The sequence below is a fragment of the Entelurus aequoreus genome, linkage group LG03 (genome assembly GCF_033978785.1).
Source record: "Entelurus aequoreus isolate RoL-2023_Sb linkage group LG03, RoL_Eaeq_v1.1, whole genome shotgun sequence".
NCBI lineage: Eukaryota > Metazoa > Chordata > Actinopteri > Syngnathiformes > Syngnathidae > Entelurus > Entelurus aequoreus.
In genome coordinates this window covers 72766537-72910715 of record NC_084733.1, presented here as the reverse complement: position 1 = coordinate 72910715, position 144179 = coordinate 72766537, and the positions used below count along the sequence as shown (strand labels likewise).

The window sequence follows — 144179 nt, the reverse complement described above, 5'->3', positions numbered from 1 at the left end:
TGCAAAATAGGCATACTGCTGTTCTTAAGGACCTACTCTAAAAATGCTCGTCAAAGATCCCATATCACACAGGAGGGTAGGGATGATGTTCGAAACCGGTTCTCCCGGTTGTTAGATAAGAAAAAAAATGATTCCATGGACTCGAATCTCTTTCTGAGAACCGGTTCCCGTTATCGAGGCCACTATAGTAAAGAAAAAGAGTTGGTTCTTTATTCGAATCCCTGGGAACGAATCCTGTCCTACAGGAAATGCCCTGTGACACGTCCCAGGAAATGACATAGCTCAGTCATTAGCGCAGATACAGAAGCAGCAACAACAATGGACCGGAAAAAACGCCTCAAGGCATGGCTTCATTTTACAAAAAAATACGACGAGGAAACGGTTATCTGCAATTATTGCCAGGCTTCACTCTCATGTAAGGGGGGAAGTACAACAAGCATGATGAAACATGTTCAGGCCGTACATAACCTGAACGTTCGAGAAAGGTGTCGTGGAGAAGCAGCGACAGAGATGACGAAACGCATCCCTCTTCCTCTGCTTCAACCTGCAGCGCCAATTCCAGTGATAGTGCTGGTGAGTAACTAATTTTAACTGTTGCCGGTTAATTTCCATATCTGCTCACTCGTAGCCTTTAGGCTAAAATAACGTTACCTCTTATGTCAACCAGGACTGCAGTAATGTTAGCTAGACTAACGTTACCTAAGCATAGTCAGTGGCTAACGGTAACGTTACTGTTAGCCTTTTTGTATGTGTCTGATAACGTTAACGGTATCTTGTAGCCTACACCACTCCAGAGTTTGCAGGTCTGTCTAATAAACTAGTGCTTACTTTCTTTCTTTAGTTTATTTCGTACATGAACACACTTACAGCATAACACATCACAGTTTCATATCATTTCACTTTACATCATGTCCAAAAAGGAGTAGGAAGAAGTAAATCTTATTTAATCCTACCCCTTTCCCACTTCAGAGCGTTTCCAAATATGTACATCATTTACTGACCTTTTTATAATAAAATAACATCTGTGAACTAGTATATACAACAGTTTTGTAATATGTAATTAATTAATTCAGTCATTATTAATATACTGAGATGAAGAATATCTTATTTACAATAAGGTTGAAAGTATTTCTCATAATTCTTCTTTGTACTTTGTAAGCACTATTAATTTGAACAACCTCTTAAAGTGGATAATATCAGTACAATGTTTAACTTCATTACTTAATCTATTCCATCATTTAATTCTACATACTAATGCTAAAGACTTAATAACAGACACCCTAGTCTTCACATTCAGCTAATTTCCCCCCTAATTCTATGCTGTGTCTGTCCCTCATTTTCCCTCCAGGACAAGGACGTGCTGTCATTCCTGGAGGAGGCCACACTGATGGACCCCAGAAGGATGTTCCAATAGCAGCAGAAGTGCACCTTTTGGAGAGCTGTATCATTTTCAGTTGTGTGCCCAAGGGACTGATTTTATTTTACACTACATTATTATTTATACACCTATAGTGATCACAGAGACAGGTTGTTTTTGTGTTACTGTATATATTTGTTTTTCTGAAAAATCCCACTTAATATACTTTGGGTAACAACAGTCAATATTTATTTATTTTATTTTATTTTTTTAGGGGGGTAACAACAGTAAATATTTATTTATTTATTTTATTTTATTTTTTTCTTATAAAATAAAAGTGAGCTTTTGTTAAACCAAATATTGTGTTTTTTTCCATATAGGGACGGCGTGGCGAAGTTGGTAGAGTGGCTGTGCCAGCAATCGGAGTGTTGCTGGTTACTGGGGTTCAATTCCCACCTTCTACCTTCCTAGTCATGTCCGTTGTGTCCTTGGGCAAGACACTTCACCCTTTGCCTCTGATGGCTGCTGGTTAGCGCCTTGCATGGCAGCTCCCGCCATCAGTGTGTGAATGTGTGTGTGAATGGGTAAATGTGGAAATACTGTCAAAGCGCTTTGAGTACCTTGAAGGTAGAAAAGCGCTATACAAGTATAACCCATTTATTTATCATTTACAACAACCTATCTGGATTCGATAAGAGAATCGATAAGGAATCGGTTCGATAATGGGCTCAAACTCGTTAATTTCTTACCAAACATCATCCCTACAGGAGGGTGCTGTTGTTTTTAAGGATCTACTGCAAAAATGATAGTTAAAGATCTACTGTGTGAAATGAGTGTACTGCTGTTTAAGGACCAACTGCGAAAACACTTGTCAAAGGTCATCCATGTAAAATAAGTGTAATGCTGTTCTGAAGTACCGACTCCCAAAATGATCATCAAAGATCTCCTATTAGACAGTTTTGCTCTGCTGTTTTTAAGGGTCTGTTGCAAAAAGTAGTAGTCAAAGATCCTCTAAATGACAGAAGTATTCTGCTGTTTTTAAGAATCTGCTTTTAAAACTAAAGTGGAATATTTATATGACATGTTTGAACTGTTTTAAATGATTTGTTGCAAAAATAGTCAAAGAGCCTCTATGTGAAATGAGTATACTGCTGTTCAATGCAGAGAATAATTTCGCCACACCTAGTGTGTGTGTGACAATCATTGGTACTTGAACTTGAACTTGAACTTTTTAGGGATCTAATGCAAAAACACTAGTCAAATATCCTCTGTGTAAAATGAGTGTACTGCTGTTACTAAGGACCTACTTTCAAAATGATAGTAAAAGACCCTTAAGAAAAGAGGGCTCCACTGTTTTTAAGGAACTATTGCAAAAAGTTAGTAAAAGACCTGTGACAGTAGTGTTCTGCTGTTTTTAGGCTCTAAATACACAGGTCAGAGATCTTCTATATGACAAGAGCTTTTCAAAGATATGTTGCAAAACATTAGTCAGAGATACATTATTAGACAGGAGGGCTCTGTTATTTTTAAGGACTTGTAGCAAAAACACTGTAGTCAAAGATCCTTCATGCGAAATAAGCGTATTGCTGTTCTAAAGGACCTACTGCAAAAACACTAGTCAAAGATCCTCTATTAGACACAGGGTTCTGCTGTTCTTAAGGACCTACTGCAAAAATGCAAGTCAATGATCCTCTATTAGACAGGAGGGCCCTGTTATTTTTAAGGAACTACTGCAAAAACACTGGTCAAAGATCCTCTAATTCTCTAATCCTTTAACGAATTGAGTGTATTTCTGTTCTTAAAGACCTCCTTAAAAGATGCTTTATTTGACACGACTACCATGCTGTTTTTAAAAACCAACTAAAAAATACGAACTCGTCAAAGATTCTCTCCCAATAACAGGAGTGCACGGCTGTTGTTAAGGATCTGCTTCAAAACTGCTGGTTAAAGGCCTACTGAAACCCACTACTACCAACCACGCAGTCTGATAGTTTATATATCAATGATGAAATCTTAACATTGCAACACATGCCAATACGGCCGGGTTAACTTATAAAGTGACATTTAAAACTTCCCGGGAAATATCCGGCTGAAACGTCGCGGTATGATGACGTATGCGTGTGACGGAGTCAGAGTAACGGAAGTTATGGTACTCATAGAATCCTATACAAAAAGCTCTGTTTTCATTTCATAATTCCACAGTATTTTGGACATCTTTTGCAATTTGTTTAATGAACAATGAAGGCTGCAAAGAAGACAGTTGTAGGTGGGATCGGTGTATTAGCAGCGGACTACAGCAACACAACCAGGAGGACTTTGTTGGAGCGCTAGCCGCGCTAGCCGCCGACCTCACCTTGACTTCCTACGTCTCCGGGCCGCCAAACGCATCGGGTGAAGTCCTTCGTCCTTCTGCCGATCGCTGGAACGCAGGTGAGCACGGGTGTAGATGAGGGCTGGCTGGCGTAGGTGGAGAGCTAATGTTTTTAGCATAGCTCTGTGAGGTCCCGTTGCTAAGTTAGCTTCAATGGCGTCGTTAGCACAGCATTGTTAACCTTCGCCAGCCTGGAAAGCATTAACCGTGTATTTACATGTCCACGGTTTAATAGTATTGTTGATTTTCTATCTATCCTTCCAGTCAGGGGTTTATTTTTTTGTTTCTTTATGCAGTTAAAGCACGATGCTATCACGTTAGCTCGTAGCTAAAGCATTTCGCCGATGTATTGTCGTGGAGATAAAAGGCACTGAATGTCCATTTCGCGTTCTCGACTCTCATTTTCAAGAGGATATAGTATCCGAGGTGGTTTAAAATACAAATCCGTGATCCACAATAAAAAAAGGAGAGTGTGGAATCCAATGAGCGAGCTTGTACATAAGTTACGGTCAGAGCGAAAAAAGATACGCCCATCACTGCCTCTCAAGTCGTTCACTGTAACGTTCCTCATCTACGAATCTTTCATCCTCGCTCAAATTAATGGGGTAATCATCACTTTCTCGGTCCGAATCTCTCTCGCTCCATTGTAAACAATGGGGAATTGTGAGGAATACTAGCTCCTGTGACGTCACGCTACTTCCGGTACAGGCAAGGCTTTTTTTTATCAGCGAGCAAAAGTTGCGAACTTTATCGTCGATTTTCTCTACTAAATCCTTTCAGCAAAAATATGGCAATATCGCGAAATGATCAAGTATGACACATAGAATGGATCTGCTATTCCCGTTTGAATTTTTAAAAAATCATTTCAGTAGGCCTTTAAAGATCTTCTATGTGAAAGAATGCTATTCAAAGATCCTCTCATCTGTATAACAGCAAAAATAGCTGGTCAAAAATCCCTTGCAGTAATGAGAGTACATTTCTGTTTTTAATGTTCTACTGCAAAAACCCCAGTCAAAGATCCTCTATAAGACCGGAACCCTTTGCTATTTAAGGACTACTTGAGAGCTGCACTCTAGAATCTGCTGCAAAAACATTAGTCACGCCAAAGTTTTGTACTGAATCAAGAGGGCCGCTGGTTGAATGGCCCTGCTGTACGTACATCCTCATGTCCGTAGTTTAGCGAGTGCTTGTCGTACTTCCAGATGCACTCCTGCCTTCAACACAATTAACCAATCAGAGAGCTTCAAAGCTGAGTGCTCGCTTTGATGCTCACGGGCCAGACGTGAGGATGGCACACTTCAAGGTTTAAATCTTCAAAGACATCTTGGTTGTCATAAGACAGAGGACACAGACGGCACTAAATAAGATATAACAAGATATGTGTGTGCGTGTGGGTGTGTGTGTGGGTGTGTGTGTGTGCAGCAAGGGCCTACGTTGTAGAAGTGACTCACATCAGCTTTGGTAACATTGTTGATGTAATGCTGCTTTGGCCTGACTACCTCCCACTAACACTTTCATGAGCATCATCTTCTTCTTGGACATCCTGCATTATTTCCTGCACAGCAACACACACACACACACACACACGTACCCACACACGACCTTTGACCTGCATCACAAACCTAGTAATCAGAAAGTGTGATTGCTCGTGAGGGGGCAAAGCTTGACACAGGTCAAGGGATGTTGTCGCATGGTTGTTATGGTAACCGAGCAAGCGTCGCATGCATTCAAATGCGATGTGCACAAAGTACAGTGTGCAAGTATGGATCATTGACCAAAGAACTTTGTAGGCGGGGTCACCTGAAGTTAACTGGCATGGCGCGCTGGTTACCATCGGGTCAAAGGTCAATGCTCCATCGAGGCCATCATATGCACGAGGCGATGGGGATGTGAGTTTCTAATCTCGCATCTCATTTTTAGATTCCACTCGGTCCAATGAGAGCGCAGATATCTGTGATGGACGAGTTCAGGCTGCACAAAAGAGGAGGAGCTTCATCTGAGTAGGGAAATAAAAGTGAGGGCACTCTGAATCGAGTTGTTAGTGAGACATCTGGAAAGAGTGGCGGGACGGAACCTGGACCTGCATTCCCACACACACGCACGCCAGCACCATCGGAGACTGCTTCCTGTCCAGGGATGGCCGCCGGCTGACCTCGGGGTAGAATAACATGCAAGAGCAGCGAGAGGAGCAGCCTCCAAGCCCCGCCTCCACTGCCAACCAAAGCTTGAGCGGGCTGAGGATGCTGACGAGGTGAGTGAAAGGTCGAGTGAAATCATACAGAGGGCGAGGTGGGTGCCCAGGTGGTCCAAAGACTGCATGTTACCCTCAGTTTTTTCTAAGTGAGACTCACGTGGTCCTGATGCTGCGCCTATTTCCATGGCAACATCACTGTGGGAATGTGTGTGTCTGTAACAACAGGTGTGATATCACGAAATGGAATAGTGAAAAGGACCACATAAGTCTCACAATAGTACGTTGATGCGTGACAAGTGTCCCACATCCAGTGGGAATAAAAAAGACGCACATGGAAGTCCGCTGAGGTGGCAGTGATCCCAGCGTCGTCTAATTATAGCTCTCATTAATGGATTGGCACCACCAGGAATTTTTAATCAGTAATTTTTAGAGCCCGCCGGGAGAGATTAACTTTTGAGTATTCGCAGTCTGCAGGTTGGCGAGGATTAACTTGCACTTTTGCTTTGTCTTTGGTTTTTTTGTGTCTTTTTTTTTTGCTTGACACTGTACCTTTACTGTATGCTCCATACTTCTATCCATCAGTAAGGTTTTGTGTCTTCTCAAGCAGTAGCCTGCAGATGGCAGAATCCACTCATTGGAACCACACAATGTGACTGACAGGAAGCTCAATCCTGTCAGTGTTAACAGTGTAATATGTTGGAACTGTCATTTTTATATCATAATGCACATAACAAATCAAGAGTTTCCATTCATCACTCCCATGATGCTTTGCATGCATCTGTCCTGTGGACAGCATCAATATTTTCATAAAAATAACTTACATTATTACATACTCTGTTGTCCTCTGTTGTCCTCTGTGTTTTTTATAAATTTTGATTTCTATTTACTGTTTTAATTGGTTTTTCCTTTTAAAATCGTTTTTAATCATATTTATTTTTATATTGTTTTTATATTGGTTCTATATTTATTTATTTTTTGTTTTTATTCAGTCATTGGTGGAGCTAAGGACAATATTTGATTATTGTTTTTAATATTGTTTTTAATATTATTTTTAATTTTGTTGTGCAGCACTTTGGAAACAGTTTTGTTGTTTAAATGTGCTATATAAATAAAGTGGATTGGATTGGATTGGATACATTACCTGTTTGGTATTTAACATTTTTAAATGATGCCTCTTTTGCTACCCTTCAGTTACTCGATTATGACTAATCACCTTCTAGTGTGTGAGTGTGTGTGTGAGTGTGTGTGTGTGTGTGTGTGTAAGTGTGTGTGTGTGTGTGTGTGTGTGTGTGTGTGTGTGTGTGTGTGTGTGTGTGTGTGTGTGTGTGTGTGTGTGTGTGTGTGTGTGTGTGTGTGTGTGTGCGTGTGTGAAGTATACATAGACCCATTTCATGGACTATATTTGTCTCTCACTGGCCCTCTTTCTATAAATGTTCTCTCAAGGGGAGGAGTTTGAAGAGCAGCTCAAAAAATGGAGACAAAGAACAGGTTTAAAGGAAGGACGTAAGAGGGAGAGAAAATAACTGATTCCAACACCAGAGGGCAGCATTGCCATGCTGGAAAGACAGTTACAGAGGCAACAGATACACACAGATTACAGATAACCCTCTAGATCAGGGGTGTCAAACTCATTTTAGATTGAGGGCCACATGGAGAAAAATCTACTCCCAAGTGGGCCGGACTGGTAAAATCACGACACAATAAATTTAAAATAAAGAAAACTTCAGATTGTTTTCTTTGTTTAATAATAGAACAAGCACATTCTGAAAATGTTCAAATCATAATGTTTTTTTTACACTTGCATGTTGCGGTTAATAGTATTCTATCTTTATTTGTCGTTATTTAAATTTTCTAAATAAATTATGTGATAATGTTCATCTGTCAACTCATTGGTGGCAATTTTCAATCTATCAAGATAAAAATCAAATTATAGGATGTTATTTATGTAGTTTGTTCATTTTCCTCGACTGGTGCATTAACATGTGTTTTTTAAAATTTATCATTATTTTTTTTTTCCATATGTAGCATCTTCTACAAAGATACAAAGAATTGCTATTGCGACATCTAGTGGACACATTTAGAACAGCAGTTTCTTTCATTCAAAAATTTTGGCTCATTTTTATACTTAGCTAACTCATCCCTCGGGCCGGATAAAACCTGTTCGCGGGCCTGATCCGGCCCTCGGGCCTTACGTTTGACACCCCTGCTCTAGATCAAACCTGGGAAAATTAAGGCCCGGGGGCCACATGCGGCCCATTAAGCTTTTCAAACCGGCCCGCCGGGCATTTCCCAAATGATTATTTTAAATCTTTAAGATGGAAACTGTTGCTGCCATTATGATGTGCAGTGAAGTTTTCAAATTACCGTAAGTCTTGAACTATACAAAATATTTCAATGGTTAGAATCTGTGCTTTTGCATGATATACTAGTTACTATGGTAATCTAATTAGTTACAATGGTAATCTAAGTCACAGCAGCTCAGACGAGGCACCAAGCAGTGTGGATGGGGAGCGTTTCCACAGAGTGTTTCCAGAGCGGCCAGCCTGAAAAGCGGGTGTCAGGGACAGACGTGGAAGGAGATTTTTACAACAAAGTTCTAAAGCTTAGTGATGTATCAGATACATCAGATTGTGTTTTTTTTTTTTTACCTTTCACATTCATATTTCGCTTTGCTTGTTGCATTTTTGTTGCTTGCTTGATTGTAAATAATGTCAATCGAGAGGGCGTGTGACGTTCATATGTTGTCAATATTCAGTGTTTTATCGTTCATAGTTAATATTGTAAATACCACATTCTTTATTTTCATGTACATTCTGGGTGTCTCATTCAGTAAAAACAATTTTTTTAATTCCATTCCTTTTTTTAAGACATTATTGTGAGGTTTTGTATTAGTGTTCCTAAAAATCAGATATACCGGCCCTCAGACACATTTTTTCTCTAAATTTGGCCCCCCGAGTCAAAATAATTGCCCAGGCCTGCTCTACATATATAGAAATTTGTATTTACGACATTACTGATGTATACATACTACGTAGGGGTGTGGGAAAAAATCGATTCGAATTCGAATCGCGATTCTCACGTTGTGCGATTCAGAATCGATTCTCATTTTTTTTAAATAATTTTTTTTTTTAATTTGTATTTTTAATTTTTTTAAATTAATAAATCCAACAAAACAATACACAGCAATACCATAACAATGCAATCCAATTCCAAAACCAAACCCGACCCAGTAACACTCAGAACTGCAATAAACAGAGCAATTGAGAGGAGACACAAACACGACACAGAACAAACCAAAAGTAGTGAAACATAAATTAATATTATCAACAACAGTATCAATATTAGTTACAATTTCAACATAGCAGTGATTAAAAATCCCTCATTGACATTATCATTAGACATTTATAAAAAAAAAAAAAAAGAACAATAGTGTCACAGTGGCTTACACTTGCATTTCATCTCATAAGATTGACAACACTGTGTCCAATATTTTCACAAAGATAAAATAAGTCATATTTTTTGGTTCATTTAATAGTTAAAACAAATTTACATTATTGCAATCAGTTGATAAAACATTGTCCTTTACAATTATAAAAACTTTTTACAAAAATCTACTACTCTGCTTGCATGTCAGCAGACTGGGGTAGATCCTGCTGAAATCCTATGTATTGAATGAATAGAGAATAGTTTTGAATCGGGAAAAAATCGTTTTTGAATCGAGAATCGTGTTAAATTTAAAAAAAAAAATCGATTTTGAATCGAATCGTGACCCCAAAAATCGATATTGAATCGAATCGTGGGACACCCAAAGATTCACAACCCTAATACTATGCAAATATAAAAAAGCTTGTTGTGAAAAATGAGTTGGAATTTCACAAGAAAAAGGTCACAATTTCACAAGAAAAACTTAGAATTTGGCAGTATTATAATAAAAGTCGTAATTTTACTCAACGCAAGTCAAAATTTTACAAGAAAAACTGAACATTTGTGCGATATTATGATGAAAGTTGGAATTTTATTCAATAACAGTCGCAATTTTACAAGAAAAGCTTAACATTTTGGCAATTTTATGAAAAGAGTCGTAATTTTACTCGACAAAAGTCACAATTTTATAAGTGAACTTTCTCATTTTGGCAATGTTATAATAATAATCGAAATTTTACCTGGCCAAATTATGACAAAAGTCATAATTTTACTCAAAAAATGTCAGTATTTTACAAGAACAACAAAAAAATTGGCAATATTGTGATAAAAGTCAGAATTGTATATGACAAATGTCCCCATTTTGCATTAAAAAGTAATAATTTTACATTTAATCAATCATCAATCAAAGTTTACTTATATGTAGCCCTAAATCACGAGTGTCTAGAAGGGCTGCATAAGAAAGTAATACTTTTACAAGAAAATATTGCAATATTACAGAAACAGAAAGAATATGAGAAATTGTTCCCAATTTTATAAGAAAAAGACTGCTTTTAGTCAATTTAAATTTTTTATTTTTTTGTAATTGGTTTTTAATCTTCATTATTTACTCCAAGTTATTACAGTATGTCTCTGTATCCTTTTTTAATTTTTTTATTACATTTTGGCCAAAGGGAGCGCATTTCAATTTCTTACACACACATTATTACATATGTTGGCCAGAGGGGGAGCATTTCAAATGTTTACACACACTTGTTATTTCATATGTTGACCACAGGGGGAGCACTTTTAAAACCGACACACAGTCAATTTGAAAAAAATCCCTCCTTTTTGGGACCACCCTAATTTTGATAGATTTCACCACCAGGGGTGCAAACGAGACATTCTCTATTAGATGAAATGATTTTCCCTATTGGGACCATGATTTCGGTCCTAACTTGTTCTCAATTCCTCATATGGAAGGTACTTTTTCTTGTTGATGTTTCAAGAAGGGTAGAAATATAAGAACACACACACACACATACACACACACACACACACACACACACACACACACACACACACACACACACACACACACACACACACACACACACACGACCACAAAGGCTCTTGTGTGTTAAATTATCATGTCACAGTTGATTCTCTAGGGCCTTAATGTCATAGTTGACTCTTTGGGTTCTCATCTTGGAGTTGACTCCCAAGGCTCTCATGCTGTGGTTGACTCTGTCCCAAGTCGAAATTTCAACTGGAATGCCCCTGGAGGTCGGACTTCCTCCTCAGAAAGTCGGAGCATTCTCAACACACCCGGCTTCTAAGATGGCTGCTCTGAATGTAAACAACAATATAAGCTTCTATAATATCCATTATTAGCGCTTCTGATCAGTTTTATCGCACAAAATCAGCCATATAGGATGTATTGTTGGACGATTATATACGTTAGCAATACTGTAGTGTAAAGTATTTTTTTTAACGTGGTATATCTGTGTTGGCCTTGCGATGAGATGGCAATTTGTCCAAGGTGTACCCCGCTTTCTGCCCGAATGCAGCTGGGATAGGCTCCAGCACCCCTCGTGACCCCGGGAGGGACAAGCGGTATAAAATGAATGGATATACATTGTACATCGCTAGCAATAGCGTCTATGTTTCCTCTTCATCCACTGCGTTTGAGGGTTGCAGAAAGAGTATTTTCCCATAAGTTGTTTATATTCAGACAAGGCAAGCGCAAAAATAGCCATCTTGATTTCCGACCTTGTAACTGGAACGTTCGTTACTCGGCTGTGACGTCATTCCCGGTTCCGGCTTTCAAAATCCCAGGTGAATGAAATGCACCATTATATAACTCTCAATTGTCTCATGTCTCTCAAGTTCTAATGGTTGAATCTGAAGGAGTTCATGTCCTATTTGAAAGAGATTTATGTCACTCATGCTGGAGTCGACTCTCTGGACTCGCATGTCGTAGTTAGGTTGACTCTCAAGGCTTTCATGTCGCGCTTGTTTTAATGGTTGACTCTCAAGGGTCTCATGTAATGGTTGACTCTCGACGCTCTCATATTGTAGTTGACCCTTTAAGATTCTTATGCTGGTTGACTTTCTGATCCCTTGTGCCACAGTTAACTCTCAAGGGTCTCACATCCCTAATTTTCTTGTGGTTGACTCGTGAGGCTCTCATGTTGTTTCTGATTCTCAAGGCTCTCACGTCTTAGTTGACTCTCAAGGGTCTCATGTTTCTCATATCGTAACAGTTGACTCTTAAGGCTCTCATATTGTAGTTGATCCTCAAGGTCCTCGTGCTGTAGTTGACTTTCTGTGCCCCCATGCCGCAGTTAACTCTCAAGGGTCTTCTGTCTCTCATCTTGTTATGGCTCTTGTCTTGTATCTGACTTCGCTCTCATGTCTTAGTTGACTCTCTAATGTCAAAGTTAAATCTCCAGAGTCTCATGTTTCTCATGTCGTGACAAATGACTCTTGAGGCTCTCGTACAGTGGTTAATTCTCAAGCATCTCATGTTGTTGCCTCCAATGTTTTTTAGTTGACTGTTGAGGCTCTCATGTCATTGTAGGCTTCCTTGCCGTGGTTGACTCTCTAGGCTCTCATGTTGTAGATAAAAGCATGTTAACAGAGAATTATTAAAATTCACAACAATAAGCTACACTGACGTCTTGACATCCAGTAATAAGTCCGAATTGTTGTGACCCAGTAGGATGGTTGCTATGACGGCAGCTCCTTAGTCACCCGGGAAACCGACACGACTAATGATTGACTCAACGAGCACGTGGCTCCGCCTCAGTTTGGGTCTTTAATTGGATCCATAATGCAGCAGCATGGGCCTTGAAGTGTTAATGAGGAGTATTCAAGGATGTTGGAGTGCACGGCGGCTCCCTTTATGTGGACGCGGGCTGTAGCGAAGTGAGCCCTGACAAAGGCGGCGGAGAGATGGGGCGGGGCGTGCAAGGGTGAGGTCGGTTTCGGGTCCGGACTCTCCCACACCAGAGCGGCCAAGTCTGCAGGTCAGAGCGCTTCCTGTCAGGTTGTATGACACTGCATGAAAACATGCATGTTTGTTTGATTGATTTACTGACTGATTGGAGTCAACAATGATTTTGATGTGAGGTCATGTGTTTATTTGAAAAAGTAATAGGAGTGATTGTTCCCTTTCCTCATGCTAAATTATATTTTACCTCAACAGTTGGTGAGGAACAACCAGGAGCGTGACTCCTTGCAGCGGTCGTTCGTCATGGACACTTTTTTCCGTCGTCACTTTAGGAAAAAAGCAGGGGTCCTGCAGGGGAACGTGGCATCCAAAGCCCACCGCCAGAGAAGACCCAGCATGGTGGTCTTGACCGGCAAAGTCCGCAGGACGTCCAGTGTAGGCTTGCCCTCCTCCACCTTGACTCAGCGGCGGCGCTCCAGCGTCCACCTACAGGGGTCACTGCTGGGAGACGAGGGTGCTGGAAAGAGTTCTAGACGCACCTTAAGTACAGCGAATGGGCGCAGGCGCTCCAGCACCACCACCCCCAACGTCAACCCCCGCTTTGCCGTAACCCGCAAGTTGCGCACCATAGACACGCCCCTGGTGGGCCCCTCCATCTTACTGGCCAGTCTCATCCAGATGGCTGAAGAGGATGAGGAGGAGGATGATGCGGTAGGGGCACAGCATGTGGAACTAAAGGGCGAGGCCAACGACAGCCAATCAGACGCAAACAAGCTGTTTGAAAGAGAGGAGAACATCACCTCCTCGTCCTCTTCATCCTCTTCTTCTGTCTCCTTGGAGACATCACGAGCGCTGACATGGGCCCCTCGTTGCCTGCGCAGGAACTCGTCTCAGGTGTTAGCAGGAGACTGCGCCCCCTATGACCGCCCCTTTGCTGCAAGGAGGCGGAGGAGGGTGTCCACCGTCTCTAAGCCCCGTCGCAGGAGTTCTGTCTACTACATCAACCACCCGGCCCTTTGCGGGGGCCTGGAGGACTGGAGCATCCTTCTGTCGTATGTAAACTGCGAGCTCCTGATGACCACATGGTCATGTTGATTCTTGACCTTGCACACTTAACACGCTAGTTTGAGTGTCAACAGTCTTGGACCTGCGAGGAGACAATCCGTTCGGGACATGTTGAGGCGACACATTTAAGACTCAACATGTTTTATGGACCAGACAACAATTGTCCTCTTGTTCTTTCAGGAGAGTCATCGCCAAGGCAGCCGTGCAGCAAAAGGAGTCCAGCGGCGTTGCAGACTGGAGCGTAAGTCACCCGCCGCGTAAGTCATTAGCGTGTGTCGTATGTCGTGTGACCTGTGACTCGTGACAGGAGAGCGCGCAGTGTGGAGATCATGTGTGGTTCGAGGCCAGTGCGTCAGGAGATGTATGTTACGTTGGCGAGCAGCGCTGTTTGGCCAAATCCTTGGTAAGTCAGAGCGCCATGTCAATGGTGCATCATGATAAAGTTGACTTCTGGCCTCCCGCAGCAAAAGTCAGCAGCCAGAGAGAAATGTGTGGCCTGTAAGATTTCAGTGCACGTGACGTGCATGGAGCAGCTGGACAAGGTGAGCTTGGTTGCGGCGTAGGCAGAGTACCTCAGAGTCATGTTCTCGTTGGCATCTTCAGATCAACTTCAAGTGCAAACCTTCATTCCGGGAGGCGGGGTCTCGCACGGCTCGAGAGGTTAGCTGACTGTAAGAACACGTGACCTCGGAACTGTGTTTGACACTTCACCATCACCCGGTCATTGTCTTGCAGGGCAACGCCGTGCGCCACCATTGGGTCCATCGGCGACGCCAGGCGGGAAAATGCCGCCAATGCGGAAAGGTCAGCCTCCACCTGTAGACGTGATTCGACAGGTTTATGCACAACTCACGAGTCTCGTTTTTGCCCCGCAGGGATTCCAAGCCAAGTTTTCATTTCACAGCAAAGAGATTGTCGCCATCAGCTGCTCGTGGTGCAAACAGGCAGTACGTCTCATTGTCATCAGGCTAACCGAGCTATGTCAGCCCCTAAAATATTTTCCATATCAGCCCCTTAGTTGATCTTTTAAATATCCTCAACAACAAAAAAGTTTTGCACATTAATCTACTTCAGCCCAAATATATATATTTTTGAGAAGAAAAAGAAAATAGACAAAATACAAATAAAAATAAATAAATAAATTATATATATATATATATATATATATATATATATATATATATATATATATATATATATATGAAATATACATTTTAATTCGGAAATTTTAAATGCTTTGAAGGCCAGTATAGTTAAATAACTCTTTTTTAAATTTAAAAATAAAAACATAAACAAAAAATATACATTATATCCTTTATATACACAGTGAAAACTCGATTTACGAACTAAATAAAAGAGTTCCCCCTAACAAACAATGTAAACATGAATAATTGGTTTAAGCCTCGACAAAAGTCTCTATTTTAGTAAACACACACACATGGAATATATATATGTGTGTGTGTATGTATGTATATATATATATATATATATATATATATATATATATATATATATATATATATATATATATATATATATATATATATATATATATATATATATATATATATATATATATATATATATACATATACAGTATATATATATACATATACAGTATATATATATATATATATATATATATATATATATATATACATATACAGTATATATATATATATATATATATATATATACTGTATATACACAGTATATATATATAAATATATATATATACATATCAAACAAATATAACTAGGGGGTAATGGATCAACAATCTCTTTATTAAAATCAACTAAACTGTCAGTCCATTTAGTGCTCTCAAAAACATTAACAACCACGTTACTACAATAATAAAAAAAAGTAAAATCCTTTTTACTTTGCTGTCATTGAGTGCCTGTGGCATGCGACCGACAAGAGGAGCGACTGCAGAGACACCAGGTGGAGAAGAGAGCGGAGTCAGAGATAGGAGGGGGCAAGGAGGAAGGCCAGTGTGTGTGGGTTCCCTCTCCTCTCTAAGTCTATGTCCACAGCAATTCCCTCCATCTCTCCAGGCTGATTTGTTGGCTTTTTGGACCCATATTGAGTAGGAAAATAGACTAAACTTGGTGAATGTCGAGAAAAGAAACACAGGCTGAAGCACTGAGAAGTGGCGGACGAGTAAGGGAATGTGTAAAGAAGATGTGACATGGGAGGTTGTGCTCCTAGTGTACTGTACTGCACAATAATTGATTTCCCCAAAATGGCCACGCCCTAAGGCTTCCAGCGGCACAAGAAATGAATGAATTAATGAAACGTTCGTACACCAAGACATAGTTTGCCCACATAGGCGCATTTGGCTCCATCTAAAGGTTCGTAAATCAAAAAAGTTCGTAAATAGAGGGGGATCTTAAATCGAGGTTCCACTATGTATAGATATTTCCCACATTTGCACAATTAGTGTATCTATCATTAATATTATTTTAGTAACAAAAAACAATTAACAAAAACAGTCAATGGTGTAAATGTAGCTGCATGCTTTGAATGGGTAAAAGTAGTACCATCTGGTGGGCAAAAAAATTCAACTCACTTGTTAAAATTAAAATTCTAACATTAGAAAAGCACTTGGAGAATGGACACCTCTACCAGGCCCAATAGCAGTAATACTAGTAAATAATCTTTGAAAAATCCTAAATCCACAATGTAATCACTTGTTCCTTGTCCAATTTCTGACATTTCCTGATAATGTAATCAAAAGCTATTTGAGTTATCTTAAGTGGAATGAAGTAAACGGACTGAACCCTCTGGTTAGTCATTATTTCTATAGAGCTACATTCAATTAGTTAGCATTACCGAGCTAGCATGCGCAGGCTAATGATGATGATGCAGCATTGTGTGTTTCAGTACCACAACAAGGTGACGTGTTTCATGCTGCAACACATCGAAGAGTTCTGCTCACTTGGCGCCCACGCCGCCGTCATCATCCCGCCCACGTGGATCCTGCGAGTGAGGCGCCCTCAGGTAGGTGCTCGCACACACCGACGGACGGAGAGAAACACGACGTGTGATGTGTTACGTGTCTTGTAGTCGTCGCTGAAGTCGAGCAAGAAGAAAAAGACGTCGTTAAAAGTCAACAAGACCAACAAGAAGGCAACAGAGGTCAGGGCGTGGTACCACCTATTGTTTGGCTTAGCTGTATTAGTATGTAGCATACCTGCTGTGCTTGATGTGTTAGCTCCAAGATGGCCGCTGGAAGCCCTTCTTGATCAAGCCCCGCCCCTCTCATCTCATGAAGCCCCTGCTGGTGTTTGTCAACCCCAAGAGCGGCGGAAATCAGGTTGAACATGACTGAACGTCACATGACGTGTCACATGATGTGTCACATGATGCGTTGCCTAAAGCTGTATTTGTGACCGACAGGGCGCCAAAATAATCAAGTCGTTTATGTGGTACCTGAACCCTCGACAGGTGTTCGACCTGACCAGAGGAGGACCTGAGCAGGGGTGAGACATGTGGACTGCAAGACCTTTGAACTCTGTCCTGAAATATTCTCTGCCACTTGAAAAAGCTTTGTTTTTTTGGTTTTTTTCTTCAGATTGGAGCTTTTTGCTAAAGTTCCCAATTTAAGGATCCTGGTGTGTGGCGGCGACGGCACGGTGAGCACAAGTGCTTTAGTATATACTAGTGTAGTATAGCAGTGTAACTTAGCAGTGTAGTATAGCGACGTAACATAGCAGTCTATAGCACTGTAGAACAGCAGTTTAGAAAACAGTAGAGGTGTAACAAAGCTATGTAGTATAACAGTGTAACAAAGAAGAAATGACCAAATATGTGAATATACATATATATATATATATATATATATATATATATATATATATATATATATATATATATATATATATATATATATATATATATATATATATATATATATATATATATATATATATATATATATATATATATATATATATATATATATATATATATATATATATATATATATATATATATATATATATATACAGTCATGGTCAAAAAAAATTTATACACTTGTGAAGGACATAATGTCATGGCTGTCTTGAGTTTCCAATAATTTCTACAACTCTTTTTTTTTTTGTGATAGTGATTGGAGCACAGACTTGTTTGTCACAAAAAACATTTATGAAGTTTGGTTCTTTTCTGATTTTTTTATGGATCTACTGAAAATGTGACCAAATCTGCTGGGTCAAAAGTATACATACAGCAACATACATTATCAATTTTGGTGATGTAGAAAAGTTAAAAGTCGAATCAAATTAGCTTCATGGCATGGCCTCTTAGCTTCACGTGAGTGATCATGATTGACGACCCCTGTTGACTTCTCTGGGCCCGTTTAAATAGGGCTCATGTGATGCAGTCATTAGACTCGGTTACAAACGCGACAATAGGAAAGTCAAAGGAACTCAGCACAGATCTGAAAAAACGAATCATTGACTTGAACAAGTCAGGAAAGTCACTTGGAGCCATTTCAAAGCAGCTTAAGATCCCAAGAGCAATTATGCAGACAATTGTTCATAAGTATAAAGTGCATGGCACAGTTTTGTCACTGCCACGATCAGGAAGAAAACACATTACTTGCTGCTGAGAGAAAATTGGTCAGGATGAAGAAGCAGGAACCAAGTGCAGGTGAGCAAGTATAGGCGTAATATTATCAAACTTTCTTGTTTGTGTCAAAAGTCTACCAGCCACATTTTGCACCAACTGTAATCTTTTAATGCTAGACATAGGGAGGCCCGAAAATAATACGTTACAGTAATCGAGACGAGATGTGACGAACGCATGAATAATGATCTCAGCGTCGCTAGTGGACAAAATGGAACGCATTTTAGCATTATTACGGAGATAAAAGAAGGCCGTTTTAGTAATACTCTTAATGTGTGATTCAAACGAGAGAGTTGGGTCGAAGATAATACCCAGATTCTTTACCGAGTCGCCTTGTGTATTTGTTTGGTTGTCAAATGTTAAGGTGGTATTATTAAATAGGTGTCAGTGTCTATCAGGACCGATAATCAGCATTTCTGTTTTCTTAGCGTTGAGTTGCAAAAAGTTTGCAGACATTCATTGTTAAAGTTCGTTAAGACATGCCTCCAGGTGACTACAATTCGGCGTGTTGGTCAGCTTTAGGGGCATGTAGAGTTGGGTGTCATCAGCATAACAGTGAAAGCTAACACCTTATTTGCGTATGTCACCTAGCGGCAGCATGTAGATGCTGAAGAGTGCAGGGCCAAGAACCGAACCCTGTGGAAATCCGCACGTTACCTTAACATACTCCGAGGTCACATAAGTGCGTGTTGGATGAATCCTTCGTCAGACCAAAGGGGCAAGACGAGAAGGCAGTCCGTGGGTAAGCAAGAGGTCGGGGGCTGGAGAGAGGCAACGAGGTCCGTGTCCAAGCAGGGTACGAGGATCGAGGGAGGCAGTCCAGAATCCAGTGGGAAGTTGAGGCACACAGCTCGATCACGGGACACAGAGGGGACACAGAGGGAACACTGCGGGGAACACAGAGGACATAAGACACGGGCACAGGGAAGGCACAGAGAGAACAAGTACGCAGAGAGAAGCCAGAGACGGGATGCTTACTACGAAGAGTGAACTACGTTCCGGCACTGGATCTTCGGGTCCGCTGGTCTTTATGCTGTCTGTCCTCATCAGACCCAGGTGCGCTGATTGGTGATTGCCTGCAGCCTTGCAGGCGCATGGCCGCGATGCAGGAAGAGCGAGCAGGGGCATGTCCCGGCGCGCTTCTAGTGAAGGTGCCGGCTGCAGCAGATGACATGCGGGATTGCGCATGCGCCGTGACAGTACCCCCCTCCTTAGGCAAGGCTCCCTACGAGCGACGGGGAGCATCGGGGTTGGTACGGTAGAAATCCTCAAGAAGAGAGGGATCAGCAAGGTAGGAGGCTGGCACCCAAGATCTGTCCTCCGGTCCACAACCCTCCCAGTTGACCAGGTATACGAGCCCCCTACCCTGACGACGGATCCTGAGGATTTCCTTGACCGTCCACACCCGGTCGCCATTCTCCAGGAACCTAGGAGGGGGTGGGGAAGGGGTAGAAGGGGACAGAGCGCTCTCCGCTACAGGCTTAATCTGGAAGACATTAACTACCGGGTTTCGCTTGACCAAGGGTGGGAGAGCCAACTTGACAGATGCAGGATTAATAACTGAAACAATCGAGTAAGGTCCAACATAGCGTGGGGCTAATTTTTTAGATGGTCCCTGGAAGCTGAGGTCTTTGGCAAGCAACATAACAAGTTGTTCGGGCTGGTAGGATGGAGCAGGGATGCGGCGCCGGTTGGCGCTGCAGCGCATCCTCTCCGTGGCTCTTTCAAGTGCCGCACGAGCGGCTCTCCACACCCTCTGAGAGCGCTTAACGTGGGCCCTCATTGAAGGAACTGCAATCTCTTGTTCCTGCTGGGGAAACATGGGGGGTTGGTACCCCAGTAAGCATTCAAAAGGGGACATACCAGTAGCGGACCTCTTCATGACGTAGGAGTACTTGACCCAGGGAAGGAACTTGCTCCACGAGGCTGGCTGGCGTTTAGCAACGCAGCGCAGCATGTTCTCCGAGCTCTGGTTGGCCCTCTCCGCCTGCCCGTTGCTCTGAGGGTGGTATCTGGAAGTGAGGCTGACCGAGGCCCCGATCCCCTTGCAGAAGGCTCGCCATACCCGGGAGGTGAACTGGGGGCCACGGTCAGATACGATATACAACGGAATGCCGTGTTGTTTGATAACGTGCAAAGCAAGGAGGACAGCCGTCTCAGGGGAGAAAAGGAGCTTGCGAAGCGGGATGAAGTGAGCTGCCTTGGAGAAGCGGTCGACAATTTTAAGTACTGTGGTGTTACCTCTTGATACCGGAAATCCCGTAACGAAGTCCAGAGCTATGTGAGACCATGGACGGATTGGAATAGGCACGGGGCACAGGAGACCAGCAGGAGGTCTGTGCGAGGGTTTGCTGCGGGAACAAGTGGTACAAGCAGCGATGAACTCACGTGTGTCTTCAGCCATGGATGGCCACCAAAAGTGTCGCCGTATGAAGGATAGTGTACGTTGAAACCCCGGATGACAGGAGAAAATACTGGAATGACCCCAATCCAGGACCCTGGATCGAAGCTCGCGGTGGACAAAAAGCTTGCTTGGAGGTCCACCACATGGTCCTGGATTGGAACTAAGCGCGGTCTTGACTTGGTCCTCAACTTTCCATGTTACCATTCCCACAATGCGAGCAGGCGGAAGGATGGGTTCGACTACCGACGGGCAGGTGGGTTCCTCCATGAATTGCCTCGAGAGTGCGTCGGCTTTCGTATTCTTCGACCCCGGTCAAGCGGAGGTGCCAGCTGTGCTTGCAGCAGATGACATGCGGGATTGCGCATGCGCCGTGACAGTAGCATAGCAGTGTAATCTAATAGTGTAATTTAGGAGTTTAGCATAGCAGTGTACCATACTAGTTTAACCTTATATTGTAACTTAGGAGTTTAGCATAGCAGTGTACCATACTAGTTTAACCTTATAGTGTAGCATAGCAGTGTACCTTAGTGGTGTGGCATAGCAATTTAACACACCAGTGTAACTTAGTAGTGTAACTCACTAATGTAACTTCGTAGGGTAGCATAGCAGTGTAAACTTAGGAGTGTAGCATAGCAGTGTACCTTGGTAGTGTAGTGTGGTAAAGCCCTAGTGTAACCGAGTAGTGTAGCATAGCAGTGAACTTACTAGTTTGGCATAGCAATTTAATATAACAGCGTAACCCAGTAGTGTAGTTTTGCAGTGTAATTCACTAATGTCACTTAATAGTGTAGCATAGCACAGCAACATACTAGTGTAACTTAGTATTGTAGTATAGCAATATATCAGTGTAACATAATACTGCAGTATAGAAAGTACTGCAAAGATAAACACGTAGCCATTTATTGGGTGTGTGCAGGTGGGATGGATCTTGTCCGTTTTGGACCAGCAGAAGCTCGTCCCCCAACCACCCGTGGCCGTCCTTCCTCTGGGAACAGGAAACGACTTGGCGAGGACCCTCAATTGGGGAGGGGTGAGCTGTCTTGTCCTGCCGCCCCGGTCGTCATAGCGACGCTCTGTTGATGCGCGCACTCGTCCTCACAGGGTTACACGGACGAGCCCCTCGCCAAAATCCTGTCCCACGTAGAGGACGGGAACGTGGTTCAGCTGGACCGCTGGAACGTACGTGTGGAGGTCAACAAACTTTGCGAGGAAAGCGACGAGCATCAGGCCAACAAGGTCAGTCAAGGTCACGCTTAGAACAACAACGGTACTAATATTGATGTTATCAGTGATGCTAACACTAAAGCTAACAATGATGCTAACAATAATACCAATATTGATGTTAACAATGATGCTAACAATGATGCTAGCAATGATGCTAACACTGATGCTAACACTTATGTCAATAATGATGTAATATTGATGTTAACAATCGTGCTAACACTGATGCTAACAATGATGCTAACACTTATGTTAATAATGATGTAATATTGATGTTAACAATCGTGCTAACACTGATGCTAACAATGATGCTAACAATGATGTTGAAAATGATGCTAACACTAATACAACTAATCATGCTAACATTGATGCTAGCAATAATACTAACACTGCAGTGATGTTAACAATGATGCTAACTAGGATGCTAACACTGATGTTAACTTTGATGCTAACATTGATAGTAACATTAATCCTGACAATTATGCTAACATTGATACTAACAATGATGTTATTATTGATCCTGACAATGGTGCTAACATTGATGCTAACATTCATCCTGACAATGATGCTAACAATGATACTAACAATGATGCTATTGTTGATCCTGACAATGATGCTAACGCGAATGCTAACACTGATGCTTACAATGATACTTTATCCTTGGAGCTCCCCGTGGACGTGTTCAACAACTACTTCAGCCTAGGCTTCGACGCTCACGTTACGCTGGGCTTCCACGAGTCCCGAGGTTAGTCGATCTTTGATCACATTACCCCGACTGACCTTCTCCAGGTGACTGACTATTGTCTATGAAGTTTCTCATTCATTCATTGTCACCTCAGGGCATTCAATCGATAGCAACTGGACTTGGAAGACGTTTCGCCGCTTGCATCAAAACAGTTGTTTTTTCTCACTACGATAGGGCGAAACCATCCTTGCCCAGGGACACCCTCCGGGTTTTGGCACTAGCCTCTGGACTAGATCTGACCAATATAAGTCTATGAGCACGAACTGATGAAGCCGACCCGGATGAGCGACGAAACGTCTTCCAAGACAAACCAAACAGTCCAGTTGCAATCGATTGAATGCCCTGAGGTGACTGACTACTAACTTCTTGTTTCCTTTTTCAGAGGCCAACCCTGAAAAGTTCAACAGTCGCTTTAGAAACAAAATATTCTACGCTGGGGTGAGCTCATGTCTCCATAATAACATATAGTATCTATCTATATCTATTGATACAATAATGTGGGTTTCAGACAGCATTTTCAGACTTCCTGAGTGGAAATTCCAAAGATTTGTCCAAGCACATCACAGTTGTGGTGAGTAGGAAGAAGCGTGCCGCCATCTTTGCTTATGACTGACTGCTTTTGTGCGTCTTTAGTGTGACGGCGTAGACTTGACAGCTAAAGTCCAGGAGCTGAAGCTCCAGTGTCTCCTCTTCCTCAACATCCCCAGGTAACTCCCATTCTGTCAGTCCTGTGACTCTTTGCTAGCACGTTGCTAACTCTAAACTGTGCTGCAGATATTGTGCTGGGACGACGCCTTGGGGTCACCCCGGCGAAAATGACGACTTTGAGCCGCAGCGCCTTGATGACGGCTGCATCGAGGTCATCGGCTTCACCATGACCTCTCTGGTAAGAAATGATTCTGTCATTGTAGAGGCGGGGTCCAGTTTCTAAGAGAAGCTACTAGCTTAGCCTAGCCCAGTGACTCAGCTGGCTGCCTATGTTGCATCGTGTTGAATGTAGTCTCGTTAGTATAGTAGTATAACCACATAGGGTCGTATAACAGAACATGAAAATATTATAGCGACGTAACATAGCAATGTAATATAGCTGGGTAACACCTGTGTAGCATTGCATTGTAGTAACATACTAGTGTAAGCTAGTAGTGTAAGATAGCAGTGTAAGAAACGAGCGCAACTTTGTAGTATAGTATAGCAGTGTAACATACTAGAGTAACTTAGTAGTGTGGCATAGCAGTGTAACATACTAGAGTAACTTAGTAGTGTGGCATAGCAGTGTAACATTCTAGTGTAACTTAGTAGTGCAGTGTCGCATATCAGTTCAAACTTAGTGTTGTAGCATAACAGTGCAACATTCCAGTGTAACTTAGTAGTGTAGCATAGCAGTGTAACATTCCAGTGTAACTTAGTAGTGTAGCATAGCAGTGTAACGTTCCAGTGTAACTTAGTAGTGTAGCATAGCAGTGTAACATTCCAGTGTAACTTAGTAGTGTAGCATAGCAGTGTAACATTCCAGTGTAACATAGTAGTGTATCATAACAATGCAACATTCCAGTGTAACTTAGTAGTGTCGCACAGCAGTGTAACATTCCAGTGTAACTTAGTAGTGTATCATAACAGTGCAACATTCCAGTGTAACTTAGTAGTGTCACACAGCAGTGTAACATTCCAGTGTAACTTAGTAGTGTCACACAGCAGTGTAACATTTCAGTGTAACTTAGTAGTGTAGCATAGCAGTGTAACATTCCAGTGTAACTTAGTAGTGTAGCATAGCAGTGTAACATTCCAGTGTAACTTAGTAGTGTAGCATAGCAGTGTAACGTTCCAGTGTAACTTAGTAGTGTAGCATAGCAGTGTAACATTCCAGTGTAACTTAGTAGTGTAGCATAGCAGTGTAACATTCCAGTGTAACATAGTAGTGTATCATAACAATGCAACATTCCAGTGTAACTTAGTAGTGTCGCACAGCAGTGTAACATTCCAGTGTAACTTAGTAGTGTATCATAACAGTGCAACATTCCAGTGTAACTTAGTAGTGTCACACAGCAGTGTAACATTCCAGTGTAACTTAGTAGTGTCACACAGCAGTGTAACATTTCAGTGTAACTTAGTAGTGTAGCATAGCAGTGTAACATTCCAGTGTAACTTAGTAGTGTAGCATAGCAGTGTAACATTCCAGTGTAACTTAGTAGTGTAGCATAGCAGTGTAACATTCCAGTGTAACTTAGTAGTGTAGCGTAGCAGTGTAACATTCCAGTGTAACTTAGTACTGTATCATAACAGTGCAATGTTCCAGTGTAACTTAGTAGTGTCACACAGCAGTGTAACATTCCAGTGTCACTTAGTAGTGTAGCATAGCAGTGTAACATTCCAGTGTAACTTAGTAGTGTATCATAACAGTGCAATGTTCCAGTGTAACTTAGTAGTGTCACATAGCAGTGTAACATTCCAGTGTAACTTAGTAGTGTATCATAACAGTGCAACATTCCAGTGTAACCTAGTAGTGTCACACAGCAGTGTAACATTCCAGTGTAACTTAGTAGTGTAGCATAGCAGTGTAACATTCCAGTGTAACTTAGTAGTGTAGGATAACAGTGCAACATTCCAGTGTAACTTAGTAGTGTCACACAGCAGTGTAACATTCCAGTGTAACTTAGTAGTGTCACACAGCAGTGTAACATTTCAGTGTAACTTAGTAGTGTAGGATAACAGTGCAACATTCCAGTGTAACTTAGTAGTGTAGCATAGCAGTGTAACATTCCAGTGTAACTTAGTATAGGATAACAGTGCAACATTCCAGTGTAACTTAGTAGTGTAGCATAGCAGTGTAACAGTCCAGTGTAACTTAGTAGTGTAGCATAGCAGTGTAACATTCCAGTGTAACTTAGTAGTGTAGCATAGCAGTGTAACATTCCAGTGTAACTTAGTAGTGTAGCATAGCAGTGTAACATTCCAGTGTAACTTAGTAGTGTAGCGTAGCAGTGTAACATTCCAGTGTAACTTAGTACTGTATCATAACAGTGCAATCTTCCAGTGTAACTTAGTAGTGTCACACAGCAGTGTAACATTCCAGTGTCACTTAGTAGTGTAGCATAGCAGTGTAACATTCCAGTGTAACTTAGTAGTGTATCATAACAGTGCAACATTCCAGTGTAACTTAGTAGTGTAGGATAACAGTGCAACATTCCAGTGTAACTTAGTAGTGTAGCATAGCAGTGTAACATTCCAGTCTAACTTAGTAGTGTAGCATAGCAGTGTAACATTCCAGTGTAACTTAGTAGTGTAGCATAGCAGTGTAACATTCCAGTGTAACTTAGTAGTGTAGCATAGCAGTGTAACATTCCAGTGTAACTTAGTAGTGTAGGATAACAGTGCAACATTCCAGTGTAACTTAGTAGTGTCACACAGCAGTGTAACATTCCAGTGTAACTTAGTAGTGTCACACAGCAGTGTAACATTTCAGTGTAACTTAGTAGTGTAGGATAACAGTGCAACATTCCAGTGTAACTTAGTAGTGTAGCATAGCAGTGTAACATTCCAGTGTAACTTAGTATAGGACAGGGGTCGGCAACCCGCGGCTCCGGAGCCGCATGCGGCTCCTTGACCACTCTGATGCGGCTCAGCTATATGCATGCCGACCTCCTCGATTTTCCCAGGAGACTTATGAATGTCAGTGTCTCTCATACACTGCTCCCAGGGAAAAATACTCCTATTAGCACTGTAATTACTATATAAAGGGCGTGCCCTAATTGCACTACAGTGATTGTTCTCTATAGCATTTACTTACAGCATGCCAGGCCAGCCACATGTTGTATGTTGTTATTACTTGCTCACACAGGAGACAGCAAAGCATAGTTACTCATCAGCCACACAGCTTACACTGACGGTAGCCGTATCAAACAACTTCAACATTGTTACGTTACAAATATGCGCCACACTGTGAACCCACACCAAAAAAGAATGAAAAACACATTTCTGGAGAACATCCCACTGTAACACAACATAAACACAACACAACCATTACCCAGAATCCCATGCAGTCCTAACTCTTCCGGTCTACATTATACACCCCGCTACCACCAAATCCCCCCACACATCAACCCCCCCCCCCCTCTTCGTGGTTGGTTGAGCGGAAGAGTTAGGGCTGCATGGGATTCTGGGTATTGGTACCGTCAGTGTAAGATGTGTGGCTGCTGAGTTACTAGCCTTGCTGTCTCTTACGTGAACAAGCTAAAGCTGCAATCCACTTGTGGCCGAGCAGGTACACTGATTGGGCAGGCTGTGGAGGGCGCCAGATGCAGTGTCATCACGCTCTGATATTCGGGAGTCTCCCGGGAAAAATGAGAGGGTTGGCAAGTGTGACGCAAGCGACATTCATCCAAAACTCGCGGGCTGCACTAACATCCAATTCCCACATTAAAGTGCGTGCCGGTGCGTGTGTCTGAGACCCCTGGTTAACATAGCACAAAGCATGTAAGCTTTGTATGCGGTGTTTTTCATTTTAAATTTTAAAAACATTTTTGTGGCTCCCATTACTTTCTTTAATGTGTGAAACTTGCCAAAATGGCTCTTTGAGTGGTAAAGGTTGCCGACCCCTGGTATAGGATAACAGTGCAACATTCCAGTGTAACTTAGTAGTGTAGCATAGCAGTGTAACAGTCCAGTGTAACTTAGTAGTGTAGCATAGCAGTGTAACATTCCAGTGTAACTTAGTAGTGTAGCATAGCAGTGTAACATTCCAGTGTAACTTAGTAGTGTAGCATAGCAGTGTAACATTCCAGTGTAACTTAGTAGTGTAGCGTAGCAGTGTAACATTCCAGTGTAACTTAGTACCAGAGGTGTGGACTCGAGTCACATGACTTGGACTCGAGTCATGAATTTGATGACTTTGGACTCGACTTGACAAATTGTAAAGAGACTTGCAACTCGACTTAGACTTTAACATGACTTGTGACTTCACTTGGACTTGAGCCTTTTGACTTGACATGACTTGCTACTTTCCCCAAAACCCAAAGATTAAAAAGTTATTTGGGAGCGCGCCGCTCCGTATTTTTCCTTTTCTTCGTCTGTGTCTATCAGCGTGTTGTTCCTGTCAGCTGGTGTGCTCTCAGTACAACAGCCAATCAAATTAGATCTACGCTCTTTTCATCACACAGCTCTCATCCAATCAAATTGCAGGACAACCAATGAAGAAGAATTGTCAAACAATGCGGCAGTGAGAAACACTTATGCCAAAGTTAATTTCGTTCGGGTATTAAAACTACGACTCGGTCAACAAAAAACGAATAGCCCTATGCAAATCATGCAGTTCGAAAATTATAGACGGAGCCGTAACAACTTCCAACTTCGTTCGACATTTGAAGATGCACAAAGAAGGGTAAGTTTTGAATGTAAGCTAACGTTTATTGGCTAAGTAACATGACTTTTATTTGCTGTGTAATTAAATCAGTGAGGCTGTAAACTCACTGCTAACGTCATAATCATTAGACATCTTATAAGGGTACGCAGCATGGAGCGCTACTGCCTACAGGCGCAGACGAGACGCGGGGCCGCCATCTTGGAGTGGTGATCCGCTCCACTAGTGCAATTCATTTGGCAGGAGCAATGAACTGTCAGCGCATTTAATTCATCTTACCTCATTGAATACCACTGATTTTCACGCGCTTTGTTGTCATACGTGTAGCTATGATAAAGGACACATGTTTTGGCGTGTTTTATCATTCATAGTTTGCTTAACAGTAATATAATATTCTTATTTGCTATAAGTGACCAGATGTCCGAGATCAAAACTGGGAATATAATCCCCAGAGAAAGGGGAAAAAACGGACAGCTATTTTTAAATTGAAGAAACAATATGATTAGGTTATATATACATGTGTATATCCTACATAAACAATGTATGAATACATTAGATATCTATATATCTTATAGACTGTATCTCTGTTGCTGCAGCAGCATAGAGTTTATTCTGTCTTGACACTTTGTATTGATATTTTGTATTACATTCTTCCCTTAAATGATCATGTTTACAGTCATTGTTATATATGTTTTTTTTTTTTTATGTATGTCGCTTTGGATAAAAGCGTCTGCCAAATACTTAAACATATATAAACACCTGAAAGTCTTTATATCAGCTAAAACCACCAATCTGTTTCACTGGATTCAGAATAAAACCAAATGCTGTCTTACCCAACAATGTTAGTATTTGAATATTGTTACTTGAAGACTTATTCCTGGTTACAATTATACTGTTAAGAAAGTATTGTCTTATATTTTGCCTAAAATGAGAATGCATCATAATCAGTGGCGGCTGGTGAATTTTGTTTTAGGTGGGGCTGAAAGTTTGTAAACCAAACCCCTTTAGGGGCGTCATCCTCCCCCAGAAGATTTCTTTGTGATTTTCACATACAAATATTGAAGATCTTTGCTCCTTCTCAACTCTGTGGTAATGTTATTTTCATAAAATACAACCAATAGTACATTAATGTTAAATCTTACTTGTGAAAAGTAATCCCCCGATTCCTATTTTCAACAGTCCGCTCATTTGAGCAGGAAAACGCTGAACACCAGCCCGGCATCTTTGTTTTCTACCTGTCAACTGTCAGTTTAGGCTGCTCGCCGGCTCCTCATCACCACTTCAAGATGCAATTTGCTCGCGTCACAGCAACCAATGCTGCGTCTACTTATAAGATGTCTGTGGTTATAACGTCATTGCAAACACGGCAATCTGTTGCGTCCACTGCAGTTCGCTACCTTATTCATACTTTTTGTCAAGTGATTTTTTTTAAGCAGGGTTGCATGAGGTACCTACATTTAACGTTACGTTAGTCAATGTATCACACACAATAACGTAACGTTAGACGGCGGTCAGCAGCACCGCGTATTTTAGCCACCTACAAAAAGACAAACATAGTCAAATAAAGGTCAGTTAAAATGTATACTATATTAAGAATATGTGTACATATTGCATAGGGCCCTGACATCTAAAAAGTAAAACTCTGTTCATTGTTATGTTCATGCATTTGTTATGTTTTTCATGTGTACGCACACATCAACACACATACAGTATGAGATGAGATCAATGAGATAAGGTAAGAACAGAATAGAAACTGCTGTGGAACTAGTTACAATGCAATATGCCATGGACATACAATGTTAACACTTTTGTACAAATAAGTACAGTTGCACTTGTTTTTGCAAATGTGTTTATTCTGTAAAGGAATGAGTTAAATGTTTAAATTTGTTTACACTATTAAAATGACTGGTTGATAGTGCTATTATGAATTGCAATGTCAGTACTATTTTTTTTCCTGCTATTTCAAATGCACTTGTTTTAATAAATAAATACAACGTTTTAAAAGCATACACAATCTGTGTAAAAATATTAGTCTGTGGTTAAAAGGACTTGAAAGGACTCTAAACTCAAAATGCATGACTTGTGACTTGACTTGAGACTTTCCAGTCTTGACTTTGGACTTGACTCGGGACTTGCCTGTCTTGACTCGGGACTTGACTCGAGACTTGAGGGCAAAGACTTGAGACTTACTTGTGACTTGCAAAGCAATGACTTGGTCCCACCTCTGCTTAGTACTGTATCATAACAGTGCAATGTTCCAGTGTAACTTAGTAGTGTCACACAGCAGTGTAACATTCCAGTGTCACTTAGTAGTGTAGCATAGCAGTGTAACATTCCAGTGTAACTTAGTAGTGTATCATAACAGTGCAACGTTCCAGTGTAACTTAGTAGTGTCACATAGCAGTGTAACATTCCAGTGTAACTTAGTAGTGTATCATAACAGTGCAACATTCCAGTGTAACTTAGTAGTGTAGGATAACAGTGCAACATTCCAGTGTAACTTAGTAGTGTAGCATAGCAGTGTAACATTCCAGTCTAACTTAGTAGTGTAGCATAGCAGTGTAACATTCCAGTGTAACTTAGTAGTGTAGCATAGCAGTGCGACATTCCAGTGTTACTTAGTAGTGTAGCATAGCAGTGTAACATTCCAGTGTAACTTAGTAGTGTAGCATAGCAGTGCGACATTCCAGTGTAACTTAGTAGTGTAGCATAGCAGTGTAACATTCCAGTGTAACTTAGTAGTGTAGCATAGCAGTGTAACATGCCAGTGTAACTTAGTAGTGTAGCATAGCAGTGTAATATTCCAGTGTAACTTAGTAGTGTATCATAACAGTGCAACATTCCAGTGTAACTTAGTAGTGTAGCATAGCAGTGCAACATTCCAGTGTAACTTAGTAGTGTAGCATAGCAGTGCAACATTCCAGTGTAACTTAGTAGTGTCGCACAGCAGTGTAACATTCCAGTGTAACTTAGTAGTGTATCATAACAGTGCAACATTCCAGTGTATCTTAGTAGTGTCACACAACAGTGTAAGATTCCAGTGTAACTTAGTAGTGTAGGATAACAGTGCAACATTCCAGTGTAACTTAGTAGTGTAGCATAACAGTGTAACATTCCAGTGTAACTTAGTAGTGTAGCATAGCAGTGTAACATTCCAGTGTAACTTAGTAGTGTATCATAACAGTGCAACATTCCAGTGTAACTTAGTAGTGTTGCACAGCAGTGTAACATTCCAGTGTAACTTAGTAGTATATCATAACAGTGCAATATTCCAGTGTAACTTAGTAGTGTCACACAGCAGTGTAACATTCCAGTGTAACTTAGTAGTGTAGGGTAACAGTGTAACATTCCAGTGTAACTTAGTAGTGTCACACAGCAGTGTAACATTCCAGTGTAACTTAGTAGTGTAGGATAGCAGTGTAACATTCCAGTGTAACTTAATAGTGTATCATAACAGTGCAACATTCCAGTGTAACTTAGTAGTGTCACACAGCAGTGTAACATTCTAGTGTAACTTAATAGTGTAGGATAGCAGTGTAACGTTCCAGTGTAACTTAGTAGTGTAGCATAGCATTGTAACATTCCAGTGTAACTTAGTAGTGTAGCATAGCAGTGTAACATTCCAGTGTAACTTAGTAGTGTAGCATAGCAGTGTAACATTCCAGTGTAACTTAGTAGTGTAGCATAGCAGTGTAACATTCCAGTGTAACTTAGTAGTGTATCATAACAGTGCAACATTCCAGTGTAACTTAGTAGTGTAGCATAGCAGTGCAACATTCCAGTGTAACTTAGTAGTGTAGCATAGCAGTGCAACATTCCAGTGTAACTTAGTAGTGTCGCACAGCAGTGTAACATTCCAGTGTAACTTAGTAGTGTATCATAACAGTGCAACATTCCAGTGTAACTTAGTAGTGTCACACAGCAGTGTAACATTCCAGTGTAACTTAGTAGTGTAGGATAACAGTGCAACATTCCAGTGTAACTTAGTAGTGTAGCATAGCAGTGTAACATTCCAGTGTAACTTAGTAGTGTAGCATAGCAGTGTAGCATAGCAGTGTAGCATAGCAGTGTAACATTCCAGTGTAACTTAGTAGTGTATCATAACAGTGCAACATTCCAGTGTAATTTAGTAGTGTCACACAGCAGTGTAACATTCCAGTGTAACTTAGTAGTGTATGGTAACAGTGTAACATTCCAGTGTAACTTAGTAGTGTCACACAGCAGTGTAACATTCCAGTGTAACTTAGTAGTGTAGGATAGCAGTGTAACATTCCAGTGTAACTTAGTAGTGTCACACAGCAGTGTAACATTCCAGTGTAACTTAGTAGTGTAGGATAGCAGTGTAACATTCCAGTGTAACTTAGTAGTGTAGGATAACAGTGCAACATTCCAGTGTAACTTAGTAGTGTAGCATAGCAGTGTAGCATAGCAGTGTAACATTCCAGTGTAACTTAGTAGTGTAGCATAGCAGTGTAACATTCCAGTGTAACTTAGTAGTGTAGCATAGCAGTGCAACATTCCACTGTAACTTAGTAGTGTAGCATAGCAGTGTAACATTCCAGTGTAACTTAGTAGTGTAGCATAGCAGTGTGACATACTAGTGCAACTTACTAGTGTAGTGAAACAGCACAATGTAGCTTAGCATGTTAGCATGTCAATCCTCAGGCCAGTGATGTGTGTGCGTCCAGGCCACGCTGCAGGTCGGAGGTCACGGCGAGAGGCTGCAGCAGTGCAAGGAGGTGACGCTGACCACCAACAAAGTCATCCCCGTACAGGTGGACGGTGAGCCGTGCAAGCTGGCGCCCTCCGTCATCCACATCAGCCTAAAGAACCGGGCGAACATGGTCCAGAAGTCCAAGAGGAGGTTCTCCATGGCGCACCTCAACAAGTAGGCGGAGTCATTAGCGTTTACCCTCACGCTATCATGGTAGTCAATGTGTGTGTGTGTGTGTGTGTGTAGTCAGCAGCCGGTCCCTGAGAAGCTAGAGGTTCAAGTAAACAAGATCAACATGGCCGCCTACCAAACTCTCCATTACGACAAAGACCTGCTGAAGGAGTCATGTGAGTCCACTAATCCATCCAGCACGATGACAAAGATCTTCTAAAACAAGGAGGTGACACTCTGTTGGTGCAGCGGTGCCTCTGGGCGTGGTGAGTGTGCCCGGGGACAGCGACCTGGAGACGTGTCGCCTCCTCATCCAGCGTCTTCACAACGACTCAGACCAGGTCTGACTCGGACACGTGTGGCCTTGCACGCCAGTGTGAAGTGTCAAGTGTGTGTCGTGTCTCCTCAGGAAGGCGCAGCCGCGGCGAGCGACAAGCTGTCAATCAACTGGTGCTTCCTGGACTGTGCGTTAACTTTCAGCTGCGCCTTCGTCTCCCCCACCGGTGACTGACAGCCATGTTTGTTTTTCAGGTACCACCGCTGACCGCTTCTACCGCATCGACAGAGCTCAGGTACGACATGGCGGGCGGTTGGGGTGGCCCCGCCCCCTGTCCGAACGCTAACAGGAAGTGTCTTCCAGGAGCACCTCAACTTGGTGAGCGACGTTTGCCAGGACGAGCTCTTCATCCTGGACCCGGAGATCGTCATCAAGGAGACATTGGCCCCGCCCATCATGCCTGACCTGGTGCACCCCGACGAGCGCCAGGACCAGCTCCTCTGCAGGTGTTCTCTTTCTTCATTAGCCACGCCCCTAAATAGTTTTTCGCGCCTTAACAAGCGTCCGTCTTCTCTCTCGCCAGCTCTTCGGCCGACGCCGCCTCGCTTCACACTGATGATGAAGGTACACATGTCTAAGCCTGCTTCCTGTAAAAAAGGAAGTGTTTCCTCCTCTTCCTGTTGACGCCAATCAAAACACATGATGGCGTCTGATAATAAGAAATACACTATAGGGGTGTTTATCGATCTTAAAAAAGCATTTGACACTATAGATCATTCTATATTATTGTCCAAGTTGTATTAATTTGGTGTGAGAGGAGTAGTTTTAGACTGGCTAAGAAGTTATTTAGATAATAGACAAGAGTATGTGGATTTTGTGGGTAATACATCTGAACAAATGAGGATTGAATGTGGAATTCCACATGGTTTGGTTTTGGGACCAAAATAGTTTATTTTTTATATTAATGATATATGTGAGGTATCGAAGTTATTGAAATTTGTATTATTTGCGGACGACACCAACTTTTATAGTTCGGGACATGACTTTTAAAGTGTTATCAAACATTATTGAACAGGAAATGATTAAACTTAAAGGCCTACTGAAACCCACTACTACCGACCACGCAGTCTGATAGTTTATATATCAATGATGAAATCTTAACATTGCAACACATGCCAATACGGCCGGGTTAACTTATAAAGTGCAATTTTAAATTTCCCCCTAAACTTCCGGTTGAAAACGTCTATGTATGATAACGTATGCGCGTGACGTCAATCGTTGAACCGGAAGTATTGGTACACCATTGAATCCAATACAAAAAGCTCTGTTTTCATCTCAAAATTCCACAGTATTCTGGACATCTGTGTTGGTGAATCTTTTGCAATTTGTTTAATGAACAATGAAGACCGCAAAGAAGAAAGTTGTAGGTGGGATCGGTGTATTAGCGGCGGGCTGTAGCAACACAACCAGGAGGACTTTGAGATGGATAGCAGACGCGCTAGCCGCCGACCTCACCTTTACTTCCTCCGTCTCCGGCGCCGCCGACCGCATCTATGATCGTCGCTCCGTCGATCGCTGGAACGCAGGTGAGCACAGGTGTTGATGAGCAGATGAGGGCTGGTGTAGGTGGATAGCTAATGTCTTTAGCATAGCTCTGTAGAGGCCGTTGCTAAGTTAGCTTCTATGGCGTCGTTAGCAACAGCATTGTTAAGCTTCGCCAGGCTGGAAAGCATTAACCGTTTATTTACATGTCCATGGTTTAATAGTATTGTTGATTTTCTGTCTATCCTTCCAGTCAGGGGTTTATTTCTTTTGTTTCTATCTGCATTTAAGCCCGATGTGCTATCACATTAGCTCCGTAGCTAAAGAGCTTCGCCGATGTATTGTCGTGGAGATAAAAGTCCTGTGAATGTCCATTTTGCGTTCTCGACTCTCATTTTCAAGAGGATATAGTATCCGAGGTGGTTTAAAATACAAATCCGTGATCTACAATAGAAAAAGGAGAAAGTGTGGAATCCAATGAACCCTTGTACCTAAGTTGCGGTCAGAGCGAAAAAAGATACGTCCTGCACTACACTCTAGTCCTTCACTCTCACGTTCCTCATCTACAAATCTTTCATCCTGGCTCAAATTAATGGGGTAATCGTCGCTTTCTCGGTCCGAATCGCTCTGGCTGCATTGTAAACCATGGGGAAATGTGAGGAGCCTTTCAACCTGTGACGTCACGCTACTTCCGGTACAGGCAAGGCTTTTTTTATCAGCGACCAAAAGTTGCGAACTTTATCGTCGATGTTCTCTACTAAATCCTTTCAGCAAAAATATGGCACGTAGAATGGATCTGCTATCCCCGTTTAAATTTTAAAAAATCATTTCAGTAGGCCTTTAAGAGATGGTTTGATGTCAATAAATTATCGTTAAATGTGAAAAAAAAAAAGTTTATGATTTTTTGTTAAAGGAAAAGGGAGGAAACGATCAAACTGTCAATAGATGGAATTGATATTGAAAGGGTTTCTGAACTTAGATTTTTAGAAGTGATACTGGATGACGGTCTGACATGGAAATCTCATGTTGCACATGTACGGAAAAAGATGTCTAAGAGTATTTTTATATTAAACAAGGTAAAATATGTGTTAGATTACAGGGCAATGCGTATATTGTATTGTGCACTTATATTGCCATATATCAGCTACTGTGTGGAAGTGTGGGGGAACACATATAAGAGTAACATAAAGGCATTGTATCAACTACAGAAAAGAGCTATAAGGATTATTCATAAAGTAGATTACTTAGAACACACTAACGTATTATTTATTAATTCTGGTTTATTGAAACTACAGGAGCTTGTAAAGTTACAGACATTATGTGTTATGTTTAAGGCTAAAAGTAAAACATGACCAGCAAATTTACAAAAAATGTTTGTCATCACTTCTGAGAATACAGAGTGTAGAACAGGGGTCTCAAACTCAATTTACTTGGGGGCCACTGGATGCAGAAACTGGGTGAGACTGGGCCGCAAGAAAAGATTTCTTAAAAAAAATCTAACATGCACTTTTTAATGAATTCACCTTCTTTGAATGGCTTTCCCGCCCTAGCAACCATCTCACTCACCATGTAGCTAGCTTTGACTGCTGCATCGCTCTTTTCGCTTGCTTTCTTGACGAAATCTTGTTGCCTCAGTAGACTGGTTTTAAAATTTGCAACCCGGTTCACTCTCTCATCTCCCTGGTATTTTGCATACTCCTCAGCATGTCTAGTTGTATAATGACGTTTCAAATTGTATTGCTTGTGCACCGCAACTTTCTCTGTATCAACTACAGAAAAGAGCTATAAGGATTATTCATAAAGTAGATTACTTAGAACACACTAACGTATTATTTATTAATTCTGGTTTATTGAAACTACAGGAGCTAGTAAAGTTACAGACATTATGTGTTATGTTTAAGGCTAAAAGTAACACATGACCAGCAAATTTACAAATAATGTTTGTCATCACTTCTGAGAATACAGAGTGTAGAAGAAAAAGTCATTTCAAACATCAGTATTCAAGAACAACTTTAAAACAAATGGGTATATCAGTGGTGGGGGTTAAACTATGGAACTCTTTACAATGGGGTAAAAGACTGTAAAAATATATTCCAATTGAAAAAATAATATAAAGATAGAACAATAAGATCATATGGACAGCCATAAGTGTTTACATTTTGCTTTATATTGATTATTTTACTTTTTTTTTTTTGTCTGGTTTTGTATTTGTTTTGTATCATCCCGTGAAGTGTATATTACTTTTTTTGTTCGGTTTGTGCTTCATGAAGTTTTGCACTTGTTGTGTTTTTTTGTGTGTTTTTCATTTGTTTTCATTATATTTGGATATATTTGTTTGGTTTGTATGCTATATACATTAAATAAGACTACGTATTATGTTGAAGGTGGCAGGAAAATATAATATTTTTCTTCATCCTGCTCCTTATCAGGCATTGGTGTGTAAATGTGTGTTTAGTTGCTGAGGTTTAATTGTCTATCTATCAAAGATGCACATCAAAGAAGGAGATAAATAAAAAAATTAAATGAAATGATCTCATTGTCTCTGGTTTCTAGAAGACGACACGATGGCGTGCGTCCACACTCAAGACGCGAGCGACACAGGCCGACCTCCACTTCCTGATTAAAGACCACATGACCCTAAGACGCTTTCGCCAGTGGACGACGTTTCCGATCTCGTATAATCTTTGATGTCCATTCAGCAGGAAGTGATGTCACGCATGTCAACTCAAGCTAATGTCATGGAACATGATTTTAAATCGTAATAATAAACATTGTTATTAAACATTATATTTCACATTTAATTATGAAACAGTAAACTAAGTAAGGAGAACTTCCTTTGTGTACATTATTTATCCTTTGAATGATTTAATTAAGTTTAACTTTAATTAAAAATGGATGCCAATGATTCAGTCATTCATCACGTCATTAATTAACACAATTTACTTGCCACTCATGAACTTACACATGTTTTGTTCACAATCATTTTACTCTTTCACACACAATTAGCCACAGTGACTTACCACAGTTCACTTGTTCACATGTAATAGGCACACTAACTCCTTCACACACTTACACGTAATTTACTTGTTCACGCACTAAACTCACAAAATTTATTAGGCAAGCCATAGCACTTCAACGGGTATTTCTCTTTTTGACAAACCTGAAAACCAAATGAATTTGTTCACACATTATAACGTATTATTAAGTAATTCACGCAACATTCTACACAAATCCACTTCAATACACAATGAACTAGTTCACACATTAACCAACACTGCAGCACATGATTCACTCATTCACAACCATTAAGACCTATCTTTGATTACATATTCACACAGAACACATTCACTTGTTCACACATTAAGGACTTTTTAGATTAATACATTTTGGATTTTTTTTACTTAATTTACCTGTTCACACATAACACATTCACTTGTTCACACATTAAGGACTTTTTAGATTAATACACTTAGGATTTTTTTTAACTTAATTTACCTGTTCAAACATTAAAACCTAATTAACCTAATTTACTTGCTCACACATGAAGACGAAATTAAGTTAATTCACTTGATCACATGTTAAGACCTTTTTAACTTAATTCACTTGTTCACTAATTATGATTTTTTTTTTCAACATAATTCACTTGTTCACACATTAAGACCTTTTTAACTTAATTCACGTGTTCACAAATTATTATATACATTTTTTTCAACCTAATTCACTTGTTCACACATTAAGACCTTTTTAACTTAATTCACTTGTTCACAAATTATGATTTGTTTTTTCCAACCTAATTCATTTGTTCACACATTGAGGCATTTTTAACTTAATTAACTCGTTCACAAATTATGATTAATTTTTTTTTTCAACCTAATTCACTTGTTCACACATTAAGGCCTTTTTAACTGAATTCACTTCTTCACAAACAAATGCCTTTTTACTCAATTAATTTGTTCACAAATTATGACTTTTTAACCTAATTCACTTGTTCACACATTAGGACTACATTAATTGAATTCACTCGTTCACATGTTAGAACCTAATTAATTCAATTAACATGCCCTATTAACATGCAGTTTACTTGTTCACACAAGAATCAGCACATTATTTACTACTTCACACATTGAGACTGAATTCACTTACACCAGGGGTCACCAACGCGGTGCCCGCGGGCACCAGGTCGCCCGTAAAGACCAGATGAGTCGCCCGCGGGCCTGTTCTAAAAAAAAAATTTAAAATTTAAAAACACAAGATACACTTTCAATCAGTGCATCAACCCAAACAACCTCCCCCATGCACAATCACACAAAAGGGGTTATTTCTTTCTGCTACCAATATTCTGGTTCCCACAACAAATACAACACATCTGCAAGGGACACAGTCCCTGAAGCACACATGATTGTATAGGCTGCTGGTCCACTAACATTTTCATTAATTACTATTTTTTTATGTAATTATTTTTATATTGTTTTACTTTCTTTTTTATCCAAGAAAATGTTTTTTATTTATTTATCTTATTTTATTTTATTTTAAAAAAAACGGCCTTATCAAACAATGAGGAAAAATCTTATCTTTGTGAATCAGCCTTTTCTGACATGAACTTCATCAAGAACAAACACAGAACACGCCTCACTGATGCACATCTGCAAGACTCCCTCAGAGTTGCAGTGTCAAGTTACACACCAGAGTACAACACACTAGTTAACAGCATGCAATGCCAGGCTTCCCACTAACTGACAAAGAAACAGATAACAGATTTGGTGTCCAGTTCAAAGTGTGACATGATTTAAAAATTTGAGAGTTTACTTTTGTATTTTACATGAGTTATTATTTGTACAAACATGGTGCAAAGTAATTCATGATTTGTTAAAAAATGTTAGTGGCTAGCTAGTTAAAATGGGATATTGTGATTTCACAAGACTGTCTTAATTTGAAAAATGTGCACTTAGAGAAAATATAAAAATAAAGTGTTGCATATTGATATTTATCTGTTTCTATATATATTTATTGTGAGAAATCATTAAGATGATCAGTGTTTCCACAAAGATAAATATCATTAATTATTAATAATAACAGAGTTAAAGGTAAATTGAGCAAATTGGCTACTTCTGGCAATTTATTTAAGTGTGTATCTAACTGGTAGCCCTTCGCATTAATCAGTACCCAAGAAGTAGCTCTTGGTTTCAAAAAGGTTGGTGACCCCTGACTTACACAAACACTTTGATAACAATTCACTTGTTCACACATCTCAGTTAGGACCTAAGTAACTTGTTCATCCACTTCAAGACACAATGAACTAGTTCACACATTAACCAACACTGCAGCACATGATTCACTCATTCACAAACATTAAGACCTACCTTTAATTACATATTCACACATAACACATTCACTTGTTCACACATTAAGGCCTTGCATCCACTTCAAGACACAATGAACTAGTTCACACATTAACCAACACTGCAGCACATGATTCACTCATTCACAAACATTAAGACCTACCTTTAGTTACATATTCACACATAACACATTCACTTGTTCACACATTAAGGCCTTTTTAGATTAATACATTTAGAATTTTTTTTACTTAATTTACTTGTTTACACATTAAGACCTAATGAACCTACTAATTCACTTGATTACACATGAAGACGAAATTAACTTAATTCACTTGATCACATGTTAAGACCTTTTCAACCTAATTCACTTGTTCACACATTAAGACCTTTTTAACTTAATTCACTTGTTCACAAATTATGATATATATTTTTTTCAACCTAATTCACTTGTTCACACATTGAGACCCTTTTAACTTAATTCACTTGTTCACAAATTATGATTTGTTATTTCCAACCTTATTCATTTGTTCACACATTGAGGCATTTTTAACTTAATTAACTTGTTCACAAATTATGATAAAAAAAAATTTCAACCTAATTCACTTGTTCACACATTAAGGCCTTTTTAACTGAATTCACTTCTTCACAAACAAATGCCTTTTTACTCAGTTTGTTCACAAATTATGACTTTTTAACCTAATTCACTTGTTCACACATTAGGACGACATTCATTGAATTCACTCGTTCACATGTTAGAACCTAATTAATTCAATTTACATGCCCTATTAACATGCAATTTACACGAGAATCAACACATTATTTACCAGTTCACACATTGAGACTGAATTCGCTTACACAAATACTTTGATAACAATTCACTTGTTCACACATCTCAGTTCAGAGCTAAGTAACTTGTTCATCCACTTCAATACACGATGATCTAGTTCACACATTAACCAACACTGCAGCACATGATTCACTCATTCACAAACATTAAGACCTACCTTTAATTACATATTCACACACTAAAACCTAATCCACTTAATTCACTTATTCACACATGAAGACCTTTTTCAACTAAATTCACTTGTTCAAACATTAAATCATTTTTATATTAATACACTTAGGATTTTTTTTTACTTGATTTACCTGTTCACACATTAAGACCTATTTAACTTAATTGTTCACAAATTATGACCCTTGTAACTTATTTCACTTGTTCACACAACAGCAGAGTGCTCCTGTTATATAGAGGATCTCTGACTACTTTTTTTTAGCAAAGCATATAATTCCTTAATAACAACAGTGTTCTTGTTATATAGAGAATCTTTGATCTTTTTTTTTGCAGAGTATTCTTGAAAACACAAGTCCTGTCGTACAGAGGATCGATCTTTGACCACTGTTTTTTGCAGAAGATCCTTAAAAACAGCAGAGTGCTCTTGTCTGTAAAGGATCTTTGACTACTATTTCAGCGATACTGTAGGTCCTTAAAAACAGCAGAATGCTCCCGTCTTAAAGAAAATCTTTGACTCCAGTTTTTGCTGTAGGTCCTCCTACCTTTCGTGTGATCTTTGACTACTGTTTTTGCATTAGGTCCTTAAAAAACAGTAGAGCACTCCTGTCAAATAGAGAATCTTTGATTCCTGTTTTTGTAGTAGATTCTTAAAAAACACAATGGGGTCCTGTCATATGGATGATCTTTGACTGCTGTTTTTGCAGTAGATTTCTTAAAATCCACAGTGGGGTACTGTCACTTAGAGGATCTTTGACTACTGTTTTTGCAGTAGATTCTTAAAGTACTTCACATATTCAGACTGTGTAATCGTTTTAACTTTGATTGACTACTTCACACAATAAGAACGTTTTAACTTATTTCACTTGTTTACACATCAATACAAAATTAACTTAATTCACTTGATCACACGTTAATATCTTTTTAACTTAATTCACTTGTTCAAAAACAAATGCATTTTTACTCAATTAATTTGTACACAAATTATGACTTTTTAACTCAATTCACTTGTTCACAAATTAGGATATGTTTTTCCCCAACCTAATTAACTTGTTCACACATTAAGGCCTTTTTAACTTAATTCACTTGTTCACGAACAAATGCCCTTTTACTCAATTAATTTGTTCACAAATTATGACTTTTTAACTCAACTCACTTGTTCACAAACAAATGCATTTTTACTCAATTAATTTGCACACAAATTATGACTTTTTAACTCAATTCACTTGTTCACAAATTATGATTTTTTTTCTCTCCAACCTAATTCACTTGTTCACACATTAAGGCCTTTTTAACTTAATTCACTTGTTCACAAACAAATGCCTTTTTACTCAATTACTTTGTACACAAATTATGACTTTTTAACTCAATTCACTTGTTCACAAATTATGATTTTTTTCTGACCTAATTCACTTGTTCACACATTAAGGCCTTTTTAACTTAATTCACTTGTTCACAAACAAATGCCTTTTCACTCAATACATTTGTTCACCAATTATGACTTTTTAACTTAATTCACTTGTTCACACATTAAGACTACATTCATTGAATTCACTCGTTCACATGTTAGGACCTAATTAAGTCAAATAACATGCCCTATTAACATGCAATATACTTATACTTATATACTAGTTCACACATTGAGACAGAATTCACTTACACAAACACTTTGATAACATTTCACTTGTTCACACATCTCAGTTAGGACCTAAGTAACCTGTTCATCCACTTCAATACACAATGAACTAATTCACACATTAACCAACACTGCAGCACATGATTCACTCATTCACAAACATTAAGACCTTAATAATTTTAATAACATATTCACACACTAAAACCTAATCCACTTAATTCACGTATTCACACATTAAGACCTTTTTTAAACTAAATTCACTTGTTCACACATGAAGGCCTTTTTATATTAATACACTTAGGATTTTTACATTAATTTAATTCACTCGTTCACATGTTAGGACCTAATTAAGCCAATTAACGTGCCCTATTAACATGCAATATACTTGTTCACACGAGAATCAACACATTATTTACTAGTTCACACATTGAGACAGAATTAACTTACACAAACACTTTGGTAACAATTCACTTGTTCACACATCTCAGTTAGGACCTAAGTAACCTGTTCATCCACTTCAATACACAATGAACTAATTCACACATTAACCAACACTACAGTACATGATTCACTCATTCAAAAACATTAAGACCTGCCTTTAATAACATATTCACTAATCCACTTAATCACACATGAAGGCCTTTTTATATTAATACACTTAGGATTTTTACATTAATTTAATTCATTCGTTCACACGTTAGGACCTAATTAACTTATTTCACTTTTTCACAAATGAAGGCCTTTTTTGTTCACAAATTATGACCTTTTTAGCCTAATTCACTAATTCATACATTAAGACTTTAACTTAATTCACTGGATCACACGTTAATAACTAATTCACTTGGACACATTAGGACCTAATAAACTTGTACACACACTTTAATGCCGAATTCACTCGTTCACACACATTGAATGACTAACAGTCAACTTGGTGACCAATGTCCTTTGGATGGCGCCGCTGCCATCAAGGTGCTCGGTGGCGGCGGCACCGCAGCAGGCGGCAGAAGGTGGTCCTGAAGGTGGCGCTGCAGAGGGCGTAGCAGGCGGGGTCGAGGGCGCTGTTGAGGTAAGCCATCCAGCGCCCCGCCTGCCACAGAAAGTGGGGGATGCGCACGTGGCAGAAGGCAGCGACCAGCGCCATGGCGTTGTGCGGCACACGGGTGACGATGAAGGTCAGCAGGATGGTGAGGATGGTCCACGTGACTCTTCTCTCCCTGACCACGATCCTGCGTCCCGTGGAGGAGGAGGCCCACCCGCGCTTTCGGGAGCAGGAAGAGTCGTCGTCTTTGCCCGATGGGCGTGGCGAGACGCCCGTCCTTTCTGACATGTCACTTCCCGTGGATGCCGCCCGATGCATCCTGAGTTTGAAGTCGCCAAACCGCCATTGGCGCCGAGACTGTGACACGGGGTCACCTGTGGGCTCGCCTCGACGTTTCGGGGGAAAGCTCTGCAGGGACGAGCTGGACGTCCCAGAGTCACCCGCTTGTGGGTGGCGGAGCGCACTGAGGCGCCGGCAGCTGGCGGCAGACACGTGTCCATAGAGGCCCACCATGGCGAGGGCGGGCAGGAAGAAGGCAGGCAGGGCAGTCCCGAGGGTCACGACCGGACTGGCGAGCAGACGCGGGTAACACTCGTCCTCGGGGACAAGGCGCTCGCCACCAGATGTCTGCCAGCACATGATGGCGGGCGTCCACAGGGCAAAGGACAGCAGCCAAGCGGCCGCGATCATCAGGGCAGCCATCTTACCTGTCCGCCTAGACGGGTAGCTGAGTGGACGGGTCAGACAGAAGAAGCGGTCCAAGCTGATGACGAGCAGGTTCAGCACGGCCGCCGCGCTCACGCCGTAGTCCACTACTAGCCACAGGTCACACAGGGCGGCCCCTAGTGGCCAGTAGCCGCACACCGCATACAGCACGTACACGTTCATGGAGACCACGCCCACCAGCAGGTCGGCCACGGCCAGGCTCAGCAGGAAGTAGTTGTTGACGGTCCGCAGGCGACGGTTCACCTTGACGGACAGCAGGACCAGGAAGTTTCCCAGCACGGTGACGCCGCTCAGCAAGATGGTTACCGCGGTGACCGGAACCAGGTGGAGGAGGCCATGCTGCCACGCCCCTGCCTCCACTGGCTCACGGGTGGCGTTCATGAGGGGGCGGGGCCAGGCGGAAGCATTGAGTTCGAGGTCTGCTGCCATGTTTCCTTGAAAAAACAGTGAATCACGTTAATGGAGAAAACACGCCCTCTAGTGGTTGTGAGCAGTAAAGCGTCAGAGCAATTTTGTAACTTCTACAAACTCAGCACACTTTTGTCAGTAAGGGAATCTTTGACGAACATATTTGCAAAAGATTTCTTAAAACAGCCCAAGCGTTTTGCAGTAGGTCCTTAAAAAGAGCAGACCGCTCATGTCAGAGAGAATCTTTGTCTCGCGTCTCTGCAGTAGATTCTAAAAAACAGCAGTATGATCTTGTCATATAGAGCAGTGGTCCCCAACCGGTACCGGTCCGCGGCTCGATTGGTACCGGGCCGCACAAGAAATAAAAAATTTTAAAAAAGGAAAAAAAAAGATTTTTTGTATTTTTATTTTTTTTATTAAATCAACATAAAAAACACAAGATACACTTACAATTAGTGCACTAACCCAAAAAACCTCCCTCCCCCATTCAAACTCATTCACACAAAAGGGTTGTTTCTTTCTGTTATTAATATTCTGGTTCCTACATTATATATCAATATATATCAATACAGTCTGCAGGGATACAGTCCGTAAGCACACATGATTGTATTTCTTTATGACAAAAAAAAAAATACCACTTCCCCGGTCCGTGGGACAAATTTTCAAGCGTTGACCGGTCCACAGTTACAAAAAGGTTGGGGACAACTGATATAGAGCAGGGGTCCCCACCACCGGTCCTGGGACTTTTTAACTCAATTCACTTGTTCACAAATTATGATTTTTTCCCCCAACCTAATTCACTTGTTCACTCATTAAGGCCCTTTTAACTTAATTCACTTGTTCACAAACAAATGCCTTTTTACTCAATTCATTTGTTCATCAATCATGACTTTTTAACTTAATTCACTTGTTCACACATTAGGACTACATTAATTGAATTTACTCGTTCACATGTTAGGACCTAATTAAGTCAATTAACGTGCCCTATTAACATGCAGTTTACTTGTTCACACGAGAATCAGCACATTATTTACTAGTTCACACATTGAGACTGAATTCACTTACACAAACACTTTGATAACAATTCACTTGTTCACACATCTCAGTTAGGACCTAAGTAACTTGTTCATCCACTTCAATACACAATGAACTAATTCACACATTAACCAACGCTGCAGCACATGATTCACTCATTCACAAACATTAAGACCTGCCTTTAATAACATATTCACACACTAAAACCTAATCCACTTAATTCACGTATTCACACATTAAGACTTTTTTTTCAACTAAATTCACTTGTTCACACATGAAGGCCTTTTTATATTAATACACTTAGGATTTTTACATTAATTTAATTCACTCGTTCACACTTTAGGACCTAATTAACTTATTTCACTTGTTCACAAATGAAGGCCTTTTTTGTTCACAAATTATGACCTTTTTAGCCTAATTCACTAATTCATATATTAAGACTTTAACTTAATTCACTGGGGACACATTTTCTGCCGGGCCGCACAGAAACATTAATTATTTCTCCGACTTAACGTTCGCCCATACTTGCCAACCTTGAGACCTCCAAATTCGGAATATTTATATATATATATATATATATATATATATATATATATATATATATATATATATATATATATATATATATATATATATATATATATATATATAATAAATACTTGACTTTCAGTGTTCATTTATTTACACATATACACACATAACACTCCTCTCTACTCATTATTGTATTTGAAAGTGCAATGCTTTGCAGCCAGTAGCACAGCCTTTGAAGGAGCATAGGTATGGGCAGTGTAATATTCTGGGTTGGAGTCAATAACCAGGCGAGGTGACAAAGTTACGTCTCTTTACTTCATACTTCAGAACCGACTCCCACACTTGCCGTCAGGGTGCATAACTGGGTGTATATATTTTTTTTTTTCATAAAGAAATACAATCGTGTGTGCTTACGGACTGTATCCCTGCAGACTGTATTGATCTATATTGATATATAATGTATATATTGTGTTTTTTATGTTGATTTTTTATTATTTTTTTGCGCGGCACGGTACCAATCGGTGGTTGGGGACCACTGATATAGATGATCTCTGATGATTGATTTTGCAGTAAGTGCTTTAAAATAGCAAAGCACTCCTTTATACAGTATGTAGCTAGTGTTTTTGCAATTCCTTAATAACCACAGTGTTCCTGTCAGAGGATCTTTGACCACTTTTTTGCAGAGTATCTTTAAAAACCACAGTTTGGCCCTGTGATACAAAGGATCTTTAACCACTGTTTTTTTAAGTAGATCCTTAAAAACAGCCGAGTGCTTGATCTTTGACTACTATTTTAGCGGTACTTTAGGTCCTTAAAAACAGCTTAAAAAAAGATCATCTTTGACTCCAGTTTTTGCAGTAAATTCTTAAAAACACCTGTCATATAGAGGATCTTTGACTCACATTTTGCAGTAGATGCTTAATAACAGCAGAGCACTCCTGTCTTATAGAGGTTCTTTGACCCCTATTTTGCGGTAGGTCCTTAAAAACAGCAGAGCGCTCCTGTCTTATAAAATATATTGTGCTCCGATTTTTGCTGTCGATCCTTAAAAACAGCACAGTACTATCTTCTGGACTAAATGATCTTTGACTACTGTTTTTGCAGTAGGTCCTTAAAACAGCAGACTACTCTATCATATAGATGATCTCTGACGACTGTTTTTGCAGAAAGTCCTTTAAAATAGCAAAGCACTCCTTTATACAGTATGTAGCTAGTGTTTTTGCAATTCCTTAATAACCACAGTGTTCCTGTCAGATAGAGGATCTTTGACCACTTTTTTGCAGAGTATCCTTAAAAACCACAGTTTGTCCCTGTGATACAAAGGATCTTTAACCACTGTTTTTTTAAGTAGATCCTTAAAAACAGCCGATTGCTTGATCTTTGACTACTATTTTAGCGATACTGTAGGTCCTTAAAAACAGCTTAAAAAAGATCATCTTTGACTCCAGTTTTTGCAGTAAATTCTTAAAAACACCTGTCATATAGAGGATCTTTGACTCATGCTTTGAAGTAGATCCTCAAAAACAGCAGAGTGCTCCTGTCTTATAGAGCAGCGATTCTCAAACTGTGGTAGTGGTACACTGGCGCCATCAAGTGGTACATAAAATATTCGATTAATTATTTAAATACAGTGTTTTAATTTCCTATATTCAAACACTGTGTTACTGTTCAAACTATGTGTAGTGTTACAGTGGCCAAATATTAAATATACTTGTTAAATAAAACCTCTGCCTTCATTTTAGATGAACACTTAGGCCTACTATGCTGCTGTATTTCAACGATGGTCATTGTGGTGGTACTTGGACCTGCCAATTGTATTCTGAAGTGGTATTTGGTGAAAAAAGTTCGAGAACCACTGATATAGAGGATCTTTGACTACTTTTTAGTGGTACTCTGTGTCCTTAAAAACAGTAGAGTGCTCCTGTCTTATAGAGGATCTTTGACTACATTTTTAGTGGTTGGTCTACTGTATGTCCTTAAAAACAGTACAGTGATCCTGTTTTATAAAAAAATATTTGATTGCTGTTTTTGCATTATTTCCTTAAAAACAGCATAGTGCGCCTGTTTCACAGATCTTTTGACTACTGTTTTTTCAGTAGTTTCTTAAAAAAAACAGTCATATACCGGATTGTTGACTGTTTTTGCAGTAGTTCCTTAAAAACAGCAAAGCACTGCTGTCTGAATTTTTTTTTGCAATGGATTTTTAGGAACTGGCATCCTGTTTTCCTTGAGAACACATTTTCTCTTATTTTATTATTCTGTAAGTAAATGTATTATTACTCACTATATACAAAACAATAATGGTCTTAGCTTTTTGAAAATGTGTCCCCAGAACAATTTCATGTAATGCTCTCAAAAGTATAATTTGTCATTGAAAAAGCAAATTGGGATGAAGTCTCAACTTACGTGCAAAAGTAGGACTGCTGTCTCCAACCAGTTCTCGTCCTCCCACTCACTCCACGTAGCATCAGTCCTTCCTCCCCATCACGGTGTGACGTCAGTGATTATGAAGGAGGAAACTTGTTCTTATTCCTATAAACACCAAATTCTATCCGCTGAAAAGGGACTAAGAATTCCAAAACAAAAACCAGACCAAGTCTCAAAGTTATTTAATGACATCACATCTAAAAGTCCAAGCAAAGAAAGATGGCGGTCAGCGCCGGCCATCAGTTTGACGGAGCTGTGATGAGAGCGTTCAGTGTTGACGAATCAAGTAAAGCCAGGAGGAGCTTGGCCAGGTCGCCATGGAAACGACACCTGTGACCTGCACAATTACAAGTCACTGCACTTTTGGAGGTTCAGTACACAGGCACACACACACACACACACAAGTGCACTTGCGAGTACACAGAAATATGCACTCACGTTTAAAAAGAGGAAACATAAAAGCAGCACCTGTGCAGTAACCAGGAATCAGTTCAAGTTTTATTTTGAAGGAGTCCAGTGGGGGAGGTAAGGGGTGGGTCTTACACACACATCTTTCAGCTAATTGGTTTTGAACTGCTTAAATGACGTAACCAATCAGAACATTCCCAACACCAGGAATGTTTCCACGGTACAAGCACTCCAAATAAAAAGTATCAATAAAGACATCACGTGATCTGCTGCTTCTATTTTTGTCTTCATTTGCACAAATAAATTAAGTCAACAAGCAGCTGCGCAAACGCACACACACAGGATGCGGGGGAGGGGTGTTCAGTTTGATGAACTGCAGCATTAGGAGGAGCTTCAGTCGTCACGAATGATTGACAGCGGTGGAGTCCCGCCTCCTCTCGCAGGTATCAAAGGTCACATGGTACAAAAACAGACACGCACACACTCACAAGTGCTGATTCACGTCAGACGGCGGCAAGGTCACGTGACACCAAACAGCTGGCGACGTGGCACTTTATGACAGGAGGGGTCCAAGTCGGCACTCGTTCAAGCGGGAGCCCTTTTGCGGCGAGGAATGTTGGCACTTCAGTCCGACGCGGGCGCCACTGAAGTCCGAGCAGCACCGTTCACTCACATCTCTTCTTGTCCAATGGAATGACTACCTGCTGTAGGGATCGCCGTGGTAACTGTTGCCATTGCTATGAGGGGAGGGAGAAGACATAAGTGGGGAGGAAGAGGAGGGGCCTGGTAGAGAGTCATCGACGGCTCTCCCGCCGTCAAAAACGTCATCCGCGTCGTCAGGCGAGATGAGGCTGGAGGAGAGCTGGGGGCCCCACATGGGGGCTGAGGGGGTCACCGTCTGGGGGTGGTTCACGAGGACTGACCCTAGGGAGGAGGACGAGGAGGGGGGGTTGGCAGCGGGTCTGGCGGTCCTCGTGTTGGTCTGCGACCCGCGGTGGATACGATGACTGACGATGATGTTGTTCCCGAAACCGCCCATGGACGCCATTGTGGTGCTCTGTTCCCGCTGCACCACCGCAGTCATACCGCCCTCGGCAATCAGCCGGCGGATTCGAGCCAACGCGTCTTCACTCGAACTTCCCCCCTCTGGAAGCTCGCCTGGAATGAAAACGAGGACGTGTGACAATCAGGGATGGGTAGCACTCACATTTGAACCGATACGGTACCAATTCGCGGTACCTGGGAATGGACACCGGTACTCAAAGGTATCAGTTTTTGGTACTTTTGTGTGTGTTATTAAATGTTATTTGTAGAGATGTCCGGCCGATAAATGCTTTAAAATGTAATATCGGAAATTATCGGTTTCAACCTCCCGATTTTTCCTGGAGACTCACGAATTTCAGTGCCCCTCCCGGAAATCTCGCGGGGCAACCATTCTCCCGATTTCCACCCGGCCAACATTGTTGGGGGCGTGCCTTAAAGGCACTGCCTTTAGCGTCCTCTACATCTTGTCGTCACGTCCGCTTTTCCTCCATACAAACAGCGTGCCGGCCCATTCGCATAATATATGCGGCTTTTACACACACATAAGTGAATGCAAGGCATACTTGATCAACAGCCATACAGGTCACACTGAGGGTGGCCGTATAAACAACTTTAACACAAACAAGAGGACCTACATTCAGGATTGCATTCACCTACACTTATTGAGATTATTGAAACAACATCAAAGATTGTTGAACAAGAAAATATGGAACTAAAAAATTTCTGCAACAAAGATTACAAAAACCAGGATTTGGAAAATGATATAGATCCAGATACAAATTTTTTCTCCCACATCAGTAATAATTGTTTTTATTATACAGATGATCAATATAATAGCAACATTACATGCGATAACAAATTGTCAATTATTCATTTTAATAGCAGAAGCTTGTATGCAAACTACAACAACATTAAGAACTTTTTGGAACACATCAACGAACCATTCAAAGTGATTGCTGTTACAGAAACATGGATTGATGATAAAAAAGGAATAGATTTTGATCTGGAGGGATATGAACTAAACTACATCAACAGAACCAACAAAAATGGAGGAGGAGTAGCTGTGTACGTGATGAAGAACCTGAACTACAAAGTGGTAAAAAACATGTCATTTGCTATAGATAATATCTTAGAATGTATAACCATTGAAATATGTCAGGAAAAAAGCAAAAACATTTTCATCAGTTGTATATATAGATTACCTAAGTCAAGTATAGAAACATTTGAAGAATGGATCAAGGCTACTTACATGGATAATGGTCAAAGAATAATGTTCTTATGTGGTGACTTTAATATTGACTTATTGAACCCTAACAAGCAAAAGTCTATTGATGACTTCATTGATACAATGTACAGCATCAGTTTATATCCAAAAATCACAAAGCCAAGTAGAATCACAGGACACTGTGCCACGCTTATTGATAATATTTTTACCAATGAGTTTGACAATAACACTACAAGTGGTCTACTTATTACCGACGTTAGTGATCATCTGCCAGTTTTTACAATATATGATGGACACTACAAGAAGAAAATGGAAGACAAAAGGACATTTCGAAGACTATGCACAGAGAAGAGGATGACTGCCTTCAAAATTGAGCTACAAAAGCAAGATTGGGACAATGTGTACAATGAAAAAGAGGTTGATGAAGCATATGAACATTTCTTAAACAAGTTCATAATACTTTATGACAAACATTGTCCATGGATACAACTTAGTAAGAAACAGAGAAAGAATAACCAACCATGGATGACAAAAGGATTAAAAAATGCTTGTAAGAAGAAGAATACACTATATAGAGAATTTATAGCACAAAGAACTATAGAGGCAGAAATTAAGTACAAAAAGTATAAAAACAAGTTAACAGAAATACTACGATCATGTAGAAAAGAATATTACAGTGAATTATTGGACAGGAACAAAAATAATATGAGAGCAACATGGGGCATCCTCAATAGCATTATTAAAAATGGCACAAAGAGGGACTACCCTCAATACTTTTTAGACGGAAATAAAAACAATGACAACATAAAGGAAGTAGTTGAAAGCTTCAATAATTATTTTGTAAATATTGGACCAAAATTGGAAGAAAGGATTCCAGACCCAGTTCCAATTGAGGACTATAATGATACCATAGAGCAAAATCCCAACTCCATGTTCCTCAGTAATGTGACACAGGAGGAAATAGTTATAATCGTGAAAAAATTTAAATCTAAGACTTCAACTGATTGTAATGGAATTGATATGGATACGATAAAAAAGGTTATAGAAGAGATCTCAGGACCATTAATGTATATTAGTAACCTATCATTTCAAACAGGTACATTCCCAAACAAAATGAAAATAGCTAAAGTTGCACCAATTTATAAGACTGGAGATAAACATCAATTTACAAATTATAGACCTGTTTCTTTACTTCCACAATTTTCTAAAATCATTGAAAAACTGTTTAATAACAGATTAGAGAGTTTCATGAATAAAAATAGAATACTCGAAGAGAACCAATATGGATACAGAGCTAATGTCTCAACTTCAATGGCTTTAATTGAAATTACAGAAGAAATTACCAATGCAATAGACAGTAAAAAATGTGCAGCAGCAGTTTTTATGGATCTAACTAAAGCATTTGACACAATTAATCACAATATGTTAATCAAAAAACTAGAACGATATGGCATCAGAGGGTTAGTCTTAAACTGGATAAGAAGTTATCTAACGAACAGGAAACAATACGTGAAGCTAGGCGAACACATGTCTACAACGCTAAATATATCCTGTGGTGTACCTCAGGGATCAATATTATTACCTAAATTATTCAATCTCTATATAAATGACATTTGTAAAGGTACAAAAGATTTAAAGTTAGTATTATTTGCGGATGATACAACAGCGTTTTGTTCAGGAGAGAACACACAGGAGATAATACAAATAATAACAGAAGAAATTAACAAATTAAAAAGATGGTTTGACAAAAACAGACTATCGTTGAATCTTAGTAAAACTAAAATAATGCTATTTGGTAATAGTAGAAGAGAAAGTCAAACACAAATACAAATAGACGGAATAGAAATTGAAAGAGTAAATGAAACCAAATTTCTAGGTATAATGATTGATGATAAATTGAACTGGAAATCTCACGTAAAAAATATACAACATAAAGTAGCAAGAAACACGTCAATAATGAATAAAGCAAAACATGTTCTAGACAAAAAATCACTTCATAGTCTATACTGCTCACTAGTGTTACCATATCTGAGCTACTGTGTAGAAATATGGGGAAATAATTACAAAAGTACACTTCATTCATTAACGGTGTTACAAAAAAGATCAGTTAGAATAATACATAATGTTGGATATAGAGAACATACAAATCCTTTATTTATTGAATCAAAGATACTGAAATTCCACGACATAGTGAATTTGCAAACAGCTAAAATTATGCACAAAGCAAACTATAACCTGCTACCCAAGAATATACAACAATTCTTCTCAACAAAAGAGGAGAAATATAATCTTAGAGAAAAATGTAATTTAAAACATTTGTACGCACGTACAACACTTAAGACCTTCAGTATATCAGTATGTGGAATTAAATTATGGAATGGATTAAGCAAAGCAATCAAATAATGTACTAATATGATCCACTTCAAGAAACTCTTCAAACTTAAAGTGTTTACAAAGTACAAAGAAGAAGAACCATGACAAACATTTTCAATTTATTTCATCCATTCATTCATTCATTCTTAAAGTAATCTTACTTATCTCATCATATGAAATATGACTTTCTTCACCAATTATTATTATTAAATTCTTACTATTATTTATTTATTTATTTTTATTGTGATTACATATGGAGTTTATTGTGAATAAATTGAGAACAGGAAGTGAATAAAAAAAAAAGTTTCAGCAACTGTTATGTAAAGAAAAGGGGTAGGATTAAATAAGCTCTACTTCTTCCTACTCCTTTTCGAACATGTTGAAAAGAGAAACTGGAAATTGTGATGTATCATGTTGTATGCTTGCATGTTCGAAATAAACTCAAACTCAACTCAACTCAACTCAACTGTTACAAATATGCGCCACACTGTGAACCCACACTAAACAAGAATGACAAACACATTTCGGGAGAACATCCGCACCGTAACACAACATAAACACAACAGAACAAATACCCAGAACCCCTTGCAGCACTAACTCTTCCGAGACGCTACAACATACACCCCCCGCTACCACCAACCCCCCCCCTTGCATTAGTAGATTGCACAGTACAGTACATATTCCGTACAATTGACCACTAAATGGTAACACCCGATTAAGTTTTTCAACTTGTTTAAGTTGGGGTCCACGTTAATCAATTCATGGTAAAGTTACATTGTTTAATGCATCCAGCGGGGCATCACAACAAAATTAGGCATAATAATGTGTTAATTCCACGACTGTATATATCGGTATCGGTTGATATCGGAATCCGTAATTAAGAGTTGGACAGTATCGGAATATCGGCAAAAAAGCCATTATCGGACATCTCTAGTTATTTGTTAATAAAAAAAAATATTTTAATGTCAGACACTAGATGGCAGTATTGTATAGGCAATCTATGATATGTTGTCTAATCAGAAAGTCGTGTTTTCCAGGAAGCTGAATGTGCTATGTTGCGCCCTACAAAGTGTTTATATTGTAAGTATTGTGCTTATTACGTGCCAGATGTTTGTAACAATAATCTTAGTTGTAGTTTTTATCAACAAATTTGGAGAAGTTGAACTCACCAAGTAAAATTACTAATGCTATTAGTAGCCTGTCTGGCTAATCCAATGTAAATTGGGATCAAGTTAGCGCATTTTGGTAGAGTGGAGCCTTACTTTACATTAGAGCGTTTTCTACAAAGCACACTTGCTTTGTTGAAATTTGCAACATCACTTAGAGCAGTCATTTACAAATAGTGGGGCGGGACACCGTGGGGGGGAACATGCTTTTTTTTTGCCGTACCAGAATATGATGAAGTGTATGACAACAAATAACGGGAAACTTCCGGTCGTGGACAGCGTACCTGGGCTCACTGGGACTTCTGCTGACGCTTCAACATGACCGCTGTCCGGACCTTGCATGTTCTGAGACTCAGTATGGCCGTCCGCTGCTTGAGCACTGGGTGGAGGCAGGGCTGGCCAATGGGACAAGACAGAAGGTCAGTGAAAAGGTCAAAATGGCGTCAACATTGGTTAAAAAAAATAAATAAATAAAATAAAAAGACATTTTGGTACCGGGTTGTGGCTGCTGGGGTCGGGGTTCCGCGATCTCTGTTTGAGTCTCGGCGTTCTGCAGCTGGACAACTGGTGTCTGTGTTCCTTGTGATGTCACAGAAGGGGCGGGGTTTCTGGGCTGAAGACCTATGGCGTTCATCAACCCCATGTCCCGGTCCAGTCTCCATCCTGTGCGACTGGGTCTAAACAGGAATGAGGAGCACACTTTGCTGTTTTTATCTACTAGAAATGCAAGTCAAACATTTTCTACACAACAGGAGAGCACTGCTGTTTTTAGGAATCGGCTGTTTTTATAAATCTACTGCAAAAACACGAGTCAGACTCTTTTAATGACAGCAGCAGTCTGTGGTATTTTAAAATCCTAATGTGAGAAAGGTACTTCATATCAGGAGTTCTTAACCTTTTTGACCTTGGGAACCAACTTTTCCACTACAAGATGCCTCAGGGCCCAGTCAAATATTAACATTGAATTAGTAATCTTACTCTTGATTTTATACGTATTCCATAATTTGTCAAATGATATGAAGCAATGTGTTAATCACAAATATTATTAGTTATTTAACACAAACCTCAGGCTTCGGTCAAGCTGATTAGAAAAATAAGTACTAACCAAATATACTTGATAAAAAGGAACTTATAAATAAACTAAAAATGAATAAAGAAAACATACAATTACGTTAAGCTAAAACAAGTGGTGGAAAAGTGTATTACAACTTAGTATTGCTGCGGCCCATACGGACCACAGCTGAAAAACAGATCATTTTTGGCGGCCCTCTATAAGGCGCTTGTGGCCCAATGGTTAAGAAACACTGCTTTATAAAAACAGCCGCGGTGTACTACCTTTAAGAAAAAAAACGCAAAAACGTGTATCAAATATCCTCTAAAAGATTGGAGAGCTCTGCTGTTTGTTAAGAACTACTTACCCGGGTCGTTCAGAACCGCGGGTCCGGCTGCTGCCATTGTTGACAGAGAACAAAGGTTCATTGCTGGACTCAGCAGGACTCTCACCGTCAGTGCGGTAGAATCTGAACACACACACATACAGCACGTATGTTAAGATACATACACACAGGAAGAAGGTTTATTTTAACCTTGTTAATTGAATATCTTTTCAACCAGCACCAGACTTCCTGTTGATTCATTAAGATAATTACACACCAATCACTTGTGATGTGGAAACATCTCCACTAGGTGGCCACTTTATTAGGCACACATGACTGACAATGACAATTTAATCCGTTAAAAAAAAAGTTAAAAGATGTACTCTTTTCAGAACAAATGCTTCCATAGGAATTCTTGTCAAGTGCTTTCATCTGTTCCAGGGTCAAACTGTGGCCATCGTCAAACCTGTATGACCTGCACAACCGTAGTCATTGTCAATCGCTTATATTGCACTGGGAGCCCAGATACTGTCCTATGTCATAATAACGTCCATTTCCTTATCTGTGGTTATCAACAATCGCCAACAATCACATACAAAAAACAAAAACTTCAAAAGACGTGAGGCTCACTGAACTGAAGTCTACTGGTTTGAACGCCACATTGACTTTTGGACAAACAACAACACAATTGCTTTTGACAAGGGGATGGATGTTTGACCCTGATAACAGGAAGTCCCTCATGACTTCTAGGGGCAGTTTGACTCACACAGGCCTGCAGATGACCAGGTCCCCCTTGTTGGTTCCATAAGCCAGACCCATACCGGGGTCAGGAAGCCAGCGAGCAGAATTGATGCTGACATGGCGCCGCTGGTCTGGAGCCATGGGGTAAACCACGTTGAAGACCATCTGAAAGACAGCAGCCTCATTAACGGTGGCGCCGGCGCATCCAAACAGGAAGTGTTTCAAAGTCCATGGACAACACTAACGTCACAACTGCCTTCTCGTGACAAACATCGTTAGCGCGGTCGTCTGCACTCACCCTGATGGACGTCTCTCCTCCGTGGGGCTGCTGCAGACGGAAGACTTGCGCCACCATGTGGTCGGTGGTGGGATGCAGCAGGATCCTGCGAGAGGCCAAGCCCACCATCACGTAACAGCCCAGCGGCGACAAGCTAACCGAAATGGCATTAGGACCTGTAAGGCGAAATGTTAGCCGCCTGGAGTTAGTGCTGATTTTGGAGATAAGAAGAAAGTTCAAAGTGTGACGGATACCAAATCTTTTGGTGTAGAGCATCTCTCCCAGGTTGTGGGGGGCCAGAGAGTAGATGGCCAGGATGCCCTCATCCGGAAAACCCCGCTGACTGCTGGGGATAAAAACAGCCAGCAGCTGGCCATCGGCGGAGATGTCGCAACTAGCATCGTTGTAGATCTTACAGTTTGGCACCAGGACGTTGACGGACGCTGCGCACAAACACGACGACTCATAAATAATTTTGGTTCAGAAGAACGATGGATAACACGGTATTGTCAAACAAAGATGGAAGGAGATCCTGTCAACTTCCTTGGCTGAACAACGCTAAAACATTCTGCATGTTTGTTGTCATGGCAATAATACCGTTGCTGATCTCTGGCAGGTCAAACTTGGTGAAGTCCCACCACTGCAGGCGGTAGGTAGTGTTGGCGATGTTGCTGGCCACTGCAGACTGCCCGTCGCCGATGGACGCACCTGAAACCGCACAGAATCAGACTACAAATACCACTGCTTTGTGTAATTTTTTTGGTTTGAACTACAGCGCTCGCTTACCGGCCAACACTCTGTTGACTGACGAGTGCGTGGCCAGGCCCGGCTGGCCTCGCTCATTGAAGATTCCGGCGTATGGCAAGTACTCAGGAAGAAGAAAGCGCCTGGAGGAGATGAAAACTTAGTCTATGTTAATTCACACACTTCCACACTTGGCATTTTAGAGTGAATAAGTGCGTTCCAACTTGAAGTACTGCAAAATGCACTCAACACACTGATTGACCTTAACCACACTCAATCATTGCCATCATGGGTACAGAAGAGGAGGGACTAATTGGAGTGGTTATAATTGAAAAGAGGAATATTTCAATCCTTATTTCCAATAAACATTATGGTAGGGATGTCACGGTATAAAAATTATCACATTTATCATTATTATCGCAGTATTTTTCAATGTGCTCAACATTTTCAATAAGTACTTATACTGAAATATTTTAACCAAGTTGTATTTAAAAAACAAACACAAAGAACACATTCAAAATTATTTAGTTTGTAGAAGAAACATTATTGTAGATAAAAACACTGTTTCATGGACCTCAAGTAGAAATTGAATGTGCATATCAAAGCAACAAAAACATTATAAACAAAGTAATATGGCATAAAAACATAAACAAAATAAATGTGAAAATTGTGAAAAATAGCACTTTATGGACATAAGAGATACAAAAAAAACAAATGTAAGAATTTTAAAAGATGGCACCTGATGGCCATAAGCCATAACTGTACTTTTTGTCCATATAGATAAAAATAGTGTTCATGTAAGAGATCTAATCTAGTCTTAGCTGCATGATTACGGCCAAAATAATAAGATCATTTTTTATCAATATTGAAATCACGATTATTGATTATGTTAGGTAAAACAGAGACTCCATCGTGTAATTTGGAATGTCTAATGGCTATAAACGTTATCCATATATATATATATATATATATATATATATATATATATATATATATATATATATATATATATATATATATATATACACAAAATGCTGTCACATGAATGGTTCTTAAAGTAATAACTTTGAAATGAAAAAAGCGCAAGTCATGTAAAAAAAACATGGTGTTTACTTTTTGATATCAATATAAATCTCAAAGCAGTTTGGCTAATGAAGATAAACAGGAGTGATACCTCTAACATCGAATACACAAATCTTCACAGCCTACATTCCATTCGATGAGATGACAAAACATTATAGCTAGTATTTATGTTATTTGAACACTGATGGTTGCAGGTAAATAAAGTAAATCCCAGTAAACAAACTAAAGACTTTATAAACAAGTTGTGGCAACGTTCCCGACACATCGCCTGCTGAATGTGTCATTAACTCTCAGTCACAGCAGCTGATGGACACTGTATTGAGAAACTAAAAGCAACATCAAACAGTCTTCTCCTTCGCTGTATACTTTTAGTGTGAGACAAATGGGTCTGTCTCCAATATTGTCCACACCTGTGGCCACCTTAAAACAGCAGTGCGCTCTTAAACGCACGTCAAGACTTAAAATGAAGTTGAACCAAGCGCTCGGCTCTGTTTTCTCCGAGGGGAAATCTCCGTAGCAAGGTCGGTGTAGTTGTGTTCCGCCATGATTTTCAAGCCAAACGATGCTAGTGTGCATGCGCCAGCGTTGCTGTGACTCCGTTGCTGTGACTCCGTTTCCAGGAAGTAAGCAGTGTTGCCTAAAATGAATTAATAAATCACGTTTTTTTCGGTAATTAAATTTTTTTACGGTATTACTAACCGTCTAGAATTTTTCCATAGTTTATCATTATACCGTTTAGTGTTACATTCCTAAACGATAGTAATGGATTTTGGACAGCACTATATACTAGGGCTGCAACCTGTAATTAATTAAATCAATTAGAAAAGTGCTTGAATATATATTCTGTTGCGTTGATTATGGATTTAAAGAGTGTAACTAATAAAGAACTGATACTATCTGGAAAGCATAAAAGGTAAATAAAAGTAAAACCAATTAGGTAAAATGTAAATAAAAGGGTCACGAAGGCAGTAATACAAGATAAATATAAGGTAAAACAAGTTAAAAAGAAAGTAAAAGAGGTCATTCAAAGGTAAAACAAGTAAAAATGTATAACAAGCTAAAAACAAATTAAATAGAAGGTAAAATAAGAGGTAAATTGAAGGTTATGGCAAGCAAAAATATACAGACTGAAGCTATAAAGTGTGTTTCATCCGATTAATCATAAAAACTAGTCAACAGATTAGTCGATTACTAAACTAATTAGTTGTAATCATTTTCAAGTACACAGTGTACATTGCATATTTACCAAATTGAAAGTATGGAAGTGCGCAAATTTAAACACAGCCTTGGCGAAACCTGTGCATGGCAAAAACTGACCTTGGAACGAAGCGACCCAACGATGGCGCCGACATTCTGGCATTTCGGGGAGTCCTGTGCCGTGCTCGCTCGCTGTTATCGCTGAACAGGGAGAAGTCAAATCAGCACAAGTTAAACCCACACACCCGCACACACACACACACACACACACGCACACGCACACGCACACACACACGCACACGCACACGCACACACACACACGACATCCAGCAGGTAGAATGGACTCACTCCAACTCGTCAAAGTCCACGTCACTGTTGTCTATAGAGTTAGACGCATTACTCGCTGGCCCATCAGAAGATGAAGACATGGCCCGCAAGCGGTTCTGTTGGTAGCGGGGAGAGCGCTGGCGAATGCTGTCTCGCCTGGACAAATACTGGATCATTCTCTGGGCGTAGTACGCTGCAGGGGAGAGTCTGTACAGCACAGAGGACAACACTGCTTCAACATGTGTGCTAGCGTGTGAGTTACCATGCCTGGCTAAATCAGGACAGATCTATTAGCATGTGAGTTGTTTGCACACCTGGCCGGGTCAGGGTAGATCGGGTGGTCTCTAGAGCTCGTCATGTCATAGCGAGACATTAGAGAAGATTCTAAAAGTCTCCTAAATGACAGACAGAAAAGGGGATCTTTTCATATTAACCTAAAAACACATTAATTAACGTGAATGAAACGGTACCTCCTGAGGGAGTCTTCGTCTGGGGGGTCCACAGGCATTTCTTGGTTTAAGGCCTCTGGAGGCTCAGGGGGTCGGGCTGGAGCAGCCTGTCGGTACACCCTCTCCCACTGGGCCGTGTCCTGGTTGTACATCAGACCAACGGTCTGCTCGGTGGGCTGACCAGAGGACGAGACTAGTGGGAAGGCCACAGCCGATGCTCCTCCCCCTGCAGGTAGAGGGCGCTGTCCGCTCTCCAGAGGCCCCCTCATGGCCTGCATTTGGCCATCCAACGCGTTTCTGCCGGGATCTTGTTGCCAGGCGGGAGAGGAAGGAGAGGCAGAGGAAGAGGAGGAGGGCTGGACATTGGAGGAGGAGGTGGAGGAGGTCTGGTTAGTGCGCTCCCAACGCTGAGAGTCGTGGTTAAAGGTCAGCAGGTTGTGACAAGCCCGGCAGCGGTTCAGGTGGCCGTGGGGAGTGGCGTTGTTCTCCGGAGGGTGGGGTGTAGAGGGAGGAGGAGGGAGAGGAGGCTGGTAATGGATGATAGTGGGGGAGGATGAGGAGGTGGAGGACGAGGGTCTGGCTGGGTCTGAGTCCACATTGTTGTTCAGCAACTCCTGGCTCTGTTCTTGGTTTCCCTCACCCATGCCGACACCGCCCCCCATTGGCGGCTCCAGGTCGTGCATGCGATCAAACTCCAGGAAGTAGCGGCTCAGGTTGCATCGCAACACGTTCCGGAAAGAGGCGGGGTTGCTGCGGGCGCCGTCCCAGAATGGGTGGTGACCGCTGCTGGTGTTGGCTCCGTCTCGAGAACCTGCGTCTCCCTGTTGGGGGAAGCCCCGCCCATCGCTAGCAGAGGTGTACACCGGAGAGTGGGAGGAGCCATCCTGCCGACGCAGCACCGACAGGAGGCTGACCGAGGAAGAGGAGGAGGTTCTGGGGGGCAGCATCCCTGGGCCGATTCCACTGTCCCTCATGCTTAACAAGTCATGAGTCCAGTCTGGTCCTGCTCTGGGGGTGGAGTTTGGCTCCACGCCACCAGGAGGCGGAGCATTGAGAGAAGTGGCGGCACTGTAGTAGACAGAAGTAAAGGCTGAGGGGCGTTCTGATGGCTGCCTGGGTTCGGTGCGAGCCGACGAAAAAGACGAAGAAGTGGGGGGGTGGGAGGGGTCGGATGGCGATGCCCCAGTGGAGGCAGTGCTCATCAGCGAGGGGCCGCGATTGGTTGAGCAGTGACTGCACATGCATACCATTCCAAGGAAGCGAGTGCAGCCGAGGAAGGACGGCCCACGCTCCGTGTTGGGGAACGGGGCCAGGGGGGTGCCAGGAGACTCCCCCGCATGAGCCACATTGTCACTGAGGGGCCTGGGCGGCTCCCCCGTACCCTGTGTCCCCGGGGAGCGGGACGAGAGTATGTGCAGGAAGTTGTGGAGGATGGGAGTGCGGCGAACCGGTTGAGGCAAAAAGGAGCGCTGGCGGAAGTGGGGCATCTCCACGCTGTCCATGGGAACGTCGGCTTCGTCCTCGTTCTGAAAGACACTGCAAAGTTGGAGACAACCCGAGGACATTGCCCCACCCTAAGAATCAAATTACAACAATAAGAGGGCTAACCTGCTGATTGGACGGATTGACGATGGCCGTCAACAGGTTGTGACCTAGCGGATCAAACCTTACCAACCTGATGGGCACACAAACACTTTAGTCATGTAATATAAGGACTTCATCATTTACATGTCATCTCAAACACCAGAATGTTTTTGTTTCCATGCTCCTGCTGTGAACATGTATCAATCACAGCTAGTCACGGCTGCTAGGTCGGTCACACACACCTCACTCGCTCGGCGTCGCTGCCAGTCTTGACGGCTGCAAACGGTTCCGGTCGGCTCCAGTCCCAGAAGTGTAGCTCGTTGTTGGTAGCGATGAGGAGAAGCTGAGCAGTCGGGTGGAAGGCCAGCGAGGCGATGGCCACGTTGCTGTCAGTGTACCAACTCTCGCTACCGCCCTGCGCGCACACACACACACACACACACAATCTTAATGTGGACATCAACATTGCGCTAAAAGCCTACCCGCTAACTGCTGATTTTGATATGGATTTGCTGTAGCATAATAAGCACAAACACAAAGTAACACAGTGGCACCCGATTAAGTCTGTGCTGATTATGTCACCAAACCTGTCTATGTAGACCAACTGGGCAAATCCCGGTCCACCGTGTTTTTATGATTGCCAAAAAAAATGCCCGCTTAAAGAGGGACTGCACTTTTTGGGGAATTTTGACTATCGTTCACAAACATTATGAAAGGCATGACAACGGATGTATTTTTTTTTTAATGCATTCTAACTTGTAAATAAAAGTCAGCTAATGGCAGAGCCAATGGGAGGTCATCTATTCTGCCCATAAACCCAATAAAAAAACATCTAAAAAGCGCCAACAATACTCTATTTATATTTTATGAGCTAAATATTAACCAAGTATTAGTGATATTGTTATTATAAGCGCTAACCCAGACAAACTATTTCGAGCGGCGCCGCCATCACAAGCTTGTGTACCAGTCAGTACATGTCTATACACTGAATTAGTCCGACTTCTCAAATAGTTCGGCTCTAAATAACACAGATTATGTGATTGGAAACCAGATCTCTCTACGGGGGTGTGCGGCAGGAGAGCACCTTTGGTATCACGCATGCGCCAGTCTCATCGTACGGGATAAACCCAGAAGCATATACAATTCAATAAAAACAGCAACAATTATAATGAAGAAGATATTTTTTATTTGCCTCACAAATTTAAAAAATAAAACATTTTGAAGTGCATCGATGGGAGAAAAAAAGAAAACGGAAATTTATTTAAGAGAGTAGCTAAGGAAATGTAGAATGCCGGCTTAATTTGGACTTCCGAACAAAATAGGAATGGGATGAAATGGAATGAAGCAGGTATACTAAAGGCGAATAATAAAGCATACACAAACCTCTTCACGCTGCATTTGTGCAAGCCAACTGATTCACTGTCTGCACAACTGGCAAGATAGTCCAGAACAATAGCAACCTTACTCTGGATATCAGTCGGGGCACAAACGGTCTTTTCCTTCGGATTTAAAACTCCCTCAATCAATCCACAGAGCCTTTTGGAAGAACTTTAAGACATTCAAAAGTTTTGTTTCCGTGAATTTCTTCCTAAAATTCCTTCGAAAAAACTCTTCCGCCGGTCTTTTATTGCTTCCGACCTGCATCTGCCCAGATACATTCTTGGTAGTAGTGTCATGTTCGTAGCGCAATCCAAGATCATTTCTTGCTGCTGTCTGCTATTTAACATCATGATAGCCATTAGAGACGTAATATTCTTATGTGCCAATATTACAGCGGACATCAGTTAAAACAAGTTGTAAGGATTCGCAAATGGCTAGGGTGACGTCATAGGTCAACCGGAAAAGGAATTCCTTTTACCGCGCTAAAAGGAAATAGCATCTCTCAGTGTTCGGGAAGCACATGGCGTACGACCAATGTTATCATTAGAGAGCATGCATGCACACTTGGGATACACACGCAAGTGTGAAAATACAAAAAAAATAACTATTTGAGGAATGACACCAATTTAGTGCGTGGAAACAGTGACTGTTGTCATGATTGACTTATCAGCTGATTTCTCATTTCCTTGCTCGTCAAACTTTATTGTAGATCACAAATAATGCCTCTCACCTGGATAGTAGGACGAGAACGTATTCCGACAAGTTGGTACACTTTGGCAGGCAATTTAAACGCAGAAATGGCGAGGACACGAAAAGACGCTTGGTTGCACCCCCCTTTTCCAGGTTTATGAGTATATTCCCATTTAGGCCGTCTAAATGGGAATATATGAACATCCTACCAGTCGGCATCCTAATGACAGCAGACATTGTACAGTAAGTGATGTCTTATTATGTTTGTTGGTTCTCATAAAGGCTGCAGTGGGTTATAATCAGTGATGTACCGGTAGTTGGAAAAAAAGGAAACCTGATGCGTTTTTTAAATTAATTGCGTATGCTTAAAATAATTAAAGTACGTAAATATTAAATGTTATTATAAATGTGCCTGTTACTACATTACATATATACTAACATGATGTATATTAAACCTTAATGGAGGTGTTTGGATGTTTCTTTAAGGGCATCATAGACTCCATTGGTAAGGGGACTTTTGATCGCATTTATTTAATACTTAGAATGCATTAAAAAAAATACATCCGTCGTCATGTCTTTCATACTGATTGTGAACGATAGGCCAAATCTTCAAAAAAGTGCAGTTCCCCTTTAAGTCAACCTCGACATACAAGGTCGTCCGCTTTAGTCGACATAAAATCTAAGAGCCAGAGGGGTAATTTCTATGAAAAACCTGTTTATGTCGAGATTTGTAAGTAGTATTAACTTCATTATTATTGCTAAGCAGCGTAAAACGACAACATAACTCCCATTAATCCAGGGTTTTTCCAGGATTGCCAAAATAACTGTGGCGGTAGGGGCGTGGTCACCATGACATCGTATATTTGCATAATTTGCTATGATTAAAAGATTTTCTTTAAAAAGACAAACATGTGTACATACAGTTAAAACAAATCTGTTTTAGTATAACCATATATTTTTTATATAATATCGCTCTATTTTCAGTTGTTGTTGCTTATTGTACTACAATGTACATTGTTGAGAATTGTATTACGTGTTTAGAAACTTTTTGTGATTTCTTCTTTATTAAAAACAATGAGCAACAAATCTAGTATCTTTTTTTCTGGTGTTATTGTAGACTGTATTCTTGTTTTAGAGACTCTACTCCTGTCCCTTGATGTACCCGACGAAAAGTGAGCCACACCCGTTTGGTGCTGCTGCTCCAGTTGGACTTTCTCTCCTTAAAAGCCGCCACTATCCTTTTAAAAATTGCATATTTTGTAGAGCGCTGTCCGCAGGTATATCTGGAATACATTAAAGTTACGTCCACATCGCAGACATGCTGACTCCGCTCTAGACAGCGGCATGCGTCTTGTTTACTTCATCACAAAATCCGGTTTCGGAAGCGCTGTTTTCGGTGATCCAAGTCTTTTTTCAGCGGCCACATTTTCGGTGCATCACTTGTCATTAGTGTGCAAATAATAGGCTATATATATATATATCCATCCTGTTCAGTGCAACGTAAGCTTAAAAATAAAAGCATAGCAGTAATAACCAGGATTCTACCACAGAAAGTAACAGAACACACCCACTGAAAAAAAATACGCAAGAAAGATTTGCACATGTACAAATGCTCTGATGTCATCATAGTCAAGGCATAAAAGGAAATTAATGCAGAAACTTTGTTAGACAAGAGTATAAATTTCATATGAAAATACACAAATCTAAAAATAAAATCCGTTATAATGGTGATTTTTCTTTGGCCAAAGTCACCAGTAATTGTGCAGGCAATGGTTAGTTTCGGTTATGTCGACATAAACGGGTTCCACTGTAATGGGCTTTAAAAACATTTTTTTAAAGGCTTTACATAGATATTTTTCAAAGATGGCGGCCGACATATGCAGATTGAGTCTCCACCTCCCCTACTCACATGCAAGTCCCAGATGCGAACTTCACCATCAAGGCACCCGGAGGCCACCAGGCCGGGAATGGTGGGGTGAAAGGTCACGCACCAGGGAGTTCTACGGTGGCCCACTAGAGAATGGAGGCACTTTCCAGTCTTGACTTCCGTGATGTAAATATTGTGGTTGACGTGCGTGGAGGCCATGAGGGTCCTTCAGGAGCAACAAACACACAGCATTAACATTCCCCAAGGCAATAGTGGAACCATCCAAAAGAAAGAAATGTGTGTGTTGTCCTCACCGGTCGGGGCTGAAGGCCAACAGGAATGTGGATCTCGGGCTGTCGGGCAGCTCCACTTTCTGCGCAGAAACAGAAAGTTACTCAGCACAGCAGAAGGGCCACAAGACGAAGCAGACAACGGCATCCTCACCTGACTCTGCCACTTCATCGAGCGCACTTTCTCCTCCACGAGCAGCTGGAGGAGGCGCTGCGAGCCGCACGTCTGCCAGCCGCGCTCCCGCCTGGACAGGATGTGCACCGAGTTTCTGGGAGAGGACGCCATGATCAGTGGTAAGGGTCGTCGACCTCGTCTAAGCTGGAAGGGTGGGGTGTCGTTACACGACAGGATGTTCTGTAGCGTCCTGATCCGACCCACTTTCTGCTGGCCACACACATATACACACACACACACACACAATGAGGTACTTTAACATATACAGGAATGTTTTTGTTTCCATTCAAGTCAATGTGTCGATTTCCACCGCCGCCGAACCCATTGCGCACGCCGGCGACATGCCGGGGCCGTAACGCATCCCTGCTCAAAATATACGCAGAGCTTCTGTATTTGCCAGACGGCGCAACAAGGCAGATCAATTTAGCTCAAATCTGCTTGTGTGGGACAGTTATGCACAAACTAAATAAATTATCTGATTTACAGTACAGGCAAAAGTTTGGGCATCAAACTATGAATGAACACATGTGGAGTTATGTACCGTAATTTCCGGACTATAAGCCGCACCTGACTATAAGCCGCACCAGCTAAATTTAGGGGAAAATACAGATTGCTCCATATATAAGCCGCACCCGACTATAAGCCGCAGAGTTTTGATGTGTAATTACCGTAGTATATAGGGGTTCCTGCTACCACGGAGGGGATTGTCGGGACAGAGATGACTGTTTGGGAACGCAAAGCGTCCCATTTATTAACAATACATCTTTCAATCATTCAATCAAACTTTCACATCTTTGACATGGCGAACAGCATTTGTGCAGAGTACAAATAATACAACGGTGCAAAGTAATACAAAGTGCTCGCCTGTACGTTATCAAAATAACCAGCCTACCGGTATATGAAAAGTCAGTCTTTAATCATTGTGTCATCGTCTTCCTCCTGCGTACTAAAACCACCGAAATCCTCTTCGTCGGTGTCGGAGAAGAACAGGCCGTAAATAAGCCGCACCGTTGTATAAGCCGCAGGGACCAGAACGAGGGGAAAAAGTAGCGGCTTATAGTCCGGAAATTACGGTACTTAACAAAAAAAGGTGAAATAACTGAAAACATGTTTTATGTTGTAGTTTCTTCAAAATAGCTACCCTTTGCTCTGATTACTGTTTTGCACACTCTTGGCATTCTCTCGATGAGCTTCAAGAGGTAGTCACCTGAAATGGTTTTCACTTCATAGGTGTGCTTCATAGTTTTGATGCCTTCAGTGACAATCTACAATGCAAATAGTCATAAAAATAAAGAAAACACATTGAATAGGAAGGTGTGTCCAAACTTTTGGCCTGTACTGTACTTTCAAAACAAAATACTCCGTGTTCAAAGCGGATCGTATTTTACACTTTGAAACATCCTAATGGGCAGGAACGGACCTTAAGTCAACTTGTCCAAGGTTTTTAGATATAATTTCACATCTATTGCGCAAATGGATGAGGACTTGCTGATTCCGGAGGTCCAAAATCAAAGAATCACATTACAGGCATATCTTGGACAGCTGTTTGGGGGCCTGTGTCAAATGCCAGCTGATAGGGGGGCTGGGGAAGCAGGGGAGTGGTTAGCGGGAGTTGAATGAGAAGTGTGCATGTATAACGCTAACCAGGGATGATGTTACTGTTGTGTTGTTAATTGCTACAAATAGAAAAATTAAGTTGTCGTTCTGCAAGGCAAAAATGTTGTCTTTTCCTCAGGTCAAGTCAGTGCCATCACAGACAGACTGTGGGTAGGCAAAGCTCAAGACATTCTGCGGTGTTGCTGTTCAGCAGCCGTTACGGATTTCAAATGGAAGGACCAGGTATATTTGCTTCAGCTCCTCTGGAACGACAGAATAACCTGTTAAACCCTTATAACGTGATTAAGCGCGAATTTGCGAGATCTCGTAAAAGTCTACGCTATTTTGCTGCACGGCGGAAGTCGCAACAATATTAAAAGATTCTCATTTCAAGAAGGGTGTATAAAAAAAGTTTGTCCCCAACATGGTCACAACAGAAAATAATTGAGAACCACTGCACTGGCCTAAAAAGCAGGACGTTTTTCCTTGCCTCTGTTGCCAAAATTCTTGCTCATGTTGTTTTGACATTTTCTTGTCACATGTGACAACCTCCTCACAAGGCCTTCAGAGAAATATTGTCTTCAAATGGTGCTACAGAAATAAAATGCTCAGTGACGGTTGAATAAACCCACTTACACCAAATATATAAGAAATAAAAAGTATGCCGCCATTTCAAATTAATTGAAAGGCTGGAAAAAAGCACAATGCAAACATTCAGTCCTATTTTTAGAATGGCTGGTGACACTGTAGAGTACTTTCAATGGTCAATTAGGAGTCAATTAGTATTCATATACTATGTACTGAAGAGTAGGGTGTTTATGTGCATTGCTGGCTAATTTTGCATCATTCATCGACTTATATTTATACTTGTACTTATACTTATATTATATTTATTATACTTAATATATACTTATATTTATTATACTTATACGTATATTATATTTATTTATGACTTCCATCAAATGGTGGTGCACTGCATCACAGGTTAAAAGACACACACACACACACAGAGACATTTATAGAATGACACAATGAGCAATCATATGATTTGAATGTAAACCTCACATTAGCTCCCAGAAGAAATAAACATTCGTCGATTGAAACCCGCTCCAAAGACCGCCCCCCCATCAAGTGTTTTTTAAACATTTACATGACTTAGCTTTTGAAGTTGACTTCAACATTTGTATGTTTTATGAAAACAAGTTATAGTATGCGGTGCACTGTTAAGAGTGCACGGTTAGATTGGACAAGTCATGATGAAGATGATGTTTAAAGTAGAGGCCTACCTTTCTTCATCTTTGGGAGCTGCTAACGTTAGCCACTTAGCTAGCTTTGGCCTAAACGGACATAAAAAAATGTAAATCTAAAATCGGCGATTTATTTTGCTGATGAAGAACGGCGTCCACCTGCACGAATGAACAGCATTCGTGTTTCGGGGGAAGGCAAAGTAGAATAGTTAGCTAAGGCATTGGTCCACTGTTTAGACTTGCTGCCCGACGCCGAATTGCTACTGCGTAGCTAGCTAGCTGCTAGCCGCACGCAGGTCTACTAACAGAGCACCGAGTACTACTCATCGAACGCAACGTAAGCCCGACTCTCATTCAGAAAAAAAATACATTTCAGACTCCAGTTCCAAACTAATTTCTGCACTAACCAACTATTGTGGAAACAGGTTTACGCAGAGAATACCAGAAGGTGGGAGGATTTACATTAATCTTCAATTGACTACTAAGACTAGAAGTCTACAACACAAAAAATGAAATATATGCATTTAGGGCAGGTGAAAACATGGAGAGTCCCTCTTACAATTATATATATATATATATATATATATATATATATATATATATATATATATATATATATACATATCTACATACATATATATATATATATATATATATATATATATATATATATATATATATATATATATATATATATATATATATATATATATATATATATATATATATTTAATATAGCATATCGTTTTTTTATTTTGTAAAAGGGCTATACAAAACATTATGTATATTATTTAAAAACAAAGTTTTGTGTTCGTATTTATTTTATGGTATAGTATTAGTAGTTAACTTTTTTATGTCATACGTTTTTTGTTACATTTTTTAAAATGTTTTGTTGAAATTTATTTATGTAATATGCAAAAAAAATAAAAAAAATCTACAGGCCTCAAATGGCCTTGGGCCGCACTCTTGACACCCCTGATTTTGGATCAACCATCTTTGTCTTCTTCAAAAGCACTATAGAAATGTTATGTTTATGTTATTATTTAAAGGAACCTCTTTGATGTTAGTATATCCTGAATGCAAAAAGGGTTTATGCAAATATTGAAAAAAAATTTAATTTTGTGTTGCGATTCTTAGATGTAATGTTTCTTCATTTATGTCAGTGTTTGACTCATTGAAATATTTTATTATTGCAGCAAAGACACAAAGATAGCAGATAACTACATTTGTCTGCGGAGGTCCAACTAAACCACTTCACTTGCTCGTACATCATCAAAGTCAGTGACATTATACAATTATATGGATTTTTGTTAAACGTGATAACAAGAGAGAGAAAATGGGGTGGGAGGGAACATTTCTTTGTCCAAAACATTTTATAGGACAAACTACGCTAGCTGTATGTAGCCTAAATAGGCTAATCGGATGTAGCTAAAACTAGCCAAGTTCAAGTAACGTAGTTTAGATAAATTAATTGTACATAATGTAAACTAGCTGTGTAAGTAGCTAAAATGGAGTGTATCTAATAAAGCAGGCTAATTAAAGCTAGCTAACTAATGGCTAAATGCTAGCGATGGCACTGACAAAAAACAGAAAGTCGAGTTGGCAGTAGTTCATTCAGTGTGAAAAGATCCATTGGTGTCCCCTGAGCAAGGCACTGACAAGCTGGTCGTTTGACCTCCAGTCCACTTTGCTTAGACAAATCAAGTGGCACTCCTACAAGTCTTCAGAAGTTTTCCTTATAGAAGTTGAAGCCAAAGTTTTCACACTGAGCTTTGATGACTTTAGCCAATGCAGGAGAACCGCAATAGAACACGTGTACTTTGCCTTTCTTCTCTTCTGAAATCTTCTGGAACACCTAGGGACAACAATAGGAAGAAGAGGTCATCTGTCTAGCTCCATCTCTTTGGACGCTCACAAAGCCCCTCAACTCAGTGTTGTCCCACCTTCCCCCACTCGGGTCGTCCAGGTTGAGTTCTGGTCCTCAGGCCGGTAATGGAGTCACGCTTCTCTTTCTTGGCCAGCAGGTCCAGCGCCATCTGTAGGCCGATGGCTTTCATGTCGTTCTTACACAAGGCGGACGTCATGTACATGTGCATCTCCAGGAAGCGCCCTGCCGCACGACACAAAAAGGTTGAGGTCCAGTGATGAGCTTCACGGCACGGCATAGTCACGACTCACCCTCGGGCTCTTCGTCGGCTTGGTCCATCTCCAGTTTGGTCAGGAGGCTGACGAACCACTCGAAGGACTTCTGGTCCCGGTTGATCCAGATGAAGTCCACCTAAAAGATAGGTAAACACTGAGTCGCACTGGCAGTGTGCTGAGTTGACGGCTGCATAACTTACTTTGCGAAGATCCATTTCGCTGTCCTTGATGTTCTCGCACCATGAGTAGTTGCAGTTCGGACAGTTCTGCTTCCTGCGCCGGTACCTGTACGCACAGGCACAAGGTGTCGTGAAGGCTGATGTTGGCAGGATAAGAAGTTCTTACCTGTACATGATGCTTTGCAGGATGGAGGCGAAGGGTGTGATGCCAATGCCTGCTCCGATCAGAACAGCGTGCTCTGACGCAAAGATCTGCCTGGTGGGGGTCCCATAGGGTCCGTCAACGTAACACTGATATGTGATGTGAAGAAGGTCACATTATCCTCAGGATCAAAGAGGTTAAAGTAGACGTTTTGCTAACCTTGATATTGCAGAAGCGATGATTCTCTCCAAACGTTGCAGAAACCTTCAAAAGCATACAAAACAGCGTCGGCGAGTCCAGCAAGCTGATTGGCACTGATTGGTCACTTGATCTACCTCTTTTAGGGGTGGGGCCTCGCCTCTTTCTGCGGGCCCGAGCTCATCGGAAGGAAGAGGATCTTGCGACAAGGTTGCAGGGGCCACGCCGGTCGGGGAGCCATTCTGACGATACATAGTGAGCTCGACGGTGGTGTCCTCATTGGACGCCACGGTGGCATTAAAATGCGACGAGCTGAACAAATCATCCTAGAAGGAATAGGAAGACCAAGATGAAGTACTATAGAAGTGGCGGCGGAACGTCTCCTTGACAACCCTGAGTGTTTTTTACTGGAGTTTTCATCAGTGGTCTGCTGCGCAAACTTGCTGCCAGCCTCCTTGGACTTGGCACTGGACTCTGAGGCTGCCTGAAGTACTCGTACAGGCGGTTGGTCCACTGGCCCATCGAACGGATGTGCAGCCACAGACTATCTGCAGTTTAAAGGTCACCATGCGAACAAACTCAAGAAGCTAAAGACTAATAAGTTGCAAAAATGATGTTGTCCTGAAAGACAGACCCGATTGTTCCGGAGCGCTGCTGATGGTGAACGGGTGCCACTCGTACTTGGCGATGACCGGAATGTTGATGTAGACGTAATCTCCCGGCTTGAATTGGAAAAACTGTGGACGCTTGATGACGAGATGAGTCACCTGCATGACGGTGACACCACACATTAGCCCACATTAGCCACATTTTAGCCTAGATTTGAGTATCACTACAGTGTTGCCAACCAGGCGGTTCCAAATAAGAGGTTAGCATGTTAAAATGTCCGACCATCAGAATGACTCATGATGTCACCAATAATGTCACAGAGATACGCACCTTAGACGGCAGCAGGTTGACTTCCACTATGTACAGACCTCCCATGCGGGACACAGCAATTCCAATTATCTTCTCCAGCAGAAATACCAGTCCCGGAACAACAAACCACTTCCAGAAGTTGGCGCAGTGGATCATAAGCAGTGACCACACCCACACGTAGGACAGGTGTGACCAGTAGAACACCTGCAAGGTCGAAACAGAAATCAATTCAAAAGCGTTTGACGACAGCGACAACAGCGAGAAAATGAAGTCCTCGAGGAAACGGCCACCGCCCAGCTTTGTGGCGGCTTCTTACTTCAAAATGGCCGCTGCGTCGTACGAAGGTGCTGGAGCACAGCACCATGAGGCAGATCACCACCTGAAGAACCACCCCGGTAAGCGAGGCCGTACCCTTGACCCAGCCGATCCCAGGCCGTGTGGTGAGAATGTATTCCCAAAGACTAAAGCCGCTGTGCTCCGACAGCTGGGCTGAAACACGCAAACAAACAGCTGGTGTTGTGTTTGTCTACATGTACCGTAGCTGGGGTGTACATACCAAAGTTGAAAACATGTGCAGTTGTGTGTACGAGGGTGTAGCCGAGGATGGCGCAGCCCACAATCTGATGTAACAGGATGTTCTGGTCTAGAGGAAAGACCTTCACCACCCACGTGGCCCTCAACCATGTGAGACAGCGACGCAGCATCAGGACCTGCAAAAGAAAGGCAGGCATGATAGAAAACGTTCCTTCCTGTCAGGGCCGGCGCACTTCCCACCGTCTGTTACCATGACAAAGGTGCAGTTGAAGTTGAGACACTGTCCGCAACCTTTAGCCAGCATGTAGCAGGCGCTGCCGTGGCGATGCTGCAGAACGGCACCGACGAAAAGCATGAGGCTGAGACAGGTGTAGCCGCACAGGAAGAAGAGCTTGCGACTGTTGTTGTGCCAGTAGGCTCGCGTCAAGTAGCGAGGAGTCTGACGCTTCTTCTGATCCACATCTGGAGGCTTGAGCCAGTTGGCAGCACTAGCAAGTTCAACATATATCAATAGTCATTGACGCGCCGACCCCTCTGCAAACATCAACACCCTTGAGGAGAATGTTTCCACCTGATGGTTAGGTTCTCCATCACTTCCGGAAAGTTCTCCAGCTCAGCCTTGAGCTCCTCGAAGGTGATGGCGCCACTGTTGTCTTTGTCGGCAGACTCAAAGAGCGCCAATGTCAAGTCGTCTAGTTTCTCCTCTGGCAGAGAGATGGCGCTCTCACGCAGGCACGACTTCAGAACTGTGCGCAGCTCGTCCGGATCGATTGAACCGCTTCCTGTGTAACACCCCAACTTCTCAGTTTTGTTATCGTACAGTATGTGTGTACCTGCAGATGCATTTTTCACCGTCCACATCGTAGACCTGGAAGAGGAACTTGAGCTTGTCTGTCTCGCTGCCATGTATGAGCAGTTCCAGAGCCTCCAGGAGCTCGTCCAAGCTGATGGAGCTGCTCCCATCGGAGTCGAAGAGCGCAAAGAAACGCTCGGCAAAGAAAGACTGCGATGCGACACAAAGGTCACATTGTGAGTCAAAGCTGTTTCGACACACGTCACAGGACAGGACTGACCTCTTTGACCTTGAGGGCGGTCTTGAACTCTTCCAAGTCGATTTCCTTGTCGTCTCCTGCGATGCTCTCAAACTGTTTGGTCACCCAGTCCAGCCAGCGTGCATCCTCGTCCGCACTCATGGCGACACGCTGACGCAACCACCGTGTCCCCCCGAAGCACCTGTTGTTGGCTGCAGGCTGATCAGAACACAACTGAGATATTGTGGACAAGACTCTAGAGCACATGGGTCTGTGAGAATCACTGTAGCCTACTACGGTTACGTCTGGACTGCATGAGAATCAAACATGAACAGAAACCAAGCCGAGATCTTGTCAGTCTAGAACAGTGGTCCCCAACCACCGGGCTGCACAAGAAATACAAAAATAAAAAATAAATAAAATATTTTTATTTTTATTTTTTTTGTCCTGTCCAGCTTCTCAGGCAAATCATATAGTTGATGTAGATGCCCATATTGGTTGTTCAGATTTACTTCACAAAAGAGAAGTGTAGGATACTTCTCTTGTTGCCTTATTTGTATTTGACTTTATTAAATGTATTTATATTATCATTTGGTGCAGCCGGGCCGGAGCAGGAGGGGATAGAAAGAGAAAAAAAGGAAGACAGAGGGGGAACTTGTGGGGACAAGAGGGGGATTAGACAGAGAGACAAAAACAACAACAGCAAACACAACAATAACAACAATAGAGCAACATCAGCAAATACGACATGTACAAATATGATGGTAAAAGTGATAGCAAATAAGCAGTTAGCGAAAATTAAAAATAATACAGAAATGACAATGAGCATTATTACACTACAAATGTAGCAATACAAATACCAATAGAAATAGCGCTATTGATAATGAACAATACCCATAATTTACCTCTATTATCAACAATACAGTTGTTCAAATGCAACAATACATATACGTAATGATAACTAGAGATACAAAAGAATGCAGAAAAATGGAGGGGAAGAAAGAGAAGCAACCTATACTAACCTTGTAGATTGTTATAGTAACAATAGGTTAAGCTTTGTCAGTGTGCCATGTGTTACCCAGTTTACCCTAGGGCAACAACATTAGTATATGTTTGATGAAACGTGATTATGTGCATGAGTGTATGTATGTATATGTACTTGTATATGTACAGAATGTGTGTATGTGTTTGCACAGTGAATGTATATGTACAGTATGTGTATATGTATGTTTGTACAGTGAATGTATATGTACAGTATGTGTATGTGTATGTTTGTACAGTGAATGTATATGTACAGTATGTGTATGTGTATGTTTGTACAGTGAACGTGCGTGTGGATGTACGAACTTTGAGTATGTATGTATGTACTGTATTTGTGTATGTATGTGGGAGCGTAGGTACCTATGTATGTATGTATTTATGTATGTGAGTATATGTGTATTTGTGTGTACAATATATTTGACTCCCACTGTGTGTGGGAGCCAGAGTACGGCCCCAGCCACCCAGAGAGCCCAACCCACAAACAGCAGGTGTGGCGTCCAGGGAACCAGGGACCACCGGCCCCACGCAGCCAGGCCGGCCAGCGACAGGAACCCCAGAGCCAGGCCCACCGTGCCGCCCGTAAGAGCCAGCAGCAGGCAGCAGACAGACGCACCCGGCAGAGGACAAGGCACGAGAGAAGCAGGGGACAGCCAGACCTCAGGCCAGCGAGAGACCACACCCCACATGGGTAGAAAGGTGGGCCGCCCCGCCCGGGGGGCCCAGAGACTCCCCGCAACCGGACGGAAAGACCGCCCCCGCCCCACCAGCAACCGGGCCCCCACGAGCCCATCCCCCCATGTTGATTTTTATTAAATCAACATAAAAAAACCTCCCGCCCCCACTCATTCACACTCATTCATTATTTCTGGTTCCTACATTATATATCAATATAGATCAATACAGTCTGCAGGGATACAGTCCGTAAGCACACATGATTGTATTTCTTTATGACAAAAAAAAAGCTGCTTTGCAAGCCCAAACAATGTCAGTATGGAATACATGAGTGTGGATTTAGTAGCGCTAGAAGACAAGAGCCTGAACCAGATCAGTCTAGAACCATGTTCTTAACCATTGGGCCGAGGCCCATTGTTGGTCTTTATTGAAGAGTGGTAAGAAAAAAGCCATTGTTAAAAGAAAACAACAAGAAGTCCTGTTTGCAGTTTGCCAGGTGCCATGTTGGGGACACAGCAAACATGCAGGTCAGACCAGACCAAAATTTTACTTTTTGACAAAATACAAAACGCTGTATATATATGTATATATATGCATACATATATATATATATATATATATATATATATATATATATATATACACATACATATATATATATATAAATATATATACATACATAGATAAATACACATATATATATATATACGTATATATATATATATATATATATACATATATATATACGTATATATATATACATATATATATATACATATATATATATAAATATATATATACATATATATATATATATACATATATATATACATATATCTATATAAATATATATATACATATATATATATATATACATATATATATATAAATATATATATCTATACACACATATATATATATATATATACATAGATGTAAGCACAAGTTAACACTTGCAGGGCATTACTGCCTGACGCACCTCCGACAGTGCCATGTGGTGCTGGCTGCAGGGTCGTCAGCCGAGAGCCACCCTTCACGGATGTTTCGCTCCTTTAATCCCGGAACATCTCTGGGTGGTGGAGCAGCGACAGGGACGTCTCCCTGCCACCCCCTGCAGCCAGCTGGAGGATCCATAATATACCCACATTCTAACCCCGGTGTTATTGCTGTTGTGTATATGGAATGAGTCCCAAACACACTATATACACACACTATATATATACATATATATATATATATATATACATACACACACAGTAGATTGGTATTTATATGTATATATATATATACAGTCGCGATCAAAGGTTTACTTACACTTGTAAAGAACATAATGTCATGGCTGTTTTGAGTTTCCAATAATTTCTACAACTTTAATTTTTTTGTGATAGAGTGATTGGAGCACATACTTGATTGTCACAAAAAACATTCATGAATTTTGGTTCTTTTATGAATTTATTATGGGTTTACTGAAAATGTGACCAAATCTGCTGGGTCAAAAGTATACATACAGCAGTGTTAACATTTGGTTACATGTCCCTTGGCAAGTTTCACTGCAATAAGGCGCTTTTGGTAGCCATCCACAAGCTTCTGGTTGAATTTTTGACCACTCCTCTTGACAAAATTGGTGCAGATCAGCTAAATTTGTTGGTTGACATGGACTTGTTTCTTCAGCATTGTCCACACGTTTAAGTCAGGACTTTGGAAAGGCCATTCTAAAACCTTAATTTTAGCCTGATTTTGCCATTCATTTACCACTTTTGACGTGTGTTTCGGGTCATTGTCCTGTTGGAACACCCAACTGCGCCCAGGACCCAACCTCCGGGATGATGATTTTAGGTTGTCCTGAAGAATTTGGAGGTAATCCTCCTTTTTCATTGTCCCATTTAAAGCACCAGTTCCAATGGCAGCAAAACAGGCCCAGAGCATAATGCTACCACCACCATGGTTGACGGTAGGCATGGTCTTTCTGGGATTAAATGCCTCACTTTTTCTCCTCCAAACATATTGCTGGGTATTGTGGCCAAACAGCTACATGTTTGTTTCATCTGATACCACATGGACAAAGATAAGACCTTCTGGAGGAAAGTTCTGTGGTCAGATGAAACAAAAATTGAGCTGTTTGGCCACAATACCCAGCAATATGTTCGGAGGAGAAAATGTGAGGCCTTTAACGAATCATTGACTTGAACAAGTCAGGAAAGTCACTTGGAGCCATTTCAAAGCAGCTTAAGGTCCCAAAAGCAACTGTGCAGACAATTGTTTGTAAGTATAATGTGCATGGCACAGTTTTGTCACTGCCACAATCAGGAAGAAAACGCAATCTATCACCTGCTGCTGAGGGAAAATTGGTCAGGATGATCAAGAGTCAACTGAGAAGCACCAAAAAGCAGGTCTGCAATGAATTGGAAGCTGCTGGAACACAGGTGTCAGTGTCCACAGTCAAGCTTGTTTTGCATCGCCATGGACTGAGGCTACCATGCAAGAAGGAAACCCTTGCTCCAGAAGCTACACCTTAAAGCTTGTGTAAAGTTTGCTGCTGATCACATGGACAAAGATAAGACCTTCTGGAGGAAAGTTCTGTGGTCAGATGAAACAAAAATGTAGCTGTTTGGCCAAAATACCCAGCCATACGTTTGAAGGAGAAAAGGTGAGGCCTTTAATCCCAGGAACACCACACCTACCGTCAAGCATGCTGGTGGTAGTATTGAGCTGTGGGCCTGTTTTCCTGCCAATGGAACTGGTGCTTTACAGAGACTAAATGGGACAATGAGAAAGGAGGATTACCTCCAAATTCTTCAGGACAACCTAAAATCATCAGCCTGGAGGTTGGGTTTTGGGTGCAGTTGGGTGTTCCAACAGAACAATGACCCCAAACACATGTCAAAAGTGGTAAAGGAATGACTAAATCAGGCTACAATTAAGGTTTTAGAATGGCCTTCCCAAAGTCCTGACTTACACCCCATTGAGAAAATGTGGCCAAGAAACAAGCTGAAGAAACAAGTCCATGTCAGAAAACCAACAAATTTAGCTGAACTGCACCAATTTTGTCAAGAGGAGTGGTCAAACATTCAACCAGAAGCTTGCCAGAAGTTTGTGGATGACTACCAAAAGCGCCTTATTGTAGTGAAACTTGCCAAGGGACATGTAACCAAATGTTAACATTGCCGTATGTATACTTTTGACCCAGCAGATTTGGTCACATTTTCAGTAAACCAATTATAAATGCATAAAAGAATCAAACTTCATGAATGGTTTTTGTGACAATCAAGTATGTGCTCCAATCCCTCTATCACAAAAAAGTAATAGTTATAGAAGTTATTGGAAACTCAAGACAGCCGTGACATTATGTCCTTCACATTGAAGTGGGGTGTAGAGGCTTTGCTGGCCGCTCACTGTACAAGGTGTTCACACTACTTGGCATCCAGGCCACCATGGAGGCAGCAGAGAGAGCCTCTAGATGGCTTTGGATCAGGAGGAGCGAACTGTGGGCCAATGCTACTGGGACACAAGCCGGGCTGGGTCACCTGAGGGAGGGGGTATGATGTTGAAAGACCCAAAACCCCCGGTGATCTCAGGCATATCACTGATGCTGTGTCCCAGTGCATCTGAGGATGTATCTTACAATCAACTTATTGTATGAACGATTTGATATGATTCAATTTAGTGTATGAACCACATTTCAGTCACTAGATTGGCAAAGCTGGGAGAGACATACCCTAAAAGACTTGCAGCGCAGCGAAAGGTGGTTCCACTTCTACACAATGATCTTTCCCATCCGTCTATTTGAGTGTCCCTCTCTGGGTTGCAGGGGGGCTGGAGCCTATCCCAGCTGCACTCAGGCAGAAAGCAGGGTACAATCTGGACAAGTCGCCATGCATGTTTGTGTAAAATGAGACTTGCCCACTTTTTCTAATCGGCACCAAATCCCTCTGGACCCGCGGAACATTGGATTTAGTCATCTACTTTATTTTTTACAAAGTTTTCGACAGGAAGCGGTACAGTGATATAGGCCATTGAGCATTTGTATACAAGAAATGAAACAGCATATTTCAAGTTTCCCAGTTGAGTAGTTTACTGTATTTCTCTATCCACCGTGTTACATGGTGCACCTTCTATCTAGTACAGTGGTTCTCAAACTTTTTTCACCAAGTACCACATCAGAAAAAACTTAGTTCTCCAAGTACCACCCATCACTAAAATACAGTAGTGTAGTAGGCGTAAGTATTTATTAAAAACAAGGAAGATGTTTTATTTAACAAGTATAATTAGTATTTTTGGCCACTGTATCATTACACACATATTGAACAGTAACACTGTGTTTGAATATAGGAAAATAAAACACTGTACTTTAATCAATTGATTCTTTGGTGTACTACTAGGTGGAGCCCACGTACCACTAGTACCACAGTTTGAGAATTCACTGATCTAGTACTTTTGTTTTTTTGAGTAACTTCCACTATTGTAAAGGTTAATTTATTTGTCAAGGAGCTACAGCTTTTTATACAATCATTTAAAAAGGGCAAAATAATTGAATAAAAGTACAAATCACCTATTGTTTTAATTATTTTTAATAGATCCGAAATTTAATGTGTTACATTTTATTTTAATAATTTTTAACCTGCTGCTTTGAGTACTTTAAACTCCCAAATACTTAAAATATTGGACTACCTTAGGTCTTGTTCCAAGCACAGATACATCTGGATCTATATAAATGATTGGCTTTTTTTCAGAAAAACATGCACATTGACTTGGCAACACGAAGGTGCGAATGGGAGCATTGCAGCCAGATAGCGGCGTTCTGCTAGTTTTTGGCATGCCTAGACCTACAGAACAGCATCGTCCAGGTATATCTGGTGAAGACGTAGGTGATTTCACATTTTTTACACAAACACATTTATTTCTCAACACCGAATATGATTCCAGCCAGTTCAACAATTACCTCAACAGATTAAAATTGGACAGCTTTGTTAATAAAGATTTATGGTGTTGAACGCTTTTGTAGAATTGATAAACACTGCCAGAATAACAACACCAGCGTCAACATCAAATTTAAATTTTTTCAAGAACATATATTTTCGAAATAACACATTACATTAGGCTAAAAGAATGTGGGCTAGTGTTCATATGGTCAATGAGGAGGAGCGACTAAATTTGAAAAATGGCATGACAACTCTAATATTTAATATACTTTCTGCAATGATTTGATACTGTAATATGTGTGCTTAGATTATTGTCTGTTTTTTTAAAGAAAGATTGTGTCCATGCCGAATGCATATTTTGCTGCTTTTGATTTCCCTTAAACTGTAGACTTAGATATTATAGTTAGATTAAGAGCTTGGTTCATCGTATCAAAATGCTTAACATGATCAATAACATGGCAATTAGTAGTTGATTCTCCTTACAGATTGGATAAAATATGTATTTAGTGACAGAATTAAAAAAATGTTCGCTGAAACCATCTATGGACCATGTCAGTGTTAAGAAATGACTCTGGACCATGCCAGTCGAGAAAACACAAGCCTGGATCATGTCAGCCAAGAACAGGTAAGTCTGAACCAGGTGAGACTAGAAGAAAGGTCTGGACAAAATCAGTCTATAGGACAAAAGTCTAGACCTGGTCTGTCTAGAAGACGTGAGTCTACTCTTGACCATGTCCGTCTAGAGGACATCAATTTGGAATGGATCACCCCATTCTGGAAAACACAAGTCTTGACCACGTCACTCTTGAACAGGTAAGCCTGGACCACGTGAGAATAAAACAGATCTTATTAACAACATGTTAATAACGAAAATAGAAACTATAAGCGGTTTTACCTGCTGCTGTTGTAAGTCTTCGTCCTCAGCTGCCACGGGATCGTCAGCTGGAGGTGACAAGCACCCTCCCTCCCTCCATCACTTACCCGGCCCCTCCCAACACAGGTTCCATAGTCGTACATATGATTTCATTTTCACTTAAAAAATATTTATTTGTAAAAAAAAACTTCACCGACTTGGTCACATGGGTCATGAGACCAAGATCAGGACCAAGACCAAGTCACACTGGAGCTGTTTGTTGGCAGCTGATTTTTAAAAAACATTTTAACCCTATTAACAAAGTGTGTGATGTATCACATGACCGCACGACAGTGCAGGGAGTTTTGTACCTCGGGGGAGGAACTATAGCACTCCTTCCCTACCCTAACTACCTTCAGTCACACAGACTATATCTTTACTAGCAGTCTGACAGTTGACCATAGCCACACCTCAGGTCAAATTTTGTCCTTGCCTATCATACGACCAATGTCAGTCAGGACTTTCATTGGCTCGACGACGGTGTCACCGTAACAGCGAGGAGGTGACACTTTGCTCGGCGTCCGGCTCCTCCATGATGGCGTGCAGTATCTCAAGGCCCTCAAAAGACACGCTCAGAGAGCCCACCAGCTCGCCTCCATCCTCCATAACTGCAACACGCACAAAATACATTTATGTAGTGTTTTTAATTATACTTACAATGAATGGACTAAGCCACAGGTGTCAAACTCAAGGCCCGCCATATCATTCATTAATGCCCGCAAAAGCCTGGAAATAATATGCGTCAATGAAGTACTTAATTTTTCTCACTTTATACAGAAAAAAATGCATTCAGTTGCAAATCTTTTAAACATTAATATTATGTAACAAAGCAAAAAATATTATATTATCATACCAAACATGTTTTTTTTTGTTAAAAAAAACAAACTTAAATATCTGCTTGACCTATGATTTCACAGCAAGTTGTCCATCAAATGGTATGCTATAAAAAAGACAACAGATTTGGTAAAAGTTTTGGCAGCATATTATTGTAAATGGGAAAATAGTACCACTGTTTTTTACAGTAAAATTCTGGCAACTTAGTTGCCATTTTTTTTACCTTAAAATCTACGGTTATTGTTTTTACAGCATATTACTGCAAATGGAACAACGGCACCACGGTTTTGTTTCAGCTCAGTTACCAGTAACTATATTTCCATTTACAGTAATATGCTGTAAAAACAACGATAGAGTTTACGGTCGAAATAACCTTGTAGCTCAGTTTTTAGAACATTACCATAAAACAATGTTGAAATGAGTTGAAACAAATCACCTGGGAGAATATGATTCTTAGCACAGACTGTGAACATACAGCTGAAGGGGTAATAAAAGCTCAACCACGCTATATCAAAGTATGTACAATTGGCACGTAGCAAGTTCAACAAAAAGTCAAATCTCCCCTGGTTTAATGAAAAGAGACTCTGCCTTAAACAAATACCTCAAATCTCACTTGAACATTGACCGCCTAATATTCACAAGTCTAAGGAATTAAGTTACATCAGAACTTCGCAAAGCCAAAGCAAACTTCTTCCTGAATATCATTAAACAAGCCAGAGGAAACTACTAAATTATGTGGCAAGTGATCAATAAAGTAATTGTTAGGGACCACCAGAAAAATTAAATAGAGCAAATCCAACACGAGGGAATACTGTGTACAAACAGTACAGAAATAGCAAATAAATTAAACGAGCACTGTATAAACTCTCTACATGAACTAGGTCACAGCTTCACCCCAGTACACTCCTATGAAAATCCATCCATCCATCCATCTTCTTCCGCTTATCCGAAGTCGGGTCGCGGGGGCAGCAGCCTAAGCAGGGAAACCCAGACTTCCCTCTCCCCAGCCACTTCGTCCAGCTCTTCCCGGGGGATCCCGAGGTGTTCCCAGGCCAGCCGGGAGACATAGTCTTCCCAACGTGTCCTGGGTCTTCCCCGTGGCCTCCTACCGGTCGGACGTGCCCTAAACACCTCCCTAGGGAGGCGTTCGGGTGGCATCCTGACCAGATGCCCGAACCACCTCAACTAAAACATCAAATAACCCAGAGTTGAACCTGGAACCTGTTCTTGAAGCGGAGATAACAAAAATATTCCCTGGATTGTCAACTTCCAAAAGTTAAAATATTTAGGGCCTTTTCACAGCCACCATCAAAAACGATCAAGAAACTCTTACCACACCAATAACAAAACTTCTTCAATCCAGCAGAGGAATTTCCCAAACACTCTCAAACATGCAATAATAATTCCAATCATTATATCCAAAGATACAACCACAATTTACAACTACAGGACAATCAACATCCTCCCAGTTCAAACCAAAGCAATAGAAAAGGTTGTTGCTAAGCAACTTGTGGATCACAGGTACAGAATGCCGCCATCTAATCGAAAACATTAAACAGTCACTTGATAAAGGGGGGGTTGTAGCAGCCATTTTTCTTGATCTCCGAAAAGCATTCGACACAGTGCACCATGACACTTTATTACGAATTGGCCAAAATGAATGTATCCCTGACACCTTAAACTGGGTCAGATCATACTTAACTGATCGCAATCAAACACTGAGGATCAAGCAAGCCAGCTCCGCCTAAGTACCATGCACTACAGGACTTCCTCAAGGTTCTAATCTGGGTCCAGTTAATTTTACTGTATACATCAATAATCTACCTACAATGTATAACAATGTAAAAATACAAATGTTCGCTGATCATACCATCAAATACACTAATTGAAAGAACATGGAAGAAGCTGCAGCCAAACTTACATAGCCATGGACAGTATAGCTCAATTGCTATATTGATTCTTGCCTTACCCTGAACATTGTAAAGAGTGCAGTCACGTATTTCACCAACAAACAGAAACCTATACAAACGGTTACATAGTACAAATACCTAGGACTCATACTTGACCCCTCCTTCGATTGAAAAAATAAATAAAAATCAAAAAACATGACAAATACACTTAAGTATAATCCAGCCACCTTCAAATGTATGCGAAATTCGCTCTCCGTCGAGGCAGCTGAAACCTAGTAAAGTGCAATGATTAAGTCACACTTCTCTGGTTGTTTTACCAGCTGGTCTCAAGCAAACAAAACAACTAACCATTAGAATCCATATGCAAACACGCCCTGAAAATTCTGGAGACAAAAAGGCCAAAATATAATTACCGGTACTGCATTATTCTAAACAAATACAATATGCTTATATTATACTCATATATTCAAAATTGTTCACAACTTGGCTCCATCTCCACTCAAACATTGTGTCCATCAGACCTCAGATACAGCCACAAGAGTAACTAGAGGTACTACGAGAGGGCAGTGTAGTATCCCAAAATGTAAGACAGCTTTGGCCCAATCTGCTTTCTCTTCAAAGACTGTGAAACAGTGGAACAAGCTCCCATCTGAGCTGCTGAGCTTGAATTCACTCACTTCCTTTACAGGAGAAGCAAAAACATGGAAATAAATACATAAAATGAAAACAACTGTGGTACTTTGTTTCCATTTACAGTAATATACTGTTAAAAAAAAAAAAAACAGTAAAATTTCCAGTCAAATTCTGGTGATTATGAGCAAAATCTACAGATTTTTACAGTGAACGTAAGAAAAAGGTATAATTAAATCTAGGCTAATAATATCATGAGGCAAATACATTTATATTGATATATTATTCACTTGTTGAAACGGCCCTCTGAGGTCAGTCATAACTAGTATGCAGTGGCCCTCAATGAAAACGAGTTTGACACCCCTGGACTAAAGGAATACTACAAACGGACAAATCATACAACCTTGTGTGACGTCAAGCCAGTAAAAATGAAATTTCATAATAATAATGTATATAATAATAATAAAGTCCTATTGCTTGAGGAAAAGACAGTTGGTGGTTATCAGACCGTTGAGGTTAGTCTCCATCACGTCGCCTTGTATGTGCAGCAGGTCTGGGATGTTCAGGAAAGCTACGCCCACCTCCTCACACCCCCTCTCATGCTCCTCCTCTTCTGGAGGCTCACTCACTACCGTGAACCGGATTCTGTGCGACAACAACAAATTTTCAATATTAGAAAGGAAGGACAAAGAGACGAAAAGGAAGGAAGCCAAGGAATGTTTACCTCTCCATGTTATGCTTCTTTCCACGCAGGACTTCTTTTAGCAGGTGTCGTCTTGGCCTGTTGGTGTCAACGTCCACGGGAATGACTGTGGAAGGAAGTGAACTCTTATTTTAAAGACATACGTGAGGACACAATTTGCTCAAAATACAAGCGCACACCTTTGCTGTAGTTGAAGCTGACGCTCTTTCCTGGGGGGGGTTTAGGCAAGGACAAGGGGGTCTCCACGGTAGGCATGTCCAGAAAGGAGTACTCCACATAGAGACGCACCACGCTGCTGTCTAGAGAGATGCGAGACTCCGCCTGCAGGCGTAAGGACATGACCTCCACCCGCACTCGCTCTGACACCTTAGGGGAGGATCACCATCAACCCCTTGTCTCTGATGAACCCATCATGGTGAGATGCTTACTGACATTCGTGGGACTGTCAGGGTGGTGAACGATGCCATCGTCGCTGTCCGACTGAATTGAACCGCTGCGGTTTCGTCTGCGCACCGGTGCCATCTCATCATCTGTGTGGAAGAAGTGTGAGTCTGTCATGGTGTCCAACCAGAAGAAACAAGATAGCGATCGACTTAAGTATCGGCAGCAATTTTTTGGCATTTTGATGTATATTGGTATGGGTATATATATATATATATATATATATATATATATATATATATATATATATATATATATATATATATATATATATATATATATATATATATATATATATATATATATATATATATATATATATATATATACAAAAAAAATTTTTTTTTAAACAGCTGTTAACTGATGTACAAACCCCGTTTCCATATGAGTTGGGCAATTGTGTTAGATGTAAATATAAACGGAATACAATGATTTGCAAATCATTTTCAACCCATATTCAATTGAATGCACTACAAAGACAAGATATTTGATGTTCAAACTCATAAACTTTATTTTTTTTTGCAAATAATAATTAACTTAGAATTTCATGGCTGCAACACGTGCCAAAGTAGTTGGGAAAGGGCATGTTCACCACTGTGTTACATGGCCTTTCCTTTTAACAACAATCAGTAAACGTTTGGGAGCTGAGGAGACACATTTTTGAAGCTTCTCAGGTGGAATTCTTTCCCATTCTTGCTTGATGTACAGCTTAAGTTGTTCAACAGTCCGGGGGTCTCCGTTGTGGTATTTTAGGCTTCATAATGCACCACTTTTTCAATGGGAGACAGGTCTGGACTACAGGCAGGCCAGTCTAGTACCCGCACTCTTTTACTATGAAACCACGTTGATGTAACACGTGGCTTGCCATTGTCTTGCTGAAATAAGCAGGGGCGTCCATGGTAAAGTTGCTTGGATGGCAACATATGTTGCTCCAAAACCTGTATGTACCTTTCAGCATTAATGGCGCCTTCACAAATGTGTAAGTTACCCATGTCTTGGGCACTAATACACCCCCATACCATCACAGATGCTGGCTTTTCAACTTTGCACCTATAACAATCCGGATGGTTCTTTTCCTCTTTGGTCTGGAGGACACGACGTCCACAGTTTCCAAAAACAATTTGAAATGTGGACTCGTCAGACCACAGAACACTTTTCCACTTTGCATCAGTCCATCTTAGATGAGCTCAGGCCCAGCGAAGCCGACTGCGTTTCTGGGTGTTGTTGATAAATGGTTTTCGCCTTGCATAGGAGAGTTTTAACTTGCACTTACAGATGTAGCGACCAACTGTAGTTACTGACAGTGGGTTTCTGAAGTGTTCCTGAGCCCATGTGGTGATATCCTTTACACACTGATGTCGCTTGTTGATGCAGTACAGCCTGAGGGATCGAAGGTCACAGGCTTAGCTGCTTATGTGCAGTGATTTCTCCAGATGCTCTGAACCCTTTGATGATATTACGGACCGTAAATGGTGAAATCCCTAAATTCCTTGCAATAGCTGGTTGGGAAAGGTTTTTCTTAAACTATTCAACAATTTGCTCACGCATTTGTTGACAAAGTGGTGACCCTCACCCCATCCTTGTTTGTGAATGACTGAGCATTTCATGGAATCTACTTTTATACCCAATCATGGCACCCACCTGTTCCCAATTTGCCTGTTCACCTGTGGGATGTTTCAAATAAGTGTTTGATGAGCATTCCTCAACTTTATCAGTATTTATTGCCACCTTTTCCAACTTCTTTGTCATGTGTTGCTTGCATCAAATTCTAAAGTTAATGATTATTTGAAAAAAAAAGTCTATCAGTTTGAACATCAAATATCTTGTCTTTGTAGCATATTCAACTGAATATGTGTTGAAAATGATTTGCAAATCATTCTATTCCGTTTATATTTACATCCAACACAATTTCCCAACTCATATGGAAACGGGGTTTGTATACTATTCATGTTTTACTGCAAATGAATATAGTTTTTTGCTCTCCTTGACTACTAATAATCTGTATCGGCCCTGAGAAAACCCTATCGGTTCATCTCTAAAACAAGACTGGAGCGTGGTTAAGGACTGCCAGTTTGTTGCAGCATGTAAGCAGGCTCACCGGGAAGAATGTCCCGGTTGGTGTCCGAAAGCTCCGAGGTGCACTGGGAGCTCGGAGGGAGGAGCTGACCCTCAGAGAGCACAGACGCTTCATCCTCATCTTCTCCTTCCTCAGCTGGGCTGAGACCCATCTTGGACGATCCCTATGATTAATGACTCATTGTAACTTCACGAGACAAGCCCACACACCAGATGTATATTATCTTTGTGTCTTTTTTAGGAGAACGCCACCTGCTGGACAAGAGGCATATCTTCTAGAAAGGTCACTCTTCTGGCAGCCTGTTCCTGTTTGCCTGGCATCTTCTTGGTGGACTTCAGTGTAGCTTCCTAAAGGGAGGAAAGAAGACTTTAGGGCGGTGGTTCTCAATTATTTTCTGCATTGCTACACCCAAGCAGACAAAAATATTTTCATGCCGCCCATGAATTGAAATACAGTGTAACCTCGATCTTTGTGTACGAAGGTTTTATTTCGTCATTAGTTTTTAGTCCCGCCTGCAGGCAAAAGCAGGGTGCAGCATTTTTGGGGAGGTAGAGCACCCCACGTCACCTGCTGCACAATGAAGGACACTCCTTGTCACTTCTCAGAGCTTCAGCATGTGTGCCTTTTGTGTTTTTTCTTACCCTTTTGACACGTTTGTATTTTTTAAAATGTTTGTATATGTGGCAATATGGTTGTTAAGGTTTTTTTGTGATTCCCGATGTTTTGTAAGGGCACCAAAGAAAATTCTGTGTTTGTGTGCGTGTTAGCACAGCATCGCATACAGACGACAGTTAAGCTTGTTGTTGTTGTTGTTGTTGTTGTTTTGGCTTGTTAATAAAGACACATTTGATCCATTACCCCCTTGTTGTGTTTGTTTGATACATAGTACTGTATAGTATAGCACTTTATATTGTGTTCAAAGCAAACAAACTTTAACTAAAGTGTAAATCTCTACCATGAATTGATTTACGTGGACCCGACTTAAAGAAGTTGAAAAACTTATTCGGGTGTTACCATTTAGTGGTCAATTGTACGGAATATGTACTGAACTGTGCAATCGACTAATAAAAGTTTCAATCAATCAATCAATCAAAAAACTGAGAATTTTGCTTCACTATACACTCTTTTCGATGTTCAATCCCTGTTCAAGAACCAATTAAGTTCGTAAATTGAGGTTCCATTGTACTATTAAGAACCTGATCATACGTATTTCATATGTACAAACCACTATATGAGTTGCTGGCACCAGCATTCCACATATAATTACCTGATTATCCCCGCCTCATTAATTAGGAAGTACTGCATTTGCACTCAAACAAGTCTGACAGTGATCTCTTGTGCTGACCTTTGAGGCAGTTGTGTCAGAATGAGAGTGAGAGGACTTAAAGTGGTCTTGGTTTTCCTTAGTTTCCTTCATGTTGCCTCCTACTTCCTCTAGATTTTCCACTGGGAGGACTTGGTAGGAGAACTTCCACTTGAGTGCAACGTCAATGTGGCCGGTGTGGCGTCCATTGGAGTCATAGAGGTCAAATTCACCTAAAAACAAAACCAGGAAAGCCTTCAGAAGACGCTGCAAAAGGAAACTGGGGACAAATGAGGACTCACCTGAAATCTCCTTGTCCTGGACCAGCAACTCCAAAGGAAGAGCAGCTTTGCCTAGATAGACATCCATGCGCTCCTCCTTGTAGTCAAATACGTAGAAGTGAAGAACCTCCGACCTCAGGTACTGGTCCAGGCTAGCATCCATCGGAACAGAGTAAGACTTGATATCGCTGAAGTGAGGTTCATAGCAGTCATGCACGGTGGCAGTGGGGTAGTCTGGAAAGTGGAAGAACTTGTAGACCACGTATGGACTGGGCTGCAGCGACGATTGGGACAGGAGATTTCTGCAACTGCGCACGCTGATATCCAGTTCATTCCAACCACTTGCGCCTGGTGGAACCTCAGATGTCTTTTGTGGCTCCAAACTGGTCTGAATATGGAAAATGTCTATAATGTAAAAACAAAATAAAATAAATATGGCTGAAATGGACCTCTTGGCGGGTACCTGTGCATCATGGCTTCCAGCCGACAGCCTCTCTTTGTACAGACGTCCAGTTTCTGTGATGGGAACCTTCAGCCTGATCCAGTAGTCCAGCGATCCGAAAGAGCCCTTTTCACCGGAACTTCCTAAAGATGACAAAATATGACCATGATGTCCCACTTGATTGAAAGAAAGTGTTCAGAGAATATTTTCCAACTTGAATCAGTAAAACTTTACTTTGTTTTGTTGAAAAACTTAACACAATGATTACACCCGGTGTTTTTATCTTTGCAAATACATACACATAAAATCTTATTTGGTTTCGATGGCGAGAAGAGGTGCCAGGAACGAGACATAGCAAGAGTGAACGTGGGTGTGTGTGTTCCCAAAACACACGCTTAAGTTGCGATGGACAATGCCCAAACAACTCCAGGGGCAGCAAGAAGGACAAAAGCAAGTGAACAGAGGGATAATCGAGAGAGAGAGAGAGAGAGAGAGCGTGCCAGACCTTGTAGTGCACGGTCTTCTCTCCGCCGTTTGTTACCGTTTGTATTTACTCCAATTGTAGAATAAATTGTTAATCTTCAATTTTAGTAAACTCGCTTTATTCAGACAAGCCATTAGAACAAGAGAACGACTCCGCCTTTAAAAAGGGAATATCTGAACAACAGTCACCGCAGGACAAAGAAAGTACTCACCAACCAGCGGAAGGCTCCCAGACACTGTCCCGTCCTGCAGAAGTAGGCGATGCAGGCGAAGCTGCGTACTGGCCACGGTCTTCCACTTGAGTCCGAGGGCCTGGTACAGCTCCACACTCACAGAGTGTCTGTGGAGGTAGTCAAGGAGGGTGTCGTCCACGCTCACCACGTACTTTGACGTAAAGCCATATTTGGGCGTTGGACCCGCCACCACCGGAGTGGCATGCAGGTCAAAAAGGTAGAAGGCGTAGGTGCAGAAGGTGGAGGGGGCAGGGTCACCCAGAGCCTCCAAGGCGTCTGGCGACAGAGTGACGCCGACTATTTGAAGTTCCAGAAGGTTCTCTCCGTCTTCCAGATGGAGCGTTTCATTCTCGTCTGGGGTGTCAGCCTTGAAGACCGCGCTCTTGACGCCGTAGGCAACATTTTGCAGTTGAGCTGTCACAGAAAGTCACAGGAACTTAACGCACCATGACATTGTCTGGTGTTGCCACATTAACCACAGGGGACATTGATGAAGACGAGTACCTTGCAGTTTGTGTAGCTGGACTTCCTTGGCGGTAACCATCTGCATCTGACGTTCCAGCTGCTGCGTGTACGTGCTTTTATCACGCTCCATCTTCTTCTGGACAGTGTCTAGTTCTGCCTGCAAATGTCACACTTAGCTCTAGCTCAAATGTGTCTCATCAGCTAGCCAGTCGAACCCAAAAGAGAATCTTCTAGAATGATCTGTTGGTACCTTGAGGCCACTACTGATCCGGCTCTCCATGGTCAGCAGCTGTCTGACCTTTTCCAGCTCCTGGATGGTTTCAACGTGAGCATCTTGAGGCTCTCTGATGTTGCCACTGCTCTGACCCCCCTGCCCTTCCTGGATTAAGCTCAACTCAACGTCACATTGAGATTTACGTTCCTGTGGGGGGCGGCGGTGAGAATGAGAATGGGGAATGGCACCCTTTTCTGCATGGATATCATGTCGCCATGGCAACACCTCACCTTGTTGAGCAGCAGCGCCTCTGTTAGTTCCGCTGCATCGTACTCATTGGTCTACAATACAAGTTAACATGCGTGTTACACAAGCTATTACCGCAACATGGCAACACAAGGTGGGCAGGGCCTTCTCACTCTGCTGTAGACTTCTACACGACGTTGAAGCTCATTCAACTGTTGCTTCTGGTCTGCAAGCTGAACAAGAAGCTTATGATTTTCTTCTGTCAGCTTCTCACTGGTGTCTAAACCAAATTAAAATCAACATTAATTGTCTTTTTCAAGGGTGCACAGTATGTCAATTTCAAGAACAGAAGTCACAAACCCCTCTCAGCCTTGACCTTGTCCAAGATTTGGTTCTTGTCTTGAAGGTCGGCCTGCAGCGCTGTTTCCAGCTGCGTAATTTGCTGCTTGAGTTGCTGCTCTTGAATGCTCGACTTCTGCTGCTGAGACACGTCAAACATGCTGCAGCAAGACACATGACCTTGTCATTGCTTGCTCTGGCTAGGTGGGAGGAACCTGCGTCAAAACACCTCACCTGTTGAGCAGCTTCTCGTTTTGCTCCTTTAGCAGCACATTCTCTTGCTCCGTCTCGCTGAGTCGCTCCTCTAACTGATTGCGAGAAGAAGGATCAGCGGCGGTGGCGGCAGAGCCAAAGGGACGCCAAAAAGCTCACGTACCTGCTGCAACTTGGCGTGCGACACCTGCGAGCTCTGCAGCTGCGTCCTCAGCTCCACGCACATCAGACGCTCGTCCTTTAGCTGAGACGACAGCTCGGCTACCTTCGCCGTGGCGGCCTCGTAGCACGCCTTCTGTGTGCACTGACTCTGCAAAACATAGTCCACATCAGTGACAAGAAGGGCTCTTCTTCATCTTGACAAAAAGTAATATCATATGTTTTAGCTATGCCCATCCCTGCGCAGATATTGGACAGAAGTGTTTGATACTTTGTCTTTGGTAATTGGCGAAAGGATTGAACTAAATCCTCTAAGTGGACAATTCTGGGTAGCCTCTCTGTCATCTTCTCTCAGCAAATCCAAAAAGAATCTGGGGGAATTCACTACTTTGTTAGCTACTAAACTTATTGTGCTTAACTGAAAGACTGCAGCGCCTCCCTACCACACCCGCTGGATCAGAGATATTCTTTATTTCCTTAAATTGGAGAAAACTAGGCTGAAATGTCTTTAAAATTTCAAGAAGTATGGGGTGCTTTCCTAAAATGTGTAAAGGAGACTGATCTCTAGTTTGGCCCCGATAGAGATGTGGTTGAATTGTGGATAATTGATGAGCGTTTTGTTTGCTATTGTGTATTGGTGCACCATGTTGGGGCCATTCAGACATGCAGTTGTCTGTGGCTTTATATTAATATTTTACTGTACTTATTTAACTGATTTTTTTTTTCCAATGGAGGGGGGGAAAGAACATTTGATTTGTATTGTATTGTATTTCTGTTAACTGTGTGTCAAAATAATTCAATAAACAAATGTTTAAAATAAAAAAAAAAGTAATGTCATGTCAATCATATCAGCGTCTATCATTTTCCAAAAGACACATCTCACGATCTCAAAAATACACATACTGTCCCTGTAAAGCAGAGCTCTTCAAATAAATAGTTCTGGGAGACAAATTTCAGACTTCTTCTATCACTATTTTCTTATTTTGTATATAATGTGAAGTGAAGTGAATTACATTTATATAGTGCTTTTTCTCAAGTGACTCAAAGCGCTTTACATTGTGAAACCCAATATCTAAGTTACATTTAAACCAGTGTGGGTGGCACTGGGAGCAGGTGGGTAAAGTGTCTTGCCCAAGGACACTACGGCAGTGACCAGGATGGCGGAAGTGGGGATCAAACCTGTAACCCTCAAGTTGCTGGCACGGCCGCTCTACCAACCGAGCTATACCGTCCCTGTGTGACTGTAATATCTTAAAACTTTTACTTCACCAAATTAAAACACAAGAAATACACGGCTAGAGATCCTCTACAACAGTGGTCCCCAACCTTTTTGTAGCTACGGACCGGTCAATGCTTGAAAATTTGTCCCACGGACCGGGGGAGGAGGGGGGGTATTATGGTATTTTTATTTTTATTTTTTTTGTCATAAAGAAATACAATCATGTGTGCTTACAGACTGTATCTCTGCAGACTGTATTGATCTATATTGATATATAATGTATGTATTGTGTTTTTTATGTTGATTTATTAAAAAAATAAAAAAAATAAAAATATTTTTTTATTTTTTATTTCTTGTGCGGCCCGGTGGTTGGGGACCACTCCTCTACAAGACAGAAGCACTCCGCTGTTTTTGAGGACCTACACAAAAAACGCTAGTAAAGAGCCTCTATAATCAGTGCTTCTTAACGATAAGGCTGGGGCCCATTGTTGGGCCGAGAAGGCCCCCTATAGGGCCACCAAAAAATATGTGTTTCTCAGCTGTGATCCGTAAGGGCCGCAGTGGTACTTAATTGTAATATACTTTTCCACCACTTGTGGCAGTAATGACAATCTCAAATAAACAGAAGAAGTCTGGGACTAAAGTCATAGAGAAGTTTCTAAATCACAAAAATTATGACTAAAAGTGGTCAAAGCTGTATTTTCATTTGCACTTAAATTGTATTGACTGTTCATTAAAGAGACATATTCATAATTATTTAAATGTATTTCTTCTAGCACAATATAATTGTATGTACATAAAGTTTTCATCAGTTTTTATGAGTACCTTCTTTTGCAGTATATTTGGTTAATATTCCGTTTGTAATCAGCCTGACATAAGCCTTCATAACAATCTTTGTGATTAACACATGGTTTCATATCATTTGACCAGGTTTATCCTGTTAAACTGTAAGTAGGTTAGATATAATTATTGAATACGGGTAAAATCAAGAGTAAGATTACTAATTCAGTGTTAATATTTGAGTGGGCCCTTTGTCCCTCTGTAGTGGAACAGTTAGTCCCAGAGGTAAAAAAGGTAAAGAACCCTTGATCATTATGACAATGGTCAGGTATTGCAAGCCTAACCCCATCCCAAGTGAAGAAATAAAATTGTGTCTGATGTCATTCCCTGGGTCACTTTACGCCCCCGAGCTCGAGTTCGATGGTCCTGCTGTTTTACCTCTTGCAGCTGCAGGAAACGGCCCTCCAGCTCCACAATGGCGTTAGATCTTTCTGACAGCTGCTTCTGCAGTTTGATCATAGTCACATTGTTGTTTATCTGCGACCTGCCAACAACAACAGCAAGCATCAAGTCCTCAGCATTTTACCACTACCACCACCATCATCATGTGTGTAGAAGAAACGCTGAGTTTCACCTAAGTTCCGACTTGTTTTGCTGCTGAACCGTCACCTGTTTCTCTTCTTCCAGCTGCGCAATGCGCCTCAGCTGCGACTCGATCACATTCTCTCTGCCACAAAAAAAAAACATATGTTCTTATCATATGATCACCGCAGCAAAATGACATAATTGTGGGAGCACCAGCAAGTCGTCATTGACATCGGTAGGTTGACATTGTGAGTAAGTAAATTATTTACATATATTGTAATGTCATCACTTTTAAGATGACATCATCATGACACCACAACCATGTTGACATTACATCATCACCATGTCACATTGTATCATTGTGACATCCACACCTTTTTAATATGATATAATTGTGACATCCTTGTCAACATGATATCATCATGACACCACAACCATGTTGACATTACATCATCACCATGTCACATTGTATCATTATGACATCCACACCTTTTTAACATGATATAATTGTGACATCCATGTCAACATGACATCAGCATGACACCTCAACCATGTTGACATTACATCATCACCATGTCACATTGTATCATTATGACATCCACACCTTTTTAACATGATATAATTGTGACATCCATGTCAACATGACATCATCATGACACCACAACCATGTTGACATTACATCATCACCATGTCACATTGCATCATTGTGACATCTACTCCCTGTTAAATAATGTGATATAACTGTGACATCCCTGTCAACATGACATCATTGTGAAATCCCCTCGTTGACGAGATTTAATTGACAACATGATATTGTGACATCACCACCTTCTTGACACAATATAATTGTAACATCACTGTCAACATGATATAACTGTGACATCAGCACCTTGTTAACATGATATTGTGACTTCACCACCTTGTTGACATAATGTGATTGTCAAATCATCTCATTGACATGATTTAATTGTGAATTGTCAACATGGCGTTATGACATCATCACCATGTCACATTGCATCATCACTATGTCGTTGACATTATTGTGACATCACCACCTTGTTAACATGTTATAATTGTGACATTCCTGTCAACATGACATCATTGTGACCTCGCTGACTAGATTCAATTGTACCTTCTTTGTCAACATGATGTTATCATGACATCATGACATCATCACAATATAGCTTTATGACATTGCTACCTTGTTGACATGACATCATTACTATGTCAATACGACATCATCGTGACATTACCCCCAGCGGGTCGCCATCATGGCATCATGTGACATGGACCAACATCTGTCTGATTGTGTTTTTAAGGATGTAATCAAATGGTTGATTGACACGTTTAAAGTCAGCAGGACATGTGCTGGACAGTAACGTGGGTCAGATGACAAATCGCAGCTAGTTGGCGCCACAGTGTCATGTCCACAGGTGGCAAAAGAGACGCTTGGAGATAAACATGGAGCTCACAGATTTTGGGTCTTTTCACGGGCCTCCTCCAGCAGACTCTGCATGTATGGTGAGGGATGGCCAGTTGGGGGCCTGTCATCTCCTGCCAAGCTCCTGGTGCCTGTGTGCATGACATGAATGAAGACTGTGACAATCATCTTATTCTGGAAATGTCAACATTTGTCCACAGGCAATGAAGCTGTGTTCAAATGTGTCGCCATAGCAACACAAGTAGGGTTGAATAACCATCAATAGCCCACCACAATAGAGAACAAGATAATCATGTGACCCACGTCTGGGTGGAGTCGGCAAGGGAGACAAGGCTTCCTCCGGTTTCCTGGAAGTCGAGACGACACGTGGTAGGGCGCGCCCGTGAGGCGAGCGAGTTCCGCCAGGGGATCCGAGCAACTGCTGCTTGGCCACAAACCAACGCTCTTTCAGCCTCTTGTTCTCTGCCTCTAATGCTCTGTTCTTCTCCTGGAAATCGCTCACAATATCCTCCTTCTCCGCATCCCGCCTCCCGGACGCTGGCAGACTGACACCGCCAGCCAGCTGCTCCATGCGACGGCGGTCCTTGACCAGCCTCAATAGCTTGGTACCCAGTCTGTGAGATGATTGGATGGGGAGAACATAGACTGCCCTGTTTAGTTTGGTTCACTTTTTAACTTTCTATGTCAGTGTCTTACTTCTTGATCTTGTCCTCTTGTTGGTGGATGTGCTGCTTAAGGATCAGTGAATCTTCGTGCAGCTGCATGAAGTTGTCCTCCAGCTCCCTCCTGGACACACGCGACAGGTCGACACGCACTCGCACGTCTCCTGATGGCAGGAAAGCAAAGATGAAATAAAGTTTTCACATTATGTCAATTAATTTCACTCAAAAGAGCTTCAAGTATAATAACGTGGTCCATCTCTGCACCTTGTCAGGGCTTGAACCCGTGTACACACTTGTGTGCATGTGTTCAGATATCACGCTACACATTTCCATATTTAGCTCGCACGTTTTTAAGCTTATAATCTGATGACTGCAAGTTAAAAAAGAAAAAAGTAGAATAAGACCTGTTTATTACAGTATAAAGGTGGTTGAAAAGAGGCGGCTATCTTCACAGTAAAAAAAATCTACAAAGTTACTGCACGGATTGATTGCTGTATTTTTAGACGGATATTTCAAAAACACATAAAGAGTCTGTTTGCAACCTTAAAGGGGAACTGCACTCTTTTTGGAATTTTGCCTATCATTTACAATCATTTTTAAAGACATGACGATGGATGGATTTTTGTTAATAAAAGTCTGCATATAGCACAGCCGATGGGAGCTCCAATATTTCACCCATGAAATCCAATAAATAACCATTTAAAAAGCACCAACAATACTCCATTTAGATTTTGTGACTTGAATATCAACCAAGTGTTAGTGATATTATTATTATAAACGCTAATGCAGATGAACTACTTAGAGCGACGCCGTGATCACTTTCGGGCGTGCCTATGTTTACATCATCAAGTGGTCTGCTGCTCCTCGCTTCCATGCTCCCTGCAAGCTTATTGTAGATCATATATCATGCATCTCACCTGGACATGAGATGTCTGAGTAGTTATTCCAACAAGTCGGTACACTTTGACAGCCATTTACGACCCAAAACTGGCAAGGACGACACGAAAAGACACTTGTTCCCTCCGGCAACCCCCCCCGTTTCTTCGTGAGGATTATGAGACATTCTTCACCTAAATGTGAATATATGAACATCCCAGCAGACGGCATCCAAATGACAGCAAATGCACCGCATATGCTTAAAATGATCAAAATACATAAATATTAAACATTATTATAAACGTCCCCGTTACGTTACTACATTACACATATACTTACATCATGTATATAAAACCTCAATGGAGGTGTTTGGATGTTTTTTAAGAACTGTATAGACTCTATTGTAAGCAGACTTTTGATCGCATTTATTTAATAATTAGAAAGCATAAGAAAAAATATAACATCCATCATGTGTCGTGTCTTTCATAATGATTGTGGCAAAATTCCCCAAAAAATGCAGTTTCCCTTTAAGCTGATGCCTAAATAGCGCTAACTCTCAAGAATGTTGTAAACAATATACCAAACCTTCTTTTACAGACCTGGGCAATTATTTTAAATCAGGAGGCCATATTGAGAGAAAAAAATGAAAATATGCAAACATGTATGTATATAATAACATGTAATATTTATGTATTTTGCTAATTTTAAGCATACAGCAGAGCATTCATTTCACAGACGCATCACAACATTTGCTTTTCCCTTCAACATCAACAACACTATTACTCACGGCAGACTTCGTAAGAGACAACAAAGACTACTTTGGCACAAATGATGATCCAGAACCATTTATTTTTTAGCCTAAATATAATGAGGATGACCTACATGTTTTAGAAGCTGTGTGCTAAACCGATCCAGCTTTAGTTAAACACTAAGCATCATGGATCCATCCATCCATCCATTTTCTACCGCTTGTCCTTTTTTTGGGGTCGCGGGGGGTGCTGCAGCCTATCTGGATCACTATAGCTAAGTGCTGAACAAGATATACAAACTACAAACATAATAAAACAAGCACTTATTGGATGTCAAAGTTGACCAACAGCTCGGTTTATGGCCACAACATTCTGCTATCCAGGTGAGAGGCATGATTTATAATCTAAAATCAACTTTCAACAGCTCGGAGGGGCTGCAACAGCTCACCAGCTCAATAAGTCAATATAGCAGCGTAAGCTAGTTAGCTATCTGTGATAAAATATCGTTAATACTTGGTTAATATTCAGGTCACAAAATGTAAATGAAGTATTGTTGGCGGTTTTTGGAGGTTTTTTAGAGAGCTTTATGGGCGGAATAATGTACTCCCATTAGCTGCAATGTTAGCCACCTCGTACTTGCCGTATTTTACGACTTGAAATGCATTTAAAAAAACATGTGTTCTTGTCTTACATAAGAATTGTGAACAATAGACAAAATAAAAAATAGATAAACGCAGTTCCCTTTTAGGCATGTTTGTTGTCAGCTAATGACAGTGATACAGTAAAATTTAGCTACTAACATTAGTTAACATTAACAACAACATGACTGTAAATTCTTAGTTGCTTTTCTGGGACTACTTTTTGCTTATGTGCACACGCGCCAGGCGTGTACGTGTGTCTGCAAGACAACCTTTAGTGACAGCCGGAACGCTACATTTTTTTTCGAGCTGACAAGCAATTTTTATTCAATGTAATTACGGTAGTAATTGTGAAAAAAGTAGACATCTTAAAAATATACATGTTCTGTTAAAACCACTAATGGTAACATAAGCTGGTGGTGGTGTTTTTGTTATACTTTTTGGTTTGTAAAATGTAATGTTGAGCAGCTCCTTTAACGCTATACTAAAATAAACACCATTGACATCTTAGGAATAACATAAGTGTAACGGAGGCCAGCCATGTGTATTGTCTCGATTACCGTGACGGGCAGTGATGGAACGAGATATTTTCCATATATCCATATTTAAGTGTTACTTCTTTCTAAAAACTCCTATAGTCATATTTACATCAGCTAATGTCTCGTGTGGTACAAAGTGCTTGGATTCGAGTGTCCTTGAGTAGACAGGCAGAGCGCTGTTGAGACTGCCATAACATTCCTGAGATAACGAGGACAGGGGAGACCGAGCTAGACCGATCTGGACCGGGCTAGGGAACGCTTGGGTGCTGGATTGGTCTCATTATTGCCAAAGCTTTGACAATAAACAACGAAATACCAACTACTGCTTTTGGTGGTCAATTTAACATCAGCATATTTGCCATTAAAAGAACTTGGGAGTGGACAGCAGACTTTGACTTCCTTGGGAGGAAGAGCTGTCGACGCAACAATTTGGGGGCTCGTCCGGGATGGCACGCTGTTGATCGATGACTTCTTGCAATCTTCTGGACAGACTCAATTGGCCAATTCAAGGTGAGCAGAACCTTTCTTTTTAGATAAAATCTGCGTTAGGAGTCTGTCCTGAAGTCTGTAAGTCAAACACTATATTGTACCCCAGACGCAGAGCTGTGATTTCGATAGATTGATTGCATTTTTGCCGAGCCTGCCATTGCATTAAAATTGTAAATAAGTGGTCAACTCACGGCATTGTGTCTCGATTACCGTGACGGGCAGTTTCATTGACGAGTGAACTAATAGTTGGGTGTGGCTCACCCTGGGTAGTTGGTCGCCGCCTAAAAGAGCAAGCGGGTTGATAGATCCCAGTGTGATAAGACACTAAAACTAAAGAAGCGGGTTGATAGATCCCAGTGTGATAAGACACTAAAACTAAGGAAGCGGGTTGATAGATCCCAGTGTGATAAGACACTAAAACTAAAGAAGCGGGTTGATAGATCCCAGTGTGATAAGACACTAAAACTAAGGAAGCGGGTTGATAGATCCCAGTGTGATAAGACACTAAAACTAAAGAAGCGGGTTGATAGATCCCAGTGTGATAAGACACTAAAACTAAGGAAGCGGGTTGATAGATCCCAGTGTGATAAGACACTAAAAATAAAGAAGCGGGTTGATAGATCCCAGTGTGATAAGACACTAAAACTAAAGAAGCGGGTTGATAGATCCCAGTGTGATAAGACACTAAAACTAAGGAACCGGGTTGGAAGATCCCTTTGCGTTGAGGGCACTAGAATTAAGAAAATATAGACACAATGGCCTTGGAGTGTGACAAACAGAAATGTGATGGCGGCGGGGCAAAATGTGATGATTGGCTACCGTTCGATGATCAATTGAATGGACGGTTGTCGACAATGGAACTAGCAGGTAGAGAAAAAAAAAAAAAAAAAAAAAAGGAGAACGTTCCTTGAAAGGGTTAAGAGGGAGTTTACAATACTCGAAAAGTCGTGAACTCAAACGTCTGGTAAAATAAAATAAAAAAAAATTAAAAAAAAAGGTAACTGGAAGTTTTATGGTAAAGTGAAACGCAGAGATAAGGGTAGGTGCAGCTTTTTCTTGTGCTTACACGTGTGTGTGCGTGTGTGTGTGTGTGTGTGTGTGTGTGTGTGCTGCAGGTTGCGCATGCTCGTGTGTGTGCGTAAGCGCTTGCTTGCTCATGTGCTTACACGTGTGTGTGTGTGTGTGTGTGTGTGTGTGTGTGTGTGTGTGTGTGTGTGTGTGTGTGTGTGTGTGTGTGTGTGCGCACTGGTGAAAATGGAACACTCAGGGAGAGAATTTAAGAGTTTGGCGTATGATAAAAGTAAACGGGGATTACGTGGAAAAACGAAATGCAGCAAAAGAAACGATGATTAATGACAGAATGAACTGATTGGTTTTTTGTCTGCCGCGCATGCGCAAGACAATTCAAACGACCCGCCCAGACTTTGACTGACACCGCCCCCTACTCCAGTGACAAGAGAAGGAGGTATTAACACGCCCCCTCTAAGATTGATCTTGCCTCCGAAAATTAACCCCTTATACACGTCTGTCCATTTTCCTACGGCAGACATTTTTGACAAATGACATTAACAATAGGGGAAAAGGATGTTTATAACCTTACGTTACGTGAATGGTTTCTAGGACAACAGAAAATAGAAACATTGTGTGAAATGTAAGGAAGAGTTAGGGTACAGGAGGTTGTTTGTAAAGGAAAACGAAAGTGAAAGAAAGATGAGAAAGTGACAAATGAAGGTATTCGTAAATGGTATGCTGTTGATTGTGGTTAGCTGCAAGTTTGTTTATTTGTTTGTTTAGTTGTTTGAGTGAAATGGGAAGAAATCAATAGGAATAATTAGATGCAAAATGGAATAAAACTATGAGTGCGATAGAAAATGAATGAATAAATGAAATAAGTTCATTTTGGTCATATAATCAACCATCAACCAGCAATCAATCAATCAATCAATGTTTATCTATATAGCCCTAAATCACAAGTGTCTCAAAGGGCTGTACAAGCCACAACGACATTGGCCTATCCTATACATTCACTGAACATTAAATTACCTGGAAAATCAACGTTAAAAGAGAAAGTATTAACCCCTTATTTTGCAAGTCTGACCATTTTCGTCCAGCAGAGGGCGGTGCACACCAGACATTTTTGACACATGACAATTATAGGGGCCTACTTTAATATAAGTCTCTTGCCGATGCATACATGCAAGCCATTGTTGACCTTGTTTTCCCACCTGTACCTCCGGGAGGGAACCTTTGGCCAAACACTTTGGACAAAGTTAACCCTGATATACACGGTGCCAAAAACAATATATGGCAGGACATTTTATTCATCCCATGCAAAATAGGGCTAATGACAGAGCAACAAGGAAACGACTACTTAAATTACAGATCGCTGAAGATAAAAGGTTAAAAGAACCAAAAGGTCAAAGATCAGCTAGGGTATATTCAGCAGTGGGTGACCTTGCTTTTGAGTTCCAACAGGTGGAGGAAAGAATCCTCAACAGACATGCGGTTGGACTCGGGTGGTGGACAACACGATGCTTCAAAGCCGGTCTGGGGTAGACACTGTTTCGGCTGTGACCAGCCTGGTCACTGGAGTAGTGACTGTCCGAACATTTCCGAACAGGAAAGGTTCCGTCGTGCCAACAAACGAACACGAAGGCGTGTAAGAGGATGCCCACATCAGGAGCCGCAGCAGGAAGTACCGACAGGACCCCTGCTGGACATGAGTGTCAACGGACAATTTTATCAGCCACCCATTCGATTCTGAATGCAGAGGTACCAAAAAAACTGTGTGCTTCCTCTTTAAAGGTCGAAGGCTTCGCTGGGGTCACAAGAAGGTTAACTGTCACCAAACCACTTCCGGTTCAGATTGCTGGACCTCCTTTACAGACTGTACCCTGACATTCAAATCGCAAAGAAGGAACATTCCTGGTGTTACCTGACGGCTGAACCACCAAGCTGCGACACCACTACCAAGCATACCACAGCCTGAAACAACAGGAATGGCTCTAACGGTGAAAACCCTGACTGACTGAGATGCTTCCGTGTGTTCTGCCACCCGACTCGCCATATGTTATGATTATTTATATATGTTGGAACTCAAGGTGTGGCTGCTCATGTTGACCTATCTTTGCAACAGCTAGCATGGTATAAGATGGACACAATTGTGTCCCACATTGTTCCCTTGCTCTCTGTCTCGCCTACAAAACCAAAGAACTTAGGTCCAATGATAAGACACGGCGTAGCTGCCAAACATTACACCGACACCCAAATACCACATTTTCAATTGTTTAGGTTTAGCCCATGGTTATGTTAAACACATAACTATGGGCTGCACTTTAGACACCGGTAGGCTACGAGGAGCTAGCAGCTACACAACAGCTGAGCTAAAACGACACATTACACATTTAAGCATATCAAATAATTATAGTTGCTCATTACATACACAAAGTTGCCATGGCAGAGGTCTGATAGAAAGTATTCAGTAACAAACGTGTCCGCATCATTCAACTTTCTACAACATGAGCTTGACTTAATGAATTATTGGGGCTACCAAGCGTGTGGTAAAATTTCAAAATACTATTGCTAAAGCATTCACCACAAGGGTAGTATTTTTCTAGTATTGGTGACAATATAAATATAAGCATATTTGTTACTTTCACCATATTGAATAAGTTACATAAAAGTTAGGGTTTAGTTGAGTTTGAGTTATTTGTGATATCGCTAAGGGGTCCCCTACCCTAACACCACCCCCCAGTGGACCATAGAGGCTAATGAGACAATCATTGACCTCAAACATTACCTGTCCTCCGCTACTTGACTATTAGCTGACCTTTTTCTTAGATGTTTCTGAAAGTGATAGTATGACTAACACAGTCCTTTTTTCAGAAACAGAAGGGGGTGAGTGAGGGTGGATACAGACTCCTTGGAACAAAATCGACAATCATCCGACTCTGACACATTCCATAGTTTTAACGTTTTTCCCGTGGGTAAGAAGTTATAACTAATTTTAATTTGAAAATAACAATTTTACACATCGATAGTAGTTTAATAGATCAAATTTAGAAAATGGAGGAGGTGAGGGTGAACCATGTATAGTCTTTGACTTCACTGATATGATCAATACGGTACAAGGGAAAAGGTACGTACTGACTTGTGTTGACAATCACAGTGGTTGGCCGGAAGCAACAACAACCTCAAAAGAGGATGCAATATCAGTAATTAAATGACTTGTGAATGACCTAGTACCCCGACATGGTTTCCCCAAAAAGATTAGGTCAGACAACGGCAACCATTAAAAAAATACTCACTTAGCCTTGGTCGAAAAGGCTTTCGGACTAGAACACAGGTTTGGGGTACCATCCTGAGTCCCAAGGCAAGGTTGAAAGGATGGACCAGAACATAAAAAACTAATTGGCTAAAATCTGTGCACAGACCAAATTTAATTGGATTGACATGTTGCAATTAGCGTTAATGATCATTCGAAAGTCCGTGAATAAAACTGTTTTACCGCCCTTTGAGTTTTTCACCCTATGAGCTGCATACAGGTCAGCCATTCACAGGACCAGCAGCCCCAATGGAAGGAGGACTCAGCGTAAAACCAAAATGGTATTTTACACAAAAAATTGCAGAATTTGTGTGCCAGTTCTTCTGTACAGATTCCCTTCCGCCCGCTGAGAGGGTCAAGATCAAGGTCATCAAACGCAAGTGGATGGAGCTCAGGTGGACTGGTCCCTTCAAGGTCGTGGAACGGACGTCCCACGCCCTTCGACTGGCTGGTGGAGGGGGACACCTGGTACCACCTCTCCCTCTGCACTACAGCTGAAGAACCTGACAGATTACCAGGGGATGTCATTGCTGACATCGCCACAACATCTGCCCCTCAGCCCAGGAGACGAGAGAGATTTTCTACCTACATTACTCTTTTCAACTTCTATATTGTATATCCTTGTGTGAGACCAATCCAGTATGCTAAATGTTTCTTAGTTTTTCTTGCTTGTTTGCAGCATAACTATCTGTGTCGTTACATTAAGTGAAAAGTTTGATGTTTATCCCCGTTTATCCCTTGGGCGTGTTCTACTGTCTTTGTGTCTCAGTTCATCCTTCCTGACGACAGTGACTGACAAGTGTCTAAGAACATACAGCGGACTTTAAATAGACTGGGTCAAAGGGGATAGCAAGACTTATTTTTTGACCTGTGCAGTGTGATTAATTACGGGGGACACAATAGCTATTACCGTGGTAATAACCTCTATATTTGTTACGACTCAACCCTGAACCATTGGTGTCGGATGCAGACAACATACTCTGGTAAGTGGTGCCCATCGTCCCTTTTATGTTGTTTTGGGGGTTGACCTGACTGATACGGACTCTAAAGGAATTATTAAAATTAATGTCCTTGAGAGGGCGTTAATTACCTCTACACCCTCTGTAGCACCTAAAGTACCACCCCACCTCGGTGGTGTTTCAAAGGCTCACATCCGTGCGTGCTAATGACATCACCACCGAAGGCCTGGTAACTTTGACCTTTGACCTTAGGAGCGGGTGCAGACAACCTATGTGGCTCAGGTGGATGCCAAAACCTGGGTGACTGTGTTGCTTCTTCCGCTGGACGTCCCTTTTCCCACACTTACCCCGCCCCTTTTAAGTTGACTGACATGTGTACCCTTCTGTTGACAATGCCACCCGACTTCTTCCCTTTGTGGCCCAAAAGCTGAATTACACACGTTTTCAAATTACAGGACCCTCTCCGTCCCCCAACAAATTGGGTGACATCAACCATTACTGGTGCACCACACTGATAGATGGCTCTAGGATAGGCCCTTAGGCACGAGCTGACTTATTCTGGTGTTGTGGGAAGCACAGATTGTACATTAGAATTCCAAAGTTATCCGTGGGGCTTTGTGCTATGGTTAGACTGGTGACCCCACTCACTCTAGTGGGTACCAAATTAACTCCCCTTGTAACTCCTGTCTCAGCTGCCACTCTAACTCCCCGCCGACGCCGTCATGTTTTATCCCGGAGGAGTGTAAAGGGCTCCTTCGATTTGACGAGGAACCCTGATGGTGTTTACTTTGATGCAATAGGCCAACCAAGAGGGGTCCCCTCACAACATAAATTGTGGTGTGAATCCTGTGCAGGTTTCGAAAACCTTCCTATCATTGGTGCTATTTTCCCTGTGACGGCTACTAAAAATGTTGAACGATAATCTGTTGAGACTGACCAACCTGACTCGTGACGCCGTTGAGGGACTTGCTGAACAACTTGCCCCGACCTCCCTCAGGGCCGTTCAGATCCGCATAGCCCTTGACCGCATCCTAGCCAAGGAAGAAGGAGTGTGTGCAATGTTTGGTGACCAATGCTGTACCTTCATTCCTAACAACACTACCCCCGATGGCTCAGTTCAGAGGGCCTTAAAGGGCCTCCAGGCCCTGTCTAGGGAACTCTCTCTCTGACCCCTTCAAAGATTGGCTTCTAAGCACATTAGGCAGGTGGACTGACCTAATTAAGTCTGTCTTGGTCTCCATTCGGAGCTTTTTTGGCCATCATAGCCTCATGCGGTTGCTTTATCGCCCCTTGGGCTAAGTGTCACTAAAGGGGGTCTAGCAAAGTGGTAACTTTAAGACTTTCGAGAATTGTTGGTTTACTTCCCTGACCATGACGACATTGACGTGGACTCCCTCCATCTATCTCCCATGTAAATAAGCTGTTGTTTTATCGCTAGCTTGCTTAAAGAAAAAAAAAAACAGCACCTACTTTAATGTGGGGCGTGCTTTAGAAGTGTTTAACTAGTAGTAAAAGATCTTATAAGAAGATCTTAAAGGGGGAGTGATGGAACGAGATATTTTCCATATATCCATATTTAAGTGTTACTTCTTTCTAAAAACTCCTATAGTCATATTTACATCAGCTAATGTCTCGTGTGGTACAAAGTGCTTGGATTCGAGTGTCCTTGAGTAGACAGGCAGAGCGCTGTTGAGACTGCCATAACATTCCTGAGATAACGAGGACAGGGGAGACCGAGCTAGACCGATCTGGACCGGGCTAGGGAACGCTTGGGTGCTGGATTGGTCTCATTATTGCCAAAGCTTTGACAATAAACAACGAAATACCAACTACTGCTTTTGGTGGTCAATTTAACATCAGCATATTTGCCATTAAAAGAACTTGGGAGTGGACAGCAGACTTTGACTTCCTTGGGAGGAAGAGCTGTCGACGCAACAGTATGTATGTTGGTAAATCTCACTCCCTGACAACTTGAAGAGCAGTGCTGGCTGGCTGGCTGGTTGATAGCTCGGACTTTTAGCTCGGTAGCTAGCAAGCTCATCTCTCATGCCGGACGTAAAGAAAAGCAGGGTCTGAACCAGGCGAGTTACATAAGTATCATTATTCTTAAGTAATTTTGTGTATTTATTAAAGTGCATCACAACAAAACAAAACCTGTGGGTGTAAACCCATTGTACAGCGCAGGAGTCAGGTATACAAAAAGTTGTTGTTTTTCACAAGTACTACTAATCCAAGCTGGACAGACACAGATTGCAATGGGATGCAATTAGGACTCCAGAAAAGATTTTCGGTGTCAACTTTCCCCCTATCCAGGACTTATACCGGTTTAGGGTCAGAAAACGGGCAGGTAGCATCACTGCAGACCCCTCAACCCTGGTCACAAACTGTATAATCTCTTCCCCTCAAGGAAGTGTTGAAAATCACTGTACGCCATAACAACCCATTATAAACCAGTTTCTTACCCCCTGCTTTCAATCTGATGAAGGCTGTTAAAAAACATGGAAACTAGTTGAATGTATGAAGAGCCGTTAGGGACATTAATCAGAATTACCTCTTACATACACTACTGAAATGCTCTCACATAATCGCAAAAAGCCGCTACCTGACCAGGGCTCAGAAAATCTGCAGAGACACCTCCCACCCCACTAAGGACTGCTTTCACTGCTGGACTCCAGAAAGAGGTCCCGCAGCCTCCGTAGCAGCTTCTTCCCTCAGGCCGTAAGACTCTTGAACGCATTAAAATAATCCCCTCAATTCCCCCCAAAAATTGATTAACTCGCTGGAATATAAAGACAATATAACATACATCCATAAACGTGGATGCATATGCAGAAGTGCAATATATTTATCTGTTCAGTAATCTATGTATTTATATCTGCACCTTATTGCTCTTTTATCCTGCACTACCATGAGTTAATGCAACGAAATGTTGTTCTTATCTGTACTGTAAAGTTCAAATTTGAATGACAATAAAAGGAAGTCTAAGTCTAAGTCTAACATAAACAATTGAGATGCTTTTCTCTCACACACTACTGAAATGCTCTCACATAAAGTTAAAGTACCAATGATTGTCACACACACACTAGGTGTGGTGAAATTTGTCCTCTGCATTTGACCCATCCCCTTGTTCACCCCCTGGGAGGTGAGGGGAGCAGTGGGCAGCAGCGGTGCCGTGCCCGGTAATTATTTTTGGGGATTTCACCCCCAATTCCAACCCTTGATGCTGAGTGCCAAGCAGGGAGGTAATGGGTCCCTTTTTTTTGGTCTTTGGTATGACTCGGCCGGGGTTTGAACTCACAACCTACCGATCTCAGGGCAGACACTCTAACCACTAGGCCACTGAGTAGGTGACAATATAACATAAATCCACGTGGATGCATGTGCAAAAGTGCAATATATTTATCTGTACAGTAATCTATATATTTATATCTGCACCTTATTGCTCTTTTATCCTGCACTACCATGAGCTAATGCAACAAAATGTTGTTCTTATCTGTACTGTAAAGTTCAAATTTGAATGACAATAAAAGGAAGTCTAAGTCTAAGTCTTAACATAAACAACTGAAATGTTTTTCTCTCACACACACTACTGGAACACTCTTATACACACTACTGATATGCTCTCACATAAACAACTGAAATGTTTTTCTCTCACACACACTACTGAAACACTCTTATACACAGTGAATGTACTAACTCATGTTCAATTCATCTTTTTTTTTGCTCTTTGCTCTATTCATCACAGCACTGTTATTTTATGAGCCTTGCACATATTTGTTAAATACTTGATAATATTTTTAGTAAATCGTTAATATTTATTGTTTGTATTGAACAATGAGAGCACAATCTACAAAGTTGAATTCCATCCATCCATCTTCTTCCGAATTCCTTGTGTGTTAAACATTATTTGCCAATAAAGCTGATTCTGTATTCCTCCCACCTCCAAAGGCATCCACCTGGGAATAGGTTGATTGGCAACACTAAATGGGCCCTAGTGTGTGAACCTGGGTGTGAATGTTGTCTATATTTGTTGGCCCTGCTATGAGGTGGCGAGTTGTCCAGGGTGTACCCCGCCTACCGCCCGAATGCAACTGCGATAGGCTCCAGCGCCCCCCCCCCCCCCCCCCCCCCCCCCGAAAGGGACAAGCGGTAGAAATGGATGGATGGATGGATGAGTCACACTAGCTGACACGCACGCACACACACACGCACACACACACACACACACACACACACACCAACACACACACACACACACACACACACACACCTTGTACAGCTCTCAAGGGGTTCATCATGTCTCTGACAGGCTCGTCTGCTGCCGTTTCATCCAGCAGAAAAGACATCTTTCACGCTGGAAAAAAAAATTAAAAACATTCTCAATTAGATCACATAAACGTTCGCGTTGTTCACTTATTTTTGATGATAAAAATCCTTAAATACTACTGTGGTTGATATTCAATCGTGAACGCCATGCAATAATAAGAAATAGTGTGGTGACTCTCGTCAAACCCAAGGTAAAACTCACACCGTTAGCATTAGCCAGCTACAGTTAGCTCCCGCGTCTAAACTGTGGTATAATAACGACTAATTGAATTACATGTAATTATTGCTTCTTTCAGCTATAAGAAAATATACCAAAAATTACCTGATTACGTTGTGGTCTTCGCAAACTTATGATTTAATTCACTTGGACAAGAGCGTTGCTAATGAAAACAATCTTCTTCCTCGTAGTTTTCCTCCCGTTTGGTAGATACAAGGCGCACTTCGCTCATTGCTGCCTTCATTTGGTCACTGTGTCCATTACACCATCATTGTTGCAGGAGAAAGGCAAGCAAACATTTTTTATTGCATCTGATTAGAATCAGAATCAGAATCAGAATAGTTTTATTGCCATTGTTTGAGAACGGGTTCACAAACTAGGAATTTTTCTTGGTGCAATCGTGCAACATAAAACACATATAACACATATTTGGTAATAAAAAGAGCTGTAACTGAGCTATCAGATAGACTTAGAAGGAATTCAAGGAATTCAAGGAATTCAAGGAGCTACTATTAGGAGTTATTGTTCATTTGCCTGATGGCCGAGGGGAAAAAACTGTTCAGGTGGCGGGAGGTGTGGGTCTGGATGGAGCGTAGTCTGATCCTGCATGAGGGGAGAGGGGAGAATAGTTTGTGTCCAGGGTGAGAAGAGTCAGCTGTGATCCGACCCACACACCTCCTGGTCCTGGAGGAGAACAAGTCCTGGAGGGATGGGAGCTTGCAGCCAATCACCTTCTCAGCAGCACGTACGATGCGCTGCAGTCTATTCTTATCCTGGACTGTGGCGCCGGGGAATGGTGGTTTACATATATTTTTTTAATTCTCTTTAATAATAATGGTGATAATTTGAGTCTGATCCTGATTTCACAGCAGCTTAAATGTGGCAAGTCAAATCCTTAAAAGCATTTACATCAAGATTTAAAAGCAAGCTTAAAACCAATCATTTTGATTTGGCTTTTACCTAATATTTATTAATTTTATTTAAGTCCTTCATACTTCACTTTTATTCTTATTAGTTATGCTAGATTTTACTTGGTTCTATCTATTTATCTTATATTTACTGTATATATTTTAATATTTGTTTTACTCTTATTTATTTTTTATTCGTACTCATACTATTCTACATGTTTTATTATTTTTACTTTCCAGTGTTCCACAGAGGGAGCTCTCTGCATCAGGGACTATATCAACCCTGGCTGTGGGGGCGCTTTGTGTCAGCGTACTGGTTTGATGAGCTCCTGGTGCAGGCGGCTCCTGTGATAGTGTTTTTTCTCCTGGCTCCTCTGTACTCAGCCATGCAATAATTTTTGTGTATGTGTATTTATGAGTATGTGATTGATGATGGGGGATGCGAGTCATCGGGGCATTGTTTTCAAGTCTGTAAAGCACTTTGTATGTATGAAAAGCACTTCACAAATAAAGTTTGATTTGATGATTGAAGATCATGCAAACATTATTAGCAACAACCCAAATGGATCGAATAGCTAACATAGAAAGGATCTGGAATGTGGTAATGTTAAGAAGACACTGTTGTTTAGAGATTGTGACACATTTATTGGATTTTCATATACATGTATGAATGCTGTAGTTGTCAAGGCTTGGGATATGATCATCCTGTAAGAGATTGAGGAGAAGAAGCCCTGAGCGTCACGTCAGATGCCCATATAGGTGTTCATCTTGCCCAAAGCGTCGCACACGGTGGTGAGGTCGCTGCGGAGGTCTTGCACCACGTTTTCGATGCTCCTGGTGTCTTTGAGGAGGTCCACGCTCTGAGTGTACGGGTTGTAGTACACAGAGAAAGGACGTTTGATGGTCTTGGCAAACTCCCTGCACCAAAAAATATGAAAGCTTGTATATTTGAACTAGTCACTAGTATCTAGAAGTACTGAAAGTGTGTCATACTGGTTAGTATTGTATTGTAATATATACAGTACAGGTCAAACGTTTGGACACACCTTCTCATTCACAACACAACTGATGGTCCCAACCCCATTGATAAAGCAATAAATTCCACTAATCAACCCTGATAAGGCACATCTGTGAAGTAAAAACCATTTCAGTTTACTACCGCTTGAAGCTCATCGAGAGAATGCCAAGAGTGTGCAAAGCAGTAATCAGAGCAAAGGGTGGCTACTTTGAATATAAAACTAGAATATAAAACATGTTTTCAGTTATTTCACCTTTTTTTGTTAATAAGTACATAACTCCACATGTGTTCATTCATATTTTTAATGCCTTCAGTGACAATCTACAATGTAAATAGTCATGAAAATAAAGAAAACGCATTGAATGAGAAGGTATGTCTAAACTTTTGACCTGTACTGTATATAATAGTAGGTAGGTGTCAGTAGGTAGGTAGTAATAAGCATGTGTTGTGATAGTACTAGTAGGTAAATAGGTAGCAATGAACATGGGCAGTAGTCATAGGAGTGCTAGTTCTAATAGGTAAATAAATGGTTAAAAAGTAGTAATAAGCATGTGTGTCCTAGTAGTAATAGGTAGGTAGCTAGTAATAAGCATGGGTTGTAGCGGTAATTGGCAGGTAAGTAGTAATAAGCATGTGCTTTAGTATTTGTTCCGGTAGGTAAATTAGAAGGACAAAACATTCACACAGATGCCACTAGTGGTAACATACGTTAGCTGGTGGTGTTTTTGTTATATTATTGCTTTAAAAAATGTAACTGAGCAAGTTGCAAACTGCCCTGGTAAACATATTCTAACAGGCATGTGCTGTCATAGCAGTTGTAGTAATAGGTAAGTAAGTAGTAATAAGCACGGATTGTGGTAGTAGTAATGTGGTAGTAGTACTCTTTAACATGTGGTAGTAGTACTCTTTAACATGTGTTGTAGTAGAAGCAGTAGTAATTGGTAAATAAATACAAAATAAATTTAATATAATAAAAATAAATTGTAATACGCATGAGTACGAGTATTATATGTAGAAGATAAGTATATATGAGGTACCTTAAAGAGGTTTTACATTCAAAACACTTCCTTGTGGTCTAAATAACAATTGTAGTTCTTTGGTCAACATTTTGCATAGATTTTGTTATACAGACCATTTTCAAACCGCCTTCAGGATGCGCCGTTTTGTGGGCAGTCTTATTTACGTGCTAAATCCCTCCTCCAGACCACGCCCCCTTCGGCTGCGTCTCCACCCCGTCAGCCATGTTGTAGATTTTAATGCTTCCATAATGAGTCTACTGACAGATTAAGTTCAAACTAAACGCTACTTTGTATTAGAAATGGCAACAGCGGAGGATGCGTGTGCATGTACAAGCCAGTCTGCCCCACAACAAGAGGATATAGAAAAATAAGTAGCTTATTGACAACAGCGTGGACTACAATGGCAGACGTGGTCAATTTATACCCCTCCATCGATCCATTTTCTACCGCTTGTCCCTTATGGGGTCGCGGGGGTTGCTGGAGCCTATCTCAGCTGCACTTGGGCGGAAGGCGGGGTACACCCTGGACAAGTCGCCACCTCATCGCAGGGCCAACACAGACAGACAACATTCACACTCACATTCACACACTAGGGACAATTTAGTGTTGCCAATCAGCCTATCCCCAGGTGCATGTCTTTGGAGGTGGGAGGAAGCCGGAGTACCCGGAGGGAACCCACGCAGTCACGGGGAGAACATGCAAACTCCACACATATTTGGATAATCCGCTGAAGGGGGAATGGGGAAAACAGCACTATTGGGGAAATTTCCAAACGGCTCGTTTGGTGGAAGTATAAAGGAAGGCAAGATTGTTTTATAAATATCTCCGCCATGCCTCCACAGTTTGAGTTCAAATTTTCGGGGTTTATGCAGATCCCAAATACACAACAGCATGTACCATTAGGTAAGAAAAGTTGGGTTTTGTATACCAGGGCCCCTTTAAGAATGTGGAGTAGTAATACAGAGTAAGTACTGTATTATGTGCACAAGTAAGTACTGATCATGTTTAACGAGAAGTTTACCGCATCTTCTGCTTGGCCTCCTCAAAGCTTTCGGAGACAAAGTAAACTTCCTGGAAGGTCGTGATGAGACATTCCTGGCTGCAGGTGGTCTTGGGGTCAAAGGTCTTCACACAGGCCCCTTCTGACAGAGCATGCTGCGGGGGCAAAACAACAGAAATTAAGAAAATCTTGTGTAGAACTGTTGTGTAGAACTGTGTGTGTGTGTGTGTGTGTGTGTGTGTGTTACACTCAGTTCTCCAATGGATGATAGCAAACCGGCCCCGTACGCTCTCAGCTGACCTTCTTGTTTACAGAGGCCAAACTCAATGGTGAAGAAGTAACACTGACAACACAAACACACATGCGTGTCACAGCAAAGACACACAGTGGACTGCTGCTGAGCGGCGACACTCACTGTGGCCAGCTTCTGCACGTCCTCATCAGAAGCTCCCAGAGACGCCAAACCGATTTCCTGGGAGAACTGAGCAAACTTGGGATCTGCCAGCAGAGGAACGTGACCCAGGAGCTCGTGACACGTGTCCCTGAAAGACGAAAAACCTATGCTGGGTCAGGCATCATGAAGTAATTTAGGATCATAAAGTGATTCAGGTATTGTAAAGTGGTTCGGGTCTGGTAATGAGGCGGATCGCTCACGGTTCCGGCGTGTAGAGCGGGTCGGTGATGTGACGGACATATTGGGTGCAGTTGAAGACTCGGTAGGCCAAACCTGCCAAGAAGTCCCGAGGCGACAGGTAGCCTGCCACAGGTCGCACTGTGAAGCCCGACCTCTCTGGAACACAACAAACATGGCCAACTTTTTACTGACAGAAGGTCCCGTGACTGGCATGGACTTAGCTTGGGGATCACCTGACTTAGGGTGAATGAGTGGAGGCGACGTGAACGGGGGTCACGTGACTGGCTGGAAGTCATCCGACCGGATGTGACATAACTCGGAGGTGATGTGACAAAGGGGAGAAATGAGTGGAAGTAGCACGTGACTGGAGTGAAATGGCTGGAGGTCATTCGACTGTAGGTGACATAAGTGGGGTTACATGAGTAAACCTGACATACTGTATTTCGGGGCTCATGTTACAAAGGTGGTAAGTGAGTGGAGATGATGTGAATGGGGGTCACGTGACTGGAGTGGAATGGCTAGAAGTCATACAGCTGGAGGTGAGATAACTCGGGTCACATGACTGGACGTGACATAACTCAGGGGTCATGTGACTCAGGTAGGAAATGGGTGGATGTGATGTGAATGGGGGTCACGTGACTGGAGTAAAATGGCTGTAAGTCATACAACTGGAGGGGACATAAGTGGGGTCACATAACTGGACGTGACCTAACTTAGTGATCAGGTGACTAAGGTGGGTAATGGGTGGAGGTTATGTGAACGGGGGTCACTTGACTGCAGTGAAGTGGCTGGAAGTCATACAGCTGGAGGGGACATACGTGGTGTCACATGACTGGATGTGACATATTCTAACTCCTGGGTCATGTGACTGAGGTGGGAAATGAAGGGCGGTGATGTGAATGGGGGTCACGTGACTGGAGTGAAATGTCTGGAAGTCATATGACTGGAGGGGACATAAGTCGGGGGTCATGTGACCGAGGAGACATGACGGGGGGCATAAAGGGAGACACAACTGGAGGTGACGTAGCTTTGGCGTTATGTGAGTGGGGGTGATGTGACTGGAGGTGAAATAACTGGGGGTCATGTAACTGACGATGACGAAACAAGAGGTCGCACAACTGGAGTTAATGTGACCAGATGGATGACTGGAGGTGACATTACTGGGGGTGTCATGTGACTGTGGGTGTGACCTCTGAGGAAGAGCGAGACATCCTCCAGTTGGGGAATGTTGTCCTCACGGTAGCCGCAGTGTTGGCTGAGCAGAGGGAGGTTCTTAAGGTACTCTCGGCAGGCGTGAGTGGGGTACAGCTTGTTGAGCTCCCTGTAGACCACGCCCCACGTGCGCACCTCATCGGACGTGTACTCGATGCGAGGTATGGGCTGACCACTACAAATAAAGAGCCCACTTCAGGAAAACATTTAAATGTGTTATACTAGATAAAAGGTGGAGGAGGAGAGCTTACAACTTGTACTTCATTGCCACCTCCACAAAATACTTCCTACGCTGGCGGTAAAGTTCATCTCTGAAGCCCTAAAGCACAAAGCAGAAGAACATTACACGCACGCACACTGAGTGGTTGTTGCTCCACCATTATCCTCAGCATGGAAACAAACACCACCTACCGGGTGGTCAGCATCCAGCTCAGATCCGTACATGAGGACTCTGTGGGAACACTGATCTAGCTCTGAGATCTTCATGGGGAACCACGGAACCTCCTCATCATCTAGCATCAACGCAAACACACAACCTTTTTTTTCTGATGTGTACATGAAACTATGACAACATGAAGATGACGTCAACCTGAGTATGACATGATAACACAAGGATGATAGCATAAAACTGAGGGGTGATTGGGATGATGTGATTAAATGATGATGAGATGACACAACAAAATGGTTATATCAGGATGATAACACAAGGATCATAATATAATGACACAATATGATGATTGTATGACAAAATGGTGATATTTCTAAAATGAGGATGTGATGATTATATGATGGTACCAACACAAGGATGACACAATAACAGGGGGATGATGATATAATAACACGGAGGATGACAGGACATAATGATGACAAAAATGACAGTATGAGGATGACAAGATGAGATGAGGCTCTAGATATCAAAATGAGATGACACGCTGATGATAACATGAGGATCAGGACATGACAACAGTTGTTGCAGAGGGAGGTCTAAGGATGATATGATAACACAAGGATGACAAAATGGTGAACATGATACTGATGTGATAAAATAGGTATTTTAGGACTATACCATTAATGATGGAGGATGTTTTGACGAGATAAGGATGACAACATAAAATGAGAATGATAACATCTTGGCATTCAGGATGATAACATAAAATTACATAACTTCGAGGATGATGACAACAAAGCATGTGAATGACAACATTTTGGTGTTACGATGATATCATGGATGACATACCTTAAGGATGACGACAACATGAGCATGACAGGACATAATGATGATATCATGACAGTATGAGGATGACAAGATGAGATAAGGCATAAGGGATGACAATAACAGGTGGGGTGATGACATAATAACACAGAGGAGGACATAATTACAGTATGAGTATAACAACATGGGGCGGCGTGGCGAAGTTGGGAGAGTGGCCGTGCCAGCAATCTGAGGGTTACTGGTTCAATCCCCACCTTCTACCATCCTAGTCACGTCCGTTGTGTCCTTGAGCAAGACACTTCACCCTTGCTCCTGATGGGCCTGGTTGGCGCCGTGCATGGCAGCTCCCGCCATCAGTGTGTGAATGTGTGTGTGTGAATTGGTGAATGTGGAAAATAGTGTCAAAGCGCTTTGAGTTCCTTAAAAAAAGGTAGAAAAGCGCTATACAAGTACGACCCATTTACCATTACCATTTATGTCATACCGTGGATGAGGGTTGATGGTCATTTAATTTGAATGAAATAACGTAGATGAGAGCATAACATGAGAACGACATGCGAACATACAGTACATATGACGAGATAAGGATGACAACATAAAATGAGAATGATAACATCTTGGCATTCAGGATGATAACATAAAATTACATAACTTCGAGGAGGATGACAACATAAGGATGACATCATGACAGTATGAGGATGACAAGATGAGATGAGGGTCTAGATATCAAAATGAGATGACACAACATGCTGCTGACATAACAACATGGTGATGGTAACATGAGGATGAGGAGATCATGACAACTTAAGGATGACATGATAACACAAGGATGACATGATAACACAAGGATGACAAAATGGTAAACATGGGATGACATATGATAATGATATGATAAAATAAGCATCCTAGGACTATAACATTAATGATGGAGGATATTTTGATCATACCATGGATGAAGGAAGATAGTAATATAATTTGAATGAAACAATGTGGATGGGAACATGATAATAACATGAGAATGACATATGAACATGCAAATGACGAGATGAGGATGACAACAAAGCATGTGAATGACAACATTTTGGTGTTACGATGATATCATGGATGACATACCTTAAGGATGACGACAACATGACCATGACAGGACATAATGATGATATCATGACAGTATGAGGATGACAAGATGAGATAAGGCTCTAGATATAAAAATGAGATGACACAAAACGATGCTGATATAACAATATGCCGATGATAACATGAGGATGAGCACATAATGACAATTTAAGGATGATATGATAACACAAGGATGACAAAATCGTGAACATGGGATGACACATGACAATGATATGATAAAATAAGCATTTTAGGTCTATAACATTAATGATGGATGATGTTTTGAACATACCATGGATGAGGGATGATGGTCATTTAATTCAAATGAAATAACGTGGATGAGAACATGATAAAATGAGAATGACATGCGAACATGCAGATGACGAGATGAGGATGACAACATAACATGAGAATGATAACATTTAGGACGTTAAGATGAACCATGAATGACATAACCCAAGGACGACGACAACATAAGGATGACATGATAACACAAGGACGATAACGTGCAATTGCGATGACATAATCATGAGGGGTGATTGGTAAATGGTAAATGGGTCGTACTTGTATAGCGCTTTTCTACCTTTGTAAGGAACTCAAAGCGCTTTGACACTATTTTCCACATTCACCCATTCGCACACACACATTCACACATTCACACACTGATGGCGGGAGCTGCCATGCACGGCGCTAACCAGTCCCATCAGGAGCAAGGGTGAAGTGTCTTGCCCAAGGACACAACGGACATGACTAGGATGGTAGAAGGTGGGGATTGAACCAGTAACCCTCAGATTGCTGGCACGGCCACTCTCCCAACTTCGCCACGCCGTCCCCTTGGGTTGTATGATTTTAAATGAGATAACATGATAATCACACACAGGGATGATGATAAAATGAGGATGAGATGATACAACACGATGGTTAGAACATGATAATATGACACAATATGATGAACAATAATATCGGGATGATGATATTTTAAAATGAGGATGGGATGACACGCCATGATGATAATAAGATGATGACAACATAAGGGATGACTATAATAGGTGGGGTGATGACATAACACAGAGGAGGACATAATTACAGTATGAGTATAACAACATGCTGATGATACCATAAGGATAAAGACATGAAGACAATTTAAGGATGACATGATAACATGGGATGACACATGACGATGATATAATAATATAAAAATATTAGCATTATGACATTAATGATGGAGGATGTTTCAATCATATCATAATGGTGATGGTCACATAATTTGAAAGAAATAACATGGATGAGAACATGAGACTAAAAATGGGAACATGGAGGTGACAAAATGAGGATGTCAACATAACATGAGGATGATAACATTTAGGTTGTTAGGATGATATCATGAATGACATAACTCGAAGATGGTGACAACTTGCGCCTGGTGCACTCACCTGCCTGGGCGGCCCACACGTGCGCGGGCGTGTTGAAGGACAGGATGTTGACGTGATCTTTGAGGAGCTCCAACAGCTCGTTGAAGTCCTTCTTGCTGCAGCTGCAGTCAGCAAAGATCTCCACCTCGTTGGCCACGCGTTTGGACGCGCGCGACTCAATGTGGTTCAGGTTGACCCGCCTCTCCTGTAACATGGGGGGAAAAAATGGGATGAGGCTCACCTGGCCGATGTCAGCCGGCGAACTAACGAGGTTTCACCTGGAAGAGTCGCAGAGCTCGGACCAGACAACCGACCTCGTTCTTCAGAGAGAACACCACCGCCTGGCTCGGCTCTGCACAAGTCTCACTGATTGGACTGAAGGACGGGCGCCGCGACTGAATACACATACAGGAGTGTCACATGACCAAAGTTGAACATAAATGAGTCAGGAGATGAAGAGGATGAGGGTGAAGATGGACGAAGGAGAAGGTCACCATCTGGCCGCCTGTGTGCCGCAGAGGCGGCCGCTGGTCCAGCATGGCCGAGTCGAAGGAGAGGCCGCGGCGGCTCCAGTACTTGCTGGAGAACATCATCATAGCGGGCTGCATCCTGGGAAGTGGCTCCTGGTTGTCCTTCATCACGTGAGGGGACGCCATGGGGAACCAGTGGGTGTACGAGTACCAGGACCGGTCCAGTATGACGGCTCTGGTGACACCTTGCTGGCTGAACGCACAACTCCAAGGTCTTGCCTCTGTCAGCTTGCAGGTGCTGCCTGCCTGCGCTTAAATCCTGACACTGGAGGGGGAGGGTCCAAGGGAGGCAGGGGAGAAAACTCAATGGTTATAAGGACAACTGCTTCTGTTGGATAATATATTCCTTTGATATGATCAAGTATGACATAAGACTACATACAATATTGATTAAACGAGTCACGATATGACATAACATTGTTGACGTTTGTGAACCCTTTGACGTTGTGTTCGATTGTACACAAAGTTTGAATGCGGTTTTTGTTTTCCACCTGCATATGCCACAAACTGGAGCGATAACGTTGGCGAGCCGTCGCCTGCTGCAATTTCCTGTCAGTCAGGAAATGAAAGAGACGCCTCTGTGATGTGCTCCTGCTGCTTCCTTATGAAGCGATGCACTGATAGCCAGCAGCATCCAGCGGTCCACACACAACCTGTCATGCTGACAAAAATGATACAAGCATAGAATCAATGTCTTGTTTCAAGGAGGTGTTCTCACTGCTAATGCAAATGCACACATGAATTGAAAAATTTGAAAAATTACCAATACCCTAACCATTGTTCTTCAAACTTAGGGGTGGTATGGCGTGGTGGGTAGAGCGGCCGTGCCAGAAATCTGAGGGTTGCAGGTTCGCTCCCCGCCTCTTGACATCCAAATCGCTGCCGTTGTGTCTTTGGGCAGGACACTTCACCCTTGCCCCCGGTGCCGCTCACACTGGTGAATGAATGATGAATGAATGATAGGTGGTGGTCGGAGGGGCCGTAGGCTCAAATTGGCAGCCTCGCTTCCGTCAGTCTACCCCAGGGCAGCTGTGGCTACAAATGTAGGTTACCACCACCAGGTGTGCATGAATGATGGGTTCCCACTTCTCTGTGAGGGCTTTGAGTATCTAATAATAGAAAAGCACGATATAAAATCTAATCCATTATTATAATTATTATTAAATTTTGCCTGGTGAGACTCACGCATTTTGAGTCTCTGGGACCGCCATTATAGTCACCTAGCAGGAAACGCATAACAACAATGATACACTATGTCAAGGGTGTCCAAATTTTTGTAAAATTAAGGCATGCATGCGGGGGCCATTTTGATATTTTTTATTTTTAAAGCAAATACAATATACTGATTTTTTTTTTACCTTTAGGGCTCCCCTCAAGTTTGGTCCCAGGGACCCGGAAGGGTCTTGGTCATAAAAATGTTAAAAATAAGTCACACATTATTGAATTTTTTAAAATTAATATTACTTAATGTTACATCAACTTGTGAATTTTATTTATATAGCGCTTTTCTCTAGTGACTCAAAGCGCTTTACATAGTGAAACCCAATATCTAAGTTACATTTAAACCAGTGTGGGTGGCACTGGGAGCAGGTGGGTAAAGTGTCTTGCCCAAGGACACAACAGCAGTGACTAGGATGGCGGGAGCGGGGATCGAACCTGGAACCCTCAAGTTGCTGGCACGGCCACTCTACCAACCGAGCTATACCGCCCAGTATAAGTATATGTATATGCACTTCAGGTCTATCAGTCAATATAAAGTTAAACAAAGTTTTAAAAAATGTTTTATGCCCTTTTTGTCAAATAAAACCCAGCTTTTTATGGCAAAAACACAAAATATACAATATTTCCCCCCAAAAACAATTCTAAGTGGAATATTTGATGTGAAGTAATCGAAACAATAAATAGGTCAATAATTCATAACACCATTGATTGTTAATTAATTTTTATTTTTTGAGCAAAGACAGTTAAAAACAAATCCAATTTATATGATTGTGCATCCAAACAGGCCTCTTTTATATAAGTTTTAAAAATAACATCAACACTTGAAGTCTCTAGATCAACTTCAGATCTAATAGTTTTTTTTTTTTTTTTTTTAAATATGTTTTTAATTTTTTTTGTTTGTTTGTTTTATACCCTTTTTGTCAAAGGAAACACATTTTTTTATATGGCAAACACAAATATATGCAATATTATCCCCAAAAAGTATATCAAAGTAAAATATTACATGTGAAGTAATTGGAGTCTTGAATAGGTTAATGATTCATAACAACAATGATTTTGTTTCATTGTTATTTTTTGAGAGTGAAATTACATAAAAAATACAGCCTGCATGGCAGCTTAGTATTGTTAGTCAACATAGCACCTTTTTCACGTTGCATTTCACCTGCATGCTCTTTCATTCCATGTTTTATATTTTTTAATTTTTTTTATTGTACTTTTAGAATGTGCCGCAGGCCGTTACAAAATTAGCTGCGGATTGCAAAAGGCAAGAGCAATAGCATGAACAAAAAAAAACGAGAGGAGCAGTGGACTGTAGAACAAAATTTTTAATGTGGTTGAGGTTAGATGTTTACATCTGGTACGTTTTGGTCAAGACGACCCGCGTGCTAAAAAAAGATTTATTTCCTGACATCACAAGCAACGTATCCAGGTTGTCAACACCTGTGTGTGTGCGGCGTTGCCGCTGTCCGCCTATTTCCTGTCCAGCGCCACGCAGAGGACAAAAGTTCACGTGGTACAAAAATAAGAATATTCTTAAAGGATACGCTCGCTACGACATGAAGGCAACTTTGCAACGCTGAGAGTCCATCGGTCTCAAATGTCCATTGGTGCCGCAGGCATGGTCGTCTCGATGCGGTGTTCCGAAGAGGGTGGTCACCCCCGCCGACCCCGAGACGGTCGAGTCAGTGACGCCGCGGGTTTCCATTTCCGAGGACAAGATGGTGACCACGGAGTGAGGCAGGTCCTGAGAACACACACAGATAGTCATGTGATAAAAGTTATTCTACTCCTGAAGCCCCACACACAAGTGTAAACAATTTTGTTAATAAATAAACAATGCGTTGAAAGGTGCTATTATTTTTCTGATAAACACTAGTAATAACATGCTAATAACACGAGGATAATATAAATATAACAGAGAGGGTGGTAACATGAGATGAGACACAATGATAACATGACAATGATGATATTATAACTTGGATAAAATAACACGTGCAAGAGGAGAATGATATAGGGATTACATGATTACAAGAGGATGAGAACATGATCATAATATGGTGACATGATGAGTTAAAGAGAACATGTGAGTAGCAAGATGAGATGACACAAACTAATGATGTTGATGACATCATGATAACAACATGCTGATAACATGAGAATGAGCTGATGACATAGCGATGACGCCATGGCAAACGAGAAGGATGAGGCGATCACATATGCGTACATAAGGGTGTTATTATGATAACATGAAGATGACAAGACAGCACAAGGATGGTGACAACAAGATGAAATGAGACCCAATGATATACAGTGCATCTGGTAAGTATTCACAGCGCTTCACTTTTTCCACATTTTATGTATAGCCTTATTTCAAAATGGAATTAATTAATTTCTGTCCTCAAAAATCTACACACACATGCAAATGTATTAAAAATAAAAAAAAGAAATCACATGTACGCAGCCTGTGCTCAATACTTTGTTGATGCATCTTTGGCAGCAATTACAGCCTTAAGTCTTTTTGAATACAATGCCACAAGCTTGGCACACCTATCAGTTACACCCATTCCTCTTTGCAGCACCTCTCAAGCTCCATTAGGTTGGATGGGAAGCGTCGGTGCACAGCCATTTTCAGATCTCTCCAGAGATGTTCAAATCGGAATCGCCCCATCCATCCATCCATCCATTTTCTACCGCTTATCCCTTTTGGGGTCGCGGGGGGCGCTGGAGCCTATCTCAGCTACAATCGGGCGGAAGGCGGGGTACACCCTGGACAAGTCGCCACCTCATCGCAGGGCCAACACAGATAGACAGACAACATTCACACTCACATTCACACACTAGGGCCAATTTAGTGTTGCCAATCAACCTATCCCCAGGTGCATGTCTTTGGAGGTGGGAGGAAGCCGGAGTACCCGGAGGGAACCCACGCATTCACGGGGAGAACATGCAAACTCCACACAGAAAGATCCCGAGCCCGGGATTGAACCCAGGACTACTCAGGACCTTCGTATTGTGAGGCAGATGCACTAACCCCTCTTCCACCGTGCTGGAATCGCCCCAGTCTGAGTTAAAGAGCGCTCTGGAACCGGTTTTTATCCAGGAATTCTCTGTACATTTATCTTCTCCTTTATCCTGACTAGTTTCCCACTTCATGCCCCACAGCATGATACTGCCACCACCATGCTTCACTGTAGGGACGCTATTGGTCTGGTGATGAGAGGTGCCTGATTTCCTCCAAACACGACGCCTGGCAATCACGCCAAAGAGTTCAATATTTGTCTCATCAGACCAGAAAATATTGTTTCTCATGGTCTGAATGTCTCTCAGGTGCATTTTGGGGAACTTTTGACTGAGAAATGGCTTCCGTCTGGCCACTCTACCTTACAGGTCTGATTGATGGCTTGCAGTTGAGATGGTTGTCCTTTTGGAAGGTTCTCCTCTCTCCACAGAGGAATGCTGTAGCTCTGACAGAGTGAACTTCGGGTTCTTGGTCACCCCCCTGAGTATAGGGCCCTTTACCCTGATCGCTCAGTGTGTATAGTCGGCCAGCCACAGGAAGAGTCCTGGTGGTACCAAACTTCTCCCATTTACGGATGACGGAGGCCACTGTGCTCATTGGGACCTTCAAGGCAACAGATATTTTTCTGTACCCTTCCCAAGATTTGTGCCTCGAGATTATCCTCAGAGGTCGACAGAAAATTCCTTTGCCTTCATTCTTGGTTTGTGCTCTGCCATGCACAGTCAAGTGTGGGACCTTATACTGTATATAGACAGGTGTGTGCCTTTTCTAATCATATCCAACCAACTGAATTTACCCCAGGTGGACTCCAATTAGGCTGTAAGAACATCTCAATGACGATCGGTTGAAACAGGATGCCTCTGAGCTCACTTTTGAGCTTTTTGGCAAAGGCTGTGAATACTTGTTTACATATGATTTATTTCTTTTTCTTTTTCAATAAAGTTGCAAATTTCTAGAAAAAACCCCAAAAATATCACATTGTGTAGAACTTAGAAAAATGAATGTATTCGATTTTGGAATGAGGTTGTAACATAACAAAATGTAAAAAAAAAAAGGAAATGCTGTGAATAGTTTCCGGATGTATGGTGTAATAAGATAATGAGATTTTAAATTGGATCAAATAACATGTGAATGACATGATGATATCATGAAGATTAAATGACTGCAAGCTGATGAAAACAAAATAATGATATGAAAAGGATATCACAAGGATGATGACAAGATGAGATGAAAATAGCACATAGATAGCAAGCTGAAATGACACAAAGTGAGGATGACGACGATGATGATATCATAGGAATGACACCAGGTGATAATAACATGATAGCACAAGGATGGTGATAACATGAAGATAACAAGATGAGATGAGACACAATGATATATAATAAGACAATGAGATGATGATATTATAAAATGGATAGAATAACATGTGGATAACTTTGATATCATGAGGATTAAATGAGTGCATGTGGATGAGAACAAATAGGTGACAAGATAGATAGGATGCTTAAATGAGACAAACTGATGATGATGATGATATAAGAACGACCTAACAGGGATGACATAAGGATGGCAAATGAGAATAACGATGCCATCACAATATAAGGATGACATAATGATAACATAACACAAAAATGAGGAAGATATGGTTTTAACATGAAAAAAACAAAATGAGATGAGACATGATGATAATTTGACAACATAAAATTATATTATAACTGAGATTTAAAAAATTTGTGGATGACACGATGATTACATGAGGATTAGATGAGTGCGTGAGGATGAGAACAAGAGGATGAAAGGATGATGACAAGATGAGATAAGGATGATGGGATGAAGATAATATGTAGATAGCAAGATGAGATAACACATTGATGACCATGACAGATACATAAAATTATAATGATGATCACATGAGCATGAGTTAACAGGGTTGACACCATGATGGAAAAATGGGAAATGTATGGTAAGATGGCATGATACCATGAAGATGAGATGACACATCACACATGATGACGATAATGTGAAAACGATGATACAACATGTTGATGAGAACATGTTAATAACATGAGAATGACATGATAAAATGCAGTTGACAAGATGAGTCTGACAATGCAATAAGAAATTGACAACATTTAGTATGTTAAGATGATAACATGAATAATATCATGTTACACCACGGTGGCGTTGTTTTAAACCCCTAAGATTCAACCCATGTATATCGGACTGACTTGAAATTTCGCCCACAGTCCAATTTTACTCGACAAAACACCATCTGTAACTTCAGTGTGTCTATTTAACTAAATCGCTACAACATTTTGTACATCTCTTTAGGAGACTGACACGCACAGGTGTGTAAAATTTGAGCAAGATTGGTTGAAATACATGGCCACCATCAAGCAAAACGCTAAACTACACAAATGCAAGCATGTCTTCCAAAGCATTTTGACCACAACCCATAAGAGGCGCCATTTACAGTCAACAACTCCATGGATTAACAAAGACGTCCTCTTACCTGACACTTGTTGATTTGTAGCCAGATACTTTCTGCCTTGTGAAGGATTTCTTCAACGTCCAGCTTCATTGAGAGTTCGTTGATGTGCTGCCATGACGACATCAAACAAAATATTCAGTCCTCTGGAAGGTAAGTAGACAGGTGGCAGAAGAAAAGGAAAGGCTCACTTTGAGGATCTCGCTGAAGCCATAGTTCTCCTCCATGATTTTTGCCTTCTCTGCGTCCAGTATGGCACAGCAGAGCAGAAGATGGAAGTTCTGACAAGGTAATCCAGTCCACATCACCTGAAGAGCACACAAATACACATCAGGTGGATCCACCTAATTCTCATCACAATCCTCGACATGGACTGACCTCCCAGAGTCTGAGAATGTCCTGGAAGCTGAACTCTCTCTTGAAGCGGATCAACAGCCAGCGGAAGCAGAAGTAAAGATAACCAGAATCCTGAGACTCTAGAGGGCGGAGCACACACACAAGTCAAAAGTCAGGACCACAAGATGCCTGCTAAACAATCATCAGAAGGCGCTGGTACCGAGATAGCTCCAAAAGGACGGGTCCAGTAGTCGGAGTAGAGTACTAAGCTGGATCAGCTGAGACTTCATTCCCTGCATCTGCTCCTCAAAGTTCTGGTGCTTCACGGGATGAAGAACACGTGTCAAAAGTTCAGAACCAGACTTGAGACCTAGTCGCAAATAACCAGTCGGCTTACCATGTGGTCCATGAAGGAGACAAAACACCAGAAGGCGTCCACCTCGTTCTCCATGACGAAGACGATTGGGGACAGCAGGTCGCTCATGCCCTGCACGTAACCTGCACGCGCACACACGGTACACATGTCACAGGATGCTGAAGAATACTTTTTAAAAAAAAACAGATGGGGTCTTACCCAAATCGAAGTCGTACATGCAGTATGTCATGAGGATGTCATGTAGGAGAACCAGGCCGGGGTTATCCATGCCCTCGAAGAATCTATTGGTTCTGTCTGTTCGGTTGACATCTTTCTCTGCCAGTAGCAACACAAGCTGTGATGCTTACAACGAACACTAATACAGTGGAACCTCAATTTACGAACCCCTCTAGTTGCAAACAATTAGATTTTCTTTTTTTTATAGTCTTTTTTTTATTTTTAAATAGACTATTTGCGAGTAGTGCATTAGTGGCGCTCAAAAGTTTGGAAGAATCGACGATGCAGGCTTTGTACAACAACAAGTTTTAATTGTGATGAGGCCGCATTTTTATGGAAAATATGCCAAAGTAGACTTATTTCACTGCGGTTGAAAAGAGCTATTCTCATTCATCGGCGCCTTTTTCATGCATCCTCCCCCTCCCTCCCTTTCTATCTCATCAGCTCCTCCTCTGCCAATGTTAATGTAAGTGGATTTTACTTTTTAAATGTGTATTATTGTAGCAATATGGTTGTTAAAGTTAAGGCTTTTTGTGATTTATGATCATTTATGAGGGCACCAAAGGATCTTCTGTGTGTGCGCAAGTTTTGGCATAGCAGCACATACAGCACAATTCAGTTTTTTTGTTGTTGTTTTGTCTTGTTAATAAAGATAAAGTTGATCTATCACCCTCTCGTTATGTTTTTTGTTAAATACAGTACTGTATATCACTTTGTATTGTGTTAAAAATGTACAAACCTATACTAAAATATGGACTTTTGTCGATGCTGGACCCCATCATTCATATTTACATTGTTTCTTATGGAGAAAATGTTTGATTTAGGAACACTGTTCAAGAACCAATTAGGTTCGTAAATCAATGTTCACAGTATAGCAGTTAGCACACTTCTCACCGATCAGACTCCTGTAGTCTCGAAGCCGCGAATTCCTTCTCTCCTGTTCCTCGCTGACAGACTTCCACTGTAGCTTCATACGGAAATATTCATCTCTGTGAGGAGAGGCACCAACTTTTAGGAAAAATGCTCAAATATTTCACTTATTATTAATATTTGCTGTGATTGTTCTTGGTATTTATTACGGGTGCTTTACGTTTTGCTTCTCTGTAGACTTTTCCTCTGCTCCAGCGTGCTGTTCCATGGAAAGTATCCCAAGAGGAACTTCCAAGCTTCTTTCCTGACGACGTGACACAGGCCCTGCAGGAAGGGAGCACACTAAAGACGAGGAACCACAACCAAAGGGCTTACACACTACTAGAGCACAAGAGTCCAACTTGCCCCCCTAAATATGGACTCTTTTAGCCTGCTGATGTGGATCATGCGACCCTCCTGGTCCTGATGTTGACTCCAAGAGTCAGGAGACAGCGGCTCACTCCTCGTTACCTGCGGCCTCGTCCCCAAGTCCACCTGCAAGTCCACACATACGGTCATTGACCCAGTTCAGAGTACGGATCGAAGGAATATCGGCGCCGATATTTGCCATTTTGACGCATGCAGAACTACATCAGCAAATACAATATATACACATACAAAAGCAGTATTTTGTATGTTTTTTCAAATAGTAAAGTGGATACTAATAACCACTGCTCAAGCACCATTGCAGAAAGAAGAAAGTTACCTTTGTGCTACAGTCCAATTATTTATTTTTTAAATTAATCTAAGAATAAAAATACTCTGTCAATAATTCGCCCAAAATATGTTTTGATATCTGACAGAGCATTTGTTTGAGTTCTTGTGAGAATTCTTCCCCGGTCTGCCCAGCTGCGTTCACAGCTGCGCTCATGCGGCCACGCCCTCTTTCTTTCCTTTTAAAGCAGTGCTGATCGTCTACAGAATGTCTCTTCTGCTTACTTTAACTTGTCAAAACTTCAATTTTTGGCCTGGAAATTAAAGTTTTTGTTTTTCTTTCCTGACATCTTCCTCCCATGTGTTTTCACTATTGCAGCGGCAAGCCTCCGGCCGTAACATTTACTGACAGCGTGGGCTTAATTAAGGAGTGCGGCGAGTTTCTTGTTCCGTCATTCAATCAAATAAAGCGACAGAGTGATAGAAGATGGGTGGATGGATGGATAGTGATGAATGGACTTAAGGACAACAACAAACAAAAAAACATCAATCCATCCATTATCTTTGACAAAAATCCAAAGTTTGTGTAACTTTGTGCAAATAGATGATTATAAAAGTAAAGAACAGCAGACGGCAGCTCACAAATCCTCATACTTTCTGTAACATCCAGGAAGAAATTATATCAGCCATCTTGAAAAATGTCTCAACTATAATCTATGTGAAGGAGCCTAGAATTGTTTATATTTAAATGTTCACAATACTTCAAAGTTCCTCACAACAAAACTTTACAACGTCCATAAACTGCTATAAAATAGAGTAGATGGCGTGTTACTGTGATGTAGAAAAATCCTATATTTGTCCAGATTTTTACTGACGCATACTATTCATGTTTAGCCCACTACTACTGCAAATTAATATTGGCTTTAAATATCGGTATCAGCCCTGAAAAAACATATCGGTCGATCTGTAGTTCAGAGAGACTGTAGCGGTTCCGCCGTGCGCTCACCCTGGTGATGACCTCAAAACCCGGCTCCTCCTGCTGGTTGATCTCCAGTCCCGGGATAACCTCCCCAAGGAGGTGGGCCACTTCCTCTGGGGGCCGCTGGTGCTGCTCCTCAGTCCCTCGAAAAGCGTCAAAAATGTAGTTGGTGACCTTTGAGAAGCGGTCCAGCGTGGTCACGTAAGGGTCCTTGCGGAACTTCTGTCATATAAAGAGCAGCCAGGTCATTTTATTGCATGTTATTTCCACTTCCCACATGCCTTCTATCACTAGACGTTGCAAACCCTTACGTGGACCAGGCCGTAATTGTTGTCATCCAGGAGGTTTTCGAAGGACTGGGACAGAACCTTGTTTGGAGTGCTGATTAGCAGATGTGACTCCTCCTCTGGAGACCTGGACAAGCACCAATGCAATGTCACGCATTCTCAGCTTTGTGTTTTATCGCTCAAAAATGAGACGTTCATTCAGCAATGAAATGTTGACTGAGGGGGAATCAGCCATGTGGCAGCAGGAATGGTGTTAACAGTTGTGGCTGTAGATAACCTCCTGGTGTAGTTTTGATCAAGTCCTCAATTGGGCAGGATCTGCATTTGCTGTGATTTCATTGGTGTTCAGCATCAAGCAGCTTTATCTATCTCTGCGTGCACTTTAAGAATGTTGGCAGTCCTGCTCAAATGCTTCGAAAAGCTGTGCACTGCAAAATGTACTCATTGTAGTCATTATTCTTGACTTTCTAGAAAAAAAAAAAGCACTTCCAGGTTGTATTTGCTTGACGTCACGTCCGGCTCATTAAATATGTGAAACTCGAAGTGGTTGGCTAGCGCGCGTCTGTTGTCACTGCGTTCTGGTGGCATTATCAAAATGCCCTATCCTTGCGTTGTTTTAGGCTGTTGGAGCCGTTCTAAACGCAAAAAGGAAAAACGTTTTTTCAGAGTTCCTTGAAAGGTAATCAAAGGTGGAAGAGTGCAAAATTATACAAAAAACGACTAGAAAAGATGCACAAAGGGAGCAGATTGAGTCGAAGAACACACAGGTTTGCAGTGATCACTTCGTTAAAGGTTTGTTTAATATACTTTTAACGTTAATTATTTTCAATTTAAGTATTATCTTTATTATATCTGTATTTTATCTTGTATCGGAGTTCTTAACACACATTTTTGCTACAAGTGTTTCGTAAAGCACCAACTCGGCGAATCTACATAAAAGAAAGCAAATGTGACCACAACCTAAAAGAGTTAAGCTTTTGTAAAAGGCATCAATTATAAAGGAAGATTTCAGCACATACACAATGTTGACATTTATAATTATATTTTGATAAAGATGAGAAAAAACATGCATACCCCTAGATGGCACATGCAACAAAAAAGGCAACAAACATGGTAGTAGACGCAAAGTTAAATCATGAAATGCACCCGAGATAGTCATGATACCAATTTTCTTGACCCAGCCACAGATAAATAAGTTGTCCTTGACCCAGCCACAGTTTACAATCCGGTGTGTGCGTGCGTGGGGGGGTGGGGGGTGGGGGGTGGGTAGGTTTGGTTGTTATCATCAGTCATCAACAATTGAGAACAGAGAAATGGATTTTGGAACAGTGTAGGTCTGACTTGGTAGGATATGTACAGCAAGTAGTGGACACACAGAGACAGAGACAGAGAGAGAGAGAGAGAGAGAGAGAGAGAGAGAGAGAGAGAGAGAGAGAGAGAGACAGAGAGACAGAGAGACAGAGAGAGACAGAGAGAGAGAGACCGAGACCGAGAGAGAGAGAGAGATCAGAAGGCATAAGAAAAAGTATCTGCATTTGATTGTTTACAATCCGGGGAGGGTGTTAGTTTAGGGTTGTAGCTGCCTGGAAGTGTACTTTTATTGCGGTTTTGAAGGAGGATAGAGATGCCTTTTCTTTTATACCTGTTGGGAGCGCATTCCACATTGATGTGGCATAGAAAGAGAATGAGTTAAGACCTTTGTTAGATCAGAAATGAAATTAAAGGCTAATGAAATGATTAATCTAGTGGAAGATTTTATTCCACATTTGTGCTCGCTATATTTGTCACAACATGAACTTTTTTCTGAAATGCTGAAGGCCATCGGATGGCGGGAAGGGTTAATCAATCTCAGTTTTGAGCTCAGACGTCAGGCCGGTGACAATTTCCTGTTGCGGTGGTAGATAAGAAGTTTAATAAGACCTGGCTAAGCTGATATTTGCTTCAAAAGGAACACAATTAGCATATAAATGATGCATTTCAGCATGGCTGAGGAGGACTTGTCGCATCACCCGGGTCACACAGTGTGGATGTTGCCTGGTTACTACGGTAACCAGACAAATCTGGGCAAAGCCAGTCTGAGACAATCTTTTTCTTCAAATCACAGTGGTGCTTCTAGTTCTGTACTCACTTGCGGAGTGTGGCAACTCTCCTTAGGCTGTCCAGGAACTCTCTGCTGCCGCCCTGGTAGAAGTGCAGAGGCGGCAGCGAGGAAGACTCCCTCAGTGTGAAGAGCAGAGTCGGCCCAGCGGGATCCTCCTCGATCTTGACAGCACGCAGCTGACTGAGGCTGACCGAAAAGAACCACCTGCTTCGCTCATGTCTGCCCGACACAGAGCCTGGAAGGAACACAAGTCAGTTGCGGTCCGTTGGAAAAAAGCAACACGATTAATCTTCAACACACCCTCTCCATTGGTGCACGACTTCTTCTTGAAGGATGCAGAGTTGACCAGGTCCCACTCGGTCTCGTAGCTCTGCTGGCTCTCCAAAAGTTGCTGTCCTCGCTCTACTGGTTGCTGACTCCCACACTGGACCCACTCCATGACTGAACTGGAGTCCTGTTGGGACAAAGATTCCCTGATTGGCTTTTAACCTCCAAACTCCGCTTTCACACCCTCTGGTATTGTTCGTTCTGGCACTGTCTTTACAGTTAGAGTATATGGCCAGTCTTAGGCAGAATCTGTTCAACAAGTCCTTAAGTTACTTAGAGTTGGATGAACAAGTATTCATGGCGAATCAGTCAAACAGTTACACAGAGTCAGCGGAACAAGTTTATTTGTGAGTCAGTGGGAGCCTATAGAAAGTCAGCTGAACGGGTCTTTATATAAAATCAGCTGTACAAGTCTTTGTAACAACGCGGTAAAACTTCTGACGCATAGTAGTATTGTTTTAAAATCTAATTTATTGAAAAAACATGATTAATAGCTGCACTTTGATTAACTCACGGACCGACTAGCACTAGCTCGGTAATGCTAACATGAATATAAGACACAATAACATCTCTCCCCATTAAAAAAACAACATTCCACAAGCTAAACTTGTATACATACATTATCGGCCGTGCAACTACAATATTCAATTGTGCACATTGAACCTACAAGCTGTGCTCTCTTAGAAAATAGTGATTGATATATACTCAGAGAAATATGATACAAAGGTGTTGTAGTACCAGGCGCAATAATAACAACATGTAATATTTACACATTTTGCTAATTTTAAGCATACGGAGGCACATTAATTTAAAAAACACATTACTAAGTTTGCTTTTTCTTTCGACAACATCACATATTATTACTTACTGCAGACTTCAAGAGAGCCGATAAACATAACACAAGAGTACTTACAGTACAAGGTCTGCTGTCACTGGGATGTCGAGTGATAGGATGTTGTTGTATTCCCGTTTAGATGAAGAATGACTCATAGTTCTCGCGAGGGGTTAAAAAAAGTGGTGGGTGCAAACTAGCGTCTTTGGCGTGCATTTCTCACCCTCTCAAGGTCTACATTGGCTGTCAAAGTTGACCAACTTCTTAGTTCATGTTTATTATTTCACTATCAATCTGAGAGGCATTATTTATGATCTACAATTAACTTTCACCACTTCAGAGTTGAGAAAGCAGCTCATCAGCTGAGGATGTCAACACAGCAGAATAAATGTAGGTCCTTAACGTTAGGGCTTATAAAACCAATATCACTAATACTTGGTTAATATTCTAGTCATGGCATGTAAATGGAGTTGTGTTGGCGCTTTTTGGATGGTTATTTTTTAGGTTTTATGGCCAGAATAAAAGCAATCGATGCTATGGCTCCCTTGCAAGCAGACTTTTATTTACTAGTTAAAATGCATACAAAATGTATTCTACAACTTTTTTCTTTTTTTAATGAAACTCGGTTAACAAATTTCAGTGTGTGTGTATAGATATGTTATGAACACATTCAACAACACTGCGATAATAATGATAATTGTGATAATTTTGGTCACAATAACTGTGATATGAACCTTTAAAAACATTACATCTCTAGTAGCTCCTCAGGGTCACCAAAATTAAGTATGACACATTAAGATATTGTTTGATATGGTAAATGGTAAATGGGTTGTACTTGTATGCGCTATCTACCTTTTTAAGGAACTCAAAGCGCTTTGACACTATTTCCACATTCACCCATACACATGATAGTCTGTACTGTGTACTAGACAAGAAAAACAAAATATTCAGTGAACTATGACCTTTAAAATATGACTGTAATGTAAATCTATCTTTTTCAAATTCATCACTATATGTTGCATGTCAAAGTTTAACATTTCCTCCTATTTAGGCTAATCTCTCAGCTTTTAACCATAAAATAAATGCTGTGTATGGCATACAATGACAACAACGTTTATATTTAAATATGTTAGTTTACAAAAAAATGGCAATATTTTGTCCTTAGACCCACACGCACACACACACACCTTAGCAGCACACAAGATATGTGAAGGGTCCACGGAATCTTCCAGAGGTGTGAACTCCATCATGATATCACCATCCTCACAAGGGCGACACAAGGACAGTCAGTGACTTTAAGAATTTCAACGAAAAAGCATTTGATAGTTGTAATGCCGTCAAGACAAATGCAAAACCAACAATTTGACCTAATCTTTTTACCTTCTCGACAAGTTGAAGTGTGCCACACACAAGAAGATCTTGCTCCACGCTGACGTCGTCACCACTTGGATGGATAAAAACTCCTTCGTGCTCAAAGACAACCTGCCAAAACATTGTCTGTTTTTTGTTATTTCGCTCTCACCAGGCTCTCCAACCACATCCCAGAAGATGTCCTTGTACATCCCTTTATCCTCTCTTTTTCATCTAGACGCCCCTTCATAAACCACGTACTGTTTGAAGGCATAAATAATAAAGTGAAGACAATTGCAGACTCACTTATTGCGTAGCAAATCTTTTTTGGCACAATAGTAAGTCATACTTACGCTGCAGAACGGCCAAGGTAAAAAAGCAGCAATAAATCACAGTGTTCGATTCAAGAACCCTTTCATTCCGCACTCCATCCAGCTGTATAATCACTCGCCATACAGCAATAGATGATGTCTGTTACCGGACACCTTCTATGTTTGCTACTTCTCTTTGTTTATAATGTCTATTTTCTGCTGGATTTACTCTCTATTTTATGCTGCAGCTGTTACATATATTGTAATATTGTACATGGTAATTGTTATATATTGTATATACAAACCCCGTTTCCATATGAGTTGGGAAATTGTGTTAGATGTAAATATAAACGGAATACAATGATTTGCAAATCATTTTCAACCCATATTCAGTTGAATATGCTACAAAGACAACATATTTGATGTTCAAACAGATAAACTTTATTTTTGTTGCAAATAACCATTAACTTTAGAATTTGATGCCAGCAACACGTGACAAAGAAGTTGGGAAAGGTGGCAATAAATACTGATAAAGTTGAGGAATGCTCATCAAACACTTATTTGGAACATCCCACAGGTGAACAAATTGGGAACAGGTGGGTGCCATGATTGGGTATAAAAGTAGATTCCATGAAATGCTCAGTCATTCACAAACAAGGATGGGGCGAGGGTCACCACTTTGTCAACAAATGCGTGAGCAAATTGTTGAACAGTTTAAGAAAAACGTTTCTTAACCATCTATTGCAAGGAATTTAGGGATTTCACCATCTACGGTCCGTAATATCAAAGGGTTCAGAGAATCTGGAGAAATCACTGCACGTAAGCAGCTAAGCCCGTGACCTTCGATCCCTCAGGCTGTACTGCATCAACAAGCGATATCAGTGTGTAAAGGATATCACCACATGGGCTCAGGAACACTTCAGAAACCCACTGTCAGTAATTACAGTTGGTCGCTACATCTGTAAGTGCAAGTTAAAACTCTCCTATGCAAGGCGAAAACTGTTTATCAACAACACCCAGAAACGCTGTCGATTTCGCTGGGCCTGAGCTCATCTAAGATGGACTGATGCAAAGTGGAAAAGTGTTCTGTGGTCTGACGAGTCCACATTTCAAATTGTTTTTGGAAACTGTGGACGTTGTGTCCTCCGGACCAAAGAGGAAAAGAACCATCCGGATTGTTATAGGCGCAAAGTTGAAAAGCCAGCATCTGTGATGGTATGGGGGTGTATTAGTGCCCAAGACATGGGTAACTTACACATCTGTGAAGGCACCTTTAATGCTGAAAGGTACATACAGGTTTTGGAGCAACATATGTTGCCATCCAAGCAACGTTACCATAGACGCCCCTGCTTATTTCAGCAAGACAATGCCAAGCCACGTGTTACATCAACGTGGCTTCATAGTAAAAGAGTGCGGGTACTAGACTGGCCTGCTTGTAGTCCAGACCTGTCTCCCATTGAAAATGTGTGGCGCATTATGAAGCCTAAAATACCACAACGGAGACCCCCGGACTGTTGAACAACTTAAGCTGTACATCAAGCAAGAATGGGAAAGAATTCCACCTGAGAAGCTTAAAAAATGTGTCTCATCAGTTCCCAAACGTTTACTGAGTGTTGTTAAAAGGAAAGGCCATGTAACACAGTGGTGAACATGCCCTTTCCCAACTACTTTGGCACATGTTGCAGCCATGAAATTCTAAGTTAATTATTTGCACAAAAAAAAAAAAGGTTTATGAGTTTGAACATCAAATATCTTGTCTTTGTAGTGCATTCAATTGAATATGGGTTGAAAAGGATTTGCAAATCATTGTATTCCGTTTATATTTACATCTAACACAATTTCCCAACTCATATGGAAACGGGGTTTATAAGATATAAATATATAATATATCAGTATATATCCTATACTGTACATATATTATGTAAATATTACATATATATATATATATGTTATATTTTATATTGCTTCTAGTGTATTTTATACCTTACCATGAATTGATTAAAGTGGACCCCGACTTAAACAAGTTGAAAAACTTATTCGGGTGTTACCATTTAGTGGTCAATTGTACGGAATATGTACTGTACTGTGCAATCTACTAATAAAAGTCTCAATCAATCAATCAATCAAAACCTACATTGTCCTTTCCATCTTTTCCATCATTTGTAACTGAGCTACTGTGTGGAACAATTTCCCTTGTGGATCATTAAAGTTTGTCTAAGTCTAAGTCTAAAAACAAATGTAATCTAAGCAAATTGAATGTACATCAAATCTAAATCGTATAAACCCCATATTTCCTCACTTCAACAAAATATCATAATTTAAAGCAATTCCTTGCACTCTGCTTCACAAACAAAGCAACTGTGTGCAACCCTGTGTTTGTTGTTTCGTTTAACACTGCAACTTTATTTATATAAACAAACTTGTGCGTGGTGTCACCAAGAACCGCGATTTTGGCAGCGGCACCATGGACTGAAGGATAAATTTCCAGCCCTGGGAAGACTACCTGGGATTATCTGATGTAGTTCGAGAGATAATAGCTCACAACAACACTGCAGGACCGGAAGCCGCGTCCTCCTTCACGGACAGATGCTTGGAGTGCGTTTTTTAGAAACATGTAGGCTCAAGGTCCGAGTTGCGTTGCATCTCCTCCGACGTCGTGCACCTGGAGACCAGAACTTAGTCTGCACGATGACCTTCCAGACGCAGGGGGCTTGAACGCACCACCACGCATGATGTGCACCTTCTGCAAGCGCAACAGGGAGTCCGAGGCAGTCTACAGGTCTCACTGGCTGAAGACGCTCTCCGAACACATGCCCTGTCCTTACCTGTCCTTACCGTTTTTTAGAAATATGTGCGCTCAAAGTCCAAGTTGCGTTGCATCTCCTCCGACGTCGTGCACATGGAGACCAGAACTTAGTCTGCACGATGACCTTCCAGACGCAGGGCACTTCAGTGGTCGCAGGAGGCACCTGAACGCACCACGACGCATGATGTGCACCTTCTGCAAGCGCAACGGGGAGTCCGAGGCGGTCTACAGGTCTCACTGCCTGAAGACACGCTCCGGAGACGTGGCCTGTCCTTGCCTGCGCAGGTACGTGTGTCCTGTCTGTGGAGCTTCCGGCGACAAAGCGCACACTAAAAGCTTCTGTCCAGAAGTGGGCCCCAACTACAAGTCTGTGTACGTCCAGAACGAACTCTGAGCTTCTTGTTTGCTTCCATCACAAAACCCTTTCTTTGTTGGAATACTTCTCTTTTATTGCTTTTATATCATGAGAGAATAAGTATTTTTATTTGTTGAAACTAGGCGCCATTAATGCTGAAAGGTACATACAGGTTTTGGAGCAACATATGTTGCCATCCAAGCAACGTTACCATGGACGCCCCTGCTTATTTCAGCAAGACAATGCCAAGCCACGTGTTATATCAACGTGGCTTCATAGTAAAAGAGTGCGGGTACTAGACTGGCCTGCCTGTAGTCCAGACCTGTCCCCCATTGAAAATGTGTGGCGCATTATGAAGCCTAAAATACCACAACGGACACCCCCGGACTGTTGAACAACTTAAGATGTACATCAAGCAAGAATGGGAAAGAATTCCACCTGAGAAGCTTAAAAAATGTGTCTCCTCAGTTCCCAAACATTTACTGAGTGTTGTTAAAAGGAAAGGCCATGTAACACAGTGTTGAACATGCCCTTTCCCAACTACTTTGGCACATGTTGCAGCCATAAAATTCTAAGTTAATTATTATTTGGAAAAAAAAAAAAAGTTTATGAGTTTGAACATCAAATATCTTGTCTTTGTAGTGCATTCAATTGAATATGGGTTGAAAATGATTTGCAAATCATTGTATTCCGTTTATATTTACATCTAACACATTTTCCCAACTCATATGGAAACGGGGTTTGTATGATATAAACATATAATATAATATATCAGTATATATCCTATACTGTACATATATTATGTAAATATTACATACATACATATTACATACATACATACATACATATATATATATATATATATATATATATATATATATATATATATATATATATATATATATATATATATATATATATATATATATATATATATGTTATTTTTATATTTCTTTTAGTGTATTTTATACCTTACCATGAATTGATTAACGTGGACCCCGACTTAAACAAGTTGAAAAACTTATTCGGGTGTTACCATTTAGTGGTCAATTGTACGGGATATGTACTGTACTGTGCAATCTACTAATAATAGTCTCAATCAATCAAAACCTGCATTGTCCTTTCCATCTTTTCCATCATTTGTAACTGAGCTACTGTGTGGAACAATTTCCCTTGTGGATCATTAAAGTTTGTCTAAGTCTAAGTCCAAAAACAAATGTAATCTAAGCAAATTGAACGTACATCAAATCTAAATCATATAAACCCCATATTCCCTCACTTCTACTTTCATTCTTGTGTGCAAGTAATGTTATTTGTAGTATTGTAGTAGTTTGCAGTGTTTTACATGGTATTATATTTATTTGTAGTATTGTTGTAGTTTTATACATATCGTTTGCAATACCATGAATTGATAACGTGGACCCCGACTTAAACAAGTTGAAAAACTTATTCGGGTGTTACCATTTAGTGGTCAATTGTACGGAATATGTACTGTGCTGTGCAATCTACTAATAAAAGTTTAAATCAATCAATCAATCAATCAACCCTAATAGGCGCCTGTTATATGCATTTGAAGCCTCAAAATATGAATAATATGAGACATATTTGATTGGAAAGTTTCAATGCTTTAAGAAGCTTCATCTGGCTATTGCTTGGAGTTGAGCTTTTTCCTAAACACAACATGAAGCTTCAAAATAGCGGCTAGCAAAACCGCTAACACTAACAGCACGCTGCTGTCCCCGAGGAGTAGATAGAGGCTGTGAGGCGAAACGCAGAACTACAAAGAGGGCCGCTATCCAGCGAATAAACGCCCTATGAAAAGAGCTGCCTCGTCAAATGTTACTACAGCGTGAGTGGGTCTGGGTTTGTTTTTACCTTTGGAGCAAAATTCGCCGCCATGTTGCCAGCTCTCCAGCGATGACGACAGGGTCACGTGGCTGTCAAACGCCAAAACAACGCTTTACGTGTCAGCTTCCGGGCTTTAAGCCTGGCAACGCATGCGCAGTCTTTTGAGATACAGTTTTGACGTTGCAGTACTTCTTACCTTATGGTTTTTATCTCCTCAATGTGGCTTTGTTTGTTTAGAACCGACACATATACAGTACTGTATATATGTTCTAACTTACGTACTATCGCTAAGAATTGATAACACAGTAGACATGCTGTCAAATCCAAAATAGAAACTAGATACAACAACGTATAAACACACATAACTACTTTATTACAGGAACTCCAGCAATTTTTTTTTAACATATTTGTTTAAATATATGGAACAATTGAACACACAAACAATATATAATATACACAATGTACAAACAAATTAAGGCACTCAAAATACATTTTAATAATATCAAAAATCCACCAGGTTGAGCAATCAATATCCTTATACAAACAAAAACTGTTACATAAAGTATAAGCAAGAAACATTTCAAATGGATAAAAATAAAAATACAAAAATACTAAAATGGGCTTTTTAAAAACAACTTAAATTCATCCAACAAACACAATAATTTAAGGGATTTTCTATTGTTTTACGATTTTCCGAGATCGTATTAATAATTTCAAATCATTAAACCAATTGGAGAATTTGGGTTTCACTTTAAAATAATCAACTTCTATGTATGACAAATTTAGCTTGCAATATAATAATATTAGTAATAATTGATATGTTGTTATATTTTATACAAATACCAAATTTAATCTCTTCTATAGTAAATTGGGACATCTTTGTGTTTTAGCCAACCTCGTATCTCCCCCCCCCCCCCCCAAATAAATGTACAGTATCACATTCCAAAAAATAAATTATTGACATTACAAATGTAACAGTTGTCAACCATAATTATACATTTTTCATGGTGTATTCCATTAATACTTTTAATTTGTATTTCTTTAACTTTAGGAAGAATTTAATATGTAACATATATCGTCTTTCCTTTCCCTATTTCAACTTTTGTAAACACTTTAGGATAAACTGTTACTGTGACTTGGCCGCTCTGGGGATTACACATATGATGTTCCGCAAGAGCTATGTCGCGAGATTCAACGAGACTTGATCAAGTGAGACTTGCCGATAGTGTGAATGCTGTGGACTGTGAAACACGATGAGCTTTACGAGTTGAATTCGACGTTCTTACCCTTGCCACTTTTACCGTGGACGTCAACATGAGTCAAGACTCGGGGGCTCAGGTTCAGAGCGCCGAGGTCGAGCTCGAAGACGGAGAAATCTGCGATGACGACGGCGAGGACACCACCACCGCCGCCCGACGGGGGGAAGGGAGCAGCAGGCCCTGCAGCGGGCCTCCACGGGTCCCAATGTTACCTTACATGGAAAACCCAGTGCCAGACTACCGCCGCATGATGCCTTACGACGTCCACGGACCGCCGAAACAGAGACAGCAATGTGGGCCGAGCGGGCCGGACCGGCCGCACGGTCCCACACAGCCGCCGCCGGGCCTTGCTCCTATGTGTGGGCCCGGTCCACGGCCCAGTTTCTGGGAGCGGAGCCATGGTGCCCTGGGGAGGTTCAGACACCGTGCCATGCCCAACGGAGGACGCGGGGCCTGGCACCGAGGCGGCTGGGCGGGTGGCGGCCCCAGAGCCCAGCTGGATCGGTACGGATCTGGAGAGAATAACAACAGGAAACGTATCCTTATTTGTTCTGGACAAACTCTAACCCCTTTCCTTTCGTAAATGTCTAAAGTAACAGCACATTATTAACATTAAAAACAACTTGCGCTGTCATTATTCTAATAAATCTAATATGTTTATTATAATGTAACACTAGCATTTTAGTTAA

General features: G+C 41.3%; 8 protein-coding genes and 1 long non-coding RNA gene across 14 annotated transcripts in view; 3 read left to right on the top strand and 6 right to left on the bottom strand.

The window, feature by feature from the left end:
- The first annotated feature begins 5783 nt into the window (after positions 1-5783).
- LOC133646845 (diacylglycerol kinase zeta-like) lies at positions 5784-38449 on the top strand. The gene is made up of 27 exons (XM_062042669.1): positions 5784-5979; positions 14024-14084; positions 14151-14246; positions 14308-14385; positions 14447-14503; positions 14579-14647; positions 14719-14790; positions 16727-16843; positions 16910-16981; positions 17058-17159; positions 17243-17325; positions 17418-17478; positions 21790-21903; positions 21975-22109; positions 22761-22839; positions 23222-23277; positions 23348-23410; positions 23473-23546; positions 23614-23725; positions 32881-33080; positions 33153-33253; positions 33327-33418; positions 33487-33541; positions 33609-33649; positions 33718-33860; positions 33938-33978; positions 37450-38449. The coding sequence occupies exons 1-27, from the start codon at positions 5897-5899 to the stop codon at positions 37518-37520; spliced, it is 2328 nt and encodes a 775-aa protein (XP_061898653.1). The 5' UTR covers positions 5784-5896; the 3' UTR covers positions 37521-38449.
- A 4764-nt stretch (positions 38450-43213) lies between these two features.
- LOC133646846 (muscarinic acetylcholine receptor M4-like) lies at positions 43214-45077 on the bottom strand. The gene has a single exon (XM_062042670.1). It carries the CDS (start codon positions 45075-45077, stop codon positions 43848-43850), a length of 1230 nt encoding a protein of 409 aa, XP_061898654.1. The 3' UTR covers positions 43214-43847.
- Positions 45078-49220: 4143 nt separating this feature from the next.
- ambra1b (autophagy/beclin-1 regulator 1b) lies at positions 49221-70624 on the bottom strand. Of its 2 annotated transcripts, none has more exons than XM_062042668.1 (19): positions 70328-70624; positions 67425-67655; positions 67295-67353; positions 67023-67206; positions 63286-63458; positions 63068-63134; positions 61481-62985; positions 61325-61405; positions 61032-61217; positions 60804-60884; positions 58446-58546; positions 58257-58367; positions 57914-58102; positions 57681-57835; positions 57408-57547; positions 56684-56785; positions 55761-55942; positions 55550-55660; positions 49221-50615 (listed from the first exon to the last, which is right to left on the bottom strand). In XM_062042668.1, exons 2-19 carry the CDS (start codon positions 67554-67556, stop codon positions 50155-50157), a joined length of 4020 nt encoding a protein of 1339 aa, XP_061898652.1. In that variant the 5' UTR covers positions 67557-67655; positions 70328-70624; the 3' UTR covers positions 49221-50154. The 2 variants fall into 2 exon arrangements, with proteins under 2 accessions (XP_061898652.1, XP_061898651.1); XM_062042667.1 differs by having other exon boundaries at positions 67425-67652.
- Positions 70625-71462: 838 nt separating this feature from the next.
- nox5 (NADPH oxidase, EF-hand calcium binding domain 5) lies at positions 71463-82994 on the bottom strand. Its single transcript, XM_062042665.1, is given in 17 exon segments — positions 71463-72143; positions 72232-72398; positions 72467-72566; positions 72631-72715; positions 72776-72900; positions 72971-73015; positions 73087-73275; positions 73358-73497; positions 73584-73716; positions 73889-74071; positions 74184-74356; positions 74424-74577; positions 74652-74889; positions 74973-75254; positions 75256-75404; positions 75475-75651; positions 82960-82994. Coding segments are annotated over 16 exon segments (2415 nt in total). The 5' UTR covers positions 75595-75651; positions 82960-82994; the 3' UTR covers positions 71463-72011.
- LOC133646843 (uncharacterized) lies at positions 82788-90298 on the top strand. Of its 3 annotated transcripts, none has more exons than XR_009825354.1 (4): positions 82788-82877; positions 87105-87197; positions 87279-87469; positions 89813-90298. It is a non-coding gene; the product is annotated as an uncharacterized LOC133646843 (long non-coding RNA). The 3 variants fall into 3 exon arrangements; XR_009825353.1 differs by having other exon boundaries at positions 87279-87599; XR_009825352.1 differs by lacking the exon at positions 89813-90298 and having other exon boundaries at positions 87279-87669.
- On the bottom strand, positions 83081-111998 carry rpgrip1l (RPGRIP1 like). Its single transcript, XM_062042664.1, has 25 exons — positions 111860-111998; positions 111482-111565; positions 98672-98801; positions 98279-98589; positions 98007-98106; positions 96584-96676; positions 96388-96493; positions 93955-94101; positions 93813-93886; positions 93600-93739; positions 93413-93519; positions 93284-93334; positions 93030-93200; positions 92819-92936; positions 92294-92728; positions 91620-91741; positions 91178-91544; positions 90918-91108; positions 89824-89919; positions 89594-89735; positions 87487-87584; positions 87234-87420; positions 87076-87160; positions 86860-86996; positions 83081-83585 (listed from the first exon to the last, which is right to left on the bottom strand). Exons 2-25 carry the CDS (start codon positions 111555-111557, stop codon positions 83461-83463), a joined length of 3609 nt encoding a protein of 1202 aa, XP_061898648.1. The 5' UTR covers positions 111558-111565; positions 111860-111998; the 3' UTR covers positions 83081-83460.
- A 1309-nt stretch (positions 111999-113307) lies between these two features.
- tph2 (tryptophan hydroxylase 2 (tryptophan 5-monooxygenase)) lies at positions 113308-122081 on the bottom strand. The gene is made up of 11 exons (XM_062040656.1): positions 121778-122081; positions 121562-121678; positions 121305-121488; positions 117957-118057; positions 117797-117864; positions 117524-117720; positions 116354-116489; positions 116115-116241; positions 115947-116042; positions 115721-115854; positions 113308-113580 (listed from the first exon to the last, which is right to left on the bottom strand). Exons 1-11 carry the CDS (start codon positions 121937-121939, stop codon positions 113406-113408), a joined length of 1497 nt encoding a protein of 498 aa, XP_061896640.1. The 5' UTR covers positions 121940-122081; the 3' UTR covers positions 113308-113405.
- Positions 122082-124341: 2260 nt separating this feature from the next.
- tbc1d15 (TBC1 domain family, member 15) lies at positions 124342-142394 on the bottom strand. Of its 2 annotated transcripts, none has more exons than XM_062040655.1 (17): positions 142259-142394; positions 136942-137043; positions 136749-136823; positions 134703-134856; positions 134430-134637; positions 132326-132428; positions 132042-132236; positions 130748-130876; positions 130563-130666; positions 130367-130461; positions 129455-129571; positions 129278-129378; positions 129101-129200; positions 128923-129020; positions 128736-128852; positions 128569-128655; positions 124342-124778 (listed from the first exon to the last, which is right to left on the bottom strand). In XM_062040655.1, exons 1-17 carry the CDS (start codon positions 142280-142282, stop codon positions 124584-124586), a joined length of 2004 nt encoding a protein of 667 aa, XP_061896639.1. In that variant the 5' UTR covers positions 142283-142394; the 3' UTR covers positions 124342-124583. The 2 variants fall into 2 exon arrangements, with proteins under 2 accessions (XP_061896639.1, XP_061896638.1); XM_062040654.1 differs by having other exon boundaries at positions 136942-137058; positions 142259-142318.
- Positions 142395-143411: 1017 nt separating this feature from the next.
- Positions 143412-144179, top strand: part of LOC133646840 (zinc finger C3H1 domain-containing protein) — a 20831-nt gene continuing 20063 nt past the window's right edge. For both annotated transcript variants that reach the window (XM_062042662.1, XM_062042663.1), the window contains exon 1: positions 143412-144026. In XM_062042662.1, the coding sequence (XP_061898646.1) occupies positions 143546-144026 (481 nt within the window). In that variant the 5' untranslated portion in view covers positions 143412-143545. The remainder of the gene's footprint in view (positions 144027-144179) is intronic.

What these genes read in the sequence shown, in the direction of transcription:
- LOC133646845 (XM_062042669.1), top strand. Translation starts at nt 5,897, where the DNA reads ATGCAAGAGCAGCGAGAGGAGCAGCCTCCAAGCCCCGCCTCCACTGCC. An exon ending in GCTGTTTGGCCAAATCCTTG is followed by an intron (nt 14,247 to 14,307) that starts GTAAGTCAGAGC and finishes GGCCTCCCGCAG; the next exon opens with CAAAAGTCAGCAGCCAGAGA. An exon ending in GCTTCACACTGATGATGAAG is followed by an intron (nt 33,979 to 37,449) that starts GTACACATGTCT and finishes TCTGGTTTCTAG; the next exon opens with AAGACGACACGATGGCGTGC.
- LOC133646846 (XM_062042670.1), bottom strand. Translation starts at nt 45,077, where the DNA reads ATGGCAGCAGACCTCGAACTCAATGCTTCCGCCTGGCCCCGCCCCCTC.
- ambra1b (XM_062042668.1), bottom strand. Translation starts at nt 67,556, where the DNA reads ATGGCGTCCTCTCCCAGAAACTCGGTGCACATCCTGTCCAGGCGGGAG. An exon ending in TTGGCCTTCAGCCCCGACCG is followed by an intron (nt 67,207 to 67,294) that starts GTGAGGACAACA and finishes TTGCTCCTGAAG; the next exon opens with GACCCTCATGGCCTCCACGC. An exon ending in CTGGTCATCTGCAGGCCTGT is followed by an intron (nt 56,786 to 57,407) that starts GTGAGTCAAACT and finishes GTGTGTGTTCAG; the next exon opens with ATTCTACCGCACTGACGGTG.
- rpgrip1l (XM_062042664.1), bottom strand. Translation starts at nt 111,557, where the DNA reads ATGTCTTTTCTGCTGGATGAAACGGCAGCAGACGAGCCTGTCAGAGAC. An exon ending in CTTGCCGACTCCACCCAGAC is followed by an intron (nt 98,107 to 98,278) that starts GTGGGTCACATG and finishes TCATGCACACAG; the next exon opens with GCACCAGGAGCTTGGCAGGA. An exon ending in ATATGCCTCTTGTCCAGCAG is followed by an intron (nt 89,736 to 89,823) that starts GTGGCGTTCTCC and finishes CATTAATCATAG; the next exon opens with GGATCGTCCAAGATGGGTCT.
- tph2 (XM_062040656.1), bottom strand. Translation starts at nt 121,939, where the DNA reads ATGGCGTCCCCTCACGTGATGAAGGACAACCAGGAGCCACTTCCCAGG. An exon ending in GAGCTCTGCGACTCTTCCAG is followed by an intron (nt 121,489 to 121,561) that starts GTGAAACCTCGT and finishes CCCATGTTACAG; the next exon opens with GAGAGGCGGGTCAACCTGAA. An exon ending in GAGGCCAAGCAGAAGATGCG is followed by an intron (nt 113,581 to 115,720) that starts GTAAACTTCTCG and finishes TTTTTGGTGCAG; the next exon opens with GGAGTTTGCCAAGACCATCA.
- tbc1d15 (XM_062040654.1), bottom strand. Translation starts at nt 142,282, where the DNA reads ATGGCGGCGAATTTTGCTCCAAAG. An exon ending in ACAATTACGGCCTGGTCCAC is followed by an intron (nt 132,237 to 132,325) that starts GTAAGGGTTTGC and finishes TTTATATGACAG; the next exon opens with AAGTTCCGCAAGGACCCTTA. An exon ending in AGTCTACAGAGAAGCAAAAC is followed by an intron (nt 130,462 to 130,562) that starts GTAAAGCACCCG and finishes CTCTCCTCACAG; the next exon opens with AGATGAATATTTCCGTATGA.